This window comes from Anguilla anguilla, chromosome 9 (genome assembly GCF_013347855.1).
Source record: "Anguilla anguilla isolate fAngAng1 chromosome 9, fAngAng1.pri, whole genome shotgun sequence".
Lineage (NCBI taxonomy): Eukaryota > Metazoa > Chordata > Actinopteri > Anguilliformes > Anguillidae > Anguilla > Anguilla anguilla.
The window spans coordinates 27,309,629-27,448,553 of NC_049209.1; the positions used below are offsets into that span (position 1 = coordinate 27,309,629).

At 44.1% G+C, this 138,925-nt stretch overlaps 4 protein-coding genes across 7 annotated transcripts; 2 read left to right on the top strand and 2 right to left on the bottom strand.

Moving 5' to 3' along the window:
• The first annotated feature begins 780 nt into the window (after positions 1–780).
• On the top strand, positions 781–6,012 carry LOC118235405 (cardiotrophin-2-like). Its single transcript, XM_035432670.1, has 5 exons — positions 781–859; positions 3,049–3,235; positions 3,581–3,679; positions 4,721–4,882; positions 5,670–6,012. The coding sequence occupies exons 2-5, from the start codon at positions 3,077–3,079 to the stop codon at positions 5,850–5,852; spliced, it is 603 nt and encodes a 200-aa protein (XP_035288561.1). The 5' UTR covers positions 781–859; positions 3,049–3,076; the 3' UTR covers positions 5,853–6,012.
• A 5,419-nt stretch (positions 6,013–11,431) lies between these two features.
• Positions 11,432–27,685, top strand: LOC118235404. The gene is made up of 5 exons (XM_035432669.1): positions 11,432–11,437; positions 25,117–25,270; positions 25,538–25,639; positions 25,804–25,992; positions 26,513–27,685. The coding sequence occupies exons 2-5, from the start codon at positions 25,118–25,120 to the stop codon at positions 26,747–26,749; spliced, it is 681 nt and encodes a 226-aa protein (XP_035288560.1). The 5' UTR covers positions 11,432–11,437; position 25,117; the 3' UTR covers positions 26,750–27,685.
• Positions 27,686–36,720: 9,035 nt separating this feature from the next.
• Positions 36,721–104,985, bottom strand: LOC118235444 (unconventional myosin-Ic-like). Of its 4 annotated transcripts, none has more exons than XM_035432832.1 (33): positions 104,827–104,985; positions 104,443–104,613; positions 63,563–63,718; positions 63,008–63,123; positions 60,153–60,351; positions 58,940–59,020; positions 58,355–58,534; positions 57,428–57,526; positions 57,023–57,136; positions 56,467–56,538; positions 55,486–55,605; positions 54,537–54,619; positions 53,248–53,353; positions 52,093–52,173; positions 51,798–51,889; positions 50,555–50,649; positions 50,388–50,434; positions 50,163–50,243; positions 49,366–49,471; positions 48,557–48,674; positions 47,602–47,715; positions 46,895–46,971; positions 46,675–46,743; positions 46,396–46,480; positions 45,225–45,384; positions 44,695–44,778; positions 43,937–44,030; positions 43,035–43,090; positions 42,533–42,668; positions 41,074–41,144; positions 40,681–40,778; positions 40,314–40,413; positions 36,721–39,758 (listed from the first exon to the last, which is right to left on the bottom strand). In XM_035432832.1, the coding sequence occupies exons 2-33, from the start codon at positions 104,572–104,574 to the stop codon at positions 39,732–39,734; spliced, it is 3,249 nt and encodes a 1,082-aa protein (XP_035288723.1). In that variant the 5' UTR covers positions 104,575–104,613; positions 104,827–104,985; the 3' UTR covers positions 36,721–39,731. The 4 variants fall into 4 exon arrangements, with proteins under 4 accessions (XP_035288723.1, XP_035288724.1, XP_035288726.1 ...); XM_035432833.1 differs by having other exon boundaries at positions 104,443–104,591; positions 104,827–104,981; XM_035432835.1 differs by lacking the exons at positions 104,443–104,613; positions 104,827–104,985 and adding an exon at positions 100,010–101,015.
• Positions 104,986–109,921: 4,936 nt separating this feature from the next.
• Positions 109,922–130,804, bottom strand: ywhae1 (tyrosine 3-monooxygenase/tryptophan 5-monooxygenase activation protein, epsilon polypeptide 1). Its single transcript, XM_035433806.1, has 6 exons — positions 130,541–130,804; positions 118,776–118,975; positions 117,750–117,856; positions 117,101–117,307; positions 116,359–116,495; positions 109,922–111,161 (listed from the first exon to the last, which is right to left on the bottom strand). The coding sequence occupies exons 1-6, from the start codon at positions 130,602–130,604 to the stop codon at positions 111,109–111,111; spliced, it is 768 nt and encodes a 255-aa protein (XP_035289697.1). The 5' UTR covers positions 130,605–130,804; the 3' UTR covers positions 109,922–111,108.
• Positions 130,805–138,925: the final 8,121 nt, after the last annotated feature.

Below are 138,925 nucleotides of genomic sequence, written 5' to 3' on the forward strand. Positions count from 1 at the left end.
CTACCATACATGTACAATTATTAATGGCTTACTACCCCATATTTCAAATGTAATGTGTCAGTTGTTTCATATATGTAACAGATCCTTATATTTTAACTGTTTACTGAAAACACTGTAATATTTAAGAACGTGATGTTTTTGTTAATAGCATTATTTTTCATGGCGGCAGTGGTATAATTGTAGTAATTATATATAGTCTGTTCATTACAGCCCAAGCTGTTACACATTTGGAATGGATGGATGGATATAGTTTCAATTACCATGAACAATTTGTATATTTTTTATGAACCAAAATATGAACTTTCAGATTTTTTGTGGTCTAGGCTCCTTTACCCATTTTAAACATAATTCCAAGGTGCCTTACAAGAAATCCCCACCAAAACTCCCACCTCGGCCCCAGTCATTTCATTATCATTCAATACATTTTAAATATATCAATACAAAACTGTGCACATACATTCCCAGGAGCACAAAAAGACAAAAAATAAAAAAATGTGTGCCACCCCCCAAATCAAAACACAACAGTTTCAACAGTTATCTATCATTTTCACTTTGCTAATGTGTGTTTCAAAATCATTTTCTGCAGGGACAGATGGGTAATACTCCTGTTGAGGTAATGACGGTACCGTGTTTAATGTTGTTACTTCTTCTTTCAGTATATCGGAGGAAACTCACCTCGGCCCTGTCCACTGGTTTAAATAGAGGAGCACAGATGCTGGGGGGAGAGAGCAGTACACCAGTAAACACTGGACGGCTGAGACGGACTGAATCCTCGCTGAAGCACGACCAGAGACGCAGACCGGTTCAGAGACCCAGGGCCCTGAGAGGAAACTGGAAAGCACACTGAAGGAACAAACATGTGAGTACCATGTCAGCGATCTGCTATTATTCATTCGTTTAAATACAGATATAGCAGATAAGTTTATTAGAAATCGGGGGCCCCTTAATTGATGCTGTTTCCACAATGGAAGTTTTGGTTAATGAATATGACTCTTGTTAGAAGAAAAGACCATCTGTGGCGGACCAGGGTCTGTGCTCCTGGGCCGGTATGTCTGTCATGGCAGGATCCTAGCTTTAAGGCAATCAGTCCAGATCACCCCTTTACAGTGCTCAGAACAACCTATTATAATGACTCTAATACCGGCTACGTGGTACTCAACAGAGTCAGATAGCTGCCCGATCCTGGAGCAATATACCATTCCATATTCAAATTTATTTTTTCTCTTTCTCTCTCTCTCTCTGAGGTGGAGGGTGGCTGTGGGAAGAGGGCTCTCTGTATTTGTGTTGGTATACTTTCTTAAAACTGTATTCTGGGTTAGCTGATATTACTGTTTAATGAGGTAATGAGGTTTTTTGTTTGTTTGTGGAGATGCCGAGATGGTGTCTCAATTTGACAGGGAGGCACTGTCTCTCTGTCATGGTGTAAGGTGCGTAGCAGAAAATAGTGTGTCGGTTGAAGAGGTGCTGGTTGCAGTTGCAGAGCAGGTAGGGGGCGATCATATTGTTTCGTCATCACGAATGAATAAGGCCGTGGTTTTTTTTTGAAGAAAGTTAGTTTTGTTGCACAAGTAATTGCAAGCGGTTTATGGATTAAAGGGGTATTCGTACAGGTAAATCCACTTTCGGCTCCAGCTACGAGGGTAACAATTTCAAATGTCCCCCCATTTATTAAGAATTAAGCCATTGAAAAGGAGCTTTCTCGTTTTGGAAAGTTCGCTGGCCCAATGAAAATGATCTCGTTGGGATGTAAAACCGCTGAATTAAAACATGTTCTGTCTTTCCGAAGACAGGTTTTTATGTTTTTAAATTCATGTCATTTCGTTTAAAACACACTGAAAGTTCGTATGTGGCAGTGTTGGCCCTAGGATTTTGGTGGCCCTAAGAAAATCTATCCGAGTGGGGGGAGGGGGGGGGTCCCCTTGGTAAAATCCTTCTTACATTACATTGTTATGAAATGTTCTGTTGCCATTCCATGTAAAATTTATACCGCTACTTCTGCGATAGGAGATGAATAACATCATTACGAAGATAACATTATTTACTTTAGGGTTGTCACGATACTAGAATTTCTAACTTCGATATCAATACCCAGGAAAATGTCGATATTCAATACCATTTTCGATATCACGTGGGGAAAAATGACAACACATTAAGAGGCACAAAAAATTTTTGTAATAAACATGGAAACAATATTTTAAAGTTGTCTGAGTTTGTGCAAAATAAACCTTGCTGTAAAAGACAACAATATTTTTTAAATTGTCTTAAGTAGTGCAAAAAAAACAACAACCTTACTGGAACATCAATGACAACAATATTTTTAAGTTCGAAGGGAGCAAAGAAGGTGCCTCGGTGCAAAAAGTATAGAACTGGGCTTACTTCAATGTAGTTCCAAGCACTCTCGTTGGAGGAAGGAATGAGTTTTAAAAAGCCTTTATTAAACTGGCATGAGGAATTTTTGAAAAACCAGTCTAACGCCAATGCGTTTCGGCCACATCAGCCTTCATCAGGGCATGAATGACTGTCAACATGAGGTTATCTTTATAGGGAATTGATTATGCAAATGATCAATTTTCCAATAAACATGCACACGATGCCAGGAAAATTCCCACAAGGAAGTATGTAATGATGAGAAGAAATAACAAGAAAAAATAAATAAATAATATAATGATAAATAAAAATAACAATGACAAAAATATACAGACTATCCTGTGGAACACATACACAAGAATTGGTAGAAATGAAGTACAATATAAATATGAATCATAAGAACAAGCAATAAGGGTTGATTTAGTCCTGTTTCTGAGATAAAACGGTAGCTGATTGGGACTAGTAGTTGCCAGCAGCATAGCAGCAGCATGTGAGCTTTTCCTCTGTTTGCATGTCGGTTCTTTGAAAGGTTTCCTTGTTTGGGCCATTTCTTGTGTATTTTATGTCCTTGTTGTTTGAAGAGTGGTTCGCCGATATCTTTGCAGTTGTTTCATTGGTCAATTTTTTTTTAGCCAAGATAATATTCAACTCATTTCCTTTCTGTTTCTCCCTTCTTTTCAGATTGACCTCCTGCAACTTTCTTTTGACCATGCTGCGCACTTTGCTTCTCCTGTGTTTGTGCACTCTGGCCTCTGCGGTTCCCTGCATCAGACCAAACGAGCTCCACGGCCTTCACGAGACCTACTCCCGCAGCCTGATGCTGGCTCACGCAATACACCAGGATGTGCTAAACCTGCTGGCGCCATACGTGAGCCAGCACATATTCATGCTTTATTTAATTAAAACTGTGCATTATTTTATGTATGATTTTAAGTTTAATCAAAATATCAATGTCTTAAATACACTGTTATTCACCACATTTTTTAATTGTTCATTAGCCATACATCTTAATATTGTGGTTCAACGCACATTTAGTTTAATTGCAACAGAAAGTGACTGCACAGGCCCTTTATATGGTTAGTTCTGTGCCCATGCATTTACACTATTATACATGTTCTATGCTAAGACTGTGACATAGCACAGGTTAAGTGAAGGGCAGAAAATTAGAAAGGAAAATGAATGTCATGTAAAACATTGGAATTTTGTTGTATAGGAGGAGCAGCTTGGCATCAATGGTTCACAGGTGCCCAACCTATTCATGAGCGGTCTGCCGTCCTGTGCTGTCAACTACATTGACTGGCTTTCACTTGAGGTATCAGATAAGCCCTGGGCTGCGGGTCCTCTATTGTCCATGTGTGGCATCTTTACCACTGTCAGGCCCTCAGACTAATGTTTCATCCAAAAGACAGCGTCTCCCACAGCATGGCGTCCCCATCATTTGCGCTGGGGCATTGAGTGTTTGTTTTGGATAGAGGGAAGACCACCCCATGCTGGCTCAGAAACCTCACTTCTAGCTGCTACTTAGGCCCTGTTCAGACCTGTACTTTGTATCCAGATATATCCAAATTGTGTCTAGATTCAGTCGAGACAGATATCAGTTCACACCTGGCATCAGAATGCGTCTCCACATGCGTCTCGAGTGACCACTTGTGATCGGATCTCACATCCCCGCTCATTATGCAAATAAACACGTACATTTCCGTTTGTAAAGACCAAAATGTGTTGTTGTTTTTAACCGGCGGGAGGCAGCAATGCACAACCTGTGCCTAGTCTGCCGAAAATTTAAAGTTTGCAAAGACCTTCAAAAGCACTTTAATATGACGCCGTTGGCGTGCAAATGAGTACGTACTTCCGCTTACACAGAGGACGTCAGTTGACTAGGCGGTCCTTCAATGTGGGCCAGGACGTATTCGTGTACACACTGCTAAAAGAATATGGCCATATGCAACCCATACTACCTCCGAATGTGGTCTGAGTGATCGGATCTCAATGCGTCTTGGGTGCATTCACACCTGTAGTTAGAGCTGTCCACTTGTGATCGGATCACCCAAGACGCATTTTAATGCCAGGTCTGAACAGGGCCTTAGTTTCCCAGAAGTTCTGTGTCTCACCCATGTACTAACCAAGCCTAACTCTGCTTCCTGCTTACCTTCATATGTATGATGGGAACAGTGTGTGGATGCAATTCCGTGTGTGTGTGTGTGTGTGCGTGTACACATTTGCATGCAGGCATGCATGTGCATGTGTCTTTGTGTGGACACGTGTGTGAGAGAAGAAAGTCAGAGAACCGCAGGGAATTTTTACCCTCCCAGCAGCACTTTGCCTTCACCGTCTCCATCACCTCTGCCCACAGGATGCGGCTCGCCTGCAGCAGGACAGCGAGTACCTGCAGCTGTTCAACCGCCACATCGACGCCTGCTGTTCCTCGAAGCTCCAGCTGGGGGCAGAATACAGCCTGCCCCTGGAGCTGCTGCAGCTCAACATCCGCGACCTGCAGGTCCAGATCACCGAGCAGGTAAGACATGGCGCTCGGCTCAGTCACACACCGAGGACCTCGGGCCCATCTCACCCAGGTTAAAAACATGTCACTTGTTTCAGAGGAAGCTACTATGTCTTGTGCATTTGCCTTGCTGTGTCTTGGATGGTGAATTTAGAATAATGGTGTATACATCTGTGGAAATCATTGCAAGAAGTTCATGCTGGGCGGTTCTGTAGATATTCTCTTCTCCAGGGCCCGCCCTGTGGCATAAACACTCTATGCGGCTGTTTAGGGCCACAACCGCTGGGGGGGCCACACGATCCAATGTTAAGATAAATAACGTTATTTTCGTAATTACGTTATTCATCCCCTATCGCAGAACTAGCGGTATAAATTTTAAACGGAATGGCAACAGAACATTTCGTACCAATGTAATGTAATTTACCAAGCCCCCCCCTCCCCCACCTCGCTCGACAGAATCCAATCCAGTTGATTGGGCGCCTGCAGATGACTACTTATAGTAATCCACAATCAATAAAACCAATCCCGTATCACTACCACTGGGAAACATTTTATCTGGGTATGGAGTCATTCCAGTTGTTTTGTTGAAAAATATCAATGAATCTGACCCCCTCCACCCCTCAAAAAAGTAAAATACAACTTAGTATTTTTAATGGTCTCTCTCTCTCTCTCTCTCTCTCTACTAATAATAGTGAACATTCTATAAACAAAAAACAGAACAAGAATACTAATGTTCAATCAACACAAGCATTTAAAGAAAAAAAGAAAAAATAAATAAATAATCCCTCTCTCTCTCACACAGCTGAAGTTACTGCAGCAGCCAGCAGTCTATACGGCAGCCTCACCTCCGGCCCCCCTGTGCAACCGCGAGTCGCTGTGGGTCAGCCGAATGCAGGGCTACATTGTGCTGAGGGGCCTGGAGAAGTGCGTGCAGAAGGTGGTGCGGGACTACACCCGGCTGCGCAGCCAGCAGCAGCAGCAGTGAGCACGCAGACGGACGCTTGCCAACGCTCGCGTCCCAGCTTCCCTTCCTCCTTCCTCCATCTGCCTTGTGCAACTGCGTCCGCTCCTGCAGAGGAAAGAGCAGGAAGTGAGACGTCACAGCATGCAGTTAGTTAACCCAGGAGGGCAAAGAGTGCCTTTGTGTCGTGTCATGTGCGTGAGAGAGTGTGTGGTGTGATTAAAAACCAATTGTCCGTCTATGCAGCTATATTTATAAACTGAAAAATAATAGCTATTTATTTATTTAGTTAGTTATTTATCAGGGTGAATACTGTGTCTATATTTTTGTACCTGAAAACACATTCATATTCATTAAAAGACTTCATATTATTTTGGCTTGTATTGGTCCATGTCTTTTTAAAATATTTTTTTTTATCATGGGAAGTGTTTCTACAGTATAGTGACCTTTCCACTTCAGCTCTGTGGAGCCTGTTTCACAGAACATTATGCATAAGTACTTCCAACAAATGGTGAACAAAACAAAGTTTATACTCTGCAATAAACAGCACACCAGCTATTATTAGTACATTCACAGTCAAGAAAACAGTGTTTTTGAATGTCTTCACAAGCTCCTTCTGATTGCCTTTTTCTCAGCAAAGACAGGCATACATGTATTACATTACCACAGGGCCAACTGCATACCAAAAAGTGCTATTTAATACTAAAATACCAAAACATGGCTACTACTACATAAATAAAATCCACTAAATACACCAATGTAAGGTCACTGGATGTTCCCATATGGAAACATGATATATTGAACTACAGGGGAAATACGTGCATTCAATATCTGCACATATATATTTTAAATGTATTTACGACACATTTTCACATCATATATTTATATACATTTCAAATATACTGTGAAAATATATTTAAATACTCAAAATGGGCTTCTCTTCCATATTTTCTTTTACATATACTAACAAATATTTAAATATAATAATATACTAATATTTTGAAATGTGTACACAGAGAGTGTTAATAACTCATATTTAAATACATGTGGTTTAATAATGTATTTCATACATATATTATATATTATTTGCCCAAAAACAATATATTTAAAGAGATTTTGAATTTCCCACCATATACAGTATTTCAAATTTATTTATTTTCTGTATGGGTTTAGTTTGTACAATAAAGTGTGAATTCTGCAATGAAATCTTCTTCTTGAGCAGCCTTGATTGTAATCTTGGAAAAGTTTGCGCACTCCAAGTTTCATACAAATACAAACATGTGCAGCACAGCCATAATCCAATAAGGTATTAGATATTAGATAGGTATTAAGCGTAATATATTGTCTTTGTGTTGCAAAAGGGAATGTGCATTGTGGAAGGCTCTCCAATGACCCAGCTAAACAATGGCACATGCCCCAGCAGTCTAGTGCCCCCTCCAAATTAAAGGCAGCTTCATTACTGTTGTTTTCGTACATCAAAAGGTTTTAGAGAGGAATATTTAAATGCGCACCCAAACGCAGGAAAAAATAAAAAGATGGGCTGAGCAAAAGTAAGTTGACCTGAAAAATAATTTTCTGTGTAGGGCTATTGAAGATGGGTTCCTAATTTGTTGACTCCAATATCTCCTAAATTAAAGGACTTCTCTGGTGGGAAGTCCATCTCAATACAATTAGTAGCTGTTGATACTTTCACCACCCACTACAGGCTCCAATAGAGTAGCTGTTTTCCATGCTAGTATAGAAGTATAATACAGATCATCTTAAAGTATGTATGCATGTGATGCATTTAGTACATTAGTACATGATGTATTTGGTGTGATCCTATTATTCAATTTATTGTAATATATTCAATATATTTTCATATTGAATGGGGTATATATGGTGGTCTGTACCTCATTATGTATGTTTAACCAGAAGTTTGTTTTTGTAAAGCATAAAATCAAAAATATCTTTGAAATTACAAATATTTTTGGCGAGGACTCCTGGAACTTCTTGAGTAACCGCAGACCCCAATTTGAGAACCCCTTCTGCAGAGTGTCTCAATCCTATCCTTGGACAGGAGAATTCATTTTGGAGTCACTGTCAATACAAAACGTGGGACCAACCAGAAGAGAGTGTAAGTTTGGGCAAAATTATAAAAGAAAGTTTGGATGAATCAGTGCTCCTGAAGGAATGAAAAGAAAGAAAGTGAAACCTGTAGTTTAGTATGACTGACAAGTAGTAGTGATACAGAAAAGAGAGAGGGCCAAAGAGGAAAAGAGAAAGCGGTAACGATTTTACTGTAACAGCAAGAGAACGCCTTAAGAAGCATGTGACAAATAAAAAATGGGAAGTGCTTTTTTTTTTTTTTTTGAATGCGTGTTCTCATAGAATCCCCTGAAACAAACGCAGTGAAACAATACTGTACGTACCCCATTCCGCATTGCTCTCTGGTCGTGGCTTCTCTTTCGGGGAAGAGCTGAGACGTGCGGATTAGCCGCCCCCGCTACGAAGGTGTTTCCCAACCGGCCTGAGGTTTACAGGCAACTCCTTTACTCCTTGACATTCAGGGGGCCCCCAGCAAAGAAACATGGAAAAGGAAGAGAAACTGAATCAGGCTAGTGTACAGCTCAGGCCAACTCAAAGTAAAAATGCTACGCAGGGACAGAAAAAACTTTTCGCATCTATCGAATATGCCTCTGCAATGAATGGCTGCCATTTTGAATACCAGGATATGAAGCTTGTACAGTGCCTTGTGCGAAGTTAGAAGATAATTACAAATGCATTGTTCCAATAGTATGATAATGGTGATAATGATGATTATCATGAAGATGATAATGGGAATAATGATGATGATTAGGATAATGGTGATGAAGGTGGTGATAATGATGGAGGGGTGGAGGAGGACCAAAATGCTTTTAGGAGCACAAGAGGTCTGCGATTGCAACACACCTTCTTGCTGTGAGGTGACAGCACCGCTATCTGTCTCACTTATTACCAGAGCTTAGAATTTCTAATCCAAAGACCTAAATTGAGGCAACTTAAAAAGTGCATTTTAATTTAGCCACTTACAGCAGTTTGCAGTTGGATAAATCATACATTGGGATGGCAGGTATTGGGATGGCAGGTATGCCATCCCGCCAAGTTACGCCTTGGTGGGGCGGCATTCCCCATACCTATAGAGGAAACATTGGGTATAGCATTGCTTTGCAATACAGATTATTTAATTTTGGTGAGGCAAGATAGCCTATATTGTTTGTAGTACAGTAACTTGGTGTCATTTTTATATCAATACTTTTAATGGCAGGCATAGATTTTGCCAGTTTGAATGAATGAGTTATAGACAGTGTATGTCTTGTATGTGTGAGTAACTTGGCATTTTTGTACGTTGAAAACGTGTTTTTTATGAGATGTTTTACTTTCAGCGCGTTCTTTTTCAGTTATGTTTCTTTCTTTCAAGACGTTAAACTTTTGGCACTGATCCACCTCCATAGCACTCACAGAAACTTTACCTGTGCAGTTCCACAGCGTTTTTATTTAAAGAAAGCAGTGCATGTTAATTGATCTTTGTATTCCTTGTTTTTTTGTGTTTCAAGGAAAATAGAAATAGCCAATGTAACCATTAGAGTGCCTGACAAATTTTGAAAAAGCAGAAGGTTGAGTGCTTATTTTGCAAACATAGCTATATATAAAAGTAGAAAGTGAAAGTTTTTTTCTGATATGCATTTGTTTATCCGTCTTTTGTCATGTGTTTGTATGTATTCTTTTGTATGTAATCTGTTCAATGATTATTTGCCCAAAATAATATGAATAGTCAACCTACTCAGCACAATCAACTGTAGTACTTTAGAACTTTGACAAGCTGTGCTTCTTTTGTAGGCAGGGGGAGTGCTTGTCTTTGTCTGCTTATGCCCAGACACATGTATGTGGGTGTGTGTCGGTACATGTATGCATGGGGCACACATACATAGGCACCCCCCTTTCACCACTCTGTTCTCTCTCTCTCTCTCCTTTCCACCCCTCACCAATATATTTCTCAAATATAGAGGTTAGTTATAGTTTATGTGGGATAAGGCTGTTTAAGATGACCTTTTTTAAGTTTAATGACTCCTGATGGGCCTCAAAAGAGCTGTAATTTAAAGTGTGTGAATGTTCGCTAACACTTATGGTGTGGGAGTAATGGCCTTTTAAATATGACCCTTTGTTATAGCGCCACCATCTTGCCGACATATGTGATTTGTAGTGTCTGAGTAGTGGGGAGCCATAGGAACCCACCTACCAAATTTGGTTGGTCTAGGACTTCTGTTTGCTGAACCTCCGACACTTTTAGCGGAGAAAAATAAGAATAATAATCCTAACAAATACGATAGGGTTCCACCAGCTTCGCTGCTTGGACCCCAAATAATCCTAACAGATACAATAGGGTTCCACCAGCTTCACTGCTTGGACCCCTAATAATAATAATAATTAGTGGGCTTGCTTCCGGCAAGTCCAATCTTGCTATCTTGCATATTTTTTTATTTTATTATCTGCACTTTCTGCCCGATTTTTCAAGCTCTAACTAGTCCTACAGTTTTTGCACTACATTCAAACTGCTTACACCAAAATGACCAGCTAGTTCCAGACACTGTTGCTTGTATTCAGATTTTTGAAATAGGCTATTCAACTTTTTTGTGGTTACTCCACAGAGAATCACTTAGGGCGTTTATTCAAACGCTGTAGAAGGACGCATGCGCAGGTGGTCACTCACGGCACGAGATTTTAAGCACAGCTTTATCTCGTCACATTACTTTAGCTAACCGTAAAGCTGGCAGTATACTCGGTAAGAAGAACTTCTGGATTGAGAACCACCGGCGAAGATGTCCACGAACACTGTTGTCGGTATAGCCTACTCAGTGAGAACACCCCACACTGTTCCGCTGGGATGTGAATAATTACGAGGCAGCTATTAACTGGGGCTGGAATCTCGCCCAGACCTCCGTCTCGCGGCTACGCCGTGGATGTATAAAGGGAAGAATTACGCGAGATCACAAAACAAAAAGTTCAAAGTGTTTAAAATGCCTTTAGTTTTTATCTAGCTATGCAAAAGAAAAAAAAAGGCGAAGGAGATGGTAAGTTCGCGCTGTAAATCAGAGTAGGACTGAGAATGGAGAGCTTTGTCTGTAGGCTACATTCGGCAAATGCGGAGTTTAGACAAGGGGGTCCGCTTCTCTTATTTCCGAAAGTGTGCTATGCGTTTTGATGACTTGCTGAAATGAGTAGCACCGTTCATCAAACATGCGAAAACTCACAGAAAGCCCATCCAAACACAGAGGTCATGTGATAATATTAGTCCCGTGGGAATCGGCATCTCGGTGATTTGGGGTCGTATTTTACGGTTAAGTAGGCAGTATACTTCGTACGAAGTAGAACTTTTTGAGCAAAACGAAGCAATCAGAACAACGGACGAACAAAAAGACGCGGTGTTGTGTTTTCGTACGGTGCAGTGTGCGACGGCCACAATGGAGAACTTTTCGAAAAGTTCTTTCTTGTTCTCCGACCTCCCCCTCTCAGCTATTGGTCCAAATATCACATAGTTGGTTACGTCACGATTGAGAGTTCAGAGGGCTGAATTCACATGCTAATGTACGGTGAGTCAACGCCAATCTCTCTTCTGTGGAGATGGGAATTCTGTGAGCTCCCGCATGTTTGATGAATGGTGGTACTCGTTTCAGCAAGTCATCAAAACGCCTAGCACACATTCGGAAATAAGAGAAAGTGGACCCCTCGTCTAAACTCGCATTTGCCGAATGTACAGGCAAAACTCTCCATTCTCCGTCCTACTCTGATTTAGAGGGCGAACGTACCATCTTCTTCGCCTTTTTTCTTCGTTTGCATAGCTAGATAAACTACAGCCACTTTAAACTTTTTGTTTTGTGTTGTGATCTCGCGTAGCCCTTCTCTTTATACATCCACGGCGTAGCCGCGAGACTGAGGTCTGGTTGAGATTCCAGTTAATAGATGCCTCGTAATTATTCACGGTAACGTTGTTTGGGAGAATTAGAGCATGAGACGTGTTAACATGTCTCATGCTCTCACATCGTGAGCTAGTAATTCTCCCAAAATTCGCCAACGTTACCGTTTACCTAAACACATAATACACCTTGTAAAAACGATAGAAACACTTCAAAACACACCTCATTGGCTGCTAATACAGAAGGGAGGATGGTGTGGCTTGAAATCTTCGTGTTTGCTAAGACAACGAATGTGTATGTGATTTACTTGCCATTTTCATGTTGTAATATTTATGTGAAGCATTTCATATTTCATTCTTATATTTCACATTTCATGTATAGGCTAATGTTTAGGCCTACATGAAAGAGTCTATGGCGAATTTAATTTAAAGTCAAGAGTAATCTGTAAGAAATGACTAAGAATACAAAGTGCATTGCAAGATGTTTATTTTGTGTTTTATTTTCTTTAAGTTCTCACGGCATGGTGATTCTGGATGAATCCATGATTGGTGCAATCGGAATAAACTGCCAGTTGAATTAAAGAACCCCTGCTTGTGATTACTGGAGGGAGCTACATATACAGAACAATGAAACGCTTATTTGCAAGTGGATTTCCAATGACAACACGTTGAACATTATGATGTGCTTGCTGCCCCAGTCCATTTGACCCGTACTGCTGTCAGTTGTTGACATTCACTGATATTTACCTCTCGTACTTGCTGCCTGATTCTGTCGTATCTGAAAGTCATAAAGATTACATTAGGATGTGATTACTCGTGACTACCATAGAAGTTAAGAACATAATATAAACAAAAAAGCAATGCAGTACAGTAGCAAGCAACTCGTTGGTTAGCCAAGAGATATGTCGACAAAGCTGGTCACACTAATCCTCTAATGAGGTAATTTTTACCTTCATTTTTTAAAAACCATATTCATGTAACTACACTCACATACAATATATGTAATATATAGTATATTAATGCATATATTGTTTACTAATTACCATAAATCGCTGTTCTCTCTATTGCTGTTATCTTTCTTATTGAAAACGATTGCCCGCCACGATTTGTTTGGAACTATCTGAAGCCTACATGAAACACGTGACCGTCCAGCGTTTTGACCCTCTTTTGACGCGACTCTCTCTTTCTATGGCTCTGGGTAATACTAGTCCCGTGCGAATAGGCCTTTGCAAGTTTTATGTTGCAAACTGTTGTAATAATATAAAAAAAGAGAGTTACCAGATCCATAAAAATATTTGAATGGCTTCTATGGTGATACCAGCCCAATATCAGCTGGTATTAAGGCATCATTTTTCCCAAATACTAATTTAATCTTAAAGTTACAATCTCGAAGATTTCCGTTTCGTTCTCTTTGGCGGTACCAATGGCGAAAAGCAGTAATTGCAGGTGTGTTTTTGGACCTCACTTCCCAGAGATCCAACCGGGTCCAACCAGTGTCGCCTGTGTGACGTCAGTCAGTTGGCACCTGGGCCACGCGAACTATAACAGTTACTATTTACTGAATAAAAAATGGTTGTTATAAAAGTAACGTTGTTGTTGCGTGATATTTTTGAAACAACTGCCTTGCAAAATGTTACCCTTGGTGTTTCTGGTTTTGCTAGCTAAACTGTTCGAGGATAAAGCTGAGCTGGGTGTTAAATTAGCAATCAGAACAAGAAGAATAAAACAAAAACAAAGGAGATTATCAAAAAAAAGGGCATCCGGGCTGAAGGAACATATGAGGAAGCGTAATAAAATAAAAGAATACGGCAGTATACGTTACTGTTATTTAGTCTTCTCCGGCTTGACATCTTTACACAGAAATCAGACCCGGCTCTGCTCCACCTATACCTCGGCTTTATTCCGATCATTAAACTTGATGGCAATGTAAATAACAGTATCGTTAAGGCGAGTTCGGATCAATGATTCGCAACCAGACGAAACGGTTTTAGAATGTTGCAGAGAAAATTGCAGCGGTGTGAACTGGTTAGCTGCAGAGCGTCTTAAGCCGTTGCCCGGGGTCTCAAAAGACCCACCTTGTCAAATAGCTAAGTGCAGTTTTAGAACGTTTACAATCAGACGTCTTGGAATTTTGCAAGTTGCATCCAGTCTCTTTGCGAATCATTGATCTGAACTGACCTTTAGTTAGCTACATTGCAACGTTGCAACAAGGCAGCATTGCATTCGAGAGACGTTTTGCGAGGTCGGTACCAGTCGGTAGCATTAGCTAGCGTTTTTTCTAATTGTTAGCTGACATTAAATTGTGTTAATTACATTAGCTAGCTAGCTAACGCAACGTTACCTGATATGAGAGATGGATACTGTGCGCAACGTTGTATAAACTAATGTTGCCTTTCTTGACATGGTCCGGTAGCTAGCGTTAGCTGTGCAAATAGTTAGGCTACGTAATTTAGTAACGTTACATTGTCACCAAATGTAATACGAAATCTACATCAACAAATAATATGATTAATAATAATTATTGTAACGCCAGCAGGCACCAGAAAAAAACAGTACACCGCTCACACACAAGTGTGTTGAAGAGCGAGCCTGTTGCGTTAGCTTCGCCTACGCTCTCTGGCGGACCAACCACTGATGGGTGATGGAAAACGCGTCACTAACCATGCGCCGCTTGTGATTTTTTCCCGGAAATGTCACCACAGACACCCAGTTCTTTAATCATAAATTATATTAATAATATAAATTAATATAATAATAGGCTCAATCACCATTGTGTTACCCAATTCGGCGATAGATAGTGACTTAACAGACATTTATTTTAATGAAAATCTTCGAGATTATTACTTTAACAATAGTTTAAAAACTTGCAATCAAGGGGTGGCATAAGTCAACCTTACTCATGCAAGATAAGCACATTCCAGGCTATAGTTAAAAATAGGTACTGTAGCTTTTTACCATAATCTACACCATGTTTCACTCTTGTAAACAGGTCCACACTTGTGTCACGGCAATACCAGTTCAAAAGCTGTTCCCATCACACTCCCCTTAAATTAGGTCTGCTCACACTTTAAAGTCAATATAAGTTAACTGTTCACACTTCAAACCCCATTATGGCTACACCACCCATAATCACTAGTCCCACAACACTCTAAATTACACTTTCAGTTGAAACTTTCCCCCACCTAGCAAGTACTCCCTTACACAATTCATTAAAATATAGGCAAACACATATACATAAAACAAACACACATGCGTTAATGAAAAGTTTAAAAGGTCCGGACTTCCCTCATTCGGTGGCTGTCGAGACCCCCCCGTGTCGTTCCGCTGTCAGTCACATGTCTCTCCAGGCCCACCGGCGTCCCGGTGGTGCCGACTGGAAAAAATAGCGTCCGAGAAAAAGAATGCGCGTCCCACGCCGTCGGCGTCCCTCGCTGCCTCCGCTGCACTGCCGCTTCCCGACACTTAAATGAATCTGACCGGTGGGCTATATTTTAAATACACTCGCTTGGTTTCCAAAGTTCATGTAACCTGCAGGATTAATCGCTTCACTTGCGGTTATACCATTCGGAAACCAGTCTCGTTCACAAGCCCACCTCCTGTCTCTCTCCTCTCGGCACCTCTTCTTTGTCTCCCTTATAGAGACCAAAACCAGGTGCCGGCAATCAACTAATCAATCAGTCCAATGTCTCAACGCAGCGTAGTGAAGCAGATGTGCGTTCACTACAATACGAACCAGATCCAAGATGGTCCGCTGAAACTGCTGTTACAAAAAAGGGTCAGGGTTGTAATAAAACATTATAGTATGGTACACATAAAATATCCCATAATAGTAAAATACACGTAGCCTATAAAAATATAATCCTAATAAAACCAGCAAAATCTATAGACATTTCATATAAAATGAGAAGAATCAGTTGACAGTTTGAGATCGTATTTAGGCCTACGTGTAATTCGCGCAAACCGTTTGCTTAATACTCAGAACATTGAAGGCTCTGTGAGTTGCTGTTGACTTAAGGTGATGTCCAGGTCTAAAGGTGTGGCCATTGGTAACTACAGTGAAGCAGTACCCTGCTGAAAATGTCCAGGGGTGGGAGCTGAAGTGGTGTTGAGGGGGCAAAAATGATGGGTTTCATTTTTCATTGAGGTCTTACTGGTGTAGAAACAAAACAAATAGCCTAGTCAGAGTCGCAAAAAATGTGCATCTCCACTTTTGGTCATTTTCAAAGTTCAATCCCAGCTCTGTCTACTGTGACTCAACCAATGAATTGCTATTTTGGTATTTGGAGAAATAGACAGCAGCGTTAGCTGAGAATTTCATTACTTGGACACAAGAGTTGTTGTTCGCTGTTTTTTTTTTTTTCTCTCCAAAAAACGATGTCAGCTAGGTCTATCAGCAAACATATGGCTTAGTTATGCCCAGAAGTCCTCAATAATAATAGTATTCTCCAAGAAATTACGAGACATCGTTGACAACGTTTTCGTCAGGTTCAGCGTCTGAGTAGCCTACCACAGAGTGAATGCGTAAGTGAATGCGATGATGAGAAAACTTTCGGTTACTCTGACCTATAAAACACTATTCCAAAAGAAAAAATAGACATGTTATACATCGTTAGAAAGCTTATACTCTCACCTACTGAATCAATGAAGTGTCAATCAAGCCAGACTATACTAAAAAGGGCAACAACGCCGTAAACAACAGGTGTGATATTACGCAAATCTATTTTGCAAGGTACCCAGGCGTCACAAATGCACGTATATTTCACAAACAGATTGTCCAAGACAATATATGACCACTCAGACTCAAAAGGGACATCTGTACGCGTAAAACCAATGGCAATGTTGTATATTTATTCAATATTTATTTCCAGATATTGATTGTAGAATGACATGGTACCCATTCTTCTTAATGTAAAACTTGACTGCGCTCTTATTGTTACGTCACTTCTGGTTTTGGCGGGATTTTTTTGCAGATGCGGAAGTAAAATTCTCTCACAAAAACGAGTCCAGAAGTCACTGTAGTGTATATATAAGTATATATTTTTAATGAAAATCTAGTTCCTACATCATAAATGGGACGGAGTGTAGCACAGTGGGTAAGGAACTGGACTTGTAACCGAAAGGTCGCAGGTTCGATTCCCGGGTAGGACACTTCCGTTGTACCCTTGAGCAAGGTACTTAACCGAAATTCAGTATATATGCTTCAGTATATATCCAGCTGTATAAATGGATACAATGTAAAATGCTATGTAAAAGTTGTATAAATCGTTCTGGATAAGAGCGTCTGCTAAATGCCTGTAATGTAATGTAATTTCCTTTAGCCTACTTAACCAAATAATTAGTTGGCAGAAAGCATAATCAGCTTGCTATATTTGGTAGTCCAGTAGCCTATGCTAAAACAGTTCGAAACTTCGGCTACCAAGCCATTTGACTAGCCAGCTAACCCTAACCGGCAAATATTCAATTTTTCAAATTTGTCAGTCGTGTACATTCCTTAAATGTCTACCTGGGCCATGCTTCACGCATGTGACAAAGCTACTATAATCACGATTTTGGAATAAACACTGCAAAAATTTCAGTTTCACGAAGCGAATTAAGAGTCTTAAGGTTTAGTTGCTGGATAACATAAAACACACAATGAAATCACACACACAGAATTTAACGAAATTAACCATCTTTGTAAGATTGGCATTTAGAAAGGAACATGTTTTTAGCATTTAAGAGACCGACAAGAGCATTTAAGACAGTGGTTCTCAGAATCGGTCCTGGGGGCTCCTTGCGTATATTGGCTTTTCTCCATTGGTTTTGATGATCTACAAGAAAAAAAAATAGCGTGAGCTAACCACGGATAGCCTACCTAGCTCACTGGCAAGCTGATATGCTAGCTAAGCATATTCGTTTTGCTGAGAAACATAAATTGAAGATAACTGAACATAATTGTATTATTAATGTCATACATATAATGTGATTACATGACACAGTACAGTCACAGATGGAAATTAAACTCTGTAAAAATTTGATAATATATTTTAAAACATAACGCCAGACAGTCAGCTCGCTAAATGCCTGTAATGTAATGTAATTTCCTTTAGCCTACTTAACCAAATAATTAGTTGGCAGAAAGCATAATCAGCTTGCTATATTTGGTAGTCCAGTAGCCTATGCTAAAACAGTTCGAAACTTCGGCTACCAAGCCATTTGACTAGCCAGCTAACCCTAACCGGCAAATATTCAATTTTTCAAATTTGTCAGTCGTGTACATTCCTTAAATGTCTACCTGGGCCATGCTTCACGCATGTGACAAAGCTACTATAATCACGATTTTGGAATAAACACTGCAAAAATTTCAGTTTCACGAAGCGAATTAAGAGTCTTAAGGTTTAGTTGCTGGATAACATAAAACACACAATGAAATCACACACACAGAATTTAACGAAATTAACCATCTTTGTAAGATTGGCATTTAGAAAGGAACATGTTTTTAGCATTTAAGAGACCGACAAGAGCATTTAAGACAGTGGTTCTCAGAATCGGTCCTGGGGGCTCCTTGCGTATATTGGCTTTTCTCCATTGGTTTTGATGATCTACAAGAAAAAAAAATAGCGTGAGCTAACCACGGATAGCCTACCTAGCTCACTGGCAAGCTGATATGCTAGCTAAGCATATTCGTTTTGCTGAGAAACATAAATTGAAGATAACTGAACATAATTGTATTATTAATGTCATACATATAATGTGATTACATGACACAGTACAGTCACAGATGGAAATTAAACTCTGTAAAAATTTGATAATATATTTTAAAACATAACGCCAGACAGTCAGCTCGCCTCAAGTTCGTTCAGGTTGATTGGTTTTTCCCAGAGACTGTAAAAAAAAAAAAAAATGGCTATGGACTGGGTGGTTTGCCAATTATGATGACAACTTGTTATATGTTATGATTCCATGCAATTATGATTATGCATATGTAGTGTGTGTATCTCTGCTAGTTCGGCGGGGGTGATTTTGCCTTAATATGATTGGTAACCCATTGGTCTTTGGAGTCTTTGGGCGAGTGGGTGGCCCTGGTTGAAATCTCATCTCAGGCAGAACTAACTCGTTACATGTACATGTATTTAGCCGACTCAGACAGATACATGTGTAGATAGTGTAGCTAACCATGAGCATAATGGTTCTAAACGTTGCATTACATTACATTACAGGCATTTGGCAGATGATTTTATCCAGAGCGACGTACAACAAAGTGTATAACCAAAACCAGGAACAAGCATGTTGAAAACTCTAGAGGGAAGTACAGTTCCAATGCAGGGAACGACCGCATAGTTTAACTTGGACCCTGTAGGTTAATCTGATTAACACAACAAAAAACAGCAACAAAGCAGTCTATGCAAATAAAACAAGCAATAGTTATTGCACTAGTGCCTACTCAACTAAGTCAACTAAGATAAACAGCTTACCTAGCTACAACCCTAAGATTACATCGTAAAATTAGAGACTACATGGAGGTATGGAGGGATGGGGAGAGGTGTAGCCTGAAGAGGTGTCTTCAGTCGTCATTTGAAGGTGGTCAGGGTCTCAGCTGTTCTGACTTCCACGGGAAGGTCATTCCACCATCATGGAGCCAAGACAGACAGGAGACATGACTGGGAAGTTCAAGTGCGAAGAGGGGAGGGGCCAGGCGTCTTGAGGTAGCGGAACGGAGGGGTCTGGCTGGCATGTAGGGTTTGAAGATCTTGTGGAGGTATGCTGGGGCTGATCCCTTGACTGCCTGGTATGCTAGGACCAATGTTTTAAATTTGATGTGAGCCATAACGAGCAGCTAGTGGAGGGTAGTGAGCAGGGGGGTGACGTGGGAGTGTCTGGGAAGGTTGACGAGCTGCAGCATTCTGGATGAGTTGCAGGGGTCTGATGGCAGATGCCAGAACGCCAGCCAGAAGAGAGTGGCAGTAGTCCAGGTGGGACAGTACCATTGCTTGGATCAGCAGCTGGGTTGAATAGGTGGTGAGAAAGGGGCGAATTCTCCGGATGCTGTACAGGAAGAATCTGCACGCCCGGCTTACCACTGCGATGTTCTTGGAGAGAGACAGCCTGTTGTCCATCACCACTCTGAGATTCTTGGCACAGGGTGATGACGTCACTAAGGTGTCCCCTAGGGAAATGGAAAAATCAAGGAGGGGAGAGGTTAGAGCAGGAATGATCGGAGAGATAGGACTCAATCCAGTCAAGGGCTGTGTCGCAGATCCCTGTTGCTGCCAGGGAGGACAGGAGGATGGAGTGCTCCACAGTGTCGAAAGCAGCTGAGAGATCTATCAGAATCAGGACAGAGGAGAGGGAGGCTGCTCGTGCGGCATGAAGTGACTCACTGACAGCGAGGAGTGCAGTCTCTGTCTAGTGGCCAGGCCTGAAGCCGGACTGGTGGGGGTCGAGCAGGTTATTCTGAGAGAAGAAAGCAGAGAGTTGGTTAGATGCAGCTCGTTCAAGTGTTTTGGATAGAAAAGGAAGGAGAGATACCGGTCAGTAGTTCTGGATGACGGACGGGTCTAGTGTGGGGTTCTTCAGCAGCGAGGTGATGTGGGCCCTCTTGAAGGATGAGGGGAAACATCTGGAAGACAGGGAGGAGTTCACAAGGGAGGTGACAAATGGGAGGATATTTGGTGTGATTGCCTGGAGGAGAAATGAGGGGATAGGGTCGAGAGCACAGGTGGTAGGGCGGTGGGAGAGCAAGAGCTGGGAAACATCAAAATTTGGTGCGTTCATTATAAAATGCACAATTGTGATAAAAATTACTACTAATTAAATATTTAATTATACATATATACACACACATATATATACAGTTAAGTCCAAAATTATTCATCATACCCATACCAGATTTTGAGTTATAGTGAATTTTTATTTGACGAATAGTTTTCTTCTGGCTGGAAATGACATAGGAAGGTGACAAAAGATGGTAAGACGTTGCGTTAGAGATATTAATTGACAATATTACCTATTTTTATGTTTTTTTTTAACATTTTGACAAAACATTCCATGTCCAAAATTATTCATACCCTTTCTCAGTAATCAATGGCAAAGGATTTATTTGCCATCACAGCAGTCAAACGGTTCTTATAATTGCCAACAAGCTTTTTGTACGTCTCCACTGGGATTTTGGACCACTCCTCTTTTGCGAAGATCTCCAGGTCCTTGAGGTTGGAAGGCTTCCTTGCCATCACTCTGGTCTTTAGTTCCCTCTACAGATTCCCGATGGGATTCAGGTCTGAACTCTGGCTGGGTCACTCCAAAATGTTGATATTGTTTTCTGTTAACCATTTCTTGACCACTTTGGCTGTATGTTTCGGATCATTGTCTTGTTGGAAGGTCCAGTGCAGGGGTAACTTTTGACTTCCTTCCACGCCCTTTGAGATTTTTCACAGTGTGGAACTCCTTGTACTTTTTGATGATGCTTTGCCCTGTGGCCACTGGCACTTGAAAACATTCGGATATGGCTTTGTAGCCTTTCCCCTTCTTGTGAGCAGCCACAAGGTGCAACCGGAGGTCCTCACTAAGCTCTTTGGTTTTAGCCAAGACTTGCAATTGACTAGAAACTGACTAGACAACAACTGCATCAGCTGTTCTCAATTTATAGTTGATTAGAATGCTCTAGAACATGGTAGAAATGACCAAGACCATTTGGAATGGTATAGAACAGGGGTCCTCAATCTTATCCAGAAAGGGCCAGGGTGGGTGCAGGTTTTTGTTCCAACCAAGCAGCTACACAGCTGATCCTACTAATCAAGGCCCTTAGCAAAGACTATCGTGGTTGATTAGTAGAATCAGGTGTGTAACTGCTTAGTTGGAACGAAAGCCTGCACCCACACCGGCCCTTTCTGGGTAAGATTGAGGACCCCTGGTATAGAAGCTTGCATTTCCTCAAAAAATTTGTGACAATTTCAAGGGGTATGAATAATGGCATGGCATTTTTTGTAAAAATGTTAAAAAAAAACATAGAAATAGGTAACATTTTTCATTAATATCTCTAACACAATGTCTTACCGTCTTTTGTTACCTTATGTCATTTCCAGCCAGAAGAAACCTATTCATCAAATAACAATTCACTGTAACTCAAAATTTGGCATGGGTATGAATAATTTCTGTATATGTATATATACTTTACTGCTAAATAAATATTTAATAACTTTTGAAATATTTCCATTAAAACAAACTTCAATGATAAAACAGATACAGTATGTAGTTGAAAAACAAATATTTATCTTAAATCAGGGACTTTTAGATTAAATATTTAAGTTAAATCTACATATTAATTAAACACTTTGCCACATTTAGAAATTTGCTATGGGAATGTGAAAATGTTCCTTTTCAGACTCACAAACGGGACCCCATAGTGCAGTCAAACAATATAGCCACAATATACCAATGAATTTGGCAATGAAGGCTCCAAAAAGGAAGAGTGGCCATATATCTGCAACTATTTTCTCTTTTGGCATCAAAGCCAGTACACATGCATTCCATGAGGCTTGGGGGTTGGGGGGGTGGGGGGGTAGGCTAATGGTAATGGGCCCAAATTGGGCAACCAACAGAATTTGTAGCATGGAGGGACTGTATTGCTTGGCCCCTTCATCATCATTATTATTATTATTATTATTATTATTATTAGTATTATCCATCCATCCATCCATCCATTATCTATACCCACTTATTCTGGTCAGGGTCATGGGGGGTGCTGGAGCCTATCCCAGCACGCATTGGGCAAGAGGCAGGAATATACCCAGGACCGGTCACTAATGTATTGCAGGGCACATTATTATTATTGTTGTTGTTGTTGTTGTTATCTTGCATTCTGTACGCTTTATTGCTCGCTAACATGGCATACTCCAAAAGTAGGTTGGAGCCATGGCCAGGGCCACCCCTCCCCCCCTTGTGCCAAAGCAAAAGCTCCCAAAAGGTCCCCAAAACATATGTGGACCTGTGTATGAGAGAGATAAAAAGAAAGAGAGAAAAGAATGAGAAGTACTATGCAACATTGATCTCTGTAAACAGCAGAGAAGAGCTTCCGGAATTCAATGAAGTGCCAGTTCAGGTGGAAGCCACCAGAATTTCAGTAGAGCAGCATTAATGTGGATGACAGTTTTACAAAATAAAAAAACCTCAGCATAAATATAAGCTTTCTGTTCAGTACCCATCAGCATGTCATACTACTGAATACAGAGCCCAACAATTATGTATTAAACCAATCTCACTGTACGTAACTGCCTTTACATCATGCCAAAGAATGAGCAAAAAAAGAAAACATTACGTTGCACCATAATTCTTACAATAGATTGGCAAAACACTGAACTGAAACTATATCAGAACTATATTACAATTAATTTAACCATTTGATGATAAGAATAATGTTTTATATGTAAGATCATAACACATTCACATTTTATATTGTGTGTCACAGTCCTGTGCAATATAGAGAGCAACGGGTAATATGATTTTCTCAAAGACCACCTGATGTTTCTAAACAGAAGCTTCTGTCATAGATTTTTGACCCATCTAGTCATCCTACATTGACACTTTTGCTTCATTTTTTTTTCTTTGTCGCTGTTTCTGTGATGCAACCAAGAGTAGTGCGTCAGCCAGGGAATCCTAGGATGTGGTCTAGGTTTCTTCTGGTGAGTTCCCTGAGGTCAGGACTTCTAGAACTGGGGTGAGTGTAAGAGTACAGTGAGTCACTGCAGTTATTTTTATATAAGGAAGAACACAAGACCACAACACATCTTTTTTCAGTTTAAAAAAAAAATGTTCATGGCTTGCTCTTGGTGTTTTTAACTGCTGACAAAATTTTAAAAATAAAATTTATAAATCTAGTTAGCATCATAATCCTTTACAAGACTGTTATAACCACATACAGGTACCTCACTTTAATATTTATTTATTTGGGACAGCTTACAACACATAGTGCAAAAATCAGTGTTTTGATTTGTTTGTTAGTGTTTAATGGCCATCTGCTTCCCCTTGATGAACTGAAATAGGAAAGCAAACATAGAATACACAAGTTTCAGAAATTAGTTTCAAAATGTAACCAATAATTCTGGTATTTAAAGATTCACCCCAGTGAAAATTCAGTGTGTGTGTTTAAATGGACTGCATTTATATAGCGCTTTTATCCAAAGCGCTTTTACAATTGATGCCTCTCATTCGCCAGAGCAGTTAGGGGTTAGGTGTCTTGCTCAAGCAACCCTCCGACTGCCAGACAATCGGTCTTACCTCCGGAGCTATGTCGCCCCCTATGTCGCTGAACGTGGTATAGGTAGCATGAAACCCGAAAAGAAGAAATACAAATAGCTGTACACATTTTTTAAACATTTTGAAATTTTTCAGAACTTTTGTTGGTACAATTACTGAAATGTCTGAGGGCAGTTAAAATAAAAAATCAGATGAGATGATGGGAGAGTGCCCTGATTGGTGACAATTTTTCACCAAGTGATTTCGGCAATTCCCCTCAAGACAAGAAGTGCCTAAATTTACATACAAAGTATTTGCCCACAAAAAAAGCAGACCCAAGAAAAGTAAGCTACAACTCAAGTCAACACGTGCTTGCAACTGTAATGGGTAAAATAGGGGAACTTCCAGTGGTTGCCTCATGAGTTTTACTACAGACTGAATCTGGCTTGAAGAAAAAACTCCGAAACCACATAAAAATGAAACCGAAAAAAGAGAATATAGTTATGCTATATAGGATAAAGAAGCAACATGTTGTTTGCCATCAGTCCCAAGAGACAGAGATACAGGAGGAACACTGCTGTGAATCCACACAAAGGTATGCCAAGATTTTCTGTCTCTTCAGACAGTGCATGAAAGTACACTGGTAAACTCTTACAATTTACTTTAAAAATGTATGGTAGCTTAATGGTAGAATAAACATAATGATTAAAAACACAATACTAATAACAACAACAACAACAACAACAACAAGGAATTCTGCAGTTTAGAATAGTAAATTCTGTAATTACAGGCACTATGTACTGAAGTTTGTGTCAATGTCAATGTATCATAAAAAATGCAGAACAACTAGCACAGCATGTGTTTAAACCTTGCTTGTTGTCATTATCAATCTTCATGGTGTAAAAAAATCATGGCCAAAAAAAAAGTGTTTACCTCTTATTTGGTATGTAAATCAATGTCAAAGATGACTATGACATAGCTTGGAACAGTCTCAATTCTTCTAATTATTATCTACATTTTGTGCACTTATTTTTTATTTATCATTTTTATTTCTTAATTTTTTAAATGTATTTGACCCTCTTATGAGGCATGGTACTCCTCAAATAGGGACGTTAACACTGGCCTTGTCTATACACTCTCTAACAGGATGACTACTGGTTGGTCGGTGTTGTGTCTGCTGCTCCTACTGCCCCTATGCTGCCCTGCCTCGCCCCACCAAAGGGGGGTGCTAAATTTTTCACAGTCTCTGCGTCTCACCCAGAAGATTCGTGCCTGTGTCCAAGGCTTGCTGCCACAATATGTAAGGGTCCTCATCAGACACTGCAAAGACCATCATTAGCCAGCATAATTAGCCACTCATCCGTTCAGGCATTTATTCACACACAGGCAAACACACACACACACACACACACACACACACACGCATGCATATACATGCATTCGTACGTACACACACACACACACACACACACACACACACACATACACATCCCATGAGTGGACAAAAGTGGACTTAAAATGATCAAATTCTTAAAAACCTGAAATCCTTTGTGTACTTCTGTACCAGAAAGAACAGCAGTTTGGTGACCGGTTGTATGAGGATCATACAGTGCTGAAGATTCTGCCCTCCTCCTTAGACATGAAATACTCTCAGTGGATCAGCATGCAGGTAAGAACAGAAAGTCATCACCAAAGTAACTAATGCTACAAGTGTGTAGCGTATTTGTGTGTTGGAGTTAAGGTAGTGTATTAGGCTAAAAATCTATTAAAACAGGAAGCCTTACTATTCGCTAAAGTCATTGTTTGTGTGTGTGCATATATCGGTTTCTACAGGACTGGGAACGCCTGAGCACAGCACCTAAATACCTGCACACATTCTGGGTTCATCTTGAAATAAGGAGACAACAAATGAAAAAATTCTGGAAGAATCGCGCAGGAGAGAATAAGGCTAAACATCTAATTCAGGCTATGTCTAGAATTCAAGAACACCTCCAAGATCTTATTGGAAAAGTCACCTCACAGGTAACTATATACACCCTAAATTATACTGTGTTTAACTCATTACTAAAGCTCAAATCTGGCAACTATATGCTACTTGTTTTAAAAATAAATGGATTTATTTTACTTTGGGTTAAAACAGAGGGGTGTAGATCTAAGTAATTCATAATACCATTTTACTAGTGAAGGAAACATTTGAAATAGCTTCAGCTCAACTAAAAGCTGCGTATGGATCCTTTCTGACTGTAGATACCAAAGTGCTACTAACGAAATTTGATGAGATGTGCGTTACGCTAACTGCTTACTCTCTTTGTCTTACTGATCATATTCCATGCTCTTGAGGCATCTTGCCTTAGCTAGTTAAATTGTTCTTAAATTTCTTAGCATCTCCTTTTCTCAGCCTCACTGTTTCTACACATGCTACCATTTCCCCCCTCTTTAAATAGCTCTCATTTGTTTTGTAACAAACAGGTTAGTGTTTTAGCGTCAATCATTGTGGGTGAAATTTGGAACGGCAAATAAAATCTCCCTCTTGTCTTTGTAGCTGGGGAGCCTGAATGGTGCATCCTTCCCACAAGCATCTCCCAGCCCCACGCCCCAGGTACTGACCCCTCCTACCTACCTGCTTCGCACGCAGGACCTCTGGGTCAGCTGGAAGGGGGGTTACATCGTTTTGCGGGACCTGGAGCACTACCTGGGAAAGCTAGCTCGAGACTTCATCTTTCTGAAGGCCAAGCACAGGGGTAGCCCTGCTGGCCGAATACACAGCCATACCAAGTGAATACCTGGAGAAATAGTCAAAAACATGTTACACCTCAACAAAGAAACACCCACACAAATGCACACCTTGCATGCACCCACAAGCATGCGCTCACACACACGCGCATGAGCGTATGCACACAAACACACATGTACATCACACAGACAGATAAACCAGTGCTGCTTTTTCAATACTACTGACGTTTTGACATGTATATAATAACTTACCAGATAATGTAATAACATCATATTACCAGGTGATTATTACATTATTAGGTGGGTAACACATTTTTAGAGCAAGGAAATAACTTTCCAAATCCAGTCATTATTTATCCTTGTATTCATTATGAATTCACTTTAGGTGTCACGTGCACAAGCACACACACTTCTTCTTTCCACTTTTCTTTCCTTTGTAACGAAAGATTTTATAGTATTTGAGTATCTGAGATATATTCACAAAAATGATTGCAGTGTGTAAGTATCCAGTAGGAGTAAAAACACATACTTGTAAATGATCATTAAAATGTTCATGCCATGCTAACAGTCAAAGCTATACCTACGATAGCTTTATCCAGCATGGAGTGATTTACAACTTTCTGGAAAACTTCAGGCTACGTCACCACACACCTTCCATTTTTGGCATCTAATTAGAAACTTTCCAGAAGACACCTCATAAGAAAAGAAAAATAGCCCTAATGAGTTGGCTAAAAACATGTTCCTGTCTGGCGTTTTCAAAAAAAGAAAAACACTACAAACTGTTGAAGTTGAAGTGTCATAAAAATAATGGGTTTCTGTTGTTCATAATCTGTTGTTTCAAAGTCTTTCCTATTGTGAGATTTTCCTTCTTACATTCAAAATTCATGTACAGTAAGTTTGTGCCTAAGTTAAATATTGAGCAGTCAAACTCAAAATGTTTTGTTACTTTCTGTAAGGTACGATAATACTTTGAAATACTTAAAGGATGTTAATTTTATGGTTTGGGATACTGTTTTATTTATTTCCATACAAAGAAGTTTGTGTTTTTGAAGAGAATAAAATATAGATTTTTCACAATGAATAAATGGAACATTTTATGATTGTTCTCAGGTGAAACTTTTCACATTTCAACAGAACAGTATTCCTAAATGCTACACTGGGCTACACTTTTGGCTTAAATCTCTCAGATGACAAATAAGAATAGTTGAGAAGTAGATAGATTTTTTATTGTCTTAAGATAAACAGATATAACCCTCTTCGTGGGACTTTCTCTCTCTCTCTGTTTATTTATTGTCTTAATTGTCCCTATAAGACCAGTAGTATAAGACCAGTAGTGTCTTTAATTAGTCATGATACATTTTCTGTTAATTCTGTGATATGTGGGGCTACAATTTAAGGTTATTACTCAAAATATGTGGAAGATGTGCAAACACGTGTTGTCGACGAATCTGTATGAGTGAAGAGGTATTGTTCACATCTATATAGAGAGGCAGGGGTGCTTGTACGTGTGTATGTGGGTACCTGTAGGTTGGAGCATGTGGGAGAGCATGTACCTGGACCATTGTTTTGCACGCCAAGATAGAGTAGGTGTTTATAGCTCTAACAAAGCATGTTCCTAAAAGATAGATAAGGGGGAATATGTATGGGGTTGTGGTGTTTTGTGTGTATATGTGGGTGTCTTTTCGTGTGTGCTTAAGTTCTAAGGTGTTCCCTTATAAGTGTTAGGTGTTAAGTTCTCTTATTTTCAGCTGGTGTGATCTCTGCAGCTCTATCTCTAAAGCTATCACTCTTGACCCTGATATAAAATAGGGCTTATAAAAATCCCGTACAAACTCTTCCGATTACTTTCCAAGTTGCAACCTGGAATGTGAATGGATTACAGGAAGGCATAAAAAAACATAAAATCTTATATCATTTGGGGAAACTGTCCTCTGATATAATTTTTCTACAGGAACTCCACTTCAAAGAAGGGCAAATAGAATACCTTAAGTGGCAATGGGTGGGGGAGTCCTTTGAAGCGGCATTTACTTCTAGGAGTAGGGGTGTGGGAATATTCATTTACAAGAGGATACCATTTAAGTTGGTCTCCCAGCACACAGATATCTATGGTAGATTCCTAATAGTTAAATGTGAAATGTTTGGAGAACTCTACACCCTTATTAATGTCTACAAACCTCCCATCTCAGATATGTGTTCTTTAAGTAAAATTCAAACTGTGTTAGACAGTTCACCAACAGGAGTGATCATATTAGGGGGAGACCTGAACAACATATTTAGATCCTATGATAGCTCAACCAAAAACAGGAAAATTAATCCACCAAAAAAACTCTTGAAACTCCTTTCTGTTAACAAACTGCAGGATATATGGAGAACTTTACATCCTAATACAATATATTAAACATTTTTCATACCCTCAGAATAGTTATAGTCGAATAGATTACTTATTTATATCTAAGACAGGCCTGGGCAGGGTACTATCGAGTAAAAATGAATGACATTATAATATCGGATCATGCCATAGTTATGTCCCCGAAACAAAATACATTGTCTCATAGGATATAGAGAACGAATAGGAAATATTTAATGGATACTGAATTTTTGAAGCATATTAAAAGACATATTGATTCATTTATCCAAACAAATGTAGATGGGGGGACCCTCAAGACAGGTCAGAAATTGGTATAGTTTGGGATGCATTCAAGGCATGCATAAGAGAAATAATGTTAGGGTTTGCAGCAAAAAGGAAAGCAGGCCTGGATAATGAAATAAATAAATCGAGGGAACACATAAATATGTTAGAAAAAAAACATAAGATACAAGTCAATAGTAGAACGTTAACTGAATTACAGCAACTGAAATTAAAACTGGACAGCTTATTACTCAAGAAAGCTAATGACTTTAGACATAACTCAAACCTAACCTCATTATTCAAAAAGGTTATAAAGAGACAACCCGTATCTCTAAAAAATAAAACATTAGATTTAGTCTATAGAAATAATCAGATCATTAATGAAGAGTTTAAATTGTTTTATGAGAACCTATATACATCAGAAATAAAAGAAAATTACCCTCTTCCCTTTGTTAAATCACTTAAGTAATTTACCTGTACAGAAATTAAATCTGCTATTAACAATTTTCCTTTAAAAAAGCTCCAGGAATGGATGGCCTCCCAATAGAATTTTATTCAACATTTTGGTCAAGCATAAATTCTCTTTTTATAGAAGTCTTATAGAAGTAAATTCTGCCCAAAAAAATCACACGCTCCCACAAACAATGTACCTAGCAACAATCTCTGTAATACCAAAGTCAGGCAGAGATTATGATAGGCCTTCTGACTTCAGATCTATTAGTTTAATCAACTGTAAAAAAAATTATTACTAAAGTCATAAATAACAGACTAGCACAAATCTTACCAAATATTATCCATCACAATCAAACCGGATTTATACAAAACAGAGACTTAAAAACCAACACTAGAACATGTCTATCCTTAATACAGTATGCAAAGAAGTATAAGAAAGATATAACACTAATGCCGGTTGATGCAGAAAAAGCTTTTGTCCGACTTGAATGGTCTTGTCCGTATAAAGTGCTTGAGGTTCATGACTTTCCAGTGAAATTTGTTAATATGGTAAGAACAATTTACAAATCTCCAAAGGCACAAGTATATACAAATGGAATTCTTTCTGAACCCTTTCCTTTGAGTAGAGGCACAGCTCAGGGATGCCCCTTATCACCCTCCCTGTTTGCATTAGCAATCGAACCTTTGGCTCAAAAAATTAGACAGACAAAAAAAATAAGTGGCATTACAATTGGTAAGAAACAATACAAACTTAATTTATTCACTGATGATTTATTACTCTAAGTAATGTAAACACTTCCATTCCATATGTAATAGACATTATGACAAGCTTTTCGAAGCTATCAGGTTATAAAATGAACGAAGGAAAAACAGAATTAATCGTAATAGACAAAAGTATAAATCATTTGGAAAATCTAAAACAAAACAAAGCGCAAACAAGGAGTATTAAATACCTTGGTTGCTATATTAGTGCAGATAAGGTACAGCTGTATAAAGACAAATTTCTCCCATTAATTGAACACCTTAAGCAAGACATTGAAAGGTGGTCTGATTTGAAGATTAATTTAATAGGTAGAATAAACCTTTTCAAGATGATGTGGCTGCCAAAATTTCTATACATATTTCAGACTATTTCTATTACCCCACCAAAATATTTTTTTAAACAAGTGAACTCACTTCTTTCTTCATTTATATGGTCTAATAAAGCTCACAGATTAAGGAGAAAAGTATTGCATTATCCTCAAGAGGAGGGAGGCCTAAATCTCCCCAATTTGGAACTTTATCACAACGCTCAAATTATTTATATTGACCATATAATTAACAATACAAATGAGGAACCGTGGATAGATATTGAAAATCATCAGTTACAGCCTAATAGTTTACTTCTAGCTCTTTTTTCCTAGCAAAAAATTAAAACAGTACGTTTTGTAATTAATAGTACATTAAATGCTTGGAAAAAAAAGAAAAAAAAATACTAGATCAAGAAATACATATACCCAAACATATACAAATTTGGAATGACCCATCAATAGCTATTCAAAACGCCCAACTACACTGGGAGACGTGGATAAACTGTGGAATTCAGAAATGATCAGATATTATAAACCATTAGGCTACTCAGTACTTTCATTTCAGGAACTAAAGAATAAATATAAACTAAAAGACAATTTTTTAAGTATTTGCAATTGAAAAACTGGATAACAGAAAATTTGACCTCGGAAATAGAGTTTTAACTGAGATAGGGGAAATTCTAAATAAAAGGGATAAAAAGAGACAATTATTAGGTGCTGTATACAATATCCTTGCCAAAGCTGAGGGCAATGAAGAATGACTACAAAACACGTATAACAAATGGAATAAAGATCTTGTTATGGTACATGCAAAACAAAACTTGAAGGAATGTTTACAACTCACATATAAAATTACCACTAATGAAAATTTATGTCTAATTCAGTATAAATTAATGACAAGAATATACTATAGTAGAGACAGAATTCATAAGTTCGACACCAGCTCCTCTGATAGATGTTTAAAATGTGGCACTCATACATGCCTTTTGGTACTGTGAGAAAATTAGAAAGACTTGGGAGAACATTGAAAGACGGATTTCAGGAACTTGTAATTGTAAAATTGCGTTCTCACCAATGATCTGTCTCCTTAAAAATGTTTGGAAAATAAGATACCCAACTGGATGGCAAATTCTTTTTTCGTCATTAGTTTATAAGAAGCTAATATTGCAAAACTGGAAAAATAAAGAAGCACCTACACTTCAAAAATGGAAAACATTAATGAAATATTACTTGAGTATTGAAAGGACAATGTCAGAGGACAGTAACAAAGAGAAACAATTTCATAAGATATGGAGCTCAATTCATGAAGCTCTGTAGATTGAGTGGAGCTGCAAAATCACCCAGCATCCATACATTTTAAGGAACCCTGTGTTTCATCTTTAATTTGTTCTGTTTTGTCCATATGTCTGTGTGTGTGTGAGAGTGATAAGTGGTGGTGATAAGCACCATATGTTTGTGTGGGTGGGGATGCAATATTACTTGTGGTGACAACTGTATGTGACTGTAGGGTACTTGTGGATGAGCAACTCAAACAGGGTCAAATCATGTAACTTGATTTCTTCAAGAAATTATGATTATGTAACATGTTCAAATATTTTGTTTGTATTGTATTCAGACCCTTGCTCACTCAATAAAAAAATAATTAAAAACAAATAAAATAAATGCTACACTGGGATCTTTGTGTGTGTGTGTGTGTGTGTAAGTGTGAGTGTGTATGAGAGAGCGAGTGAAAGAATTACTCCCTAAACTCACAGAAAAAGTCCCAACCTCCCAAACCTACCTGAATCTCAAAAAAATCAAATTCTCCTGGGAGAGGAAAGGTGCTGCTAAAATTTGGCTGCACAATATGTTGCTACCTGCCACAGTCTAAGGGACAGTTGTGACATTCATAATGATGAATTGTCTTATTTTATTATCTTCATCCAATAATCATTAGTATATGTATTTGTATGTATTTGTTGTGTTTACTGTTTTATAATTCATGACATTGCACTATAGTTTATATGCATTGTGCTTTGTTTTATGAAGATTTGGCAACACATACTGTTTATAGTGAGCACCATAATTCATTGGACAGTGACACATTATTTGTTATTTTGGTTCTGTACTCTAGCACTTTGAGTTTGAAAAGATACAATGACAATGAGGTTGAAGTGCAGACTGTCAGCTTTAATTTGAGGGTAATTAATAGTACATTAAAGAGTTATGATATATACAGGATATCGCAAATTCAAATTCTAACTAGTTAGAATGCAAATTGTTGATATCAGAAATTGAATTGTAACTAGTTAAAATGAATATTATTGATATCAGAAATTAAATTTTAACTAGTTAAAATGCCAATTCTTGATATTGGAAATTCTATTTTAACTAGTCAGATTTAAAACGTTTTTCTCATTCATTTCAATGGGAGTTGGAATTTGACCTAGTTAAAATGCTAATTTCTGATATCAGAAAATCATTTACTGATATCAACAATATAATTTAATTAATTCCTCTCTCTCCTCTGGTCATGTTCCCTCTGTTTTTAAGACGGCTCGTGTTACCCCACTACTCAAAAAACCCACCTTAGACCCCTCCGATGTAGCAAATTATCGACCCGTATCCCTTCTACCCTTTCTGTCCAAAACCCTCGAACGAGCAGTTCTTAAACAATTAACCTCTTTTCTCCATCAGAACAACCTGCTAGACCCTCACCAGTCTGGCTTCCGATCTGGGCACTCAACAGAGACTGCACTCCTAGCTGTGACGGAGGCACTTGCCACTGCAAGAGCCTCACCCCTTTCCTCTGTCCTGATCCTTCTTGACCTGTCTGCAGCTTTTGACACGGTCAACCATAAAATACTCCTCTCCACCTTGGCTGGGATGGGAATTGCCGGGACTGCCCTGTGTTGGTTCGCTTCCTATCTTGCAGATAGGACCTACCAGGTCACCTGGAAGGGGTCTGCCTCTGCTTCCCATCCACTTGTTACGGGAGTGCCGCAGGGATCTGTACTGGGTCCTCTGCTGTTCTCCTTATACACCAGATCTCTTGGCTCAGTCATTAATTCACATGGTTTTTCCTATCATTGTTATGCAGATGACACACAACTCTTCTTTTCTTTCCCCCCCTCGGCCACACTGGTCAATGATAAGATCTCTTCCTGCCTGGCTGACATCTCCACCTGGATGGCCAGCCACCACCTGAAGCTCAACCTCAACAAAACTGAGCTGCTCTTCTTCCCGCACAAGACCTCCTTGCTTCGTGAACTCTCAATCACGGTTGATGGCACCACAGTGACTGCCTCTCACTCTGCCAAGAGCTTGGGGGTGGTCCTGGATGACCAACTGGACCTCAAGGAGCACATCAAGGCAACATCAAGGTCCTGCAGATTCCTCCTATACAACATCAGGAGGATTCGACCATACCTGACGACGCACTCCACCCAGCTGCTCGTCCAGGCTACGGTGACCTCTCGCCTTGATTACTGCAACTCTCTCCTTGCAAACCTGCCAGCTTGTGCCATACAGCCACTACAGATGATTCAGAATGCCGCTGCCCGGCTCATCTACAACCTCCCCAAATTCTCCCACGTCACTCCTCTGCTGCGATCACTTCACTGGCTACCGGTCGCTGCCAGGATCCGATTCAAAGCCCTGACCCTTGCCTACACTGCCGCCAACAGGACAGCCCCCATCTACTTGCAGGAAATGACTCAATTCTATGTGCCTGCTCGACCACTCCGCTCTGCAGCAGCAGGGCGTCTTGTAACCCCTCCCACCCGCCCAAAGGGATCACAGAGCTTCTCCACCCTAGCTCCCCAGTGGTGGAACGAACTCCCCGTCCCTCTCCGAACCTCCCCCTCACTATCCATCTTCCGCCGTGGCCTGAAGACTCATCTCTTCAGACTATACCTAGAATAACCACCACCATGCTGTGTGTATATATATATATATATATATATAAAAATAAAAAAATAAAAAATAAAAAAAACCCCTTTTCCTTGTCACTTGTTACATGTTGCCCCATCCCTGCACTTCTTGGTAAATTGTATTTGTCCTAATACTCTAGCTTAATCTTCTGCCTAGTTTGGCTTTGCAGATGTTAGACCAGGATAGTGTTCATTGTTCTCAGCTAGAAATAGCTGTACAAAATAAGTAATTGTACCTTACTGAACCCGTATTCAGCAGTTGTCTACGATCATGAAAATGCACTTCTTGTACGTCGCTTTGGATAAAAGCGTCTGCCAAATGAATGTAATGTAATGTAATGTAATGTAATTTCAACTAGTTAAAATACCCATTTCTGATATCATGAATTCAATTTTAACTAGTTAAAATACAATTCTTGATATCAAAAATGAAAGGTCCCATATGGGGCGACATAGCTCAGGAGGTAAGAGCGGTTGTCTGGCAGTCGGAGGGTTGCCGGTTCGATCCACCGCCCTGGGCGTGTCGAAGTGTCCCTGAGCAAGACACCTAACCCCTAACTGCTCTGGTGATTGAGAGGCATCAATTGTAAAGCGCTTTGGATAAAAGCGCTATATAAATGCAGTCCATTTACCATTTACCATTTACCATTGAAATGAATGGGGAAAATGCTTGAATTATAACTAGTTACAATTGAATTTCTGATATCAAGAATTTGCATTCTAACTAGTTAGAATTGTATTTGCGATATCCTCTAGAAATTAATTAAAGCTAAACCGGCTTGCCATAAAACGCGAACATGTTAAAGCTAAAGTGAGCTAAAGTAACGTTAGGCGACGAAGCTGTGCTTTACTCGCGTTTTGCCTACTTTAGTTAACCTAGTTAGTGCATATGGATGCTATCCTGCATGCATCAGTAGGAGCTAAGGACACACGGCTACAACCACCGATACAGATGTATGGACACACGGAAGACAACAAATAACGTTACATATGCCATAGCTAGCTACCTATGTAGTACGGAGGGCAAAATGGAGCTTTACAATGTCGCAGCAGTGTATGTGCGTGAGCTCGACAACACATTTTTCATAGAAAAGGTAGTTTGTAGCCTTTTTTGGTTCATTACTGTGGTGGTACAAGTGACAAGCAGTAAATGCTACTGTGCTGTTAGCCTTTATTGATCGTCGTACAAGGTTCATGTAAAGTAGCTAGCACAATCTGACAGCACTAACCCATAAAAATGTACTGCGCATGGTACTTGCTCAATCAAACAGTAAATGTGAAAACTTTTGTTTACAGTTTTCTGTCACACCCTCAATAAACGGCAAAACTCCCAGTAGAACATTGCATTAAATCTTTTAACGTTATCGATTCCGCTAGGCCACAGTGAGTGAAATTACACGATCTGGCCGTATAGTTTCTATGTACATTCCGTCAAAATGATTCAGCCTTGTTGTTTGCTACCTAAACTTCACAGCACAGTCATTGCCGTTATCATGCTTGCCACATGAAGTGTCTCTTTTCAAAACCCATTTCAACCATTCACAAAAGACCTGGGACTTTGAAGTCATAAGGTGGTATCAAGTCTCCAGTGAAAATATTGCCCTGGCTATATCAGTCAGAATTCAAGTTGCGGCCGTGGGTCTGGACGGTTTCGTGCTTGTTGATACGTTGGTCACAAACCAATGTTGACACAAACGGGTTGATTGCAAACCCATAAAGCCCAAAAAGTTATTGGAGGCAAAAATATTATGTGCAGGAAGAAATATGAAATTCCAAAAGCACCCATACGTATTTGGTTCGACCAAATTCGGGGCCTTGATCTACAACCTCCTACAGCGCACAACTTCAGATTTATAACTCCCTACAGTGTTATTGGCTGATTTCAATGGTGAAAACATTAATGACACAAGAAAACTCAAAGCTCATCATTCAGAATCATGACGATGAAGGCAAATTTCAAGTTTCACTTTTTATTTTGAAAATTACCATTTGTTTAAATCTTAGTGTGTTAATCTGATTATCTGATACAATAAAGTGTATACAATAACAACTGAACAGATACCAAGTGTTTTCATTATTAAAATCATTTAGCATACAATTTGGTACAATAAAGACTTCAAAGAAAACATTAAAATGAGCAGAGAAATTTGTTGCTGGTTGCTACATTTCATATACACTGTATGCATATATCCATACATGTAATCATATTTTGTTTATTTATGTATGTTTACTTTGTAGCCATCAGACTATCAAACCAGCTATTCCCAAAACAAGTGATATCAGCAAAGTATTAATTTTAGCAAACTATCAGATGGCACTGTGATATCCCTTTAACTAATAAAACTGCAAAAAAAAGGCATCGTCAACAAGATGTAGTTTTAGGAAGTAATCTGCATCACTTAGTAAAAAAATTTCATTTACATGTATTTTTATATCTTTATATCTAGGGGGGACAATATGCCTACTATAGCAACAGCACACACTTGGCATTTTCTGTTGGCTCCACTTTCATTATTTTCAAACCGTCTCCAATCAAATAAATGCAGAATACGAGTAAATATACTTAACAATAAATAATAGTAAAAGCGAATCAGCTTTGAGCTCTTGTAGTTTTTTTCTTACTTTTGGTAGTTATGCAGGATGCACTGCAAGACATATCCTGGCCATGCGTCACACTCTTCAATGGCTTTTTCTCTGAGGAACAGGTCATAGGTCATAGGGCAATGGTGGGACGGAAGGCTGCTGGACCAGGCCAAATGATGAAGAAATACGAGTAAAGTGCACTCCGCTTATGAGAACTGATGGCCAAACTAAGAATCAAAACTTGTGGGGAGAAATTAATAGAGGCCAAAGTAAAATGTCCTATGTTAAGAGTCAACTGCTTTTGAGAACCATGGTAAAAGAATTTGGTTTGTGATGAGCTGGGTGAGTTCAAACAGCTGAAGGACAGAGAAGGGAGGCGGGGCACTTTTATAAAGGCTGTTAGGGTGTAGACTGCCTTGCCTACATGCCCTCCCCTTGCCAAAAAAATAAAGGCGAAAAAAGGACAGTTAAAAAATTACACGAGGAGTAACAAAGAAAAACATTTTGGAGGAACCGAATGGGGAAAAGTCGATGTGCTGTTAAAATTGTAATAAAGCTGCGGTTTGCACGGTGATCACTGCACATCGCTGGAGAGGACACAAGACGACTGCGGCAGCTTCCACAGCGATCCTCTCCATCTTACACGCTCTACCGTCCCAGTGACCCTAGTCTACACGATACTCTTACCCCGCTGTCTTCCTGATAATCCAACAGACACTGAGAAAAGGTGCGCATAATGGCATAACTGTTCTTAAACCAAACCACTAAAAAACAAAAAACTACAGTACTAGAAATATAAAAAAAATACAATTAATTATAATCATTTTAATTGCAGGAAGAATTGTGGCTTTTGGAAGAAAAAGTGCAAATCGATTCTTTTTTTTTTTTTTTTTTGGTTATCTTACACGGATATTAGAAACATATCTGCATATATGCAGTCTGCGTCAATAGCGGGTTTCAGTGGCGGATTTTAGTCAGCGCATGTCTTTCCTGCTTTTCCGTTTCTAGGTTACGAAGCAGTGAAAAATTCCTTATAGGCAGAACGCGCACAATTAACATGCCTGAGAAATACGGTAACATTAAAATAATGTGGAAACAAAATGGCTGCTGCTCGCGCACCACAGTCATAGATGCAGATTCTTTAAAAGAGGGATGTGGCTGAAGCTTCAGGAATGGTTGTTTTGCGGTAGATCGGGTGCGGCCAACTTTGGTCCTGGAGAGCAGAGCAGTCTGCTGCTTCTGGTTCACACCTCATAACTATTTTCACTCGGAAACCAGGTGAGGTGAGTTGTTCACATGCTGTTGGTGTGTAATTGACAGCTTTAAGTGGTCAATTACGGGCAGAGAAGCAACGAAACTTGTCACGCTCTGCGGCTCTCCAGGGCTAGGGGACCCCATTTTAGATGGTGTTCAGTCCTCTGACTAGAAGACTAGAGCAGAGAGAGGTTGTCTGTGTGTTCCTCTGTGTGTGTGTGTGTGTGTGTGTGTGTGTGCGCGTGTGTATCTATGCCTGTGCCCGTATACACATTTCCAAGACACCTGAGAAAGAGATGAGACGAGTTGATTTCTCTGTCTTCCACAAAAACATATCTACTCACTGATAAGACAAATATGTCTCTATAGATATTAACAAAATCTAAATACAATAAACAAATGGAATCACTTTATCTAAGGCACATTATTTGAAAGGGGAAGGGCAATGCAAAATAAAAAAAGTCACAATCTCTCAACCAATTCGATTTGTCTCTAAACCTCTGCACGACAATGTAGACTTCAACTTGCAGCACAATAAAAATGAGAAATTTGCAATAGCATCATAAAAACATTGCTATGGTGTGTATATATGTATATGTGTGTGTGCATGTAAGGGGTGGGGGGGCGGTCATTAAAGCTTCACATTCTACAAAAATCCCCAGACTTGTGGCAGTTTTCTAGAACGTTCCAATTACCAGGAAAGGAAGTCACACTGCAGAGTAGATGACAGAGGACAACGGACTGGTGTAAAGAAAGCCATGGAATATAGCTGGCCATGAATTCAACTGGTCCATCTCCCATACCTCCATGTCCTATCAATGGTACACTATTGTCAAATGGACAGGCTTATATCAGTAGGTTCTGGACAAATGTGCCCGTTTGGTTTTTGTCTATGCATGTGTCTATTTGGTGAATATAAAGCGTGGAATTATAACAGCAGAATAATAATTGTATTATTAACATAAGCAAAAATATGACTTGTGCAGGCCTTTGGCATGACTAGAGCCGGGATGTGATTGGCTGAGGAGCTGCAAGAGTGAGGAGGATTGGGTGATCTGCTGTTATCGCTCCAGTGAGCGGGGAGGAACCATCTGTAGTTTGCAGGCCTGGATTGGTCGACCCACATCATCATCTAGAATTGAGTCGGGGAGCAGTCTGGGGAAAAGAGAGAGAAAAAACAAAGTTTATCATCCATTCTTTCTCCCATCAAACCCACTCTACCCCCTACTAACCCTCAGTCTGCCTCTAACCCCTCTCAGTATTTATACATCATTTCACCGGCCCTGAATGACAGAAATATCAACCAATGCCCTTCAGAACTAATAATCTCTCAAACGCCACTGTTTCTAAACATCAGATTCTCCATTTGACTTGGTCTCAGCCCTGGGAGGCTTCAAAGCACTCAGCCATCATGGCATCACGGAGATGAGGTGAGGGTGTGTGTGTGTCAACAAGAGTCTAATAAAAAAGGGTATGTGTGGACTATCAAGTCATTTACCAAGTCTAGAATGCACCTCTCAAAGTACGAAGCAGTGATTTGAACATCCTCAGGACCTCTGCACTCATTGAATGTAGCCACTGATGGCTCTAAATTCCCAGGACAGGAATGCTGAATACCACTGTCTCTACGAGCACCATTTCAACGGGGACTGATCTGGAGCTTGGAGCCCCTGTCCTGTGGCTCCGCCCTCTTTCTCCACCTTCACTCACCACTGACAGGTGTCCGTTCTTCGCCTTGGCAACCAGCAGCTCGGAGCCGGCTGTGAAGTCGATGATCCCTTCCTTCCCCTGGCCCACGGTGAACTTTATACTGCCAAGGGAGGGAGAGGGGAACGAAAGAGACGAAGAAAGGGAAAAGGCGGAGCAGGGAGGGATGGAGAGGAGGGGCGGAAGGAGAAACAGAGAGATGAAAGGGAAGGAGAGTGGAAGGAGGAGTAAAGACAGGCAGCATAGGGATGAAAAAGGAATGGAGGGATGGATTCAGTTTAAAAGCGAGATTGTCTCAGGTTGCTTTTCCATAAACACGATTAAGACGACTCTAAGCAACGCATCGGCACACTTCCTCCCCATCCCTTACCTCCCCTGGTTTATGTTGATATTGTTGATTTTCTCGGCACAGATTGCCAGTTTCGTCAGGGCCTCAATCAGGTGATCGCACTGCAGAACCACATCACCCTGGAAACCAGGGGTCAGAAGGCAAGAAGGAAACGTCACACAACTATTGTGAATTGTGATTACTAAGAATGTTCGAAAACATATTCATTTTTTCCTGTTTGCCACAAACATTCGATAATATCAGCCACGTCAATCTAAATTCAATCAATGGCAACGGCAAAAAAAAAATAGAATCTAGACATTTCTCAGCAGTATCACTAGGAAATCAGGTTGGTCACGAAAGTTCTCCTTGAACAACTATCATGGAGCGGTCATGGTGTCACCCTGGTAACCTTCCAAACAAGCCTGCCCCCACCTTCTGCTTGTTGTCCTCACAGGGCACGTGCAGGACGAAGAGCCCATCACTCAGGGAGCTAACAGAGATACCTGGAGAGAGACAGATGGATGGGGGGGTGGGGGGGGGGCAGAGACATGGTCTGATGAAATGGTAAATGCTTGTTTTTTTTGACAATACTATGTGAACCTGCAGTCCTGCCAATAAAGCATGCTGATTTTGAAATGGAGAGGAGAGAAGGAAAGAGTGAAAGTCAGGAGGGTGGGGAAGAAGATAGAGATAGGTATCACAGAGAGGGAAGGGGGAAAGAGGAAGGAAAGATGAGGGAAAGCAAAAAGAAACAGAGGGAAAGTGGGAAACATTTTCACTTAAATGTGGCCTTTAACAAAATGCAAAGTGTTTGTTTTAAAAGATATTTTTACTTTTACCGTTAACCCATGACAGGCACATTCAAAAGGAAAATAGAAACTATACAATTAATTAAAAACAACACTTTAACAAAAACATTAAAACAATTAAAACGAATACAAACTCAAACCTATCAGATAGAAATACAGTGAAAACAACTTCTTAAACCCATCATTGTCCAAGCTGCCAATTGCACTAACCACCAAATAATTTGAAGCCCATTTTAACTGTCCATCAGATTGGAACAAACATATTCTACCACATGGCTCTAAGAGACCATTCTCCTAAACACCAGCTCTGGATCCGTAACCAGCCCTGATCTGATTATCTTTCCATACCCCAGCAAAAACATTAAAGTCCACTTGTGCTTGTTCTCACAGTATGACCGGTACTCAGAACGAAAAGCCCCACGTCAAAAAGAACCTCGAGTTCCCAGACAGTTCTTCCCCCAATGAAATCAAAGGGCTCCAACACAGCGCAGAAACCGGGGGCGCAAAATCCTTGGCCCAACAGAAGAGGCAGCGAGAGAAAGGAAGAATGCGAGACATGAATTCTGAGTCGCTGTATTGCTGTATTTTTGGCAACATTTACAAATGTTATTTCATGCCAATAAAGCGTTTTTTGAATTTAAGTTTGAATTTGAGGGAAGGAGGAGGGAGCTAATCAGTGTAGCAAATGTGAGTCCTCACTGCGCTGTTGCACACCCCTCCCCCCGCCATCCCTCACCCCCTCACCCCCTCGCTGCCTCCCTCACCCCCTCCCTCCCCCCCAACCCCCTCCATCTCTCCCTCCCTTGCTCCCTTACCCCCTCCCTCCCTCGCCCCCTCACCCCCTCGCTGCCTCCCTCACCCCCTTCCTCCCCCCCCAACCCCCTCCATCTCTGCCTCCCTCGCTCCCTTACCCCCTTCCTCCCTCGCTCCCTCACCCCCTCCCTCCCCCCAACCCCCTCACCCCCTCCCTCCCCCCAACCCCCTCCATCTCTGCCTCCCTCGCTCCCTTACCCCCTTCCTCCCTCGCTCCCTCACCCCCAACCCCCTCCATCTCTCCCTCCCTCACTCCCGCCCTCCCTCACCTTTCAGAGCGGTGTATTCAATGCGTTGCTTCAGCTTGGCCTCCTCTACGATCACAGCGAAGTTGGCGGTTAGCAGGAGCTGCCGGGGACGCGCCTTGTAACCCTTCCTGTCATACTTGGTCACTGCAACACAATACTGGGGGGGGGGGGGGGGAGATGGGGCGGTCACACACATGCACGCACACACGCACACACACACACATTACATTGTTAATATATCTGTACAGGCACATTAATAGAGGAATGCACATTGTTCATCTGGCATGGATTTACATACGGCACAGTAGTGCCTAACACACAGAAATGCACTGTTAGAGTATAACCACGGTTACACATATATATACATACATATATATACATACATATATATATATATATATATACACATACATATATATATATATGTATGTATATATATATATATATATGTCACACATATGACCACACACGCACGCACGCACACACACGCACGCACACACACGTACAGAAATGAAGCGCTTACCTTCACCCTGTCATTGCCCAGAACCTGAAGCACCTTGGGGTTGATGTCTTCAGAGTCTGAACCCGGGGAAGGCATTGAGGGAGAGAAGAGGGGAGAGGAGAAAAGAGGGAAAACAGAAGAAAAGAGGGGAGAGGAGCAGATTAGAGGGTGAGTGGGAGGGGGGAAGGGAGAGGAAAGAAAAGAAAGGCATTGTGAAATAGGGGCAGAGATAGGTCAGCTCTATTAAACTGATTGCCCACACGTCCACATGTATGTGTCTGAGAGTGGGTATACAAATAAACATTTGCCTGTGTCCGAATATCTTATACTGTGTTGCAGTGTGTTTTGTGCATTAAAAATACGAACATGAATTCAACACAGAGAATGTTCACAGTGAACTGTGAGTTCCTTGTAAAAGTTCCTGCAGAAAAATTTCAAATGGAAGGGCCTATGCTGCTCGGCCTCGTATGAAGAGAGACCCAAAGACGAGAAGAGGGATTTTTGCTGTGGATTCCCCTTGGACTGTTTTTCTAAATATAAACTCTGCGCCCAACGTGGGGCTGTACGTATTCAATTCCAATCCTAATTGGGAATGCCCAATTGTCTGCAACCACAAACTGTGTTCCTGCACGAACCCCGCCGCCAATTTGGAAGACATTCACAGTTCTCCTCCGAAACACAGGCTGACAGAGTGGAGTTGGAGGAAGACCTTTCACATGCGGCTTTGAATGCGTCCTCCCAGCTGACTGAACCCTCCCTTATCCGGGCGAAGCGACCGCTAGCGGCGTGTCTCCCTGCGGAGCTACCGGCCACTGCTGGCACCGGCAGGGTCCGTTTTCCATCAGAGACGACGAGGCTCGTTCGTTTAAAGTCAGTGCGTCTCTGTGCGTGCGTGCGTGCGTGCGTGCGTGCGAAGGACTCACTCAGCCTGGTGTTCACAAAGAGCTTGGGAACGCTCTGAGGATAGTTATCCTTCTTATCCTTGAAGATCTCACTGGCGACCACCTTTTGTTCCATCTGGAGGAGCAGAAGGAAGGAGCGGGTGCACGTCAGAGAAAACAAAATCAAAACAGAAAAGGGGGGGAGGGGGATGAGGAGTGCAAACTCAAGGCAAAAGAAAGGAAGGAGTCTTGATTTATAAGAAACAGGGACTGGCGTGTTTGGTTAAGAAAAAGAGGAAATAACAAAAAACAAAAAAAAGACCGAAACATTCCACACATCCACACAGACACTGCCCCTCCCCTATCAGATGCGTTCACCGTACCAGCGGTATGATACCATATGATACCAGCAGGCCCAGACCAGCGGGCCCAGACCAGCAGAGCCAGACCAGCAGGCCCAGACCAGCAGGCCCAGACCAGCAGGCCCAGACCAGCAGGCCCAGACCAGCAGGCCCAGACCAGCAAAGCCAGACCAGCAGGCCCAGACCAGCAGACCCAGACCAGCAGAGCCAGACCAGCAGGCCCAGACCAGCAGAGCCAGACCAGCAGGCCCAGACCCAGACCAGCAGGCCCAGACCAGCAGGCCCAGACCCAGACCAGCAGACCCAGACCCAGACCAGCAGACCCAGACCCAGACCAGCAGGCCCAGACCAGCAGGCCCAGACCAGCAGGCCCAGACCAGCAGGCCCAGAGCAACCCCCCCTTCACCTGCCCCCCTGGCTTGCTCAGCATTCCAGTACCTGGCTCTTCCACTCTGGCTGGATCCTCTTGCAGTAGCTCCACACCATGTTCCTCATGCACAGACTGCGCAGGTGCTCCGATGCCTGTCAGCCAGAAAGGGAGGCGAAGCCAGTCAGGCCACACCCTCAGCGTTCAGGAGTTAGAGTCTGTTGTCTTCATTGGCATTTTGCAGTGTGAAAACTCCCCTTTTTAATGTGTAATGCGCATGTGGTTTCCAGTATACATTTCTAATAAATTGTCTATTTCAGCTTTTTTCTTTTTCTAATTTTCGTTATATCCTTTTTCCTAGAAACAGGTGTCCGAAATTAGCCTTACTCTGATGCTTGTTTTTAACTGAGTAACAACCAACAAATAGATACATTAATAAACAAAGCGTCAGGATTTTGGAGAACTTCCATAAAAGGTGTTTTTGATAAGTGCTTTTCAAATTCAATGTTTGCGGCGTGAGGAATGTGGGCGCGGTCTATTCAACCCGTCCTGCAGGCACGGGCGTGGCGGTGCCGTCGGAGACGGGTCCGGCGAGCCTTACCTCTGCCAGCGCCGGAGGGGGCGTGGGCCAGCTTTTGTCCAGCACGGATTTGGGGAGGTTCCTGCGCAGGTTCATGAGGAAGGAGTAGCGCACGTAGTCCAGAAAGTACTCGTTCTCCGGGCAGCGCGGCTCGTGGCGGTAGATGAAGCCTTTGATGAACCTGAAGAGACAGAGACCGGAGATGATCCTCCTTTCACTGGGTGACGAATGAGTGACTGAGTGAGTGGCCATGTGAATCAATGAGTGAGTGACAGGCTGAGTGAGTCAGTGAGTAACTGTGTGAGTGAATGAGTGAATGAGTGAGTGAGTGAGTGGCCATGTGAATCAATGAGTGAGTGACAGGCTGAGTGAGTCAGTGAGTAACTGTGTGAGTGAATGAGTGAGTGAGTGAGTGGCCATGTGAATCAATGAGTGAGTGACAGGCTGAGTGAGTCAGTGAGTAACTGTGTGAGTGAATGAGTGAATGAGTGAGTGAGTGAGTGAGTGGCCATGTGAATCAATGAGTGACTGACAGGCTGAGTGAGTCAGTGAGTAACTGTGTGAGTGAATGAGTGAATGAGTGAGTGAGTGGCCATGTGAATCAATGAGTGAGTGACAGGCTGAGTGAGTCAGTGAGTGGCCATGTGAATCAATGAGTGAGTGACAGGCTGAGTGAGTCAGTGAGTAACTGTGTGAGTGAATGAGTGAATGAGTGAGTGGCCATTTGAATCAATGAGTGAGTGACAGGCTGAGTGAGTCAGTGAGTGAATGAGTGATGGAGTGACAGTGAGTGTGAATGGGTGAGTGAAAGGATGTGAATGAGAGTGATGGAGTGAGTGAATGAGTTGGAGTGCAGTAAAGTGCTTGAACATTGACAGCTGACCCCTGTATGGGGGTCCTGTCTGCAAAAGTCATTTATCAGTGGTCAGTGACAAGTCAGCCACGTAGAGTTACTGTCCTTAACTGCTGAATGTATTTCAGGACTATTCCAGAATTAACAATAACCCAATACCTTACACAGACACAAGTAAAATACTTTCAGGTGCTTTTCCTCGGTGGTCCTAGTATATCCTTAGTCGCCCTAGCATTTAATCCACGGACTGAGCATTTCCGTAGTCCCCTGAGCATTTAATCCGCAGGCCAAGCGTTTCCTCTGTGACCCCAGCATCTCTGGCACGAGTGCCCGTCGTACCTGCGGATGGTGTTGGCCGCTTCTCTCCTTCGCTTTGCCCTCCTGCGTGCCAGCACACCCCTCCACCAGGACTGGATCAGGATGGCTGCGCGGGGGAAAAGACAGACAGACAGACAAACAAACGCAAGATCCGTCACTCAAACACGGCTGGGGAAAGCCTGGTCGTAACTGCAGGCCCGTCCTGCGGTGACGTCTCCTGACCGCGGCCTTCCCTCCCAGGACGACGCTGCGGAATAATCCCGGCCCGGAAGAAATGAAACAAAATGGCGGGAGCCTCACCGGCATGCCTCATGTTGCGGTACTTGGACCTCTGACTGTAGCCCCTCCAGGTCTTCTGCAGGGTGGTGGCTGCAAACACAGAGAGAGAGAGAGAGAGAGAGAGAGAGAGAGAGAGAGAGAGAGAGAGAGAGAGGAGAGGAGAGCGATCAGTGTCACCGCGTCTGAGGAGCGAGGAGAGCCCCGTCGCCAAAGCCGCCATTTTCCCTCTGTCGCCGCTCACCTATGGAGTGCTTCTGCGCCTCCAAGGCGTCCTCTGTGGCAAACAGAGTCTTGGGAAAACGGATGAATATTTTTGACCTGTGGAGACACGATGCAAAAGGATGTGTGAGATGATAAATCTTCTCATCAGAAACAACCCAAATGAATAGAAACAGGCAGGATTAGCCATCTGGAAGGGCATCAAAACTACGAGTACGCAACACAGATTCTGTTTTTTAAAACAAACACAGCCACAAACTCCAAATTTCTTCCTGTTGCTGTTGTTGCTATGTAATAAGTTACTGGACTTTGTGAGTGCTGACTATGACAGGATTAGCACTGCAAAACAAATCACTGTGGAAGCAAACTATGACAGCTCATCACAAAAAAATAAATCGCAGAACAAACAACTGTGCCAAAAAATAGGACAGCTCCAACTGATAAACTAACTTTAATTTTAGCAGCAACAAATGTAAGAATTAGGCATCAGAAAAAAAATAGGTGAAGCTTCAATTAACTACAAATCACTGTCCGATTAAAAAGGTTGTCCTCTTCACAAACATGATTGGTTGAAATCAGTGAGTTATTTTCACAAATGATAATTCATTTTTAGTGTCATGATACCTCAACCTATTACTACTACAACATATACTACTGCTAATAATAATAATAATAATAATAATGAGAAGTGTCAGGTTTGGGGCTTCCTCGTTTGTTCCCCTCCCTCACCTGCCCAGTTTGTACTCCTCTGGCTTGTACCCCAGGTGCTTGACCAGTGTGGACACGCCGTCGGCCAGCTTCCCCTGCCAGTTGGGCCAGGTCTCAGGGCAGAGGGGCTTGTACCTGCAGAGAGGAGGAACAGCACACAGGCCAACACAGCGACATCACTCAACGGGGTTTCCCACAGCCTACAGCAGGATTTCTTCAGCTAATTCTTCCGGAGGGGCCAGATTCTACATTAAAAACAGTGCACAACTGACTAGGTAGCATTTTCTGCATGCTACTGCATGCTACCTACTGAACATATGAACATGATCGCGTTGCAGTTGTGTGCAAAAGAAGCAAAGGCCTCGCCAATAATCCACAGCTGTTACTTATTGTTCTGTAATTGTTGGGAGCCATTTCAGGCACTGCTCAGGTGCAGACCTGAAGCAAGTTGTCCATTTATGAATGACATGAATATGTTTTTCATCTCAATAATCAAAGGGCCAAAAGTAGGTCCATGATAGACTGCATTTGGCCCTCAGCCCCCCAGCCCACTAGCCCCGCCCTACAGCATTTCAGTGCTACTGTACGGCCCACACCATTCATCTGACTCATACTGCTGCAGCTGGCTGCACACAGGCTCCGTGTTCCCATAGCGCCTGTGGCACCTACACCTCACACATCACAGAAATACATACTTTCAGGACCACAGAGTATCAAGCTAAATGAGCACACATAATTATGAATTTGAAAAATAATGAATCATTAAATATACATTACAAAACACATACATAAATACATTCAAATCATTTCAAAAAGAGTCAATCTAAACAAAATACTTACGTTAGACAACAGGCATATTATCATTATTGCTGCTATCATTATTATTATTATTACACAACATTAGACAAAAAGGAACTGCCTGTAGAATAACAGTGCCCAGTCACGCGCACACGCGGCTTGCCCGGCAGGAGCTCACCTCTGCAGGAAAGCCTCGTAGCGCCTCCTGTAGGCGAAACCCGCCCGCCTGACGCGCAGGTTCTCCATCAGGCCCAGGTACTTCACCTGGTGGCGGATCAGCACCTCGTCAAAACGGCCTGCGGAAAGGAAGCAGGTCAGCGGGGCACGGGCGCGGTCAGTCGAGCGGCCGTGCGCCAGCAATCGTTACCGTGACGCAGATAACGCGGAGACACGTCAACGGAACGCAAAGCCCGCCCCAGACCGCCATCATTTAGCATGGCTTCCACCCCCAGTATGGAAAGACTGCAACAAAACAAATTCTCCTAATTACAGAAAAATTCCTATATTGCTGCTAATGATCACCCCAAACAAAGAAGTACGCCGTCACTAAGGACAAACAAAAAGTGATGAGGGGGAAAAAAAACAACAGAACAGAACATGGAGACACCAGGCAATGGCACAAACGCCACACTCAGAAAACACAAAGACAGAGAGGAATGAAGACTGAGAGAGAAAGAGGGAGGGAGAGACAGAGAGATGTGTGTTGCTAGTTATACGGTGTATAGTGTAGTGAGTGAGAGAGTGTTTCTACATTGGAAATATTTACAGATGTTCTTCTGGCCAAAAACCCATTTGACCTTTGAATTTGAAAAATGGAGAGAGAAAGGAAGAAAGAGAGAGAAAGAGAGGGAATGAGAGAGAAAAAGAAGCAGACCAAAGACAACATGCGCATACACACACACAGACACACACACACACACATATACACACACACACACACACACACACATACACACACACACACACGCGAAATTGGGCGCTCGTTACCCGACTGTTTGGCATCGTTGGGCTTAATGCAGCGGATGTACGATGGCTCCTTAGACATCAGGATTTCCATCAGCTTGGCCAGGCTGGTCTTGAACTGAGTGGCTGTCTGCACAGCGAGGAAGAGAGAGAGAGAGATCCACCAGCGTGAACGCACAAAGGCACTGGAACGGCAGGAACAGATATGACACTGTGCGTATGGGCCAGGGAGCGACGGCGTCGGTGGGGAGAGCCCAAATAACAAAACCAGGCTAAGCGACAACAAATAGGGCGCTGTGCCACCCACTCCTGACCAATGCGCTTCGGGCTCGGTGGGTGGAGGGGGGGGGGCGGAGTTTTCCCGTGATCCCAGAGGTCAAAGGTCAGAGCATTCCTGTCCGTGTGGGCACTGGACTGCGAACCCAGCGCTCCTCTGTGAGCGCGTAATTCTCCATGGAGATAAGCGGGCGACGTGAAAGCGGATTAACGGGGACAGGGCTTCACGCTTTCCGCAGCGCCACGCTCGCGCTGGGCATGGGCACGGGCGTGATTTGTGCTGGCGTGTCTTTGAGAGCGTGTAAGCGCGTGCGTTTATGGATCTATACGCTTCTATGGATCTGTGTGTGAATGAGAGAGAAAGATTATGTAAGTCTGACTTGGAGAGAGAGAGAGTGTGTGTGTGTGTGTGTGCGTGTGTATGTGCACGTGTGTGTGTGTGTGTGTATGCGCACGTGTGTGTGTGTGCATGTGCGCGCGTGTGTGTGTGTGTGTGTGTGTGTGTGCCTATGTGTGTGTGTGTGTGTGCGCGTGTCCGTTCTCACCGTCTCTGGGCGTTTCTTGTCTGTCAGCTCTTCTCTCTCGAAGCACTGGGTCAGGATCTTGTTTTCTGACTGACACACGACCTGCTCGGAGAAAGGCAGGGTCACACGACCAAAACACCGACTGCAGCGCACCAACTGTTCCAGAGCCGCCACGCGAGTGCCCAGGAGTCTTCTTCCTCCCCGCTAACCTTTCACGGCCTCCCCTCCCGTCCCCGAGCTCCCTACCTCCTTCAGGTTCCGGAAGAGAAGGTCATTGTTCTTGTCCAGAAATCCTGAGAGAGAGAAAACAAGCCAAGTGAGAAAGGAAGGCCGGCGGGCTGAGGTTACGTCCGTTCGTCCGCCGCGCCTGGCTGTTAGCTTAGCTTAGCGGCCGCCCGCGGGGTCCTCCTCACCGTTGACGTTGTAGTTGACCTCTCCCGCGTAGTGCAGCAGCCGGAACTCCTCCCTTCCCAGCACCTTACGGGTCTTCCCGTCTGCCAGCTTGTGACTGACGGACGGACAGACAGACAGACCGTGATTTTTCGAAGCCACACACTACACCATCGCTTCCTGTACTTTCTGAGCCACGATACACGAGGCCCAAACGCATTTCCTGTAACACCTCTTAAGAAGGCTGGCCTGGCATACAAATATGGATTTCATTTTGTTTTTAATCATGCAAAAACATCTGTGTGTACTATAACTGAAAAGTATATTGTCTATAGTAATTTATTATTCTGTTTCATCTGATGACCCATAGTTTGGGAACTAGTGGGTTACACAGCACAATAAATAAGATAATAAAATGAACAATATAATGATGCATAAAGATGAGAACAAGCTATTCAGCCCATCAAGGCTCACCATCTACCCACAGACTAGAGAGTATCCAGCACTGTATCAAGCTAGAACTGCTGTCAAACGGTTTCATGCATTGACCTTTTTTCTGTGCTTAAACTACTTCATGATGTGTTGAATTTAGCCTCACCTAATTTCCACCCGTGATGCACGCGGGCAGTATGTTACGGTGTACACTGGGAATATCTAGAGCGGCGGTATTAAGCTGATACCGGCTAATTATTTTTCACTACCGTCATACTGTCCTGTTCCAATCTGTAGAGGATATTAGACTAAATGCGGCCAATTCACGTGCTTGCCACAGCCAGCGTTTACATCAGCTGTGCGCGTGTGTCACATGACAGACAGAAGCAGAAGAAGCAAGGAGGCGAGGAACCAAAAGCAGCGGCCTAGCATCTTTGTGATCGCACGGCTTTGCTCCGCCTTCCTTAGACAGCCTCTCTTCCCACAGCACAGGCAGAAAGCAGCGCGGGCGCGTTGGCGACTTCAAACCCCGCTCAGACCCAGCAGAAGCAAAACAAACTATTTAGGTACGTTTGTGACAGTCTGACCACATTTCGACCTTTTGTCCCATCTCCCACATTTACATAAAACACACTTTTTTGTTTGGTAAGCTTCCATACCACTTTCGCTCATTTGCACAGGGCCACTGGGGCCCTATCTTGTCATGACACAGGGAACATCTAGAGTTCAACGGGCTACAGGCCGTCTGAATGCAGCAGCACTGCGAGAGTGAACCCTCTTTCCAAATGAGGGTCGCCATGACAACACGCTCTGCATTTTGCTGGGGCTACTCACGTGACAAAATGGGCGTGGCCCCCAACTGTGTCCTCCAGCTTCTCCAGAAAGGTGAGGTCACTGGCATCCCCTGGTCTGAGGCACTCCTCGTCCTGAGAGAGAGAGAGTGAGATGGGAGGACAGAGAGAGAGAGAGAGATTTGGTGGACAAACGGATGGAAGAGGAGTAAAGAAAATGAGTCATAATAATTCATAATAATAATAAAAATAAGAATATGCAGAAGACCCTAATTCACAGAGACAGCCACACACAGCCACACACACAGACACACACAAACACACACAGGCAAACCCACCAGAATAGAGATGATTCCTTTGAACTTCTCCTCCACCAGGTCACAGATGACCTTGTTGTTGAAGTACTGCACCGGCTCCCACTGACACAGGAAAACGGGACATTGTTGGGACTCTCTCAAGAGCGCAGTGATAAATATTTACTGTTATGGTCCGAAAAACATCTCCAGAATTCCGGCCATGCTACCGGCTCGGCGTGCATATTCCCAAGCCCACTCGGGTCCCGCGCTCACAAACAAACGATTCTTCTCCCGTCCCGTCCATCCGCGACGCGGAGCGGACGACGCAGTCGCAACGTTATCAAAGCGCTGATTCACAAGGCCGCTCGCACCGTATTATAATGCGTTCTTTGCCCTGTGAGGAGCTGATTATGACCTCACCCACTGCTGTCCCCGCCCCCTCCCTGCACGCCACCACTGTGTTAAATGAGCACTTTCATCGGCAAAGAAAAACAGCTGCAGACGCGTGCGGACGCCCTTCCCTCCTCCTCCTCCTCCCCCACCCCCCCCCCCCCACCGCGATGCCCTCTGTCTCGTACTCCCCCCCCCCCCACCGCGATGCCCTCTGACTCGTACTCCCCCCGCCCCCCCCCCCGCCCTGCCCCCCTGCTCACCGTGATGCCCTCTGACTCGTACTCCCCCCGCCCCCCCCCCGCCCTGCCCCCCCGCTCACCGTGATGCCCTCCGACTCGTACTCGCCCCCGCCCCCCCCGCTCACCGTGATGCCCTCCGACTCGTACTCCCCCCGCCCCCCCCCCCGCCCTGCCCCCCTGCTCACCGTGATGCCCTCCGACTCGTACTCGCCCCCGCCCCCCCGCCCTGCCCCCCTGCTCACCGTGATGCCCTCCGACTCGTACTCCCCCCGCCCCCCCCCCGCCCTGCCCCCCTGCTCACCGTGATGCCCTCCGACTCGTACTCGCCCCCGCCCCCCCGCTCACCGTGATGCCCTCCGACTCGTACTCGCCCCCGCCCCCCCGCTCACCGTGATGCCCTCCGACTCGTACTCGCCCCCGCCCCCCCGCTCACCGTGATGCCCTCCGACTCGTACTCGCCCCCGCCCCCCCGCTCACCGTGATGCCCTCCGACTCGTACTCGCCCCCGCCCCCCCGCTCACCGTGATGCCCTCCGACTCGTACTCGCCCCCGCCCCCCCGCTCACCGTGATGCCCTCCGACTCGTACTCCTCCTGCTCAGACTTCAGCGTCAGCTCGATAAACAGCTGCTGCAGTTTCTCGTTGCAGTAATTGATGCAGAACTGCTCAAAACTGAGAGGTGGAGAGAGAGGGGTGGGGGAACAATGGTTAAGGAACAGGGATTAGTGACTCGTGGGCTCCAGGTCCGATTCTCGGGGTGGTCACGCGCACCTGTACCCCTGAGCGAAGGTACTTAACCTGAACTGCTGCAGTGAATCTCCAGCAGCGTAAATTGATTGTTCGCTACGCGATATGAGCTGTGCTAGCTGCTCTGGATAAGAGCATCTGCTAAATGCCTAAATGTGAACGTAAATACAAACCGAGAGATGCACATAGAAGAGAAAAAAACATTAAGCACAGCAATACCAATCTAAGAAATGAACAGCGTTAGTAAAAACAAATAATTAATACAAAAACGCCAAGTCAACAAAGAGAGACAGGCAGACAGACAGGCGCATTCTGCCAAACGTCAAACTGAAAAACTGTCCCAAAATCAGGGCAATCTCTTTCTCCGACTTGGCAACCAGTGCAACCAGGTGTAACCAGGGAGAGCATTATTGTGTGCATTGCACCAGTGATTCTCAGCCCTGGTACTGGAGTACCCCCTGTGAATGGTGGTCGTTATTCAGAGCTTAACTGGAATTCCTGAAGCATAAAAAGCGGTTAATTGTTTAAAATTAGAGTCATATTTTGAGTATTTCTATGAGTAATAACACATTGGGCCAGTTTTGCAGACACAGATTAAGCTTAGTCCTGGACTAAATTGAGTTTTGTAAAGAGAATCTCCATTCAATCTGAATTATGTCAGAAACACATAGTCAAGTCACTGTGAATCTTCCATATTAATTTAAGGGCTTTAAATCACTCATGAGAATTCTCAGACAAATAATGCTTTTGTTTTCAGTGACGTGTGGGAAATGATTCCTTTTGGAAGAGGCTACATTTGGACCTACAGTGGAAATCAGTGAAGTACTAAATGTTGAGTACAACCACCTGGTTATTGAAACTCTCAACCATTTATGGAAAATGAATGAGTTCAAGGACAAAGGAAAAGGTAATAAGTTGAACCAATGCTGTGGTAAAGTCTATTTAAATGCTAGTTATACCGTAGAACATATGTTTTCAATAACTTTAAAGAATCATGGGATGAAAAATGAAAATTAGCCTGCACAGGGGTATTCTAGGACCAGTGTTGAGAATTACTGTCTGTACTGTACATGACAGATGGACGACCTCAAAACCATAGATATCCTACCTGTTGTGCTGGAAGACCTCAAAACCATAGATATCCAGGAGGCCGATGACTGTAGCGCTCTTATCGGTGTGGTTCACTTCGTCCTGAGAAAAAATAAATCATGCACAATAAAACACCCAATACAATATGGTCATACACAAAAAGGACATGTGAATGGATTTACACACATCTTCCAAAAAAAGACAAAAAAAACAATATACTACAAGTGTACTAGGCCACATCAACAGGCACAGAACAGTAATAAAATTCTAAATATGTTGCAGTTTCATTTTCAGTCCACAAGGGGGAGATCGTGGATATTAATCAGAACCACTTCCAGACGAACAGTGAAAAAAATATCAGTTGAAGGCCACATATCATTCTGCATTAAAGCAATCTTCATTTCTGTGCCTGGGATTTCAGTCCTCTGGGTGTTCACCTGAATGAAGGTTTCTGACAAATAATTTTAAAGATACCACTGATTTGACTGAGAAAAAAACCCACAACCTTTTCCCTCAATCTGGTATGACAGGAAGAAGATTCCAGACTCCAATCTGCAGTTCATTACAGAACCACAGCACAGATATTATTCCAGACAAATCAGATGGTAGAATACATGTTCTCAACAATGGAAGCTCTTATGTATTGATGCTGAAGCACTGATTTGATGAATCGCCTGAATGTTCGTTAAGCGCAACAAAAATAACAATCACATTCAGAAAGCACCGGAAACGACCGCTGCTAACCAGAATGACCTGAGGTTAAGAACAAGGGAGGACAGAAGGAGCATAGGAGTTGAGCATCTTGATAGCCAGAAATACAATCTCTGCAGTTTGTATTTAGTGGTCCGCACACACCGGAGTTGTATAATATCCACAGTACTGACGGGAACAGTGTCTGTGACAGCTGCCATAGGAGATCTGATTTGACAGCAGAGCTGGCACTGGTCAGCTCAGCTGCAGTAACCCACCTTGAAGGCCAGAGAGTGGTTAATTTTGTTGACCAGCCAGGAGAAGGTGCGGCCGTACACGGCCTTGGACAGGGCGTCGCGAGCGGAGGCCGCCTGTTCCAGGTTCAGTGGGCTCATGAGCTGGAACACACACGCGCAACCAGCACAGACACTTCAGACTGACTCCAGATCAGCACATCGGCGTCCACCACGAAGAGGGGTGCATTTTATGCAAACCCTCATTATAAAAACAATGCATCCACATGCACTGCATTTCAGTACGTGCATGTTTTTAATTCTCCTTCTGGAAATGGAATGTACTGCAATCGTATTATCTGTGGCCTTTCTTGAACATATAATAAACCTTAAAAATCTATATATTTCAGCCCATTATATATGACCTCCTCTATAGTGCCCTGGTAAGAGATTTACACCACACCTTTCGCATGAGCCATGGGCGATGACATTACATTCATAATCTGTGCCTTTAAGAGACTGAAGTAGAGATAATGCTAATCTAGTGCTAGGGGATTAAGATCAATAAAGCAGTTTCTAATGAGCCTCTCATGCATAAGTCCCACCAGCATAAATGTAACTACACTGATAATATAGCCAGGACACAGGGGAACCCCTACTCATTGCAACAAGTTTGGTGGGATCTTTAATGGCCACAGTGATCAGGACCTCAGTTTAATGGCTGCTTATCCTCATCATACCTCCCACCAGCCATGGAACAATAAGTAATGCATGTGCATATTTTAACAAGTCATCTACTCTAAATGCATCCGAGATAAGCTTTAATATTTGTGCATTTAAAATAGTACATGGAGGCCATTAGCAAAAGGAATCCGGGCTCTGGAAGGAGGATGATGGATGCTGATGTAGGGAATCTTCACCTGCTTACTGTGGGTGTGATACTGCACACAGCTCACTCAGTGTTTGTCTTATGACATACAGTAGGTGATTAAGTGCAGCAGGAGGCGGGGGAGGGGTCAGGCCTACCTCCTCACCCTTGGCGATGATCTTCTTGTGTGTGAGGGCCTCCTTAAGTGCGGCCCCCTCCACCCCGACCAACTGAAAACCAAAAGCAATCGACTCAGTCACGCCGAGACTGGGAATGGGCGAATCGGCAGTACGCTTACAGGAAGGCCGTAGTGAGCACACTGGCTGGCCCCGCCCTATGTGTTGACAAAGTTTGTGTGTGCGTGTGTGTGTGTGTGGGTGGGAGTGTGTGTGTGTGTGTGTGTGTGTGTGTGTGAGAGTGTGAGTGTGTGTGTGTGTGTGTGTGTGTGTGTGTGTGAGAGAGTGTGAGTGTGAGTGTGTACATGGTGTATGAGTTGGTTTGTGTACAGGATTTGCGGGTGGAGTTACATGTACTGGCCATCTGCAAATGTGTATCTAGAGTGTGTGCTGAGATGCGCTAACACTGACAGGGTGTGTCGCTGAGGCGTGTGTACAGGGTGTCGCTGAGGTGTGTGTACAGGGTGCTTGTGTTTACAGAGCATTTGAGTGGCGATCCCGTGCGAACAGGAAGCTCCGGAAGGTAGAGGCGTCTCACCTTGGCCAGGTATTTAACCTGCGTCTCCGTGGTGATGCAGGCGTTCCCGCTCTCTTCTGCTCCATACTGAATGTTGCCCAGGTGAAGGACACTGGCAATGATATTCAACAGCTCCTGTGGGCAGAGAGAGAGAGAGAGAGAGGGAGAGTGAGAGAGAAAGAAAATAACAGCATGCGTGTGAGCAGGTTTAACCACACCACCAGCGGGTGGATTTTGTTTTGTTATGCGAGTCCATGTCATTTACACAGCAAAGCTCTACAGGACCTGACTTGGAGCTAACTGTTTAATAAAGTGCAGCAGCACTAATGCTTCTCTGTCCTCTGCAGGGACATGGCAGTTGGGTGTTATCTGGAGCGGCTGCAGTGTGGGGAAGAGGGTGTTTTCCGCTGTGCGCCAGTTCCCCACCTCCACCTCGTCCTCGGTGAAGCCAATGACCGTCAGGGCTTTCCGCACCGCCTTCCAGTCACTGCGGTCGTTGATGGAGCTCACTTTGGGGCAGTTCCCCTGGGAGGCAAAGCAGAAACATCACTGGCCTCATGCGCAGCGGGTTTGTGCAATAGCACCTTGCGCACGCACACACACAAATCCTCAGAGAAATGCACACACATACACACAAACAGACACACACGCACACGCGCGCGCACACACACGCGCGCGCGCACACACACACACACACACACACTAAAGGCCTAAGGATTGCGGTCTGTAAAAGATCTATTAGAGAGGGCCCTGAAGCACTGTATACTGGTAATAACACTTACACGTTCATATTTTTATGTTCGTGCATGTGCGTGTCTGCACAAGTGAGTATGTGTATAATGTGCATCTGTGTAAATATGTGCACACACGTGTGCGCTTGCGAACACGCTGCATGGGCAGGGAGAGAGCTCTCCAAGCCACACAGCACGCGCGCGAGCGGTTCTCAGTGAAGGCAGAGAGCTGGGGAGGCTGAGACACGGGCTCCAGCTCCACCCCGGCGCTGCAGCGCAGACCGACTGCAGACATTTAACGAGCTCTTTCTCCAGAGGAGGCCCCAGCACGCACGCTGACTTCAGAGAATTAATGAAGGAAGTGGCAGGCAGGAGGCGCGGGGAGGAGGCGCGGGGAGGGCCGGCTGCCCTAATAATGTCTCAGGGACGGGGGGGGGGGGGGCGGCGCACACAGAGGAGGGGAGGAAGAGACACAGAGAAGGAAATAGATAGAGACTGGCCCTGAGTCATGGGGGCTTGGTCCAGAGGGAGGTGGGAGTGTTCCTGAGAGAGGGGGCGTGGCCACAGGACGTTAGGCTCACAGCCCTGCTCTGTGGGGGCCGGTGCGGGGTCTGGGGCCTACCTTCACCAGGTACTGGTACTGCTGGGCATTCCTCTCCAGGCCCAGCCTCCTCAGCAGGTCCTCCTCCCCGCCCTCGATCAGCTGGTAGAAGATGTGGAAGTTCCTCTCGCCGTGGCTCTGGTGCACCACACGAGACTTCTCCAGCAGGTAGTTCAGAATGTGGCCTCCAACCGGGGCTCCCTGCAGGGGGGGGGGCATGGGGAGAGGGAGAGGGGGAGGGGGCATGGGGAGAGGGGGAGGAAGAAAGGAAAGAAAGAGCAAGAAAAGTGCCATGTTTACAGTTATCAGATCATATTAGCCAGAATGGCTTAGACAGATTACATTTTTTACAAACAATGTTTTACGGAAGCTATAAATAAGAATAAAAATTATGAGTAGTAGATCCTTTTTTTTGGGGGGGGGGGGGGTGTTATAGATCACCCAACATGTACAAACAGATGTTAAATAATATTAAGGAATGCAGTCGCTATTGCAGTGCTACCAGTCTGCATAATGACAAAGAACTGCAGTACTGTGGCCAAAGCTGGATCTTACACTGATGAGCATGGGGTGAGCAGAATTACATTAAAGAGAAAGACCATTTACCTTGAAGTCAAACTGAATGTCCATATATTTGCCAAATCGGCTGGAGTTGTCATTGCGCAAAGTTTTAGCGTTACCAAAAGCCTGGAGATTTAAAATTAGAGAGAGGGAGGGAGGGAGGGGGAGCGGCAGAGAGAGAGAGAGAATTACATTACAGTACATTTATTCAGCAGACACTCCTACCCACATGCGCACCGACACACACACACTCACACACTCACACACGCACACACGCTCACACGCTCACGCACACACTGACACAGTCACACAGGCTCACATACACAGACCTACACTTAGCCTATGGGGCCAGGAGGCGTCAGCAGTATTGCATATACAACTTAATAACGTTCATAAGCTTTTATTGGCCTTATTTCCTTCAGAAAGGTATCATAAAAACATCTGGGGAGAAAAACAAAACAAAACAGAACTCGCAGAGCGCTGAACGTTTAAAAAAAAAAAAAACAAAAAAAAAAAAAAAAGAACTAAAGAAAAAATCCCCAGCTGTTCAGACAGAACTCTGCCACTTGGTAATTGTGTGTTTGGCAGATGCTTAATCCAGAAGGACCTGCAGATCTATAATGAGAGGCTGTGAGAAGCACATTTCACAGACAAACAGGAGCAACAGGAGAACGCGCGGTACGCCAGAGGTTAGGGGTTAAATTGAATGGGCGCTCAAACAGAGGCCACAGCTTCACACGCCACGCACTTAAAGAGGAACCCCAGCTCAAAACCACCGCGTCATGCCATCTACCTTAGTTCTAACGTGTGGCACGTGGTAATTCAACCCACAACAGCACGGAAACCCCACCGCAATGATGTCCCCACCAGCCCCCTCCCCCATCGTAGGGAACGGGCTGAGGAGATTCAGCGGGGGCTGTAGTTCAGACGAGCGCGAAGCACCAATAAGACCCCGCGGCCTCGTCTCAGACACCGCGCTTCCATCGCAGGAAATGAAGAGAACGAGAGATCAGTCACAGTTACGCACAGCAATTTCACAGAATCAAAGGACGCCTCCCTTCACTTCAGTGATAAGGATGAGCAGGAGGTCGTCTTGCATTCGAATGATGTCATCAATCCGAGCGCCCTTCCCATGAACGCAGACAGAAAGGGTTTTTTTGACAGACGTATCGCAGGTCGGACAGGTCACCGAGGCTGAGAGACAGAGCACAGGGAATGTTTTTTGTTTTAAGCACCCCGGGCGGGGCGCGGGCCGTACCTCCAGGACGGGGTTGGACTGCAGCAGCCGATCCTTGACGGTCTGCACGTGCTCGCTGGCAGGACAGGTGAAGGCGTAGTACTGCAGGATCTTTTTGGAGGCTTCGGTCTTCCCCGCCCCGCTCTCCCCGGAGATGAGGATGCACTGGTCCTTCCTCTCCGTCCTCATGGAGCGGTACGAGTTGTCCGATACTGCGTATCTGTGCGGGCGGGGGGGGGGGGGGGGAGATGGGGGCGTAAAATGAATGTAAAGTGCTGCTTCATTGAACAGTAGCTGGGTTTACATGGAGCCTAATATTCCGATTAAAATCGGTTTAAAAGCACAAGCAGAATGAAAATGCTCCATATAAACACCTCAATCAGAATAAACAGGCCCAAACCGATTGAAATTTCAATCGGTTGCAGAGGGGTAGTTTAAACCTTTTCATAAACCGATCGAAAGAAAAATGTCCCATGCAAACGATGAAACTGATTATTTTCTGGCTGCGCATGCCCACCGTCTTGACGTAAATGCGTGGTGACCTTTCTCTCCACTGATCAAACACGTGATGTAGGGGTGGGCGATATGACGATATTAGATTGTGAACGATTAAAATGTCTCCACGATCTGCCTTTCCAGAGAGATCGGGAGTATCGGGCTACAGTGAAACTGCACATTCTATCAGTTGCACTGACAACGCTCATACAAGGCATCCAACATTGTTTTCTCAGCCAAACCTAAAATCTATTTTTTCAGTACTTTCGCGATTTTTTTCTGTGAAAGAAAGAAAAAAATTCAAAAATTCTTTTTTTTTTTTCAAAGAAGTCCGAGGTGGTCCAGCGAGCTCTTTTGGTTGCTAAGGGGGCGTGTATCGACCACCCCATATAAATGAATGGAACTTGACATAAATTTGCTAGCATACTGTATAAGTGTCCTATCTTCCGTATTTGAGATTAATATGAGAAAGGGTGGTCGCTATCAGTACAGTAGGAATCCGTACATATTCACAGTTGTAAGCGAAGTCGCAGGACGCAAAATAGCCGTTAGGAAAGCAGTTTGAAATGATTAAGCAACGTCTGCGCCATTGCTTTTAATGGGTCGTGATGAGAAAATTCTGAGCGTGTTGCTTGTCTTAAAGTTGATACTGTAAATAAGACTGTAGACTGTATTAATATAACTACATGTATGAAGTTGGTTTTACACATTTAGAAAGTTTATTATGTGTATTTTTTTACAGGACTTACATTTTAATAGGTAACGATGTCCAGTTATCTGTAATAAATATGAAGTAAATACACTACCAGTGAAGGTGGTCGATACACGTGAAGGACCAAAGAGCTTTTTAAACTTAACCCCGATACCCCAGAAGGAAAAACTCAAAGCTCAGATGTTCTGGGTAGAGCAGAAGATCTTAGATAGGTAGCAGAGGTGTATGCGAGTGAGACAGGGCTTTTTTTGGGGGGGGGGGGGGGGGGGGTTTGTTTGTAATGACAAGCAGTCCCATGGAACGGCTGGCAGACAGAGAATTGGGGGGGGTAATGAGATAATGATGGTTTCATCACCTTCGGCATTCTCCAGCAATACGGCTGCAAAACAACCCCCGCTGCCGCGCACGCCCCAAGTGAGTGGGAGGGGCTTCCTCTTTCTGAGAGGAAAGTCCCCCCCCGCCCACCGCATGAGCTTGCCTCCTTCCTCCCCAGTGCAGCAAAAACACCTCTGCTCCCTCTAACGGCGCAAAACCTTAGCGTCGCCAGCTAAAGTACGGACATGCGGGTTGGCAACATTTGGCTCGCTGACAGAAGTTACCGCGAGGAAGTCGTATCGTTCAAAGTTCAGAGGAACCAGCCCCCCAAACCCATGTCTCCTGGCAACTGAGAAAACAAACAAGCACACGAGCGCATGCGCGAGTACAGCCCAGATGAGAGCATGTCGACATCCGGGAGGCTGCAGGAGTGATGCGACGGGACCGAGACTGCGCATTGCGCAAGCATCAGCGTACTGCGCTGATGACCATGCTCTGCATGCTGCTCAGGCTTCCGGACAGGGCCGGCCTCCCGCCCAGTGAACACAGTGAGTCACCGCGTGTCACAGCACTGTCTGCAGCCCACTGAGACAATCTCACTGGATGTTGGGTGGGTCGAACGTCTTACATACGCTATATGACCAAAAGCATCTGGACACCAGGTCTGGGGCTGTTTCTCATGGTTTGGGCTAGACCAGTGTTTCTCAACCCTGGTCCTGGGGACCCACTGCCCTGCATGTTTTAGACGTCTCCCTGCTACAACACACCTGATTCAAATGAATGGGTCGTTATCAGGCTTCTGCAGAGCTTGATGACAGGGCAGGGCAATGTTGGATGTCTGGTGTCCACATACTTCTGTCCATGTAGTGTATATGTAACACCGGTCTTACAGCTGGTTGGGAATGAACTGTATGCTTTCAGCATTTCATTAACCATGGGTCACTGGAAGGGGTGGAACGCTTACGGAAATGCTATGCATTGCAAAATATAGTAAATATACAGAAAATATAACAATACGCATATTTCACTGCAATTCATTTTCACTAAATGCCTGGCTGAAAGAGACAATAATTACTATATTTGCCCAAATATTGTGAAGTGTTGCCATAACGTTTACAATAACAATATTTCATTTGAATATATTGCAGTATATTCAGTGACAGTAAGGCAAGCAGATTGAGTGCTAAGATGAGGCAAATCTCAAGTAAAACCTGATGGTCACGTATTATAGCTGTTCCCCAGTCCTCCCATCATGTCCTGTACTGTCCCATCATCCCCTGCAGTGGAGATGTGGGTAAGACTAGGTACTCAGACGATGGCTTGCGTGCGTGAGGATGGGGTGCGGGCGACTCACATGTGGGGAGAAACCTCGTAGAAGTTGACGCCCCTGTATCGTTCCATGTGCTGCTTACTGTAGATCTCCAGCTCCTTGTACGGGTTCACTGACACCAGAACCGACCCGATATAGGTCTGAAACAGCACAAACGGAAGACAGTGCTCAGGGGACAGTGAGGGTGCACGCATGAATACACACAAACACACATAATGCATGCACAACACGCGCACACACAATACACACACACACATAACATGAACACACAAAATGCACATGCGCACACAAACACACACACATACGCAAATAATGCGCACACTCACACTCAACTTTCACAAATCAGCCTCTATCTTAGGTTGCGTAATCACACTCCCATAAGAGCAGCTAAGTGTCTCAGGTAGCACAGTCTCATACACACTCTGATACAGAAACACAGAAGCAATTAGCGTCTCAGTTAGCATAGCATCAAACACACCCCCATACAGAAACGTAACTGCAGTTAGTGTCTGAGGCAGGATAATCTCACACACAGTATCACAGGAGCTGGTGCTTTGCAGAAGCAGCAGGGGGCCTTACGTAGATGAGGTTCTCCTTGAACCTCTTGCGTAGGTTCTCGATGAAGGCCGCCTCGCTAGTGTAGTTCTCCAGGAGGACGAAGTCCTGCACCCCCACCCGGTCCCTGGCTGTCAGCGCACTCTCCATCATCGCGCGCACCCCCTCCGTGCTCACCGCCTGCAACCAGAGATCACAGGTCAAAGGTTAAAGGTCCGGAGACCCACGGTTAAACTGCCCCACACTACTTCTCCCAGTGAGCTGCAAACCAGAGGAGAACGCCCTGGAATTGAACAAAAGCACATCCCATCATACACATCCTAAAATGTTTAACATGTACCATTACATTAGTATGCACCAAAAATATGAATCCACAAGCACCCCGCACCCCACCCCCCCCAACCATATCCCCGCCAGGTGAAATTTGAAATAAACAGGATGTGGTTTAAAACAAAGAATACCTAGAAGCAAAAATAGTAATGCTCGAGAACCTCACGGCCAGCTGCCTCGACATCACCCACCCAGCTATCACCTCATACTCCATTTCCATCTCCCTCCATTTCACACCTCCTCTAGTAGAGCTCTTCCTGAGCCTAGAACACAGCTGTACACACAACACTCAAGGCTAACGTTCTTTCCAGTTCAGTACCAGTGTGTACACAAACTGGGCGATGGCACTCAGCGCAACACGACGCTAGCACAAAAAGCGCATCCGAGAACTCAGGGCTGGTGCTCAATTCCTTTTCAGTTCCGCCAAATCATGAAACCAACTGAAAATTAAATTCATTGACCAAAAATATAAGCAGGGATCATCACAGGAATTTTTCAATTCATGAATTTAACTCCAAATTATTCCCTTAATTGGCGGACGTGAAATGGAACTGACCCCCAAAATAACAATCAAAATACTATAAAAAGTCGTCGTCAGTGGTCGAGACGAAGAATATGCAAGTTTTAGAAAGTCTTATGGAACTTTACTTTCATACTGTCAGGACAATATTCCTGGACGAAGGCAATTAAAGAAAAGGAGAAACTACCACCGCCGTAGCACTGAAAGCCCCACCCATCCCGCAAATTAAAAAGAAATACAGCAGAGCATGCAGTATTCTAAAGATACAGCTCAGACCGTCACCTGCTCCAGGTGCTTTCCCAGAAAGCCGTTCTCCACAATGGACGAATGGGTTTTGTGCAAAAGATTACGAAGGTTGTTTAAATCCATGGCTCCGGGCTGATCTGATCTTTCTCCGCACTAACTAGTGAAGCCCGAAACTGTGGTCCGAACAGTTATGTGGATGAATGTGTGTGCGAGCAATCACATGTACACACGCGCACAAACACACACACACACAATAATATGAACGCTGTGTTCTGTGTCGGTCTGTGTGTGCGTGAGAGGAGGCGGGTGTAGATGAGCGTGCGCTAGGTTACCGGTTTTTACATGGACAGACACACACACACACAGCTGCTACCTGCACTGTTGTTGTGTTATTGATGCGGTACTGAGCACTCCAGGGAAAGGATGAGTGCTTTAGACAGTGTTTTAATTAATGCCACCTGCACAGGTGAAATGAACATGCCTGCAAGCGCACACAGCGGATGTGCCTGCGTGCACAAGTTTGTGTGTGTGTGTGTGCGCACGTGTGTGTGTGTGGAATGTACACGTGTATGTGTGTGAAGGGTGTGTGTGCATATGTGTGTGTGGGGTGTGTGCGTGTATGTGTGAGAGTGTGTGCGTGTAGGTTTGGCATGTGTGCTTTTGTGCATACGTGTGTTTGTGTGTGCGGCATGTATGCGAGTGAGTGTGAAGGGTCTGTGTGCATATGTGTGTGAGTGTGTGTGTGTAGGTTTGGCATGTAGTGTGTGCTTTTGTGCATACGTGCGTTTGTGTGTGCGGGTAGGCATGTTTGTGGGTGTGTTCCCATAAATAATGATGGACGATAATAATGATGATCAGAGGAAGACAGAATGTCATGGAAAAGGAGCCGAGAAGGCCAATGTGAGAGTATCAGGGCCTAAAGTTGGTCCATATAAGAAGGAAGGAGAGAGTAAGACTGAGTAACCTGGGCCAAAGATTGCTGTTTTTAAAGAAAGGAGAGAGTAAGACTAACATGGGCCAATAATAGTAGTTTTCAAAGAAAAGAGAGAGTAAAACTGAGTAACATGGGCCAAAGATGGTTGTTTTTAAAGAAAGAAGAGTTGCAGTAAAGAATGGCTCAATAATGTTGGCCCCACTGCACTCAAGTCTTTCCAAAAACAACCGCTGCACCCCCCTCTCCCTTACTTGTGCATGAATGTGTGCGTATATTTGTATCTGAGCTCTACTGCGTCTGTGAATACCTGTGCAAATGATTGTGTTTGACCAGCATAAACATACACGCATGAGCGTGATTAACTCAGTCAATATGCATGTAGTCAAGAGAGAGAACTTTTTTCGTTTTTTTTTTTAACAGAAAGGTTTCACTACCAAACTATATCCGCCGACCGCAGAGCCTGTTTCTAGCGTCTCAGCCGCTCAGCCGAGGTTACCCTGACATTTCCTCTCGCTGTGTGCATGTGTGCGATCCCAGCACACGCATACTTGTGGTATGCATTCCTCACGCTAGTTATTACTACTGAGTCCTTTAACAGATGCTTCTACCCACGCAGTAGGTGAGATACAGCTTGTACTTATACCAGGCTTTTCCTCAGGGTTTAAAATAGGCCTTGGGGGCAAGGAGTTCCTGCCGGTGTCTGATTCCTACACAGCACAAAGTGTTAAATCATCTCTGGTTGAGTAATTTTTACTCTGATGTGTTATCCCATTTGGACTCATATAAAGTCACATTTTGATTTAAATTAATGTGCATTTTACTTTGCAGCAATTCCAGAGCACAGCAACGTAATCATCGTTTACTTTACAAATGTTATCAAAGCTGGTTTCACACTAACGGTCCTGAAAAGCATAAACATCGGTAAAACGTGTTTCAGATTTGGATTATGCAAGATCGTTTTTCTCTCACTCCACGCTGATGCGTCTGCAGAACCGCAGGCATGGCCAGGCGTCCAGTATCATCAGCTAACGGTGGAATATTAGCAATGACCTTTTCATGCATCCCTTTACTTACATGTAAACAGGCAATAGGGGCACGTCAGTCTGCGCCAGTTTACAGACAATTCCAAGCCTGTGCACTATAACGTGTTGCTAATCAACACCTGTGCGACTGTCTGTCGGGTTCAGTGTTGGAGCAAACTAAGACTGGAGTCTGTTTGTCTCAGATGTGAAACTGCAGCGAGGCCCACAGGACATGCAGAAAAGGTTTTAAAAACTCCACTAATTTAGCCAAACAGACCACATCGAATCAATGTTTTCATTACAAGTCAACCAAAATAGAGAAAAAGGCTAATGATGTTCACAGACAACTGAATGATTTACAGTGATGTACATACTGCAATTCACTGTAAGAGAACTGTGGATGCACTTAACATGCAAACGGCCTGCACAGAACACAGCTGACCGGGACATCGACCACCTGTGAGAAGAGGCCATCCTTGTATATGACGGATTACCAACTCTGTGTGTGTGTGTGTGTGTCTGTGTGTGTGTGTGTGTGTGTGAGATTCACACACCCAGACAAGACATTTTGAAGGATGGGGAATTACATTTTATGAGTTGGACTAACTGATAACCAGACCACTCGCATTCTTTCACACGACAGTCTGCCAGCCAGCACACAATGAGACTGGGAAACGGACTTGCAGGCGCTCGATCAACCAGAGCAGTCGCTACAGCGCACTGAGGCGGGGGACTGCCCACCCACGGAAACCTCCCCCCTTCCCTTCCAAAGTGAAGCTTCAGCCAATCACGTGCCACGCTGTGTGGGGCGTGTAATAATCAGCACAAGACAGTCAGGATTATGTCTGCACCATCACTTCCCTTACACAAAGTGCTTCAGCTGGATCCACCAATCATGAGGCCCAGGGTAGGACTCAGGAGGAGTTCTGACTGGGTGAGGTAAGTCAGTGACTGACAGTGCTCAGCAAATAAAGAAACAGAGAGACTGCGGCCAGTAGCTCCTCTGGGTGACATACAGGGTCCGGGAGGCTTCACTTGATCATGGGGTCTGTGTTTCATTGCTCTGCAGCGACCCCTGCTGGTCGATCGGGGTGCCCGTGGACTGCACGCCAAAGCCACATATGAAAGGTCTTCATCTGGGCTCGGGCTCTGCGTGAGCTTGGCTTCGTGCTGCACTGTGAAAAGAGCCAGGCTGGCGAGACCGTGTGTTTGGGAGGAGAACAGATGTCTTCACTCTCCTGAACTGGCGGCGGGGATCACGCACGAACGTGGCTGCAGTTACGAAGGGCTAATTGGACATTCCAAATCAGGGTGGGAACCGGACATACTCAGCCCCACGTTGGGCGCAAAAAAAAAAGTGGTTTGCTGTGCTCGTCACTAGGCGGGGCCCACAAAGAGGTTCTACTCAGGACATCAACTCAAAACACCTAAATTAGCATCGCTCCTGGAGCGCCAGCAAGGACTCTTTTTTTCCCCTCGGTGTGTCCCTAAGTGACTCTGTTTCCAGTGTCCACTCTCGACGTCCTGAGCTGTCACTCCAATCAGTGTCCCTCCCAGGCTCTCTGAGAAACAATGGAGCTGGCGTTCCTGCCGGGGTTTTGGGCCTCTGAGAAACACGGCGTTCTCTCAGGGCTCGTTAAGGCCCCGTTAAGCTCGTTAAGTGTGTGTGTGTGGGGGGGGGGGGGGGGGGTCCTTATCTCGCCATCTCTTTACAGTGCTCAATGGAACAAAACAACAAAAAAAAGAAACAACCTTTAAAAAAACAGCAAAACAACAGTGGAGCGGAGCCCAGGCTAGAGGCCGGAGGCAGACCTTTGGCCAGAGAGGAACCTCTTCTCCCACCGCTTCCCTCCCCAATCGCCATGCCCGCCCTCTCCATTACTTCATTGTTCCCCCATAGGGGCTTCCTGACCCCACCTCCTGTAAAGGATCTCCTCGACAGCGCGATGCCGTCAGGTTTTCCGAGAGCCCCGGCTCATAACAAAATGTTTTTTGGGGGGGGGGGGGGGGGGCGTGGGTCAGCCTTGGGACGGGCTCCCCACCCGCACATTCCTTTTCTGCCAACACCTCCCGCTACATCTAACTCCCCCTCTCTGCTTCCATACCCAGGTTTAACCACACAATCCACACAAAAACGCAGCGTATGCTAGCTTCCCATGGATCAATGTGGAAGGTTCTCTCGGCTATTCTTACTCTGTTGCCCTGAAATCCCTCTTTCAGACAAACACAGCCTCTGCCGGCAAACAGTCGAGGGGGGGGGGGGGGGGGGGGGGGATTCAGCGTATCGTAATAAAAACATCCGTGAGCCCCCCCTCAGGCTAGGGTTTGGAATGTAACCTGGGAAAGCTGGGAAGAAGCAGGCAGGCTTGTTCACAGGTGTGACTTTTGCAAGTGAAATGATCCAGGAGGGACACTCTCCAATGCCAAGACAAGCAGGCAACACAGGTAAACGGCCTCTCAGCTAAAAGCTAAGGTTAAAATACCCCCTTCTGCCCTGTGATAGATTGGTGGCCTGTCCAGGGTTTATTCCCGCCTCTTGCCCAATGCATGCTGGGATAGGCTCCAGCACACCCCCACGACCCTGCCCAGGATAAGTAGGTATAGATAATGGCTGGATGAATAGATGCCCTCCTTTCACAAACAGTTTTTTGTTGATGTTCGAAGTGTTCGAAGAATAATTAAACAGAAACGTGACTAGGTGTAAACAGCCTGACAGTAAGTAGCCCGGATCAGCTGACAGAATCCATTTTGTGTAATAATTATTTATAGCAATGGGTATTTTTGACATAATTCTAATTAATGAAATTAACGTGGGTCAACTTAGTACGCTTTGTCAAACTTTCACAGTATTCTGTGCAACCTGCTAAGCGATCAATACAGCTCCCAGGAGTCTATGCCAGCTGCAGTCCTTATGGACGTCTAAGGGGGGAAGGCATCCTCATGCGAGCAGCCTGACTTTAACTTTCTGTTATAAAAATAGAAGTAGCAGGACATCAGCATTTGTCCTCTTACGTAAACTCGCTCTTTAAGCATTTATCTTCTCAATAAACAAAATGAAAACATTAAGTTGTTTACGCAGAGAAAAGCGCCACTATCTTAAATTTGTTACGGAAAGTTCTGGCATGACCATTTTGGACAGAGACAACAGCTCTTTTAAACACGACGGCAAGAGGACGTGACCTCGCCCACGCTTTTTCCAGAGGACAGCCGTGTAGTTTTCATAATGTTTCAGTATAATACTGCATGAAGCTCACAATTCACTCAGACTTAAGGACACAGGAAGAATATGTTCAGAACTCAACCAAAGGGCATTTGTGAAACAAAAAAGCAAACCCTACTTAATGTTAATATGTCCGGGAATATTAAGGACAAATTCAGATGAAATCCAGGGCACTTTTATCCATCCTACTGTTGAGCCTGGGCTAGCGAGAGCCATGGCGTACACATCGGGAGCAGACCTCCGATAAGCCGCTGCACTAAAGCAACGTAGGCCCTGCACTAATGCAACGTAGGCCCTGTACTAAAGCAACGTAGGCCCTGTACTAAAGCAACGTAGGCCCTGTACTAAAGCAACGTAGGCCCTGTACTAAAGCAACGTAGGCCCTGTACTAAAGCAACGTAGGCCCTGCACTAAAGCAACGTAGGCCCTGTACTAAAGCAACGTAGGCCCTGTACTAAAGCAACGTAGGCCCTGCACTAAAGCAACGTAGGCCCTGTACTAAAGCAACGTAGGCCCTGCACTAAAGCAACACAGGCCCTGTACTAAAGCAACGTAGGCCCTGTACTAAAGCAACGTAGGCCCTGTACTAAAGCAACGTAGGCCCTGTACTAAAGCAACACAGGCCCTGTACTAAAGCAACGTAGGCCCTGTACTAAAGCAACGTAGGCCCTGCACTAAAGCAACGTAGGCCCTGTACTAAAGCAACGTAGGCCCTGTACTAAAGCAACGTAGGCCCTGTACTAAAGCAACGTAGGCCCTGTACTAAAGCAACGTAGGCCCTGTACTAAAGCAACACAGGCCCTGTACTAAAGCAACACAGGCCCTGTACTAAAGCAACACAGGCCCTGTACTAAAGCAACGTAGGCCCTGTACTAAAGCAACACAGGCCCTGTACTAAAGCAACGTAGGCCCTGTACTAAAGCAACGTAGGCCCTGCACTAAAGCAACGTAGGCCCTGTACTAAAGCAACGTAGGCCCTGTACTAAAGCAACGTAGGCCCTGCACTAAAGCAACGTAGGCCCTGTACTAAAGCAACGTAGGCCCTGTACTAAAGCAACGTAGGCCCTGTACTAAAGCAACGTAGGCCCTGTACTAAAGCAACGTAGGCCCTGTACTAAAGCAACACAGGCCCGACGGGAATGCCAAACAGAATGTCGCCGCGCAGAACAGCACAAGCCCAGCCGCACTCTGCCCTGCCCATTGTCCACAGATAGCGACAGTAGCTGCGTTAGCCGTCAACATTAACGCGCGTAACCACCGCAGGCACATTCCTCGTTCCCGAGGAGCGCCGCGGAGGGCCGCTGGTGTGGGGCTTGGCACGGGCCGCTCGCTCCAGGCTCATCCGCGTCTTCCTTATAAGGCGTCCCTCAGCGCGCGGCCCTGCGGCGCTCTCTCACCGCCGCGCAGCGAGCGATCGCCGCAGCGTCGCGCTGGCGAGGGCGGATTACATCACCGGGCCCATTGCCGTTCCAGTTCAGACCAATTAAGCGCAATTTCGGTTCGCTTGTCAAAACAATCCTCACTGAACAGTACGGGCATTTCCTTTGTTCAAGTCCCAGAAAAAATGTAAGTGTTGACTCAACAATGTCAGAATCCACACCGGTTAAACTGTGCTCTGTCAGTGTCAAATATACTCTTGTCAGGGTTGATTTTTGCACTATAATTATGAGATTATAATTATCATTTTAGCTTATTTCACTATAATTATGAGAAGTTCACTTCCTTTCCTGGATTGACTGAATAGAAATGGAATTTCCCTGGTGTTTGGCTCAGTAAATTCTAAACACTATTCAGACTACTCAGAAGAGCAGTGTTAATGTTAACTATTTAACCAGGGTATTGCCCTTTATCGGAGAAAGAACTGGAGATGAATGCACAACATAAATCTGTTGGAGGAAATTTGTGGCTGCCAATATGATCGAAAAGGGCTTGAAACGAAGCTAAAGTTCAGTGCATAAGAAAATCCACATGGCAGATATGTACAGAAATACAGAAATATCAGGATACAATCCAAGTTATAAATTATTTTATAGGCACACACAAACCACCTACAGTAGTTAACTGTCAAATAATAAACCTTCACACTGAACAGAAGAATTAGCCACATAAATTGCCTTCAATTAACACAAATAAGTTAATACGAAACTATTTCCTGGTCGAATTTCCAATAAAAACAGAAGAAGGTAAAATTTGAACTTCAGACAGGACGAAGCTTCCTGTTGCAAAATCTTTAAAACACAGGGAAATGGGATCTCCTATTGCATTTGCATACATGGAAATAACACGCAGCAAAATATTTTACTCGTAGTGACGGCGAAGAGAATTCCACCAAAACAATCTACGGTTATCTCAGGCCTAATGAGGCTCCTCAGAGCAAAACAACGGCGTGAGGAGCGGTTGGGCTGGCGTCGCGCTGAGCTCTGCGCCGTGTGACAAGAAGTTCTGGCTGTCGAGCAGCACCCGGCGCAGTGCGATCCCGTCCCCAGAACACCCTGGGTTTACCTCAGGTGACTGCGCCGCCGGCGGCAGCGCGGAGCGGCGGGGGCTCATAAAGCGCACGGTGCGAAGGCCACGCTCGCTGAGTGCGCTACACGGGGTGGCCGCAGAAAGGAATTCACCGTTAAAACAGACGGGTCTCTCAGTCCCACTGCTGCTTCCTGCGATGCGACCTACCCCCGCGGTCCAGATTAGGCAACGCAGATTTTCCATATCCTCAGTAACTCTGCGGGCCACATGCACTTGGTTTTATTGCTCACATATTCTCTGGCTACCACCTGTGGAACAGCGCGACAGCGCTTTACGTGTGTGTGCTTATGGCGTACCCAAGACCTCAGCCTCTGGCCGAGACATTTAGCTTCTGAGAAATCATTTCCTTATAAATCTGGAAAAGTCCCTCGCCTGTCCCATCCAGTCAGGGACATCGGGAGCAGTGGAAGCCAAGATCACAATGAATGTCACCTGACAGGAGTGACACACACTTACAACAAATGCCCGACATTACATCTGTGGTTATGTTTTGAGCTTTGTGGTTTCAGGCCCAGGAATTGTAAACTTTCTTTTTTTTTTTTTTTGGCTCTGCTCCCTTGTCATTTCAAATGCGAGATGGAACGCAATCTTCAGCGACAGATAGGCAGAGTAAACAGCCGTCAGTCACTGTTAAGGCACAGCATTGACTAACACTGCACAAGCAGAGCTCATGAATACAAACTAATGACAGATGGACACTGCTGTCCCGCAAACAGAAGAACACAGGAACAGGCACATATCAGGCGCCTGACAGCAAGCTAACACGCACGCACGCACGCACGCACACACACTACACAAGACTGCACATACTGGCACTTTCAGACCATAAACACCCCTCGCAGTTTGCTCACCCTGACTCTTGCACTCTCACATTCCAAGAACATTAAAACTCTCTCCCTCCACATTTCTCCAATTTACCAGCCCAAAGAAGCTTGTGTCCAAACTCCTACTGCTTCCAGACACAGTAATATACACACACACACACACAAACACACACACACACACACACACACACACACACACACAAACAAACACACACACACACACACACGCACACGCACAGCTCCAACACAAACAGAAAGAAAACGGCCCCATTGTGCAGAGTGAAGGTCTTACCGTGGCTCGGTACTTCATGATTCGGTCTGTTTTTTTCCCCCTTTTTTCGTGCGCCTGATTTATGGCAATCTCTCCTTGAAAAAATCCACGTCAGGGAGATCACGCAGAGCCCATATTTATAACTCGGGTCTGTCCATGTGTGGGACAGACCCAGCTGCCCTAATCCGTCCCGTTTCTCCCAGTCCCTCCGCACGGAGGAAGCAGCGACTCTGAAGGGCGATACCCTCACACACGCACGCGCGCGCGCACACTCACGCACGCACACACACTCCCCCTCCCAGCTACGCTAGGAGCAGCAGGATGAGTGACTCGCTCCTGCCCCACCCCCGATGTTCACGTTTTTGCCGTGACAGGTAAAAGAACAGCGGATTCGGACACCTCTCCCGCAACGCCCCGCCCCGTCTTTCATCCCCTCCTAAATCAGGCGGCGGCGGACAGGAAGCCGCCGCCGCGCCTGAGCGCCCCACATCTGGCCCAGAACACCGCTCGCACGGCAAAACAGAAAAGCGGGGAAGAAGTAAGACATGTGCCGTCTGCCCACGCAGAGTGTGAGAAGAAGGGCTGATGAAAGAGAGAGAGAGAAGGGGAAAGGAGGAATATGAAAGGCCTGGAAAAATCCACTAATAACCCATGACCATTAATATCTCCCGCAAAAAATGAAAACAAATGTCACAGGACTGAGGCCAAGTGCATTCCTTCTCTTCCTTCTGTGCCGTCTCTCTCCCTCGCTCTCTCTTGCACTCTCTCTCTTGCTCTCTCTCTCTCATACTCTGTCTCTCTACAAGTTTTCCAAGTTTTATAAGCTGCAGCAGATAAATAGCACTCGTGCTGACATCATACATTTTCTCCTGCTTTCTCACTGTCAGCTGGAACATTGCACACGTTTGCGTGCATCTGTGTGCACATACGAGAACAAGCATGCATGTGCAGGTCTGTGTTTCTGTGCATGTGAGAGAGCATGTATGTGTATGAAAGTGCATGTGTGTGTGTCAGTTGGTCTGTGTGCATGTATGTGCGTGTGTGTGTGTGTGAGAGAGAGAGAAAAGCGAGGGACAGAACTGCATTTTGTGAATTATGTCATTTCCCTCTAAAAGGTGCCAGTATGTTTGTTACTGGGGCAACAGTGTTGTTTGTGCTGTTTGTGGTCAGAGAGCAGGAAGACAGGAAGAACAGTACTGAAGCTGTTCTGAGGTGCTGTGGACCAGCAGGGCACTGGCACAGGCTAACGCCCCACACACAGACACACGCACGCACACACACAGACACATAGACACAGACACAGACACGCCTCCCTGGAACCACACCAGCTGTCCTCCGCAGGTAAAGTCTGGGCCAAGGTCACCTGCTGCTGTCTCTGAGGGAGGAAGAACGCCCTCTGTTGGACCAACTATGCCAGCATCTCACTTAATAAATGAATTCTCATGCTTTACTGATGTTTCATTGATTCTGACTGTGATTACATAATAAGGAACACAATTTCATTATTAATATTAACATTATTATTATTGTTTTGAGTTGGTACTTTTTCTCCAGTAATACAAATCTGACCGGCTTTCATTTCTCCCCACAACTCTTTCCCTCCCTTGATCTCCATCTCTAACTATCTCTCCCTGCCCATCTCTCTTCCTCTTTTTCTCTCACCCTCCATCTCGCTCACCTGCTTTCTCAGTGTCAACCTCCGGACCTCTCACTGACTATTCAAATCCTCCCCCTTTGCAAACTAACAACCCACAAATAATGCTGTGAAACATATTTAACGTCACATAAAAGGAAAAGTCCAAACTTGTACTGCTACACTCATAGCACAGTTCAGTGTTTAAGGGCACAAGGTTCATAAAGAGCAGGACATCCCGTTCGGCCTATTCTAGCTCACCATTAAGCTACAGTAGAGAGACTCCCACACAGCCCCCAGCCTGCACCTGGGCAGCCTGACTGGCTGCACCGCACGGCCTGGTGAGCTGAGTTTTCTGGGCCCGGAGCAGGACAGGGGCGTGGGCAGCGGCGTGGGCAGCGGCGTGCGGCCGGGGGGGGGGGCTCCTGACGAGGCTGACGGACAGCAGGCCGCCGGTGGAGCATCAGTCCACGCACGCCGCCGCCGCGACTGCCCACGGCAGAGACGCGCTCGATGAAACGAGAGGCGTTCAGCGACAGTCCCAGCAGAACGAACCCCCCCCCCCCCCCTCCCCTCCACTCTGAGGAGCCGCGACGCTTCTGGAAACTTCCTACCGCGTACGAGACTGTTCAGGGAAAAACAGCGTCTGACTCCCTGCCGAGGCCGCGGGGCCTAAGGTCCGTGGGAAAGAAGAGATGGAATCCCTCGCTCCTTTCTATTTATTTTTTTATTCCACCCCCCCCCCCCCACCCCTCAACATTCTGCGTCTCTCTCTCTCTCGCTTCATTTTAGCTCTTTGTCTCGTTTTCTTTCTTTTTTTCCCTTCCTCCCATTTCCTGTCCCGCCTCTCTTCTCTAGGCCTTCTTCTGGTCTCGCTCTTCAGTTTCTGTCCTGCTACACAAGCCCCTCTCCCTCACACTGCACAAGCCCCACTCCCTCACACTGCACGAGCCCCACTCCCTCACACTGCACAAGCCCCACTCCCTCACACTGCACAAGCCCCACTCCCTCACACTGCACAAGCCCCACTCCCTCACACTGCACAAGCCCCACTCCCTCACACTGCACAAGCCCCACTCCCTCACACTGCACAAGCCCCACACTGCACAAGCCCCACTCCCTCACACTGCACAAGCCCCACTCCCTCACACTGCACGAGCCCCACTCCCTCACACTGCACAAGCCCCACTCCCTCACACTGCACAAGCCCCACTCCCTCACACTGCACAAGCCCCACTCCCTCACACTGCACAAGCCCCACTCCCTCACACTGCACAAGCCCCACTCCCTCACACTGCACAAGCCCCTCTCCCTCACACTGCACAAGCCCCACTCCCTCACACTGCACAAGCCCCACTCCCTCACACTGCACAAGCCCCACTCCCTCACATTGCACAAGCCCCACGCCCTCACACTGCACAAGCCCCACTCCCTCACACTGCACAAGCCCCACTCCCTCACACTGCACAAGCCCCTCTCTCTAACACTGCACAAGCCCCACTCCCTCACATTGCACAAGCTCCACTCCCTCACACTGCACAAGCCCCTCTCCCTCACATTGCACAAACCCCTCTCCCTCACACTGCACAAGCCCCACTCCCTCACACTGCACAAGCCCCACTCCCTCACACTGCACAAACCCCTCTCCCTCACACTGCACAAGCCCCACTCCCTCACACTGCACAAGCCCCACTCCCTCACACTGCACAAGCCCCTCTCCCTCACACTGCACAAACCCCTCTCCCTCACACTGCACAAGCCCCACTCCCTCACACTGCACAAGCCCCACTCCCTCACACTGCACAAGCCCCTCTCCCTCACACTGCACAAGCCCCACTCCCTCACACTGCACAAGCCCCTCTCCCTCACACTGCACAAACCCCACTCCCTCACACTGCACAAGCCCCACTCCCTCACACTGCACAAGCCCCACTCCCTCACACTGCACAAGCCCCACTCCCTCACACTGCACAAGCCCCTCTCCCTCACACTGCACAAGCCCCTCTCCCTCACACTGCACAAGCCCCTCTCCCTCACACTGCACAAGCCCCACTCCCTCACACTGCACAAGCCCCACTCCCTCACACTGCACAAGCCCCTCTCCCTCACACTGCACAAGCCCCACTCCCTCACACTGCACAAGCCCCACTCCCTCACACTGCACAAGCCCCACTCCCTCACACTGCACAAGCCCCACTCCCTCACACTACACAAGCCCCACTCCCTCACACTGCACAAGCCCCACTCCCTCACACTGCACAAGCCCCTCTCCCTCACACTGCACAAGCCCCACTCCCTCACACTGCACAAGCCCCACTCCCTCACACTGCACAAGCCCCACTCCCTCACACTGCACAAGCCCCACTCCCTCACACTGCACAAACCCCACTCCCTCACACTGGGAGGGAGTTACAGTAATCCAGAGAGGGAGGCGGATAAAGAGAAAGATGCCAATCGCGACAGAGAGATTCATTTTATTTATTTAACCTTTATTCTAATTGAGATCAAAATTGCTTTGGCAAGAGAGACTTGGCAAGATGAGCAGCAGAACAATTTCACAGAATATGAAATAAGCTTACCCCACACAGGGAACATACAATTTTTACATCACAAAGGAGCAAGAGAAAGAAGCCAAGGCAGAGAGAAGCAGAGAGAGAGAGGGACAGAGACAGAGAGAAACAAAGAGAAATAGGGACAGAGAGACAGAGACAGAGAGAAGCAGAGAGGAAGAGGTACAAAGAGGGAGAGGGACAGACAGAGACAGAGAGAAGCAGAGAGGGAGAGGGACAGACAAAGACAGAGACAGAGAGAAGCAAAGAGAAATAGGGACAGAGTATATTTTATCTTTTATACATTGCCATGTATCTACCAAGCTTTAGCAATACAAATGTACAAATTTGTCATGCCAATAAAGCTAATTGAATTGAAAATTGAATTGAATTGAATTGACAGAGAGGGAAAGGGACAGACAGAGATAGAGTGAAAGAGAGGGAGAGGCACAGAGAGAGAGAAGCAGAGAGGGAGAGGGACAGAGAGAGACAGGGTGAAACAGAGAGGGAGAGGGACAGAGAGAGAGAGAAGCAGAGAGGGAGAGGTACAGAGAGTGAGAGAAGCAGAGAGGGAGAGGTACAGAGAGTGAGAGGGACAGACAGAGACAGAGTGAAACAGAGAGGGAGAGGGACAGAGAGAGACAGAGTGAAACAGAGAGGGAGAGGGACAGAGAGAGAGCATTAAAACAAAGAGGCTCACTTGAAGCACGCTGATCCAAACTCAACTATCCAAGCAGCCCAGAAACAGACCCGACTGCAGGAGAGTCCACTGGGCCAGCCGGCCGCGGTGTACCCTGAGCTGCAGCACCTTCGCTAGTCCGCCTTACGGCAGGGCTGCAACAGCACATTACAATGAGTCAGCCAAAATTATAGATTATAACATCTATCTATCTCCATCTATCTATTACAACACACAAACTTCACACTGAAGTTCCACCTCATACTTTTTCTAAAGGAGCTGGTTATATTATAACGATAAACTACAGTATTCCCACATCTTAGAGCAAAAAATAACTCGTAACCTCTGTTGTTTATTTCATACAGCCTCATCTTTATCAAGGGGGTAATTTCCTTAATATTTAAAAATACTGATTACATATTAAAGAGCACATTTTTCCCCCACATGGGATGTCATTGCAAAGGCGCTTCAGTGCTGTGCTCCACAGTCACAACTCTCTTATCAGTTGAGCTATTTGCCCTGTTCAGAGTTTGAGAGAGACTTTTATGGCTGTTACTATGCCATTTGCGTCATAAAAGCCTCCCAATCAGTCACGCCTTCAGAGAATCGGACCATTTGTCTTTCCTTTCTTTCAATCTGCCTTTTAATCCCTCCTTCCGCCTATTTCTGTCCCTCCCTCCCTCCGCCCTCTCTCGCCAGCTCGGCTATTTATACACTCTCTGCCTGGCAGAGCTATTTCTGGAGACTGCTGAGCCTCTCACAGTAACATGGTCAGACGGCACCACAGACAGAATGGGAGAAAATGAGAGAGGGAATGAGGAGGAGAGAAAGAAAAGATATGTAAGAGACAAATAAATAGAAAGAGAAAGCAAAGAGGAAAAACAATAATATAACAAAAGGTAGAGAAAAAGGGAAAGAAACGCAGAGGAAAAAAGGAAGAAACTAAGAAAGAAGGAAAGAGGAACAAAGAACAATAAAAAAAGAAAGAAAGAGAGAGAAAAAAACATCTGTTCCAAACTAAGCAGTTTTATGACAGCCTACTTCCTGGTGCCACCCCATTGGCTGACGCAGTGCCACTTCTGACCTGCAGGGGGGTTAAAAGGCTTGGGCTGCCTGTGCCATCGGCAAGGCACCAGAGTTTTCTCAATGGGAGATGAGCCATGATAAATCGCTTGTGTGTCCATACGCTGCTCTCTCGACACCCAGCACAAACGCACGCGCAGCCGGGAGAACGCCAGCTCGGCTCTCCGGGGCCATTGTCCGTGCCGGGAAAATCTGCCGGCCGCTGCAGTAAATGAACCTCACCAGATTCGAGCCCTCTGCTTCGCCCCAAACAAACCTCCTCTTTCTTTCCCCCGCAGACGCCGAACAAGGATGGCCCTGTCAGCGCCTTTGGGCAGGGAAAAAAAAACATAAACGATCGCTTGTATGTGATTCTTTCTCCCAAGAGCAGAAAATATCCGGTCTATGGGAGCTTGGAGATTACAGAAGCGGGGTAGCAGTTAAGGGAGAAGCGCGAACGGGAGTATAAGGTGAGCAGCAGTGAGGAGAGAGGAGAGGGCGCTTCGCTTGCAGATGTAACAGAAGACAATGTAAAGACAATGAGAAGCACTGGAGGGGGCTAGGGAGATGGATGCAAAGACAGAGAAAGACAGAGGGCTGAAAGTAGGGGGCGCTCTGGAGAGGAGAGGAGAGGAAGAGAGACCAGACGGGGAAGGAGGGTCTGAAAACAGCAGGAGACTCAAAGAGGGAAAATGCAAGGCTCCAGTGATGTCAGAGCAAAGAAATGTAAGCGCTGTGGGCGGGATTTGGCAATCTGACAGAGCAAGAGAAGGAGAGGAAGGGAGGGAGAGAGAGAGAGCAAGACAGAGAGAGACAGCAAGAGAGAGAAAGGGACAGAGAAGGGAAGGGAGAGAGCTAGAGATAGAGGGGAAGAGAGGAAGAGAGTGAGAGAGGAGGAGAGGGAGGAGAGACACAGAGGAAGGGAGGTAGTGAGAGAAAGCCACAGCGCCAGCAAAGTCAAGCCCCACACCTTGCCCCCCCCACCCCTCCCTCCCCGCCAGCCTCGGGTTTTGTGAGTCACTGCAGGCCTGTCCCAGAGGCGAATGTGACTGTACAAGGGGAACCAGTCAGCTTTTCCATACAGAGTGCGCAGAACACCGCCAGGCTAGTGAGCCGCTGCTGGGTTCAGAAAGCTCTTTAACGCCGGCCCGTGACAGAACAGCCCATCTCTCACCAGACCTGGAAGAGCTTTCCAGAACAGAGTCCTCTCCCTGCGCGAGCGCGTGCACACCCCTCCTGTCTGCGTGTGCGTGTGCGTGTCTGTCAGTGCGTTCACATGCACAGCTGAAATCGATCTATATTAGTAGCTTGATTTGGCCAAAGATGAGATTTAATTGGACTACTGTCGTTGTCCCAATATACACGACTCGGAAAGAATCGATTTATTGACCGAGGTGTGTCTGACGAAGGCTTCTTACAAATCCTGCTTCCTCCAATTTTTGTCGACTTTGTACGACTGAAATCGTACAACAATGTTTACATGATTTTTAAAAGTCCAGTTTTAGCCAGACTAAAACAATAAATCAACTTTTGCAAACATCATGTAAACCCACTGAGCGTGTGCATGAGTGTGTGTGTCTGTGTGTGCATGTGCGTGTCTGTGTGTGTGTCTGTGTGTGCATGTGCGTGTCTGTGTGTGTGTCTGTGTGTGCGTGTGCCTGTCTGTGTGTGTGTGTGTGTGTGCGTGTGCGTGTCTGTGTGTGTGTGTGCGTGTGCGTGTCTGTGTGTGTGTGTGTGCGTGTCTGTGTGTGTGTGTGTGCGTGCGTGTGTGTGTGTGTGCGTGCTGGCCTGCAGGCGTTTCCTCATTGTTCCATATGGTGATCGACTCACAGAGCTGTTCTGCTACCACTAGCAGCCCCACAAATGTGCAGATCACATAATGAGGATGTAAAATGCAAGCAATTCTCAAACCTGGTAAACTGGTAAATTTCTTTTTTGGGGGAAAGCTCATAATTCAAATTTTTACAAATTTTACATAAAGCATATACATTACATGGCCAAAAGTATGTGCTTATTCCAAAACCATGGGCATTAGTATGGAGCTGGTCCCCCTTTGCTGCTGTATCAGCCTCCATTCCTCTGGGAAGGCTTTCCACCAGATTTTGAAACATGGCTGCAGGGATTCACTTCCATTCAGCCACAAGAGCATTAGTGAGGTCGGGCACTGATGTTGAGTATAAGGCCGGGCACTGATGTTGAGTGTAAGGCCTGGCACTGATGTTGAGTGTAAGGCCTGGCACTGATGTTGAGTGTAAGGCCTGGCTCGCAGTCAGCATTCCAATTCATCCCAAAAGTGTTTGATGAGGTTGAGGTCAGGGCCTCTGTGCAGGCCAGTCAAGTTCTTCTCAGCAAACCCTTTCTTTATGGACCTTGCTTTGTGCACAGGGCCATTGTCATGCTGAAACAGGAAAGGGCATTCCCCAAACTGTTGCCACAAATTTGGAAGCACGCAATTCTCTAAAATGTCACTGTATGCTGTAGCATTAAGATTACCCTTCGCTGGAACTAAGGGTCTAGCCCAAACCATGAAAAACAGCCCCAGACCATTATTCCTCCACCACCAAACTTTACAGTTGGCGCTATGCATTCGGGCAGGCAGGGTTCTCCTGGCATTTGCCAAACCCAGATTCGTTCATCAGACTGCCAGATAGTGAAGCGTGATTCACCACTCCAGAGAATGCATTTCGCCTGCTCCAGAGTCCAATGGCGGTGTGTTTTACACAAATTCAGCCGACACTTGGCATTGCTCATAATGACCTTAGGCTTGCGTGCGGCTGCTCGGTCATGGAAACCGATTTCATGGGATATGTGTATTTACATATCTAGCTACCAATCTATCTATTTACCTACCTATTTAACTACTGTGACAAAGCATTTGTATTTATTATGTAGTATGACACACACAATGCATTAGAAAATTTAAAAATAAATCCTTTTAACTTTTAGCTCCCTGGTGAACTATTTGGAAATGAATCCCCTAACCAGTTTTACAAACCAACCGAATCACAAACATGATCGACGCACAAAGCTGAACAAAGGAACATAGTAAGCAGTAGAACAGTACTTATAAGTGACTTAAGATAAACTCACTAGTCTGACTGACTGACTCAGCTGGGCAGTGACAGCTGACCGGAGTGAGGCGGCTTCGAGCCTTCCCACATTTACCCTCAGCATTCCAGCGGCCCTCGCCGCGCTCAGAATGCCCACGCTGAGGCTAATGCTTAACCCCAGGCAATGCGTGGCATTCGGCCGCTAGCCGTTCACCCGCAGAAATGTGCTTTCTATAGCCGGCGCTCCTCCTAGCAGATGGGTGTATTAACGGACCGCATTCCAGAAAGACCCGCCCGGAACGTTTTTTTAGATAAGACCAAAAGATTCCAACTTCCTGGCATGCTGCCTTCATCGGTGAACTGATGATTCGTGCTGATGGCGGTCTAACAAACCCAGCTCGAAAGTATCACCACAGTACAAGCTAATTAGAGGAACTGCTAATCCAACCTCTATATTAGAGAAGGCCACTCATACAAAGAAAATCTGAAAAGTAACATAAACGTGAAAAAGAAACTGACCATGCTTTTATTTCAGGCCTCCGGGTTAAAACAGAGTTACGTAAATCAAAGGAATTCAGAGGTGGGTACTGTACACATGGAATTCTGCAATGAATCCATCAGAAAAGAAGACATAGTTGCTTGAAGGAGCGCATGCTCTCCAAATTTTCCACAAATGCAGATGCTCAGCAGTTTAAAATGTTCCGAGTTCAAAAAAATGAATAAATAACTGACAGGATTTGCTCATACGCTGTATTTCAGTCAAGACATTCAACTGTTCATTCAGAGTTGGGGTTGTTGAGAGGCGCACCTAGCTAAGGGATCATCTATGATCTAAGCACATAGATGAGCCTACTGTATAACTGTCAGCAGCATTGGCAAGCTTTTAGGAGGCTTCAGTTGGCATTAATCCACACCTCACCACACTCCAGCCACCCCTGCTGTTTGATCCTGCGCCTACAAGTCTGCCTGTTTAGCTCGCCAATACAAGAAAATAAAATACAATGAGTAAATATATATGTATTTTTAATTGTAACGGCAGACTCTTAACAAGCTTTTAGCTCACAACGTTTAACATTGGCTCTGTGGGAGGGGTCATGTGATTCACTAGAGCTGAACTGGGCCAGACACGAGGACCAGAGCAAGCACAAAGCATGACTGTGGCTGTGAGCCCAAGGATGTGTGTGTGCGTGTGTTAGTGTGTTTGCGCGTGTGTGTGTGTATGTGAATGTGTGTGTGTGTGTGTGTGTGTGCGTGCGTGCCCGTGGGTTGGCAGTTTCACTTTAAACAGAATAATCAATTGGCCCTTTTGTGAGCTGTGTGCTCATTGGAATTACAGTACATAATTATGAGTAGAGGGGGCGACATAGCTCAGGAGGTAAGAGCGTTTGTCTGGCAGTCGGAGGGTTGCCGGTTCGATCCCCCGCCCTGGGCGTGTCGAAGTGTCCCTGAGCAAGACACCTAACCCCTAACTGCTCCCAACGAGCTGACTGGTACCTTGGATGGCAGCCTTTCACCGATGGTGTGCGAGTGTGTGTGTGAATGGGTGAATGAGAGGCATCAATTGTAAAGCGCTTTGGATTAAAGCGCTATATAAAATGCCGTCCATTTAGTAGTGTGTTGCATACTACACTTCAAGACAAAATATGTTATCCATCCACAGGGCAACAAACGGACAATGTGAACCCAAGTCATACAATATACTCCTCAAATTCAAAGGTCCTGAGAAAAGGATTCACTTTACATGAACATAGACCACAAAAATCTAAGAGCGCTCACCCATTTTTAGATTTTTTTAATACACTACTTTAAAAAAACTTTCTAAAAAATATTTTTGAAACAAAACCTGAACACTGGGTTGTATTTAGCCCAGGTATGGCATGTGGTCACATGCTCATTCACACACAAACAATGAAGAACGGGATATTTCTGGCGAACCCGACAAGATGGGGCTTGCTTGCAGAGGAACTGAAAACATTTTATGCTTCCTGCTCTCCCACTCCGTTACCATTCTTCCATCCAGCCGCTCCGGACTGAGTCAGAACACATTAAGTAATAGAATGTCTTTGTTAGCCCCTCCTACCTCTGCTTTGCCACACCCCCCCTCAGGCCTAGCAGTACCCACAAGCCCATATAAGGTGAGGTCAGGCCACTGTGGAAAGGACAGCTCTGCTCAGACCGCAGGATTTCCCCTTAGAGACATAGCAAAGAGTGCTGCCCCACCCCGGGCCTCGCCGCCCCACCGCCCCCCCCCCCACCCCACCCCCCTGGGCCCCACCCCCCCCGGGCCTCGCCCCCCCCCCCCCCCCCCCCCCCACCCCCCTGGGCCTCGCCCCCCCAGGCCTCGCCCCCAGAATCGACCATAAAGGGATACTTGGATGCCTTTCTCTTTTCCCTAGAGTGGAAAATGTGGTACTTTCCCCCAAATATGCAACTTCTTCCCCTGTAATCCACTTCAGAATCTTAATTTTTTTTAAACTTCTTGCATCTACCGGGAGACATTTTCTAAGACATTTACATTTGTTTTGCCCTTTCTTTGTTTGCTCTAATTAACAGACACAAAATTAAACTGCACAAATCATGCAGGAAATCATTTCTGCAACATCTGATTCCCTCAACATTCGCACCCCAGCATCCCAGTTCCCCTTGCAGCGTTCAGAACAAGAGACAGCTGCTATAAGACACATAGACCAACACACACACACACACACAAACAGGCACGCACACACACACAAACACACACACAGATAAACAGGCTTCTAAGGAGCGTGCTAAATTGGTGAATTGGAGAGAGCGTGTAGGCAGAGTGGACTTTAACAGGGTGTAATTAAGAACAAAGCGCTCGCAGACAGAACTGGCCTCATTAAATATTGAGGAGGGACTTGGTGGAGAAAGGCATTCGAGTGCAACAGGTGCGAGAGACTCTGGCACTGCCACGCACAGCACTACCCAGAGCGCACCTGGGTGCAGCGAGCTCTCTGTGCCTAACGCACACCTACACACACTCATACAGGTGCACACATTCACATGCAGACACACATTCACACACACATTCACACGCAGACACACATTCACGCACAGACACACATTCACACGCAGACACACATTCACACGCAGACACACATTCACGCGCAGACACACATTCACGCACAGACATTCACGTACAGACACACATTCACGTACAGACACACATTCACACGCAGACACACATTCACGCAGAGACACACATTCACTCACACACACATTCACACGCAGACACACATTCACGCACAGACACACATTCACGCACAGACACACATTCACTCACACACACATTCACACACAGACACACATTCACTCACACACACATTCACGCGCAGACACACATTCACGCACAGACACACATTCACTCACACGCAGACACACATTCACGCACAGACACACATTCACGCACAGACACACATTCACTCACACACACATTCACACGCAGACACACATTCACGCACAGACACACATTCACACACACACACATTCACACACAGACACACGTTCACATACGCACAGACTCGGCAGCATACACACATACTAAACACAAACACAAAATGTTCTGACATACGTCTTGTGTTAAAAGTGTGTTAGAGCATTTTAATATATGAACTTTTTTGTCCATGTTGACAGAGTCCTAAAAAAAAGGAGGTCCAATAACCTTGACCAAAACTTGACTGGTCTTTCCAGACTGAATTCCCAGACTCAGGAATTGGAGCAAGAGTGAGCTCTTTCCAAACCGCCCAAGCGACTGTCTAAAGGCTAAAAGCTAAAAGCTAAAGACAGACCCCTTGAGATTATTACATTTTTAGACTGGCACCGCGCAACACTGTTACCCCTTCGCTCTCCACATCGACCAACATAAACCAACACAAAACTGAGTCACGGGGCGTTTAAAAGTACACAGCTGCCAGAGACAGATGAGCAAACACACAAACACAGACACACACACACAGACACACACACAGCTACTGTAAAACAGAGAGAACGGGGTGTCTCTGTGAAACAGGTCCCTCTGTGCCGAGTCATGAGGCGGCGTTAGCGCTGATGGCGGACGGGGCAGTGGCCGTAACGGCAGCGTGCGGGCCGGCTCATCCAGGCCGCACGCCCTCCCATTCCTCACATTGCACTCATAGCACTCACATACCCAGAGTTCACTGGAATGTGCACAGCGAGGACAATCTTTCCCCAGAGGGAGAGAAATATGGACGGATCGGGGCGGCCGCTACGGGGAGAGGAATGAACTGAGGAGATACGGAGGAAGCCCGTGAGGGCGGGGCCTCGATGAGCAGAGCGAGCCGCGCAGAGCTCCGCCTCGCAGGTCTGAGGAACCGTCAAACAATTACGCGCCGACAGCCTGCTCCAGCGGCGGTCGGGTGGCGCGCCCTGTGAAAGCGCTGGGCATGCCGGCGGGGGCGTAGCAAGCTGCGGCATCGCCAAGGGGACGGGAGACTCAAGCCCAAGGGCGGCGTCCGTTTCAGGGCATCATCGCACGCGCATCAAAGTCAGACAAAGACTCTGCACTCAGAGTTGGCGTCAGTCAGGCAAATGTGGTATAGATCAGGGATGTCTGATCATGCCCAGAAAGGGCCGGTGTGGGTGCAGGTTTTTGGTTTTCATGAGCATTCTGCCGTTCCTGTGATGAAACACAATGGGCGTTCCACACTGGGAGAGAAGCGCCACAGAGGATTAGAAAATAACCTGTTCTGCAATGACCTGGACCACAGGCTCTATTAGGCCATGGAGCTGGGTAAGAGGACCTGAAGACTAAAGACTGTGTGTGTGTGTGTGCGTGTGTGTGTGTGTGGCACCATAAGGATGCAGTTGGTGTGTACCAAAATGCCGAGTTGTGTGTGTGTGTGCGCTCAGTAACATAAGGAGGCATATGCAGCGTGTATCAGGTGAGCTCATTGGCACAGGTCTGCCTCCCCACCTTTGTCCCGACATGCCAGGTCTGTCTCGCTTCCGTACGGCCTCCCCTTATCTCCCTGCTGGCACCGGCCCGTGCGTCTGAGCGCCTCGCCACCATGGCGGGCGCTAGCGTTCCGCATCGGGGGCGGGGCTCCGGAGCACACCGCGCCTCCACGCCAAGGACGCCGGTGCAGCCACGGCCCAGCCGGCAAACACACACGCTCATTCTGAGCCACGGAGAGCCTTCCCCAGGCCGGGGTGAACAGAACGGCCCGGCCACCTACCAGCATGGCTGCCCCATTCTTTTTCTAAATTCTACATTTGGGCTGAACAGCTTCCATGCACTAAGCAACAAAAAACAAAACAAAAAAAAAAAAAAAAAAAAAAAAAAAAACAGGACTAATTTTGATGAAATGAAAGCCTTTTTTCACGTAGCGTCCACGCACTGTTTATGAATGTGTGATTAAGACGCATTGCGCATGTGTGCAGGGCTCGTAATCATTATTCTGAAACTAGCAGGAGGAACGCGGTCACTGTGCAGATGTGGGTCTGGACATAGTTCACCATTTTTTCATCCGCCTGAATAATACAGTTTTTTATTCTTCTCGGGGATCAAAGGTCCAGGATTATTTTTTTATTGAGGGCCGCATTTGTCCCTCAGGCAGTTGAATAGCCCTACCTTAACATGCTACCCAGATGCACACAATGTGCAAACACGCGCGTGGCACAGTCTTCGTTTTTCTACTGAGGTGCAAGGAAAAGAGTTCATTTCTTTTCAAATAAAAATGCAATGGCCATACCACACTGTAACAGAAGGTTATTTAAAAAATCAACTCTAGCCACTGCGATTGTTCTGGCACTTTAGAAAGTAACAGAAATGACTGCACAGGGTATAGCCAGATTTAAAACTGTGCTTTCTGTGTCAGTTTGACTGGCAGAAGCAGGATTTGTACCAACTGAGCGGACTATTTTCAGGGCGCAAAATTCCACGTCAAAATTTGGAGCAATTTGTCCTCATTCCTTCAACTCACAAATCTGACCAATGATTAATGAGCTATGGTTACTCTTTAACTTTCAGCTGGCCTTGAAAAGGCACAGTCCAAAGGGGCAAACTTTCCAATCAAAGACGTATTATTAAATTCCCCATTAGTAACGTAAAGCTGGGTCATCTCTGATGTCAGCTGACCCAAAATCCTCTGGGGAGATGGGGGAGATACAGAAGCTCAGAGAGAGGAGCATTTGGCATGGAATGCCCGCATGATGTCCACGGGTTCCTCACTGCCAGTGTCCTGCATTGTTAGCGCGCAGTTTGCTGCTTATGGAAAGCAGACTGAAAAGCCAGATGTTACTGTGTAAACATAACTGCCCTGGCCTGTTCCTAAGTACGTGTGTGTGTGTGTGTGTGTGCGCGCGCATGTGTATGTGTGTGTGTGTGTGTGTGTGTGTGTGCGCGCATGTGAGTGTTTGTGTCTGTTATTATATATGCATGTGTGTCTGCGTGTGTTTGCATTTGTTTTATGTGTGTGTGTGTGCGCGTGTGTAGACTATACTCCATACGAGGATGCACAGCTCCGTGGCAGGACTCAAATCAATAGTTTGCAGGAAAGGCAAACTGAAGAGCACTGCATCAGAATTCCAAACTCAGGCTTTCGGAGAGCCCTGTGGGATTCCGCCCTTCCGTGTTTCAGTCCAGCCACACAAAGCTTACTGTATTTTTCCACTCATTTAAGAACACTCCTCCCAGTAGACCTATCATCTATTTGTCTATGGCCACCACAGACTGCTGATCTAATCTAACCTCTTCCTCCCATCACTGTCCTGGCCATATCTCAACTGCATCCATTATGAGCCAACAGACTAAACCAAAGAAGGCTAAAGGATAAACTATGAGCTAAAGGTAAAAAAAGGCTAAACTGACCCCAGATCAGGGTCCATATTCATACAGTACCTCAGAACAGGAGTGCTGACTCCTCTGTCCAATAAACCTATAATGGATAAGATCATCAGAAAGCTGATACTGGATCACTGCTCCGACTCGGAGATGCTTTTTAGGCACTGACCTTGGGTCAGTTTGCCTTTTTAGCTCATAATGGATAAGGTTAGGATATGCCCTGGATAGTGATGGTAGAATGAGAACTTCATGAACTCTACAATGGGTGGAGCTCAAATGTGCTGTTAATCACTGAATTGCATAAACCACTAAAAATATTGCGCTCTCAACAGCAAAGCACAATGATTGGTTGAAATCAGTGTGCAACTGATAGCTTGGGGTAGCTTCAAATATGTGTGGGTTTCCTGACACCTTATTCGCCCATCAATAGACCAGGGGAAACATGACCCTACATTAGCACTCAAACTCTGAGATGCCTCTATGAACACAGGCTCTGATCTAGGATCAGTTACACTCAGCTGATAAGGCAGCACATGACCGGTGGAAACCTGATTCTAGATCAGCACTCCAAGGCGCTTCATGAAGATGGGCCAGGGGCCTAGAGGCAGCCGCAGCCCACGCAGTTAAAGCCCCTCACCCGCTCCCTCTATCACTGCGAAGGACACCTTTGTTCCGGCTTCCGTAATCAGCCCATATAAGAGCCGTCCAGGGGGGCGGGTTAACCGTTAACACGTATTTCACGGCCCTGCCTGTCCGTCAGGGAGTGGTGAGCATGCTCCTTACCATCTGAGCAACAACCACAACCACACGCACGCACGCACGCACGCAGGCAAACGCACACACACAAGCAAGCACATGCCAAATACAGATCCACAACCCAAGTGTAGGAAACCTACTTACTATCTCACAAGACGTGCCACACTGGGGGAATTCCTTGGTACAGCTCAATACAAACAGAGCTATGACTACACAGCTAAGGCTGAGTTAGCCTCAGCACTGCTCAATCACAGCACCACACTCACACAGGCAGGAATATAGAGCAGTGCCACTATCTACCCAAAACATACACAACCTATTAATGGAGAGGAAATCAGCAATTACAGAAAGATGTAAGACTCTTACATTTCCTTAATAATCAGGCACACTCCAAGGCTCACTCTGAATGAACTCAGCCTAAAGAAATGAGGTCCAAGGGCAACTTCAGCCATTTTGGATCAGAAAAGGTCACTAGTGACCCAGAAGCATTTAAAGTTGTTGCGCTACATTACAGAAACAGCCAGGTTTGGTTTTTAATGACATTTTATCAATTTATTACTACTTATTTTAAAACTTCAATGACTGTCATCATAGAACATCTCATTTTGAACCGTTTACTTAAAAACACATTTCCGCTTTTGATATTATAAGAATGATCCAATTTTGCGAGGCAACTGTCAGAAAATGAATGGAAGGCAGTCACCCGAAATGGCTACAGTGTCCGTTGACCCTTGACCTCAGTTTGACTGACAGGCACTGAGCAGCGCAGGCACTGGTCTGCTGACGTGATGCCCGTCTGTCTGTCCGCCCACTGCACACAGACGCACATGCTCTGCACACAGCACGACACGACTACAGGCTCTAGAGGTCACCTAGAGGTCGCTTCAGACACCTACCTTCATCTTGGCCTGGCAGGAGGGCTGGAACGTAACAGAACACAGGTCAGTACGCACACCTGCATGCCCGCTTTCCTTTCACATCCCACAACAGGGCCCTGTGACATCAGCACTTCCATTTACAGTTAGCAGTCTCAGGTAGTCTTACACAGCTTACACGTTTCACAACCGACCCATTTATACAGCGGGAGATTTTAATGAAGGTTAGTCACTATTGTATTGGTTTCCGTGCCAAACAAGAGCAATTGCCCTACAGTGAGAGGTTCTCACACCACAAGTTCCACCATGCTGAAGGAAATCTAGGAATCCAGGAAATGACAGTAAACTTAATTTTCCTTTTCTTCACAAACAAAACTTTGATCAGATTTAATAGATACCATGATCCACAATGACAGTGCCACCACTTAGGAATCGAACTGACAACCGCTGAGCTACAAGCCCAGTTCCAACGCCATTATGTTACACGAGCGGTTTTCAAAGGTGGTAATTATGGCAGGAACAAAGCCAGTATGCACACAGTGGGTCCCCAGGATCGAGTATGAAAACCCCTGTGTGACACTGCCACTCAAAGTCACCTGAGTTTTTAAAGACACGCCCATCAGACACCAGGCAAAGCACCGCATTTTGCTCGCAATGTCACAATGTCACCTTGACGACCTTGATCATCTGAGATCCACTAAAAATGCTTCATTGCCACAGTTTAAAATAAATCTGAGACCTTTTCCCAATAACAATCAGTGCAAAGTGTAGAGGAGCCAAACACAATGTTTAACCTACATTTCAAAAACCGAGTCAGTATGTGCACGAACGGTTAGAAAGCAAGTGGTATTCCTGCACCAGACCAAGACATTCGCCTTTTTTAGAAAGCTGTATACACTAACGAGCATTGATGGAGAAAGGGCTGCAAGGAACAAGAGAAAAGTGAGGGAGGGAGGGAAGGCGAGAGACACAGAACGATAAAGGGGCGGGAGGAAGGAAGTGAAGCTAAAAAAAACGTTTTTTTTTTTTTTTAAATCATGAGCTTCCCAGTAAGTTCACTCCCCCGTACGGACCGTGAGAACCGAAGCACAGACTCAGCCCAGGGCAGGAGAACACACAGAGGGGGCATTCCCCCTCAGCCCTGGTCCTCACCGCCTGCCCCCGCCAGAGCGGAGGGCGAGATTACACAGGATAATCACACAGTCGCCTCATATCAGGTAAAGGTGGGGGGATGGGGTCGAGGAGAGGGATCTTTAAAGTGGCCAGTCAGCACGGAAGCCCTGTAATCTCCAGTGTGGTGTGTAAACAGGTAGACTGGCACGACTCGGGGTGCGCAAAGACACCTGCGGCTTCCCAGAGGAGAGCGGATTTGCATTACAGGAAGCACCACTGCGCGGTGGATTTCAATGAAAGCACATTTAACAGAGCTATAGTGTGTGCATTGTGGCACACAAAAAATATCACAGTGCAGGAAATTCATTTCAATAGCGGAGGAAGAATTCCTTAACAGAGGCAACGTCGGCTGGCTTTAATCGAGCTGAAACACACAACTTTCCTTCAGCCACGTTTGCAGTGTTCTCCGACTCCCATGTGTCTGAACATAGGGACTGAGTCAGTTTTTAGATACCTGTTGTGGGTGGGAGTTCATGTATTATGACTTCTAACGTGGCAGAGATATTTTCAGTTAAGCTCAGAGAGGTAGAAGAGAAGCAGGGGAAGGTCTCAGCCTGGGCTGGATGAGGAGGTTGAAGTGAATGCTGAATGCTGCCGATAGGAGACTCCAGGGCGTGGCTCCTCCTCAGCCACAAAAAAGCCACAGCTAAAATGAGACAGGCTCCACACTGCCATAGTGAACACAGGCTCCACACTGCCATAGTGAACACAGGCTCCACACTGCCATAGTGAACACAGGCTCCACACTGCCATAGTGGACACAGGCTCCACACTGCCATAGTGGACACAGGCTCCACACTGCCATAGTGAACACAGGCTCCACACTGCCATAGTGAACACAGGCTCCACACTGCCATAGTGAACACATGACAGACACTGCAATGCACTTATACGGCACAGACCTTCAGACACATGTACACACACACACATTTAAAAAACAGACACAAACACACACACACACACACGCACGCATGCGCAAGCACACACACACACGCACACATATAAAAAGACACATACACACACACACACGCACACACATATACATGCAAGCACACACACACACACAGAATAATGCTCTGTGCTGCGATAAAGTTCTGGCATTATAAAAAATGAGTAAGCATGCTTTTAAAACAGCACATGTTTAGTGCTGCTAAACAATAAAACACATTGTCAGTTGGCTAAGTAGTCATTCTAACTGTTAGAGTCCATTAATTAAATATAGCCAGAAGTAGATAGCCAACTGTTTTAAATTGGAAGGTATACACAGGTTAGAAATTAGCACACCTAGTTTGCACACTAATGTATGTAGGTTAGCTAAATTGATAATACATTAGTATCACCATAACAATCATTAGCTAATGAGCTAGCTTGTTCAGCAGAATACATCACTATGTAGTTAACATTAGCTACAATGCTACATTGTATGAAACACTTATTCCCTTTAAACTGGCTCATAATAATGACAAGGGGGAACTTATTTTAGAAAGAAACCTTTTTTTCCACGATAATGTATGTGAAATCTTCCAGGTCTACTGCGGTCAATGGGCAATGAACAGCTATGACCAGCCCATTACATTTACATTGCAGGCACTTAGCAGACGCTCTGCATCCATTTATACAGGTACAAAGGTAGTTATGAACCTATGACCAATGATCTTTAGGTTACCAGCCCAGTTCCTTACCCATTATACTACACTGCCACCCCATTCACATGGCTCACACAACCTGGGATCAGCCGCCAGTCTCAGCTGAGTCACTCCGGGGATTTCCCTGCTCTCCACATACTCATCCAGACAGGCCTTAAGAGGACACACATTGAAACACATTTCACAATGAGCAATGTGGGAACCTCGGCTGAATTCGACATTTAGAGGACATGAGAGTAAATGACCTCAGCTGTGTCCTTGTTCCAATCGCGTGGTATCAAACAAGGCACTTCCACAGAATCTCTCAACGCGTCGCACCTCTTCCCCTTCTCTCTCATCGCCCAGATGCCGCAGCACCGGAGGCTGGTGCCCCGTGGGCACCGTAGCGGGGAAGGGACGGTGTCGCTCGGTGAGGAAGAGACACCCATCGGAGCTGCAGCCAACCCTGACCGTTTCCTGCACCTGCGACGCCCAGAGGCGGGGGTGGCAGGTGCATCCTCTCTCTCAAACCCCCAGGGGGAGCGAATACTCGTAAAAATGGAAAACAACGAGAGCTGGATGCCTGAAAGGGCCCATCGCCAGTCACACACTGTGCAGCATGAGGTCAACCAACTGTACATAGGTGAAAACAATGACAAAAAACGACCTAACTTAACAGATTGGGATGGCAGGTATGCCATCCCGCCAAGTTACGCCTTGGCGGGGGCATGCCCCATACCTATACAGCACCGAGAGTTTGGCACTTTTCAGGGTTCCCCACAGAAATAACCACAACAGCCACAGACACTCAGCCCTTAAAAACATTAAATTCTGTACATTCTGACCCCATTTCAACAGACAGATTTCAGAAACAACTTCACATGTCCACACAATAAAGCCCCAAACTAAGGGGATTTTGCGTTTTCTCCTTCTTCTCATTCTTGTTTTTCCTGCCGCCTATCCCACTAACAACACGTCTCCTCATTGGACATTTTACCGACACCAGCCAAATCTTCACCTACACGACCCAATCAAAAACTTGCATACACACGCAAAATACCCATACCTTTTTACTCTGAAACATTTCCAGTTTAAACAGCTAGTCTGCCTGTGGACTAGTGGGCAAGGTTACAGTCTTGGGAACACGGGGTCCTAGGTTCAAGCCCAGCTAGGAACACGTTTCTTTAACCTGCATTATGACGTACCGTCTGCACGTTCAGTTATTAACCGGCTACAATATTGCAAAGCCATATGGATTCAACGGGAGCTCTTCTGTGCTTACTGGCCTGTGTTCTTTAAAACCACGGACAGGTTTGCTAATGATATTTCACGCATTGCATAGCTATGTCATGGTGCTGCACTAACAAAGTCACCGACTGGTAAACCTCCGGTTGAAGGATTGAATCCCGCCTCGCCCTCAGCCAGATAATTTCCTCTTTTACACTAACGTTTTCTTACGCTTATATTTGCTTTACCAAAACTCACTCACGGCCACCCATATGCATTTCATGATGGCAAATGTATTCCTTAAAAAGTTACACCAGTTCACCACTGTGCCATTTCTACTAACTATATTTCTTCACTTGGCTACCGTACAAAACCTTCTTATCAGCAAACGCCACGTTTCTACATTCATGTTACCTCGCCCTGTTCTCTATCTAGCCACATACAAGCAATTACTACGTATGTACGTTCTGCAACTCCCCATTAAAACACTACATTTCAAATCATGACTCATTCATAATTATAACTACTACTACTGAACATGAGAAAAGCACATCAGTGCAACAGACTCCACACATTAGCTACTTAATCCTCCACTTCAACAACTAATGCTTTATACAGACTGTTATATATACGGTTCGATAAGGAAACTAAGCTCGCTCATGGTCACTTCATTTACTTCGCACCATAGGCTGTGATCATGTCAACCTTCACCTACATGCCCATTCTGCTAAAAACATATTGTTTCAACTACGCAATTTCATCATTTCTCCTAATTTATCTCACACTGTTCTTATTTTCTCATATGCAAAGCCTGCTGGGACATATGCATCTGCTCCTATTCTCCACTAGCAAGTTTTCCGGTTCTAGCTTAGCAAAACAGCGAAGAGGATTCCTACCTGCAGATAAGCCTATCAAAATGCCTTATAAACCTTACAGACACTAAAAGTGCATCTCCACGAAATAACAGACAACGCAGCAGGACAGAAGGGTACACAAGTTGCGACCTAGGGAGCTCTAATTCTACGGGCTTGCTGATTCTTTTGTCAATCAAGGTTCGTTGGATGGCCGTCAAATCCGTGAGTACATACACTGGCCATATTTCACCTGCGTTTCTGATGCGTTTACACTTACGCCACCGCACCCTTTGTCACAGCCACTGTTTTACAAATATAGCAAACCGAAACAGCTAAACAGTACACGCTCATCAGACTGTACAAATTCACACAAGGATAGCCATAATCCACAACCGTTTCTTACAGGGTCACTTCACATTTCTCACTCTCATAATAAAACGCTTTGCAAAAAGAAATGATATCTCATAAAAAACACGTTTTCAACGTACAAAAATGCCAAGTTACTCACACATACAAGACATACACCGTCTATAACTCATTCATTCAGACGGCCAAAATCCAGGCCTGCCATTAAAAGTATTGATATTAAAATGACGCCAAGTTACGGTACTACAAACAATTGAGGAAATATTGGGTAGCATTGCTTTGGAATACATCTTATTTAATTTCGGTGAGGCAAGATAGTTCAACAGATCTGGTCAGCTAACAGGCTAAGTGAAAAAATAGACGGGCTCGCGAGGCTAGCTGACCAGTAACGTTAGGTGTCAGCTGAAAGCATCACGGAGGTTATTGGCAAGGAAAACCAGACGATCCACTTGCTCTGGATCCAGGGCAGAACGTTTTTTGTTGACAGAGAAAGTAACGTTAGCACAGGAAATGAACTTTGTGTGCATGAACATGATTCGCCGCATGAAATTAAGCCTGTATATTCATGTTAATTACAAAACGTGGGATCAAAAACGAATATTCGAATGCTCAAATTTAGATTCGAACTTTAAAAAAAAAAGATTTTCGAATAGTTTTCGAAATTCGAATATTTTTTGACAGCCCTAACAGCCGGCAATCGTTTCGTCCACGGACAGGGACAGTCTCTCTAGTGACCCCTGCTGATCAATCGAACATGAATGGGCATTCCGAAATAGTCCAAAAAAAAAAAAAAATTGCGAAAGAAGTTGATTCCTAAATTCATTATCCATTTTCACAAAATATACAATCGGCAATGGAGACAATGAAAATGTGAACAGTAAAACGAATGGTGATAATATAAATAAAATCGGTAATTCATGACAGTTTTTACAGCTTCAATCATGAATGTAACACTTAATTAGCTCTCATCTCAGTCTCTCAGTTACAATCTGAGGGAACCAGGAGAAATCCTAAATTACAACCTTGCGCGTCATCCACAAAGCCCGTTCAACTGTGCCTCATGGAAAAACATGTGGATTAAGGCATATGCCAATCACAATGCCACCTCTGGCAGCCCAAAAAATCAGCCCTCCACACAAACACCACGTGAGCCTCAGGTCTGGTTTCTACTGTAACCTCACACACACAAAAAATCAGTGAGATATAGGCTATCAATCTTCAAGGACTGACATAGCAATTTGACTGCATTATGGCATTAGAGCAGTTGGAAAAGATGCAAACAGAAGAGCTTTTCGAATTGGATGCCGCTGGCTGGATTCATTCTCTTTTTCCTGGGCTCTAAAAGGGTGTGGCTGGAGAGGGGCGTTATTATCGCTATGTGAGAATTCCTGACAACATATGAAGCATATCCTATTCCCTCCCACACCGGAGACCACGAAAATATACAGGGAATCAGAGGCTGTGGTCTTTTCCCCAGTTTCATTTTGTTTGATAGCCATCTATAAAACCTACAACTGCCATAACAGCCTTTCTTTACGTGTTCATGAACAGGCCTACAGGACACGGACGGACATGCAACACCCATTCAATGTCACTGGAAGTGAAAGTGAAGGCAAGAGATTGTCCAGGAGGACAAGACCTTCAAACGACCTTGCAATGTCATGAGAGCCATGCAATATATGAAACCGAATGCATATGCTGTTCCACCAATACACTGTGAACAAAATCTAGCGCAAAGCTGCTTCTGTACATGATCGCTGCATAACTATATTCGCCATGTCAAATACAGATCTACTAGATAACGAAGCTATTATGTAAGCTAGTTGTCAGTGGATTCATAAATCTTGCATCCAGATGCAGGAAGAGCACTCAAAAAATGTATGGCTTGAAGTACAGAAAAACTCAATTCATGCTTTCAATGAGGTGCTCCGTCAAACAAACTTAACAAAAGCCTTAACCAGACCACGCCTTAAAGACGCTTTCTCTGACTAGCACACACTGCATCAGTCACTGAGGCGAGGGAAAGCACAAGACCAAACAGAGGAATGCAAGACTGATAAAGACCACCATCGACCCAAGCCATTGCCCCCCGTCTCCAAAGCAAACAAACAAAAAAACTACAATTCAGAACAGAAAAGCCTGGCTGGAAATCTGTGCCTTAATTAGGCAAAAAATAGTATTGGCGCTCAAGAAGCATCTAGAAGGGACTACCAATATTACCTGCACTTACAGTAATTTAAAAAAAGGCTAATATAGAAAAACAATATTTTCATCTTGGTAGCCCGAAGAGCTGGTAAAGTGCACAAATGAATGAACAAAAGGTGTAAAACTCTTCAAAGTATGCCACTCCTATCTACTCCATTCAAATTAATAAGGCTTGGATCATTCTGTCATTAATTCTGCTAGATTTTTGCACATGTCAAGTACAGCACAGTAGTCTCCCTACTTATTTGACCCCAGCTCAAGTACATTTAGCTTCCAAACTTCATTTCTTGCCCCCTGTCAGCCAAAGGAATTTGGCCTTCTGTCAGGTAGGCTGTTTACATCACCTTGATCAGCCCTGTCCTATAGTGACAAGCAGCCCAGTAATACCGCTCATCCTGGGAGTATTACTAAGACTTAATCCGTAGCCATGAGAAGCAAACTGCAGGCCTTCATCTTACATTCAGTGCATGCAGTAAGCAGTCTGGGATAATGTGTTACAGTGAACATAAGAAAGCCATCTTTACATAAGACAGAGTTAAAAATATATTGACCACAAACAAAATTTCAAAACTTAGCATGTAAAAATATACACTGCACATACTGAACAGATAGAGCATACATAGTAGACAAAAAAATAACAATGTGTTTCTGCCGGTAAGGTTTTTTATCATTCTTCACAGGCTAAATGAATGATTGTTTTGCCTGTATCATGTTTAGCTATCCTGTCCATTTTTTAAAGTGTTGCATGCTAACCTACTGGACTATTGCCTCCAAGACTAGCTGGCTACAGCAGGGTTGCAGCTATGAATTCTTAGGCCCAGGACAAAATATATGGGGAGCCCCCCGTCCCAATATATTTCGTAACAAATTAAAAATAGCTACACCCCACATCCTGGGCCCCCCTCCAGCCCAGGCCAGGACAAAGTGTCCCGGTTGGTCCGAACCCACTCCCTATGTGCGTCCTTGGGGTAAACTGCCTTAACTATGTTTAACATGCCGAAACGATGGGTTGTGAATGACAGTATTTTCAGGTGGGCCACACTGGTATGTTGTGTTTCAAGCAGAAAAATCCCAGCCCTGTGCTGCAAGCGAATAGGGGACATTGATGTCGCACAGTGCCGAACTTAAATTTGGTCTACTCCAACATACACGTGTCAAGGCTCTCATGGTTACACTGTAAGCCGCGGTAACTATAGTAAGTGGAGTATTACCACAATAAGATCGAAATGATTTACATCCATCTTCTTACACGTAGTGAAGACGCACAGTAACTTGCCTCATACACTATGTACAGTGGGTTTTAGCTGCGTCGAGGTCAAAATCAAGTCAGTGTGTTCCATTCGATTCACGCTGCTTTTTTTATATATATAATTAATGCCAGACGGACAAATTCGAAAATATCGACAGATAGGGGGCCACAAATAAGTGCAACACATCCACAGAGCAATAGCTGCCCTTCGTGTGTTTTAACCGGCACTCCTGTGTCCATAGAATGAGATCAATGGAAGAACCATACTCTCCTGGTACGTTGTAGCCTATACTGGATAATTTGTTGCTCAACAGAATTCCACCCTTTGATTACTTACCTTGTAGAGACACGTTTCGACTTTTAAAAATTGAAACCCAGCTAGATTAGTTGCTCAAACAGACTAGGATAAGAACAGGAAAACAGGATACAGAGGCATTCTAAACATTTCCTACCTGTATGTTATCACTTTATGCCGACGTACAATACTTTGTCCAAAAGGTCCGTAGGTCTGTAGGACACTACAGTGCAGTCATTCGGAAGTCAAGTCGTTATAGAATGCCGGAGATCCAGATTTAATCCCCGGTGTCTATCCACTTCAGTGTCTCTCCTTGGTCGCCGCTGGATATTTCTCGGTTTTGTAACTAACCTTCTAAATCTAGAGAACTGTACCGTTTGCGTCGATTTAAGCGTCTAGTTAGTGCTAGTCAAGCCCACATCACACTCGTTCTTTTATGGTAATCTAATTGGCCACCGCTCTTTATCAGAAAATACATCCAACTGCCAGCAGTTTTTAGTTTCTATTTGAGTCGGGTACGGAGAATTGGCTGTGTAAAAAATAATTCCTTAGACTCCCAATTGCCAGACGGTGTATATTGCCAATGAGAAGTCATACAGCTCCACGTTGAGTCATGGAACAAATGTTTGCAAGACTTTCTCCCTTCTCTCCACCTTCAAACACAACGACTTCACTACCAGGAAGTTCTGTAACCAATCCCAAAGTCGCACGAATGTGATATCACCGATGTTACATACATTACTCTTACGCCTTTATAAAGAGTTTTCTAAAATGTAGTCAATAGTTCATGTACGTATTTCATGAGTGATAGGCTAGGCTACATTACAACAGACATTAAACGCGTGGTTTGAGTGAACAAAATATGCCCGTAAGCACATATGGCTTTCTCCAGGCGATCGCTTGAACGTGCAGTCTACTGCGGAGTGCGAGGCAGCCGTTTTTTTGACAGATTGTAATGTAAAAATACGACCAGTCTTTTCATAGGCTTTACGTAGGCTAGTCTATACGTTGATTCTTTTCAAAATGTAGTCCCTACCATGTCTGCTTCTTTTATTGATGCACCTGGTCTGGCTGGCTACGCCCTCCTATTCTCAGACACTGATAGAGTGACTGGAAACAAGGGCTGTCTGCACGAACAAGTTAACGGTTATGCGAGACAATTTAATTGAAACTAGAATGGCGGGGGAAAATTCTTAACCTTGTGATAACTTTACTTCTGCACTACCAAACTGCGCCTCGGGATATAACCATGCCGCACGATCTCGAACGCAAGTTATATCGCCATCTGCTGGTCTAAATCCACGTTACACATTTGTTGGGTTTGAAACCAAGGTCTGTAAGTCTATTAAGGGTGTGGCTTCACCGCCGACTTAAAACAATTCTTTAAGGCAAAGAAAGTTTGGCACAGCAAATTTAAAAACGTAGCATTAAAAAAAAAGATGTACAACAGTAACACCTCTCAAAACTGTTAACTACCACACGCGTCGACGTTTTCACGTTAGATTCCATTTAAGTCTATTCAGGAGGAGTTGATCGATCTTTTTAACAAGCTGTTAATTTTTCTTAATTAGGTGCTTGTCATGTTTAGACGGATTATGTGGGCCTACCCTCTTGAGACACATTATGTCAGAAACTGTTATGCATGCCAGAGGAATACAATTCCCGTTGCGCTACATTGCAAACTATTACATAAAAAGAGGTAACAATTTTTAACTGACCAAATTAGAAACTGAGGTGAATTAATATGCTCCCAATTAGATTGCTGAACACACACACACACATACATACATATATATATATATATATATATATATATATATATATATTGCTGAACTTTTCTGTCTCTGAATTCTTCATTATCTACCAGATCTTTAGTTTTAGTGGCCAGGTGTCCACACTTCCACCAATTAGGAGCCTGTTGGTTCACCTCAGTCTTTAATTTGATTAGTTGAAAAGTTTTTTAACCTCTTAATGTCAGTTTTTGCAGCATAGCACAACATGGATATAGAAATTTTATTCTCCATCGCATGCATATATATTTCTGACATAACGTGGCTTAAGAGGGTAAATAATCCCTCAAGAAAAATGAACAGCTTGTTAAAATTCTGGTATTGCTACTGTGGTTGGACCAAAAACCAGCATACACAGTGGGCCGCCAGGACTGAGGTTCAGAACCACTGTTATTGGCTATCAAATGAAGAGGTTCATCAATACACTCTAGTTAAATGGACTAATGGTAAATAGACTGCATTTATATAGCGCTTTTATCCAAAGCGCTTTACAATTGATGCCTCTCATTCGCCAGAGCAGTCAGGGGTTAGGTGTCTTGCTCAAGGACACTTCGACACGCCCAGAGCAGGGTTTGAACCGGCAACCCTCCAACTGCCAGACAACCGGTCTTACCTACGTCGCCCACGTCGCTCCTGAGCTAGGTTGCCTAACACATGTCTGTGCTGAAAAATCCAGCTGGGAATTTAAATAGTTAAAGCTGGGTTTTTTGACACTTCTAGCTGGTCGTAGCAGGTCTGTGGCTGGTTAGACTGGTGGCATAATGCACTAGCTGACAATATAGGATACTCAGCTGGCCAACTAGTTAAAGCAAGTTAGAAGTGTCAAAAACACATCTTAAACCAGTTTGAACATTTTAGACCGGTTAAAGCTGGAATTTGCAGCAGGAGTGTTTTGTTCTTTCATAATTTTGTCCTTAAAAGTAACACAATGCAGGTTGGCTTTGTCTCTGAATTCATAATTTTCCATATTGTTAGTTTTCGTAGCCAGGTGCCCACATTTTCCCCAATTAGGAGCCTATTGATTCACCCCGGTCTTTAATTTGACCCGTTAAAAATAATTTATCTCTTTTTATGGATTTGTTTGCAATATAGCACTATTTGCCTATGACTGGTGTTAGAATTTTATCTAAGAAAATTACATTTTAGAGAAACCCCTGAACTTCGGTGTTACATGAAAAAAAAAAACAATGGCGCAGTAGACACATTTCTATCAAGTCACAGCGCCGTTATATGAGCAACGAAACACCCACGTAACCCTGCTGTCACTCCCACCGAGTAAACCCATAGGCCTACTGACCGCACCCCTCTGTCTACTCTTCACTCCCTTTCTCCACCTCTCCCTCGTTTCGCAAATGCATACACTATTTGCGTGACTCAAACTGGACGGAATGTTGGAAAAAAAGCATGTTCGTTCCGGAATTCCCGTGCTGTTTCCTCAACGCCCGGTGACATTCCATTCCTGAACCTTCACCGCTGTGTTTATAGTTGTACATTTAACAGACTCGCATAATTCTGCACCTCTAAAGACATTAAAAGAGCGTTGAAAAAAGTCGGACCTCGCGGGCCCTCTTCATTCGATTTTAATTTATAATTATGATCAGAGAATTATCGCACTTTTAGAAGTTGGTCAGTCTCATTACCTTTAGGCTATCACAGTCGTTAGCTAATCAGGGAACATTTGGCATTAAAAAGCAACATTGTTCTCGGGGGCACAGTTTAGGGTGAGTTTAACCGAGAAAAAGATAAATGAACCAGCCATCCTATACATTTATCCAAAAAAGCCGCCTAATCTAATCATTCAGCTGCAAGCTGTTTTTTGCCCAATTTTTCGGGGCTACACAGGAAAATAACCACGCCTCACTTCTGATTGTCTTAAAACAGTTCATTGGTCAACCGCCCCACACCCAAAAGGGTCTCACAAACACTATTGAGGTGATGGGTTTTGAAAGCACACAGTCACTTCCAGTGAAATGTATTTGTGGCACTTGCTGTAAGTGGATACATTGTTCTTTTTACTATGTGAAGATGTGAACGTCTCATAACAGAATCTATACACATATCACATGTAAGCATTTTGGTTTAATATAAGCAATATATACATTTAGCATATGACATGATATAATACTTGACAAATACTCAAGCAAACATAATGAATAATTTTAGCTCTTTGCTCTCTTTCTCTCTCTCCCCCCTCTCTCTCTGTTTACAAGATCTTCTGTAACAGCCAATGCCAGTCAAAAGGGGGCTTTGTGCTCTGTGATTTCTGCCATGACCACACACTTGAGAATCATTTCCCTACTCTCCACAGTGCTCCCTGACCCTCATCACAGCTGTGTCTTCATCAATTTGTCTGTCTTTCAACAGAGAACACACTGTCTTTCTGCCTGCTTGCCTGCTTTCCTGAGGGAACAATGGATTCACCAGAGCACCAGTCACAAAATACAGCAACATACTCATGTGACTTCACAACAGCAGGATTTGAGACTTTCCCCCCCAGTTGTTCCACTGACACCAGCAGGCATGGAAGTATCTAACATCAATCACAGTAGCCTAAAATCTACAAACTCCCCCCCCCCCCCCATTTCTAGTATCAACTGCAATAATACAACAATAACATGGCAATGATCTACAAACATACCACAAGGCACACAATCCAAATGAAAGGTATTATTGGTCATATTACATCAGTCCATGCGTGTCTCATAAATGCATGTTTCCCAAATGTACTGTGGCACAGTGTGGAATGTCCCTGGCTCCCCTTGGAAAAGAGCTGAAATAAACGGGACCCCAGAGCGCTCACCTGGCCGAAGCTGTGGCCATTTCGCCCGGGAGACAGGATGATCTCCCCCGTAGGGATCAGCTGGACTTTCAGCTCCATCATGATCGCCGTCCGTCTGCGTGTGCCTGGCAGTCTCGGCGTAGCTTCCCGCATGGGTGCCAATGGTCCTTCTGTGTGGGGGAGAGCTGGGCACTGTCAGCGAGAGCAAGAGAGAGAGAGAGAGAGAGACAGCAAGAGAGAGAGGAGCAGATAGAGACAGAGATAGAGTACCAAAGGGTTTGAAAATATCAGAATTTCAGTCCCCAGGATAGTCATTTTTGTTTATTTTGCTTAGCTTCTCCCTGTATATAAGGAGAGGTAAATTCTGAAGACTGGTGCAAAGAGAGAGATACTGTAGGTCATTACCTGGTACTGAAAGAAGCTTGAGCTTAAATGTGAACCCCACGGCAGATGGTGATATGTGTTAACCACGGAGAATGAAAAAGACAGTCTTCCCACAGCCAGCCAAGCACTGTACTCTATGTTCCCTGTCTCTGGGTTTCCCTTCCAGCTCCCGGACTACTGTGAGTTTCCTCCAGGACCCTGCATCCTGCCTCAAGCTCTTATGTCGTAAACATTGGAGGAACCCGCTCCACTTCCCTTGGATATGCAACGGGAAGCACAGGCACTCGCCAGTCACTGGTATTCTATTTCTTTTGTATTTTATTATTATTTTTTTACATTTAAATAGTTTTTCTCTGTTTTCCTGTTTAGAAATACAGGGATGGGGAAGATAGATAGATAAACATGCTGATTGCAAACAGGAGAGAAGGGAAACCTGCCCCCCCCCCACCCCACCCCACCCCACCACAAAAACAAATGCATGCCCAATCTGAAACCAATGGCCTTCTGACCTCTCCTGTTTGTGCTTCAGTTCATCTGGAAATAGAGGCTCTGCCCTACTGATAATTATTCCATCGCTCTTTCAGAGTAACCTCCTCTATCACACAAACCCGGCAGCCCTCTTATAGTAGAAAACCTTTCAATGAATTACATCTGAGGTGTAATCAGTTATTTAATTTGTGGTTAAATCATTTGTTTGAAGAGCAAAAGGTGAAACACTGCCTGCTTATTGTAAGCAGGTTGGTTTATGTGTGGTTGAATTGTGGCTGTATGGTGCATGTGTGTGTGTGAAAGTTGGCTGGTGTGCAAGACGGGGAGAGAGCAAAAGAGGAAGAAATGTATACTTACTGTGGTTGTCTGTATAAAATAGCAAAATGACTGACAAAAATTACACCCCCAAAAAGTAAAAGAAGAGATGTTTATAAAAATATACACATTTGTATTTGGACGGTGACACAAGTTTTGTTGTTTTGGTTCTGCACTGCAGCACATTGAATTTGAAGTCAAACAATAGATATGAGGTTAAAGTGCAGACTGTCAGCTTTAACTGGCAGGTATTTACATCCACATTGAGTGTACTACGTAGGAATGGCTGGCCTTTTTATGCCATAAGCCCCCTATTTTTTAGGGGGTAGTGTTATGGCTTGGGCATGTTTGGCTGCCACTGGAACAGACTCTTTTGTCTTTATTGATGATGTGACTGCTGACAGCAGCAGCACGATGAAATCTGAAGTGTACAGAATGATGCAAAACGCAGTTTTACAGAATGGCACTGTTTCACTTTGCAGCAGGGAATTTACTATAAACAAAACTGGGGAAATAACCAAGGAGTTTTTCAGGGCCAAAACGTGGAATGTTCTTGACTGGTAAATTCACTCACCTGACCTAAACCCAGTTGAAGAAGTGTTTCAGTTGCTGAAGACAAGTCTCAGGGCAAAAATCCCCTAACCAAACAGGAACCGAAGATGGTTGCAGTACAGGCCTGGCACAGCATCGCCAGGGAACACACTCAGTGTCTGGTGATATCTATGGGTCACGGACTTCAGGCAGTCATTGAATACAAAGGATTTGCAATAAAGTAATACATATGATGACTGTATTTAATATTATGTTTAGTTGTCCAATTATTTTTGTCCCCTAAAATTGCATTAAAAGGGCACTGATTCCTACAGGTATCCCTGGATATGGATGAAAATACCCTTAAAGCCAACCATCTGCACTTTAACCTCATATCCATTGTTTCATTTTAAATGCAGTATTCTGGAGCACAGAGCTAAAACAACAAATATTGTGTCTCTATCCAAATACTTACAGACTGTGTTGTATTTATTGCTCAGACATGTTGCTAAAGTGTAGCAGTCCAATGCAATAAATAAAAGTAACCACATTTCAGCATTGTGGTTGAATGATAAACATGTGAATGGTGGCTGGCGTGTGTGAGAGAGAGAGAGCTACTGTTTGAACAGTAAAAAACGTGAATTGCGGCTGGTGTGTGCGGGTTGAACCTGCAGAAGTGGTCTGGGCGGTGTGTGACAAAGGAATTCACTTCCTAATTCACACATTTCTGTTCCGTCAGCTGGTTTCCAAAGGCCCAAATATCTCCCTTTATTCTTTTCAATGCTAGAGTTTGTGAGGGGATCAGAAGGCCTGATGTTGTATTCAGTTTGCCTAACAGTGCTTCCACATGACTGCTATTTCACAGTATCTTGTTTGTTTAAGTGTTTGTTACTTAAAGTACTCCAGCTATGTGTGCTGCAAATATGTGTAGCGTCAGTGTCTGTAAGCAAGCAGGCAATGCATGCATGCAAGCATGTGTTTGGCTGTTTGCACGGCAAGGATCTGGGAAGATGTAAGCGTTCACAAGATGGATGTGTTGTTATGCAGCTGAAATGATGTGCAGGGAGGTGGAGGGAAGGGATGGGATATCGGCACATATCCTTTGACCTCTTGACCTTTGAGAAATTTCTTGTCAACAGGAAACAGTGCCTTTCCAGCCTCAGAGCACCAGTGGGCCGAAATGAATATCACTGTAAATGCACTTTGGTAAGTTGCTTTAGCTGAACGCATCTACCAAAAGACTCAATTGTGAATTGCAATTACGTTTTTTTAAAAATTGGGGCAATAACTAAGACAAGAACCGTACTTGCAAAAGTCAGAGAGCTTGCCACGTATACTGTTAATACTCTCCATTTTAAAGATTCCCACAATAATGTACAATGAAAATAAAAGTGTACAATTCGTTATTTTTTAAAGAAAAATTACATTATGTCTTAATGCGTTAAGCGGAATGCAAATAAGTTAAGAAACCACTCTGGTTCATAAATAGAAAGAGCAAATTTAGCAACACGGCAGATTTACCAGGAGGGCGGGTCCCATGCGACAGACAGCTGCCTCGCTTCCTCCTGCGAGTCGCCCTCTGCTCTTGGCCCTGCCCGTGAACATCCTGCAGCTCCGCTACATGCTCCTGCCCTGCGTCTCTCACATCCGTTTCCCACAAATGCCCCCCCCCCCCCCTTGGTAAAGGCTTTGTGAACCATTATCTACCCTCGTTTGATTATTTCTTGTCAGCTTCCCTCAAATTCACTCACGCTTTCTCACCTCTGCTTTAACAGGAGCCGTCTATTGTACTTCCCACTAATGCATTCTTAGTGAAGACAACGTCACTGAAAATCATTGTAGCTGACCTGTCTGGAGTTTTCAGTTTGTCTACAGGGCTGCCAGGTGAAATTACCAGGCACGGGGAAAATTATACCATTATATTATTCCCGGGCACTGGACAGTATTAACCACATTGCCCCCACGGCAATGTAACTGCTTGTCCCCTCCTACGGCGGCCCCGATTGCCTACTTAATATGGTAATTAATGGCATAAACATATTTTGTCCTCCTTCTACAAGACGTATTTTTGGAAGTACTCCAGGTTAACGTGACTTTTTCCCCCATAACATCAACTGTGTGGGGTTCCGCCTTTAACAGATTATATCTTTCGTTCATTCGGAGAAAAATTACTAGAATTACTAAAGCTTATCATCCTGTTTACCAGCACGAGCACGCAGCGTTACATTTTGTCCTCACACTTTCCCCGTCAAAGTGCTCCTTCCTCAAACGTGGCTAAACTGAAACCACCCTGTGGTAAATTCTACCTCTAAGGTGATAGGAAACCTGATAACTTGGGGTCCAACTGGGCTGCACTGCATTCCTAACCGCTTACGCAGTGTGACCCAAAGCTATTCTGACCTCAGATTGGCTCTCGCTAAGCAGCAGAGCAGTTTCCTCTTTTACCTTGCAGAGATCTGATCACAGATCACCACTGCCTGGGGTGAGCAGGGAGTATCTAGGGTTGCCACCTTAGTTTTGAACTGAATGAAAGAACAAGAAATGCAGCATTCAATGGTCGGTCGTGCTGACAATTTATGGAGTGTGTTGCCCCCTTATGGTAGTAAAAGGCATCTAAACAAGCACAGCTTAAAAGGATGGTTCACTTTCTAGGTTTTTCCCCCCCCTAGTTTCAGTGTCTGTTTAGGTGCAATGAAGAACATTTCTGAAATTCACAGGAATTTTTCATGACCAGCCAGCTTTACAATGGCTGGTATAGGGGGAATTTGGGGGGCCGTGAAAGCAAGAAAATACACTTTGAATAACTCCAATGCCACGCGTGTTGCTAACAGGAAAACGAATGCATCAGAACATGGAGGAAATCATTTGGAATATGAACAAATGGAGCCAGGATCCAGTTTTACAGTGGGGAAGGGATAAAATACAATTCGCATGAAATTATCTTCTGCATGTATGACAATAAGGTTGGGTTCAGGGATAACTAATGAAACCTTAAATGTGATTGTAAAACCCCACTCTTATATTTCTTGGTGTCAAACTCCATACAGGGTGGTTACAATGACCTGTTAATCGCTGACTTGTTTGAACCAATCAAGAGTTTACGTTTTGTTTTTGTTTACTATGCTCATCTGAAATCAGTGAGTCGCTGATACGCCTGTGTAGCCCAGCCCATTTTTGGCTAAAGAGCCAGAAATGACAGAACCAGAAAAGACAGACTGCCACTCCCTCAGTGAAGATCGTCCGGTACATTAGCAATTCATTTGTACATCCCTTCGATTTGCCTTGGTTTTCATGATGGAAGTTACCATGACATTCTCTAAATATTTTGAAAAGGGAGTGATGAGCCCAAGAAAGATCTAGGACTCTCTAAATATACTCCATTTCACACCTTGTGGTCACATTTCTCATTTCATTTTCCTCATCATTGACACTTGGATGCCAAGCCGATGACCATGTAGCTTAAAAGGCTAGCCAAGTGAAATCTGACGGGTGATTGTGGTTAAATATTGTGAATTTAGAATAGGGTGTCATCTAGCCACATCAAATGAATCTGTAGTTTTTACCTTTTTGCAGTGCTTGGGGGCTGCTGGGGGGGAGGGGGGCATGCCCAACTCCTCTATTTTCTTTTATTTACTATTGCAGCTGCACAAACTAAAATGGATATTAAAGTTTTACTGTTGATGTTCTACAAGGGTTCTTCTTACATTTTTAATTCTGTTAATTTTTTTCCCCCATTTTAAATATCCTAGAAATGGGGTTGGATTAAAACAAGGTACAACAGTTTTTAATTCAGGTTGTTTTTATTTTAAGTTTAATGTTAATTCCATGCTGTGTTTCAGTAAGAATACAGATTGTTTATCTGTGGCTCCAGTCAGATATCCAGTAGTACAAATTAGCTTCAAGTTACATATACTGAATGAAAAAACAGAGGAAAGAATGAGACAGAAAAGAGAGAAGAGAAAGAGGGGTAGAGAAAGAAAAAATAACGTATACTTATGTTTTAACAGATGCAGGTTTCAAATTGACTCGATCATTTAATTTTTTTTCCTAAATGTTGATACAAACCTGCTTTTTTCTGAGTATGGGGAACAAAGCAACAAGGCTCCTTCACGTGTCTTTTTTTTTTGTTTTGCTTTTTTTTCCGTTAAAACTGCTACCAGCCATTTCCTGAAATCAGCAAGAGTGTGCGCAATACAGTATTTCAGCACAATGTACAGTCCAAATCACTACAGGACATAACCACTAAAACTGTAAAAGTTTTTAGGCATTTTTGCTCCACTTGGATATTCAGAATTCTGCCAACTTCCTCTGAAACTGTAACAGAAAGAAACAATGAAAGAAAGGGCACTTTGTTCCTTTGTCTTAAAACACGAATGCCCTTTGTAAAAATTTAATTCTCTAATTTTCAACCGATGTTTGCACTAACACAGAAATATTACAGTTCCCACATCTAATTATAGCAGATGTTTCGGTAATAAAAATTAATTTCTGTAATTACATGAACAATACTCAAAATACATCCAGCAAACTGATAAAATGCTGTGGAAAAAAGCAAATAAAGAAAGAACTGAAAACAAAGGGATCCGAGTCTATTAATTACCAAGACAGCCTGTACCGGGGGGGGGGGGGGGGGGGGGGTTGGGAGAGGGGGGGCGGGGGAATCTAGGGACTCTCTAAGCTTTGCCTTTCCAATACCTGTTATTTAAGTTTTTAGTTTTCATGAATCTGAATGAAATGGGGTAATAAAAAAAGAAAAAACAAAAAACAAAAACAAAAACAAAAAAAAACAAAAACAAAAAAAAAAAACCAACCCCTAGGAGGCCAGATGGGGCATAGAGCTAATGAGGAGAGCCTGGGTAAAAGCCGGGGTGGGGAGGCTCTCTCTGTGACACGGGGGCAGGGGGCACGAAGGCGGGACTAGGAAGGGGGAGGAGTCTGGGTTTGGGGTCTCGTATTGGCCATGAAGTCTCACTGGTTTTCATCCTCTGCATCTTGCAGCGCTTCTTTATTCTGTTCTTCACCTGAGGAGAGGGGAATAAAAGGAGTAAGTCACCATCTGTGCGCACCGAAACGCTGCCCGTGATTCTGCTACGAACGTGTGTCCTAACGCCCTCCATAGGGTCCCCTTGCCTTTTTAGCGACCATGTTCTGCAGCCTGTGATTCCACTGCAATGTGCTGCATACAGCAGTATTTGTTGGGACACTTTACAAGCTAAGCAACTGCAAATAATGAGCATAAATTTTTTTTATTCAAGACACTACAGTAACAAATTTGGAATTACCAACTGAACAAATAGGGCCAAAACTCCGACCACGGAAGACCAACATCTACAAATGTTTTCTTAAATGAGTGCATTTAAGAAAATCCACCTGATGTCATGCAATAAATCCACAACAGAGTTTTAATGCTTCCCCCCTCATCCCAATTTGGGATTCCCAATTGTGTGTGCGCACTCACTGCTGAAAGCCCAGGAGAGTGCAGACCAGTGCGTGCTCTCCTCTGAAGCACACTCATCGCACCGCAAGACAGGCTCACACAGACCGAGTCAGAGAAAGACACTTCATGTGCAGTTTAACAGGCAGACTTGCAGGCGAACCATCCACCAGCAGGGGTCGCTAGTGAGGAGCGACGGATCCCAGCAGATTGAATCCTCTCCAGCCATTGGCTATGTTACCGCCAAGTACGTGCCATGCACTACAACAGTGCCTTAACCGGATGGGCCACCCACCCTCCTCAAAGACTACTTAAAGTTTAATAGCCTAATAAAACTATATTTCTAAAATGGCAGAAGATTCAGTAGAAATTATTTCATGAACAATTTAATAGAATCAAAAACAGAACTTGATTTCCTTCATATGTATTACTGAAAAGGTGTTAACTTCCAATAAAATTGTCATTTTATAGCTGATCATAGATACCTATTGAGATTCACAGAGACAGAGATTCCAGTAGACGGCTGGTCATTTTGTGTCACGGTACATTTTGGGTTTTCCATTACTGAAAAGTCAAAGAATAAAAATGGCCATTTTATCAAACATTTTGCTGTGGGTAAAGCCCAGTAACGTCTTATTGCCACATGACGGCAAACGCTGTTGAGTAAAATAGATAAGAGTGCTTCGCTAGCCTTAAGCAACCTTGAACTGACGCGGGAGGGGAAATAACTGGTAGGCGGCAGCAGCCTGACGGATGACTCAGACACTGCGCCGAGGTGGCGTAACGCCCGTCTGACGGCTGGCATCGGCAAGCTGGCGCAGGGGGACTCAATTACACAGCTGAGAAAGACGGGGAGTGGCGGGGGGGGGGGCCAGGTGGGCAGGAGGAAGGGGTGTGCTGCTCTGTGACGGTCGCCATGATCCCTGTGAGGAAGGAAAGCGGCCGTGCGGAGGCTTTAATGCACGGTGTTTTTTTGTTTTTTTTTTGCACGCATTCACACAGAACGCTACTCGGCCACTTCTGGCCCAAGCAGAAGACACTGCCGGTGTACGAGTGGCTTGGGCCAAACCGTACTGGCTAAATCTACCACCATTTTTAACCCAACCTCCACCTCCCCCTTCCATACATATGCCTCAACAAAGCCCTTTCCCGAAAAACTCCTGTACTCTTCTTTAAAGGAGGGGGGTTCCTGTTCAGATGAATGCGCCCTGGCAACAGTGGAATCGTAAAAACAGCCATGCAGAAGAGGCACTACAAAAATGCAGTTAGTTCTACACAACCGTGAACCGGGCCAATTAACCAGGGTTTGGGCCGGTTCCGTTTCAGAAAAACGGACTGAAATTCTGCTTAAATCAATTCTTCCCAAAGTAAACTCAGTAAAGTCAGGGCGATCCGCTGAGACGGCGATGTTCTCTTCTCTGGTTAAGGGGCCTGAACAGAAGCGTTAACCCCTCTCATAAGACCCCTCTGATGCGCCGCAGCCCCGGACGCCACGCTCCCAAACGCACTTAGAAATACACACCGCCTTTCTGGGCGCGTGCCAAACAGTCACATTCTTCCTGTGTGTAGCTTTCACTTAAACCTGGGCGTGAATCTTAAGCTTTATGTTTGACACTGTATCCTGAAGGCATAAATGTTCAGGAATTTCCCTTTCAATCCACGCATATTGGTATTAGTGTGACAGTAGCACAAGTCTGGAATGTACCATTTCAATCTCATCTCCTTATCAAGAAAGCTGCAGTCTCCAGGCAGTCTAGTAGGCTGCTACCATCTACTGGTAAAAAAGAATAACTTCTTCATTTTTTTAGTAAACAATATTTGATACATTGGATGCAGCATTTCTACAGCAGTTCCATAAGATTACCAGTTAAAATTTGGAACATTTCAGCTCAGTTTACGCTACACAAAAATGAGTCTAAATTGCTTACTGTGGTAAGGGTATGAAAAAATAAATAAAATTCAAAAAATCTAAAATAAAATAATTTGACAAGAGTGATATATTTTCAGCAAAACAAATTTCAAAAGCAGCCACTATACCAACCATCCATAGCTGTACTTGACACTGAAACCCCCACAGCAATCTAGCCCTGGGATTCATGTCAGTGTTTGTTTGGAGAGAGCAAAAATGAGCAAGATTCGAGATTTGTCCAGCAGAAGGAAAAAGAACACACCAATAGGCTTAAGGCAGCAAACTGTACACCCAAAATGGCGGATTACGCTGTGAAAATGGAGGTCCGGTTTCTCCACGTCTGCACACGGAGGGCTGGGAAAGCAGGGCCCTTACGGGGCAAATAGGCGTGGTCTGCACGGACAGAACGTGCTGCTGTTGAGCTGCGTACAGCAGCAGTCAGACAGATGGTGCTAAGCCAACAGGAACCTGCAGAGATCCCTCCCACTGACATACGCGCACTGAACACATCCGTTTCAAACAACGGTTATCAAATGACTTCTTATCACTGACATGCAAGTCCAGTGTGCTGTCAAATCCCGACTAAAATGGCAACCCAGAAACAGCAGAGAGATGGTTCCGGAACTCAAAGGTGATGCAGAAACAGCTCTGGCCTGAGGCACAATGACAGAAGAAGGTGAATTGACTACACTGACAAATTACTGCAGTTCGCATTGAATTTCACCCCTTTCTGTTGCGATTTCTGATCATTTCAACAGTGCCCAGGCTCAAGTTTAATACCAAGCGCATGGGTGATGTCACTGACCTGACCTGGCAAGTCAAGTGATCAGATAAGTCTATTGATCAGAGTTTCCGGTCTCTTGATTTTATTATTATTATTTTTTTTAGCAAGAGCATCTCTCATCTGGAACGACCCTAAATGGACGGGCTTTGGGAGTTCTGAGATCAGGGAGCTGTGATGCAGCGGTCTGGCTGGGCCTCGGGGCAGCCCACCGTAAGTTAGGGTACAGAAGGACCACTGCGCTTGTTTCAACCCAAACCTTCAATTCACTCTTAACATCATTCTAAATTTAGATCCATAGATTCAGTTCATATAAACTTTCAAATTGAAATCCACTGACAGAAACAGTCAAAACTATTAAACGGTACACATGCTGTTAGAAGCCCGTTTTATTTAGCAAGCAGTGTAGTGAAAGCAGAGAGCCCAGGCAGACACCAGCGCTAATCACCATGCCTGGTTAAGCTGGAGCTCTGTAGAGGTGCACCTCGTCCGCACATTTAAATAAGGGGGGGGGAGCATTTCACACCGCAGGGTCCTTCACCGGCGTGTAGGGCCGGCCGGACCGACGCCGCGACGGACGGGCGCGGAACGAAAGCGGCGGGCGGGCGTGGCGGCCGGCCGGTCGGTCGGCCCTACGGAACAGGCAGGCGATGCAGAGGCCAGTTAGTGGAGAAAGCCACAGGTAACACTGAAGCCGGGAAGAGTGACTTACAACGTACAGTTTTGTTTTTTGGGGTTTTTACAGGGAATGACGTTTTTCCTTAGGAATCTACGCAGAGGGAATGAAGGGATAAATAGGGAGAAAAAATGAGTTACATTAGAGTAGGAAAGAGATCTGTAAGACATGCACTAGGGTAGGAGAGGTGGAAAAGGGGGAGGGGGGAGAGAGGGAGCTGCAGCTGCTGGCATTAACTGAGGGCTGCTGTAAAGCGAGAAGCAGGAAACTGGGAAAGAAAGACAAAGAGAAAAGAGGGGGGAGGGGCTTCTATCCCATTAGCCACACCTCTCCCCCAAAACCTGCTGCTTTTTTTCTCAAGGGAGAATCCCTACCATGAGCTGGCAGATGTGACATCAAGTTCCCTAGCAACAGCACACTTGAAACAAACCCAAATAGATGAAACGGATGTCCCCTTATTTACAAACCTTTGATATATTTGTTACATGTTATTTTTTCATAATGAGCATGCGTGTACAGTGGCAAATGGTAGTATATTTACACTAAATTTCATGCTTATGCACCCTCATAAAACAATAGATTTGGAACCATTTCAGAACATTTAAAATCAAATTTTCACCTCAGAATTCTCTAAAATACCTACCATATGAATGTTCACTGTGCACACTAAATACACCTGATAACGAGGCCTTTGCATTCACAGCAATCATGTCAAAAGTAAAAGGTTATTCAAGCATTTTGGCACACAGCAGTTCCATCCCTAGAGGATGAAAGGGAGGCGCCATCTTGGCTCATTTGTTTCCACGGAAGCCGTTCAGTCTGTTAGGATAGCGATGAAAGCACTTTACTAGAGTACTGGCTCTGCAGGATCCAGGCACTGCCACCTGCCCCCACCATTACACTGCAGTCCCATTTACTGATTAACTGCAAGATTATAATGCAATTCCAAAAAAGCCCAACCAGGGACCTGAACAAGGCAATTTCACTGTCTCCATTACCCTCCTATTAAACACAATGTCATAGCTACGCCCGAGCAGCCGAAACAGAGGAAAAGCAGTAAAGCAGTTTGGCAAAACTAGCAATAAACTTTAGACACTACACTATTGTCGTATTCACATCAAGGTGAATGCAACTTTGCCAGATTCTTCAGACACTGATTTTCATACCGTAGCTACATGCCTCTGGGGTCACTAGCATGGGGCTTTATTTTTTATCATCATCTATTGCCATCAGCTGGCCGCACGCTGCGGAAGTCAGTGTTTCCTGATTGAGCTGGCGGAGCCGAATACAAGCTCATCCCTCAATCACAGCATGGTATCTCTGTGGAATTGGGAACGGGGGGGGGGGGGGGGGGGGGGTTTACTGCCGGCTCTGTGATGCACTTTTCACAGGGTTTGCGGAAGCGCTCTGGTTCTTACCATCTCCCTGCATGTCTGAAGTCCATAGTGTCAGGTTGTCACGTAACAACTGCATGATGAGCGTAGAGTCCTTGTAGCTTTCTTCACTCAACGTGTCCAGCTCTGCAATGGCATCGTCGAATGCTGCCTTTGCCAACCTGCAGCAAACGGGGACAGAGGGAAACCGCTTGTAGCTCTGGAAAAACTTTTAAACGTATGCCTCTGAAGATGGCGCCAGTTACGGTAAAGCTAGTGATAAACAACGGACATTAATGGATTTTCAGAAATTGCTATTATCTCCCTTCATGAGCTGCATCACAGACTAAATCTGAAAGGTGAAACACAGACTTCACAAAGCACGAGAAAGAATTACAGAATCTACAGGGAACAAAGTATTAAAGGACGTTTTCTGCACCGAGTAGGTCACGTGAAAAACTAAATTGAGGACAAACCCCCTCAAAAACATTTGCAATCAATCAAATACTTTTTGCACAATACAATTTTTGTGTGGTCTCATCTCCAAAACAGGCCATCTTGATCTGAAATGTTCTTAAAGCGTTGCTTTCCTCCATTTAGTTTTTCAAAAATACAGATATTGAAAAACCAGGTTCAGAAACTGAAAATAGGGCTAAAGAAATATCAACCAACTTCACAAAGCCTAAGAGGGTGAAAAATAACTGAAAAGCCAAAACGAAGGCCAAAATCAGAAACTCCAAAGCAGACGGGCTCTGAAGAGGAGAGAGAGGACGGACGGGGGTCTTACCTGCACGCACGGTCAGGGGAATTGAGGATTTCATAATAAAATACGGAGAAGTTCAGTGCAAGACCTAAGCGGATGGGATGTGTGGGTGGGAGTTCTATCATGGCGATGTCGCTGGCAGCTTTGTAAGCTACCAAGCTGTTCTCTGCCGCCTCCTTCCTGTCGTTCCCTGTGGCGAACTCTGCCAGATACCTGTGATAATCACCTTTCCTGGGGAGACAATGACAGGAAAGGCTGAGGCTCAACTCCCTCTGCAAGGCCTCTTAATGTTAAAAACAAAAAAAAAACCCCATGCAAGTTAGTACATCGAGTGTGACCTCGTCTTCCAAACTAAAGCTGGGAGCCATCATGCTGAACGTGTGATGTCATTCTCTGGGCTCCAAAAAAAAAAACCTGTTGCACAAATAATCCCCCCCCCCCCAGTCTACTGATACTACATACTAAACATTGCTTTTACACAAGAACACCAGGCCACAAATTTTATTAAATGCACTGAAATTGGTTACAGTTTAAGTAAATACTCCAAAACACATGTACATACAAAAAGTAAACGTATACAAATAAATATATAACGTTGTTGCATGCCGCAACAAACATATACATCAAGGAAGAGGATTCCTAGACGAGGTACAGAAAGGGTTTTCAGACGTACATTTTGTAGTAGAAAACCTTGGATTCTCCCGAGTTTGCAGATGGAATGAGATGCTTTTCCAGTACATCCAGAATGTCGTTACAGATTGATTTCAGTTCAGTCTCAACCTACAGGGAAAAGGTTAAGGTTAATACATGGACCACCACGGCAATTATAAATCCTACTTCTAAAACATAATTTAAAAAGTTAAGAAATGCATTTGAAAAATGAAATAAAAAGCCCAATTCCTTACCCCAACACCCAACCCATGATTAGCAGGACATCAAGCAAGCACACATTGTAACGGCTCCCAAAAAACAAAGAAAAACAACGAAAACCCCAGTCGACGTTCTAGCTGGTTAATGTGCCGTCGGTGCAGGGTGCATTGCCCAGGGTGCACTGTGTAGGGTGCAGGGCACAGGGTGCAGTGTGCAGGGTGCTGTGTGTAGGATACAGAGCGCAGGGTGCATGGTGCTGTGTGCAGGGTACAGAGCGCAGGGTGCAGAGCGCAGGGTATACAGAGTGCAGGGCGCCATGCAGCCAGGCTGTGGTGGGGTACATTTTTAGCCTGGCATGCAGCCTAAGCCCACCCGTTTGTGCAAGCCAGACATGGAGAGGGGGCGGTGGGGAATCACTGGTGAGGCGGGCGCGGGTGCAGCCAAATGCGTAGCGCTAGCTTGGCACCGCCATCGCTACGCCAGCGGATAAGCTGCACAGTACGACGTCATAATAAATGATGGTATGCACCACACTGTATCATTTTTCTTTCGTCCACCGCACAAGTGACACTCGCTGCCAAATGCGAACCCCAAACGTTTTGCTTTTTTCTTTTGAGCTACCCTAACTTTTTTGTGCAACGTTCCGTTCGTCACACGGGAACAAAGAGACAGCACAAGGCACGCTGTCGGAGGCTAGTAAATGAAAAAGCAAAAGCAGAGAAAAAAAAAGTGAAATGCGCTCTTTCAGACTTTAAAATGGGCTTTTTCGGAAGCCCCCCCCCCCGACAGGACACCCCGCAAGCCCCTGTGTGTCGCGCTGCTGGCTCACCGTTTGCCTGTATTCCCGGATCATTCTGAGTTTGTCCTCTCCGCCCTTGTTCTCCTCCTTCTGTTCAATACTGCTGATTATCCTCCAGGACGCTCTCCTGGCGCCGATCACGTTCTTGTACGCCACGGATAGCAGGTTTCTCTCCTCCACTGTGAGCTCCACATCCATGCCGGCTACATTCTTCATGGACTCCACCATTTCTGCAGGAAGGGAGGGGGGGGGGACAAGTGAGAACCCACTCATGCTTTGCCAAATGATCCTGCTAGGTACCCCCACCCCTCCCCTCCCCCCAGCCTAAGGCTAGTGCCAGTTGGGATCACATTGTGACTCACTACGTAAAGGAGAAAATGCAGCCATTAGGGTGGCTGTAAGCTCGACTCATTCGCAGCGTCTCCCCTCATCTGGTGGAACCACGCAGAGCTGAAGGCATCAAATAAACATCTAGCCTCATTACTATACTAACATTATATCCAAAAAGGCAATGGGATCGAAATGAACTTTATTGACCCTGACAGAAGTAACAGACACAATGGCCAGAGCAAGTATTCTAACACTTCCACTTGACTGTGTGCCAACATTAGTGCTGGATCCGAGTGACGAGAAAAGAAAAGGCACCAAGAAGCAGAACGTAAGCCTATTACTGCTGTATTGTTATCACCTGTACACCAATTGTGTATAAGGGCACCATTAAGTATGTTCATGAAGCAAAGGAAAATTACCCAGGACACCCAAATACTCAAGTGAAACACAAAGATGAACTATTTTCAGAATGTGAATACCAGTGTTTAAGAAGCAGCGCTAATTTTGGATCAAGGCATCAGCTACACTGGAAATGTTTGTACCAACCACATGTACCGTACTAAAAACTGCCAAAAGCAACTAGGCAGATGAAGTGCTTAAAACTGGCCAATACATCACACATTGCATCTCTGCTGCATCAATATGCAAGGCTTAGCAGGGAACAATTTTTCCCTTGTGTGGGACCATTTCTATTGCCAACACAACAAAATATCTTCAAATCAAGCAGTTATTTAAAGATGTATCAGATTTGTATTTATTCCTCAGCCAGGAAGTCCCACAGAGCACGGCACATCTTTACAAGGGGACCTGGCAAAGACACCGTAACAACCACCACATGACAAGAGAACCAGTTCTACTCCCAGTTCACTAACATCTCCTCCAACTGATCAGAACCCATGATGCAAGGCCTAGGAGCAGCTCACGCACGAAACGCCCGCATTTTACACCGAATGTGAGCATTCTGCAACAAGCCCGACAAAAGGGCGCCACCTAGCTCTTTCAAACATTCCACAGACACCCAACTGGTAATTGCCATTCCCGAGTGATCGACAGGTTGAATCCAGCTTTGTGTGTAAACGTTTTTGTGGATCTGGCTCCCTGCCGGGACAAAGTCATTGTGAGGACCTCAGACGAGTGTGTGTCAAGCAGCTGCACCTTCAGGGCGGTTTTTTACAGACCTTAAGAGGACCCGTATAATCCGCCCACCTCCACAGCTGCCGGGCCGAGGCAGGGCTGTCATAAGCTCCGTACTCATTCAGAGGGCCCAGCTTATGGGAAATACGCGCCACACCTCTAGGAAGTGTGCTGATCCCGCACGGATCACACCTCTAGGAAGTGGGCTGATCCCGCACGGATCGCCCCAGCGTCCGCTGACCACTCCGGCAACTGTCCCCGCTTCCACAGACGGCCTCCCGCGTCCACTGCCCGCCCGGCACACAGCACGCCACAGAATCTCCCTGGAGACGAGTGGAAGGCCAATCGCAGTGATCGCCTTAACAAACCATTTGAAAAGCGAGCAGCCTGACTCAGATTCACCCCTCCCCACCTTTAACTCCAGCACAGAGCCTCAGGGCTTAGGAGCTCAAATGCTTTAAATGCCTGCACTTAAATCCAGAATTTCTCTTTATTTAAAACTGCGCTCACATTTTCAATGAGCAGAGGTCCTGGATTTCCTCCTCCTCTTGTAATACTAACAAGACACACAGACAACAGAAAGTATTTGTCCCAAACCGAAATCTGAACCGATATAGGCCGAATTGTTCCTCCCACTATTAAAAATCATTTATTCCAACTTAGTGATTCATCAAGTTCGCTCTGTGCATCACAAATTATACCAGTGACTCAGCAAATGCAGCCAACGCTGGATCTTTTTAAAACTTTGATTCTTCATTTATTTAACATTTTCATCGGTGCGTAAAAAACATGGACCAGGTTTAATGTAACAGAATAAACTACAGAGATCAGCCCTGGGAAGGGAAGGGGTGAAAAAAAGGCAGTTGGGCTCGGAGGATTCCGATGATGTCATGCCTAACCTTGTGGAACTTTGGCCTTTACCTCCCAGCTAGCTGCCCAATAACTCAGGGGAACCTCAGGGGAAGACAGGGGCATTCCTGGATACTTCCAAGCTGTTCCCAACAGTGATTCCACATACTCAGCGGCCTGATATTAAACCGTGTCAATCTGAGCACGGGCATTTACAATGCTGATAAACTAAAGAGGACAGCAGACTCTGGCGTCAGTGAAACCAGTCAGGCTATTCCTGTTAGCCCAAAGAAACAGGACCTTCAATGTAGTGTCGCCATACCCAAAATTCCATTAAGTAAAACTGCAGTCCCCCCCTCAAGAGCCAAATGCAAATGCTAGCTTTTCACATTTAAAGCACGTCAAAGGGGGTGGGGTGACCGTGAATAACGTGAGGTCGTTAGAACGACATGCCAAAGTCAGGCAGCTCAAACGAAAGGAACTGGTCGCACATGGGCTCTTGTGTATGCTGTAAGTTAAGAAGCTATAGTATATACCTAATCAAATGTCACCATCCGGGAAGGCAGAAATGTAAAAACTCAACAGGGGCCAATCACATGCATGTACCGCAAAACACTAAAGCTATGCAGCAGGTACTACCATTAGCGCACATAAACCAAAAAAAAAGGAAAAATTATTCAGGTCTTTGAACAAATCCTTCATGAATTACTTTTTTAAATCTTCATCAACCATAAAGCGACATTATGCCTCATGTTGTACAGAATCAATAGACTTTATCAAACCACTCCCTTAAACTGATAAGGCAGTTGGCAATTTGTCATTATTAACCATGTATTACAGTGCATGCTGAACACAGGGGTGGGTGATAAGACCTGTATCCTCACTGGAACAATATCAGCCATAATACTTTTCCTGCAAAACTTCTCGCAAAAGCCATTACAGGTATGACTGATAACCAGCTAACAAGCTGACCAGTGTTGCTGGCCTTGAAAAGCCTCGATTAGCAAAAATATTTCAACCAATGGTGACAGACTTAAAATAGAACTGTGGTAGAACTGCACAGTATTAATCTCCCCCTGTCACTAAATTAACCATTTGTGTGCCTTATTGAAAAATTTCATGGTAACCAGAGCTTGGAATCCATGAATTATATGCATTGCATTGCATGCATTCATATAATATGAATAAAAAGGATAAATGAATGAATATTAGTATGCATATATTATCGCCGCTGAAATCACAGGCCCCAGCATTTATTGTTTAAGAACTACAGTAATGTTATTAAATTTAAAGCTTATCAGAATTTTAAACATCACTTTGCCAAAACTTTGTTTTTGAATCATGTTACTTAATCCTGTGATATTTATGGCATTCTAAAAACAGTAATATGATTCTTGGGCCATATTGCTCACCTTGTAATGAATATCAGTATCAGTGCTAAATTCAGAGACCCGTTATAAAAAAACCAATCAGGAACCTGTGTCTCCTTTGCCCTTTCGACATGAAAATCCAGCGGGACCTGAAAAGCCAGAGGGAACAATGTGTGCTTTAACTACCCAACTCTATACACGATTACTAGTTCCCTAAGGCACCAAACTATCTTCACAGGTTCAAATGACTAGAGTTAGACCCAATCCAAATATGAATGGCATGGCTCACTTTACCCCTACCAGCTCAAAGTAAAGAACCACACCCGATTCGCAGGACGGCCTGGCCCGGGCAGCCTGCGGGGAATCCGCACGGACACCATCTGCGCTCTACCGGATCGTTCTTTCTGACTCAGCAGGTTTTAAAACGGACCTAAAGGTCGTCATCCAGAACGGCACAACTTAGTTTTTAGTAAAAGTGGACTGCGCCAAGCGTCCCTTCTCCCAAAACGCTCTACACACAGCCGACTTTGCTAACTGCTACAGGCCACGGCTACAGGGAGAGGAGGAGCCAGAGCCCGAGGGGACCGAAAGGGGGAGGCCCCAAATAAACTTCTCAGGAACGAGAGCAGAATACTAAAACTCCTGGGATGGGGTGGGTTATGTAATAAAGCCCTACATTGTAAAACTAAGAGACATGGAAGAACGGGGAGGAGGAGAGAGACATACTACCAGACAAGCCCATGGTGACTGACAAAAAAACCAAGAACTACAGAGGCAAAGTAGACGCCGTGAGCACAGCTCGGCCATTGAAAAAGGCTGACATCAGCAAACATGGCTTCCCAAGGAAGAAAGGTTGTGCAAGTACTACCATCTCAACAAAGCTGATACAGAGATGCATTTCATTACAAACGAGTAAAATGCATTGCAAGAGTTCCTCAATACATAAACTCCCCATGTATTGGAGGAGGAGGAATGCCGTGCACTGGCGGCACAATAACATAGGTGCCTGCCTGCCACCGTCGCGGGGACAGTGAGTGACGTGGATCTTTAAATGTACAAACCCAACCCCATTTACTTTAATGTGCATTATATGATCATATTTATCATTATTATCTGCATGATTATCATCACCGTTGATTTTTACTACTTTATTTTCCATTATCCTTTCTAAGTTTTCATGTGTGGTTACTGTTCATTCATTTCTAGTCTCAGGTGTTACATATATGGTCAGTGTTTGATGCATGTCCTTGTTTTCTTTATTCCTGTATGTTTCGGCAATACAAATGCAGTGTTGTCATGCCAATAAAGCAATCTGGACTGAATGGAGATATATCAATTTTATCTGAGTCACAATTTGAAAAACCTTGTTTCAGATTTACAAACACATGAAGAATTAGACTTTGACACAGTGATTCTTAGATGCAGCAGAACAGCCAAAGGCCTGAATAAATCCACATTTGTTGTTAACCTTATTATTTTTAACTTAAGTACACAAGCATTAGACCTTCTTCGCAAACTCAGTGAGGTCGCTGAAGGCTGCAAACCTAATAATTTTTTTTATAATTGCTAGACTTTAAAAGTTAAGGACTAAAGGCGATCGTGTCTGAGCCTGTCAACCTACAACAAAAACCCACGTTTACCCAATGCCAGACATGCAAGCTGTACAGAGTAAAAGAAATGGCAACCCAAAATCCACAAAACAGGACTGACCCAGCAAACTACTTAAAAACAATGCACCAAAGGTTCAGACATTTTGAATAAATAAAAAAAATCATTTCCATAAGGCGGATATTTAATTATTCTAACACACACTTCCAGGCAGGAAAAGTAATATCTACGAGCTGCCAATTAAAGAGGGATTTATAGCAAAATGAATATTTATGAGAAAAAGAAAACCGTGGGTGTTGCGCTCTATTTCTCAACAGGCATCCAAATATGATCCCAGTAACCAATTGGAGCGCTCGTGGTCAGGTTTTGGAACAATCCGCTTAATGGAGAACATTATTCCGTTTCATCTCCCTAAGAGATGAGCTTTGTGACTCAACCATTTTTGGTCATTAGTTTGCAAGTTTGCAACTCTATGCCAGTACTAATGAAAACATCAAGGCAAAAACCACACCACTAATGTAAATCACAATGTGCTTAACCTCATAGCAGCTCCACAAAAGACAAGCCAGCATTTCACACACAGCAAAGCAAAGTCATGCATTTGACAGTGTAGAGAGACAGGAAGAACAGGGGAGAGCGAGGGAGAGATGTGCGATAAAGGTTGCGCGGTCGGACTCGAACCGCCGACGTCGCGGCTCGCAATGAGCATGCGGACAGTGCTCCACAGGCCACGCCACGAACACACGCTTTTATTCACACATCATATTTTGATACATTATCAATAAGATAAGGACAGCACTCACATTGTGAATTTAATATTTTTGTATGAGCATTTTTGATGCACTGACATTTAAATGCACTTTTACTCCAAATCTTTCAGCCAACTACTGTAACGGCAGAAGTGGTACACTGCCAGGTGAGAGTGGAATCTCATTACTGGTGTCTAAGTGAAGGCATTTACCACAGAGGAGGAACACTGTCAGCTACATAGAGACAGGCCAAATTAGCGGCTCCTTCTCACTGGCTGAATAAAAGGAAGGAAGCTTACTGTTGTTGTGGTTTGTCATCAAATCTACGGGATGATGTGCTCATCAGAACTGGTGAAAAGCAAGCCGTATGCATTCTACTACTATGGCACTATGCAGATTGCACCATTTTTGTCCTACTGAAAGCAAACCTCCATGACTCCCCCACCCAAAAATTCCAATGGTTTCATTGCGTTGAGTAATTGGGGGCTTCTGTTTGTTTAGCAGCAAACTCTAAAGCCATAAATGAATCCCAGCGCATGCGGTTGGACGACTGATCTCCCGTCCTGTCCGTTGTCCCTTCTGCATTCCTCTGCCTGAATACAGTCTAAAACCATCCAAGGGGACCGTAATCAAGGACTAGTCTCTTCATTTCATATAGTCATACTTTGCTGGGGGGTCCAGGAAAGTATGACAAGCATAGGTCACTGATTATATCATATGCTTAATCTAAGGAAACTCTTTATTTGGTATAAGGTGTTGCTCCCACTCACCACACCCACGGTTTTGTCTCACGATTCCATGTGCTATAAAAAAGGAGCATATGTTTTTACACTGGCTCAATTCGGATGCTGTACTGTCTGGCCAACATGTATTCCAGTAATAAATTTTAAAAAATTTAACTTGCAAAAAAAAACAACAACAATCAAAGGAGGGCAGACTGTCCACTCTTTTATACAAAAAATAAAATACATTTTTAAACCAGTTCACCACTGAAGCAGGGCAGACAAATAGAATAGTTAGCTCTCTCAATAGCCTGGAGCAAGAAGTGAAACAAAGCACCACGCTTTAATTATAGAACATTACTACAGCATTTGCAAGAGTCCTGTTTTTTTCGACCCAATGCAACCATTTTAAGCTTTTCTCTCCCCTCAAAATCAACCACGGTACATAAAAACTACTCAAATACTGAATTGCTTCTGGTGTCATTGATTCATTTGTACACACGTTTGCATTTCACCATAAGGGAAATTGGTGCATTTTATACAATATCACTGAATTATCTTGACTTCTTGTTTAGGTAACGTTCTGGAACACATTTAACTAAAACGGCTAACGACTTAAAATCGGATGCAACATATCAACACAATCAATGCCAAGCTGCTGATCCATTGAAAGTCCCCCCCGCCCCCTCCCATGTGCCCTACCCTGCATGATCTTCAAAAAATAAAATAAAAGCTCTATACTTCAGCCATTTTATGGGGCAAGCTTCCAGACCTGCTGAGTGGCAGGGGGAAACGTGAAAGCAAATCCAGATCAAAGAGTGAATTTGAATTTGGCGTAATGAATTACTGAGCCCAATGGCAGAACGATTCACACACCTTAAACACAATGCATCACAAGTCAGAGAATCCCACTGGAGAAATGAAGAGCAGACTAGCCACGGGCTGCGGTGGACAATTCCCCACAGCCTCTGGACACAATGGCTCTAATCTGCAAACACATTCTTAGAGTTGTGAAACTGGTTTACACGAGAGGGGCAAACAGACAGCACCTTCAACTGCGGGGCAAGTGTATTACATTTAAAAACAGAAAATTATTCTATACTTTATAAGAAATACTGTACAAGAAATAAAACTATCCAAGCTCTCAGGTGCTTTTAAGCTTTTTTAAAAAAAATTTATTATCAAAAATTCAGTTCTTTGGAGACGGACTCTGCCTTAGACTGACATGTTAATGGTAGTTGCCTCGGGGAGACTGCCATGACGACATGGAATTCTTTAAAGATTCTCAGGCCACCAGCACTGCATCCAGCAGAGACGAAGAGTGGGGTGTGCAGCTGCACACAAACGGGGAAAAAAATGACGGCGAGGAAGGTGAAAAGCCTTCGGATGACAGCAAAACTGTAGATGTAACACACACACACACTTAAGCCAATCAAGTTTTTATCTGCACCATGGATACAAGTTTAATTATAAAGAAGGCATTATGCAAGTACCACACATGCATACCCCCCGGTGACACCAGCTACGCACATCCATCAGTTGGGGAAAGCTTCAATTGAGGCTGAAAATGTTAGTCTCCCTACATTTGCAAGCACTTCTCATTACAGCAAAGACCTGATCCGGTCTGCCCATCACACTAAATAGACAAAGTAGGCCAGAGCAAAAAATCACATTACAATAGTTAAGATCTATCCCCAATGAACAGCCATCCTATTATAGAAACCCACTTGTGAATGGAGACTCCTCCTCTAATTGCATTCAAACATTACAGTGACAAATCATGTCAAACTCTCAGTCTCTGCCTCACATGAAAGCTAACCAAGCAGCAATTGCATGATTATCACATGACCTTGACAGATTTTTTGGCAAGTTTCTAGTTCTTGAGGCAGCCAATGCACCATAAAAATTATTTACTAGAACAAAAGTGATTGCGGTGAATAAAATTGTTTGAGCACATTGATTCAAAAATGCTATAAGATTATGAATATTTTCAACTCATTTGGACATATGCAACTGAACTGACACAAAGCTGCTTTAGAGCTTATGTTTAAACTTATCCTACACAAAACGGCATCTTAAATTTGTCTAGCTTCTGCTCCGCAAAGCCTGAAAATACACTCTAATGACTGCAGAGCAAAAAGACTTGGATCTACCTTGCTGTACCTGTCTAAGTGGAAATTAGCAAAAACTACGCTGCTTCCCATCACTAAACTATTCGATGAAAGGCATTGCTTTATCAAGTCAAAAAATGTTTTATTGTAGTCTGGGTTAGTCACTCACAGAAAAGTCAGGAAGGCTACTGGGTTATATAGGTCTGTAGACACAGTAAAAGGTTGTGACTTGATTACTAAAGACTAATTCAATAAAGCCACTGCAAATGGCCACCAATATCAATTCTAAACACATTAGGCTACATGCAGCAATAATATGCAAACCTAAGAGGCAGGTTTTCATACCAACTAAGGCAAGGTTGAAAGATCTGACAAGTGCATTATACATAATACATAAGTTGTCAGTTATTTCTATTCAGTTTTGGAACAATTTAGCTTGTATGCTCAACGGCTGAAAGAAGGAAGTAAACGTATTTCTGCTGACTACTTCGTGCAAGCAACCATGGATTAAAATTTATTGTTATAGCTCCGTATAATTTAAGATGTCATTTGGCTTGACGAGAGTAACAACTAGTATAAAACACATCTGACAACAGGAGCGACGGCCTGAGAATCCTTTTTAGCAAAACAATTTTAGACCTAACATGCACTAATAATATTAACGCTTCCACAGCAGCATAATATTTTTCCAATAAACCAAGCCAATACGCAAAGATACTGATGCCTTGTCTAAATATTAAAGACGCGGAAAATTGTGTAAATGATTTAAAACCTACAGATCATGAAGGTTGCAGACGTTTCCCCACCTCGTGTGGGTGTTTTATGAATGAACTCTGCAGGCCGGACAAAAACAGGGAGGGGCCTCTTCAATCTCTTCACTTAACACGAATCTTAACGCATTACTAACAGGTCATAACTGAAACGTCACGTTTCCATGCATCTAGTATGCACTGGAAGACACCTGATTAACCATTTACACTGCACTGAGCCAAATCCACATGAATCTGCTAGTTAACGAGCATGCCAGTGCTAGCTAGATAGCTTCACCACCGCCATTTTGGCATCAATTCTAAACCCCTTGTCAACATGGACAGCAAATTAAGCTTACGGTCCAACAAGACAATCAAAACATACATCCTCATAATAAAAATCTACCACGCAATCAAAGCTACCAGGTTAGCAAATTGCACATCCTTCCCGATTGTCATTCACAATTGCACTTGACTAACACTAGCGTGCTAATTTTGATAGCATGCATGTCGCACAACCTCTTGCTTGCTACCACACCCACATTCTACAGCGCAAAAAATTTGCCCAGAGTAAGCACGCTTCACACAAATAGCCGATAAATATAAATATACAGGCACTTGAACAAATTATATTTGCGTAGTTGGCAATAGCGAAGGTTGGAAACTAATAAATTTGCCATCTCTCCTTCTAAGCTATATTGACGAGCTAAGTATCAGTTTCACTGCCATAACTAAACGAAGCGCTAGTCTGGCAATAAAAACTGAACTCAATTGCTATTAGTAGCTAGCTTGCAGGTAGATGTGACTAGCGGTGGCTTTTTTGTAACAGACGTATACCCAAAATTAGCAGCAATGTGTACTTGTCAGCAGTGTCAAGACTGCGCGCGTGCCTGCTATGACATTTAGCTAGCTAGCTAACGTTAGCCAGCCGCATGCGGACCGGTTAACTAAAAAGCTAGCTACATCAGCTGAATGGTCGTATCGCTCATAGCTAGCAGCCTTGAAGCATAGCCAGCTAACTAGCCAGGTAACCAAGCTGTGTATTAAGCAATTTAACATATTATGCGTGTTTATAAAAACACATTTTTTTTGAAAACACGTGCAGCAAAACCTGTCACTCAAAATGGAAGAAAAAATAAATCAGAGGTTCCATTAAGCAAATACTAGACGGCTAGCAAGCACCCATTTCATCGCCGTCGCCATATTGAACTCTCCCACACACCCGTCAGTGACACACTAGCTGGTCAGCCACGCTTTAGAACCCATTCCAAACCAGAGCAAAACGTAACCAACTAAGTATTAAAACGTAAAATATATAAAAGCAAATATACTGATATCCTTATTTATACACGACACATGAAGTAAGAGCCAGACCTGTTACGTAAAATATTAATTACATGTCGCTATAAAAAAGCGACATGTTAGCTGGTTGGCTAACGTTAATTCATTTAGCTAGCTAATTACTAAATTAGTGTTAGCTCAAAATACTAGCGAGCTAGTTATCTTGCCAGCCCACCAACTGTTGTTTCTATTAACATTACTGAATATGCGTCGTAATACGCAGCGATGTTTTCGTTCAAATAATGTGTCTGATAGTCTACCATACTGGACTATATGAATTTGCTGCAAATTCACTAGGTACGCTATTCCAGTTGATGAAATAAAACGACACTCGACTTCATCCCCATTTCGGGCTTACGAGTTATCTAGTTAACAAACGGTTAACCAGTTGGCCAGCTAACGAAAATTAATGTTCACCCATTGTTACATTGCTAGCTAGCCGCCATTTTACAAGTCCCTTGGCTAATTGCATGTTATTCCCGTTACAAAACCGACCACATGCACGATCGCAACGTATAACGCATGAATTAACTGTGTGTGCGGCCTGTGGCAATGGTCGATCATTTTTACAGTGACACAACTAGCAAGCAATGTTAGCTTCTTTCCATATCATATAGTATCCTTTCTCTGCCCTCCTGAAACTCTCATTGCCCGCCATTTTGTCTCTTCCACGATCCCTCACAAAGCGTATCCATCTTCAAACCACCTCTCCCTCTCTTCCAAGCCCCCCGCTAGAGGGAGGGTGAGGGGACACGGAATGAGCGAATGTGTGAGAGAAATCTAGTCGGCAACCTCCACAATTCTCTCAAAGCAACACTATTTTCACTCTTACCGTCATATCTCTCAGCCTGCTCGGCAAGTTTGGCCTGATATACTAAGATTTCTCGATCTGCCATGGTGTTCGGTGCCTGGACTGGCGTTTTTTCCGGGCGGAGGAACAGAGGCTCGACGTTAGGTGCGTCTGTCTCAGTCGGCGATTCCTAGCGGAGCAACAGTGGCTCAGCGTCCCGACTCTACCGGTAGCACTGGACTAAAAATGGCGACGGAACTCCATCCGGGAAACTAACCCAGTCCTCGCCACACACCACCCTCTCTCCCCTTCTTCTTCACACACATATTAGATCTCCACCCCTCCCTATCTTGCGCCAATTCGCCACTATAGCAACCACTCCATGGAAACGTTAGGAACGTGGAGAACCTAATGACATCGGTTATTTTTAACCTACAAAGTAGGTAGTTAATGAAACGATTTTTAAAAATATCAATCGCTTATTTGCAAAGGAAGAAAACATTAATTCGGATGTGAAAGAGCTATATATACACACGAGATAGGTGGTTAGCTTGCTACTTGCACGTCAACACTTAGAAATGGGATAATAGACGAGTGAATTAGGTTATGGAAACGCTACAATACCAAATCGATGCTGATAATTGATAAAACATTTTTATAACAGGTTTAAACTGGATTTTCTTCCGTTCTTTCTGTCTTATTGTTGGCTTGCTGACCCCAATAAGCACTCCACAAGACCATAAAACTCGCTAAGCGTAGTCTCGTAAAAATAATATAAAAATGTATCTCTTAACAAAATAGAGGTTTACAGTTTTGTTATGTACACAATCAGTTCATTTTATTTAACAAAAATGTATAATGTCATCAACATTCAAGTAAAGTAGCGTTTAACACTGCAACCAGTTTCACAATGAAAGGCCTTTTGAACCTCTTTCACGGTTGCAAACGGCATTTCTCCGCACTCCATGTTGAATAAGTTGGTATCGTGAGTGCTGTTAATTGTAACTATTTAATCAGATGTTTAAACTACGAACCAGATCACAGCCTATATTGAAAGTAGAAATTTGTACGTCCGTTCTTGGTACTTGGACAGGGCATTTCCCATAGAAAAAAGTGTTGCTGTGTTTGGCCATTTAAGAGGAAACTAGTACAGTGGCAGGTAGAACCCAGAGACTGTAGAACCATGCCATAGGTATAGGGGACAGCGTCTTTCAGATGAGATATGAACCAAGATACTGTGGTCATAATAAAAGATCCAATGACGCTTAACCGTAAACGGGTGTGGGGGCAAAATTCCAAGCCTGTCTCTCACAGTCTGATTATAATCATCCCCGATTAAATTGGTTAAATATTAGTTCTCCCTGTCATCTGATATGTGGTTCATAATTTGCCACAACCTCACAATGAGTGCTTTTTCATATTTTGCTTGTAAACATAAGGTTCATATGGCGCTTACAGGGCTTTTATATTTTCCTTTCTTAAAGGTATTTCAGGCTACCCAAGTTGATCATGGATATTCGGTAATTGCATACCCTGTGTCATAATTTGCTTGCTAAAATTATGAAAATATTCCCCCAGGCCATAAAATAAAAATAAAACAAATTAAAAAAGAACACACACTTGCTAATTGCTGTATACCTTTGGATACATTCTAATGGTTATATTCAGTGTGAAGTTTTTTTTTTTTGAAGTTTCCTGCAGCCTCAAATCACCCTAACAGTGGTCATCATTGCGCACACTTCCAATTTTGTAATTCGTTATAATAATCCAATTATAGATCATCATGTGGCACTGAAATATTGAATTATTAAATAAATAAATGAATACATAAATAAATAAATAAATAAATAAATAAATAAATAAATAATATAGTAGTACATCAAAATCCAGAGGAAAGTTTCAGTGAATTTAATCAGGTGACCTCCATCTGTATATGTTGAGTGAGTCTGGTAATTTCAGTTTGCTCTCCTTTCATCAAGGGTACAACACAGTGACCCATTTAGTAGCCCAGTTTTTTGTGTGATGTATCTGCAGGAAAGAAAAAAGAAAAAGGTGAACAAAGGAGCAGGATCAGGTAAGGGGGGGGGGGGGGGGGGGGGGGTGGTCATGTTCAGAGCAGCTTAGTTCCCATAGCAGAACCATGGCAACCATCCAATACACAGACCCCCATAGCATCCATAAACATCCCTCCTCACCCCTCCCCTAAAACTCCCCCAAAATAAAATATCAATCTACAAGTCTTTCAAATGTAGTTAAAGCAGAGGCAAAAGTGATCATTTAGTTTATGATTTATTTAAATTTTTTGAAGATAAATCCAGTTTTTAATTTTAATTTAAGGTCAATCATGTTGACAGGATTGCAAGTTGTAGACACAAAAGCAATGTAACCCTGAGCAGTCAAAAACATACATTTGTATGTGCTTATCACTATATTTACTGAAAAAACTGAACTAAAAAAGCAAAACAGAGACTTTCTGGTTGTCCATAATATAAATGTTTTTTCGTTGATTTCCAACACCTGTAATTCAAGACAGATAAAATTTTTCTGAAATTCCAGCATGATCCAGCATTTTTTTCCCCTACACTTTTCTCATCAATTTGATTGACTAGCAGTGCTACTTAAAAGAACAGTGAAATGATGGAACATGGCCGTAAATAAATATTATGTAAGTTTTAAAATAGAATTTGAGGCATTATTACTTCACCATATTACTACACCCATATTTCCTTGGATGCATATAGTAATACTGCACATATTTGTGCGTGTCTGTGTAAATATATACAGTGAGTGCCATAACAATGGGCCTCATTCACAAAACATGTACAAGATCAGATTTGATTGTAAACTGTGTATAAGAACATTTCAAGATCATTTCGGCGTTCATCATTTTTTCTTATCTGTATTTGTTCATGGCTGTTTCCTTATGCAAATCACATGAACAGGATTGCGCATTAAATTTACAAACAGCCAGCATTCATCGTCTCATACACCTGGGATACAGTGGGCTCCAGAATTGTTGGCACCCTTAATAAAAATGAAGAAGAAAGGCTGCATATAATAAATGACACAGATAATAATCTATATGTTATGTTCAAACATATGGGAAAACTATATACTTTTATTTCAATACATTTACTCTCATGCTTCAATGTTTTTTTATTAAGTAATCTAATTTTTTCTGAAAACCATAGGTTCCATAATTATTGGCACCCCTAACAATTATTGTAAGTAAAATCAAACAAAATGAAATTGGCAATACAATTTAATTTAGTTCATCTCAGTCTAAAGGAACTATATTGTGTCATTCCATCACTTCCAGTTTCACTAGAGAATAAAAATTTAGGTAACAAGCATACAAAATCCCATTGTCATCCATCAGCATGGGAAAAGCAAAATAACATTTTTTAGTATTTACTATTATTTTTTAGTCTAGCAATTTTTAGCATTTTTTGTGCATATATATCAAGGGTGCCAATAATTCTGGAGCCCACTGTATGCACAAAAACAAAGGTTTGCATGTGTCATGATTGTCATATTGTTTTTTCGTAAAGGAACATTTTTAAGAACAGAAGTAAAAATAATTTATGAAAAGTTTTGTGAATGGGGCCCAGTGTCTCCATAACAGTGTCTCCATTGGGACAAAGATATTTTTTCTGGATTTGGCTCAGTACTTCACAATTTTAGATTTGTAATCAAACAATTCCCATGTGAATAAAGTGGCAGCTTTTATTTTTATATTTATACACTTTGGTTTCATCATGTAGACATTACAGCACCTTTTATACATAGCCCCCAATTTCAGGGCACCATAATGTTTGGGACACACTAATGCTATGTCATGAAAGTAGTCATGTTTAGTGCTTTGTCACATATCCTTTGCATGCAATGACTTCCTGAAGTCTGTGACCCACAGACATCACCAGGTGCTGAGTATCTTCTGTGGTAATGTCTGCCAGGCCTATGCTGCAGCCATTTTCAGCTCCTGCTTGTTTTGGGGGCTTGTTGCCTGAACATTTTTCCTCAGCATATGAAATGCATATTCAATTGGATTCAGATTGACTGAATGACTTGGCCAGTCAAGAATCAAGAATTTCCCGTTTTTGCTTTGAAAAACTCCTTTGTTGCTTTGGCAGTATGTTTAGGATCATTGTCTTGCTGTCGAAGAAAGCGCTATCCAAAGAGTTTGGATGCATTTGCTTGAACTTGAGTAGATAAGATGCTTCTGTATAGTTCAGAATTTATTCTGCTGCTGTTGTCAGTAGTTACATCAGCAATGAAGACTAGTGAGTCAGTACCTGTTGCAGCCATACATGCCAAAACCATAACACCACCACTACCATGTTTTACAAATGAGGGAGGGTACTTTGGATCTTGGGCAGTTCCTTTCGGCCTCCACACTTTGCTCTTCCCATCATTCTGATACAAGTGAATCTTGGACTCATCTGTTCACAAGACCTTTTCAAGAACTGTACAGGCTCTTTTATGTACTTTCTAGCAAACAATAATCTGGCCGTCTTATTTTTCTGGCTAACTAGTGGTTTGTGTCTTGCAGTTTAGCCTCTGTAGTTCTGTTCATGATGTGTTCTGCGGACTGCTGTCACTGGCACATCCATGCCTGCCTCTCAAAGAGTGTTTCTGATCTGTCAGACAGGTGTTTGGGGAGTTTTTCTTGATTAAAGAATTCTTTTTATGTCTTTGTCCCGAACACACAGATGCCAATGTGAAACTATAGCGTAAACTGGTAAATAATATGATATCTGCAGTCATGATGTCACAATAAATGAAACTGAAAACAGCCAGGGCAGTTCCTCACTACCCTCCTTTTGCAAGACCAAAATCGTATATTCAGGCAAGGAGTCTCCAGGGTCTGTGTGTTCCTGCCCACCAAACTGCAGCACAGACAACTAGGCTTTGCCTATACTCCCAGCTACTGTACATTAAGGCGATGCTTCGAGAAAGACTGAGTCAGAGCCAACCAAAGCATATATGCCTCAGTGGTCTGGCGCGGATGTCCAGCTTAGGTTTACATTGTGCCTTTGTGTACAGAGACGTCCAGAAAGAAATGGTCTAACTGTTAACTATGGGACTGGGGCATTCAGTCAGAGCTCAGCATTGCATTCAATCATAGCTCAGTCAGCATGAAGGCAGAGGGAGGGCGTTTCAAAGACGCAAGGCCATCAGAATTATGATTAAACTTTATTTAACCACGCTATTATTAAAATCTCTTTTCCAAGTGAGACCAGGCCAAGAAGGGCAGCAGTACAGTTTCAGATACAACAATAAAACTAAAGACATTGAAGTCATGTACCGCCCCTAACCCACCCTCCCCCCTTTAAAACCTTACCATGCACAAAATAACTCCCTCACTTTTAGGCACAGCAAGGCAGATCAACTACACACGGCCAGCATCCATCACACTTTCATAGCAAAGAACAGTGTGTGCGCGGCAAGTCAGCAGCCCAATTCGCCAAAAACGCTTCCTCTTAAAGAGCATCTCTGAGATACTCCCGGGCAGCATGCTTCCTGTCCTGACCACGACCGCATGCGCTCGCCGAGCTGCGTGAAGCACTTCCTGCCAAGGGGATAATGATTTCCCAGAGAGAAGTAAAAGCTCTCCTAACGTCGATGCCAAGCTGACTGCAGTCACTTTTAGCAGCAAATGGAGGAAGAATCAGATATCGGGCTTGCCCATTAAAAAGTGCATCCTTTTGGCATTTCACTTTCTTCGATTTGAATATTGGTTGTTAAATTAACGTGAATCATAATTTCTGCTTTTTTTTTTTTCCTAAAAAGAAATATCAGCATTTGCACCAGAATTATTGGTTGCATTTTAATGCTTCTCAGATCATAAAAGGGTTTTCTCTTCTGAAGCATTTAATAGGGTAAAGGTCTTAATACTTTAAGTGCTATCAATGTAGATTATCCATCTATAGGATAAATGTAAGCCTTTTTGTGGAACATTCAACTCAACAGTGATGGAAGAGTGAGGTTTCATGAACACCATAATCGGTGCTGTTTCAATGAGCTGTCAATCAGAACTTTCTGAACAAATCAAAAGTCTTGGTTTTCCATAGAATACAACAATACGCAACGATTGGTTCAAACTAGTGTGTCAAATGATAAGCATGCAGATGCCCTGCCTATTTACGTCAGGAAATCTCACTGTGCTCCTCGCTACCAAATAGAATGTGGAACCAACAAAAGTAGAGATCATTTGAATAAGAGGGATTAATCTTACATCTGAAAGAGGCTTTTTTTTTTTTTTTTTTTTTCACAGCATCCATATCACGGCATTGGAAATTTGAACATAACCAAATAACTACCTGCATTCCAATAAAAATAAGAAATAGAGGCCAGGGGAAAAAAAGATTTGTTTATCTGCAATCAGGCTTTTATTTTTCTAAGTATATTATAAACACATTACATGCTACAGAAAATAAAAGGTAAAATTTCAATTGTCTTGAAAGAATATAGTGTTATAGTACAATGGCACATCTCGATATCAGTTTAATCACAATATCTTTTTGCACCCCACCCCTTCCCCCCCACCCCCCTCAAAAAAGAAATAAAATGATGCTTACAAATTACCAAGGGTATTTGGTATTACAAAAATAATATACTTTAATAATATTTAGGCATCAATGACAAGAAGAGAAAAAAAATTTAACCATGGATTACAGAGCAATAAACATGCCGGGAAACAGACTGGATGAAATCGAGGAGGAACTGGAATCAAAATGTTGGGGCTGGGGTGGGTGGGTTCTGGATTTTGGCCAACTTTGGCCTCTTACACATTTCATTTGATTAGCAGTATAACTCTGAATGTGTGTAGCGCTTCAAATAAGAACAGCTGGTGTATTACCTACGACACACCAGCATCTAATCTGCAATGTAGCACTTCTAACTGTAGACCCAGTGTGCAAGATTCCGTTCAGCACTGAATGGGCCACACCACCTGTACACACCAATATTTATACTACACAACGTAGGCAATCTGGGATGCGGTTCAATAAAAGTTCCATGCTGGACTTAACCGGAAGTGAATACATGGGGCCACTATGCTAACCGCTACCAAACTCCATCTCAGTTTAGCAACCATTTCCTTATGTACTGCCTGGAGGGGTGTCTATCAGCATGGCAAACTATAGCAGGCACACACCAACTCTCCTTTACATCATTTACTTTTGACCACAGCAGTCACTGGAAGTTGAAGCGTCAAGGAATATATATATTCATTAGAATAATTAAAAATTAATGAGACTGTATAACAACTCATATTGTTGTTCAAGTGCAAAGTCAAATGAAATGTGTCACTTCTATGAAAACCAAAATAGCAAGTGGAGGCCCAGAGAGAGGCATTTCTCCATTGCCGTGGCAAAAATCCAGTGGCTTTGTTGCGCCGTCATGAAACGCAACATGGTGGTAGCGCCCAAGCACGATATACGCCGAAAACTCAAACAGGACGTGCAGCAGCAACATTTTAAAACAACCTAATAAAAGTGTCAATGCAAAAAGAGGGTTGCAGTCTCTAAAGATGTGACAGGAGATGTTCTTTGATCTTTCTTTTTTTTTTTTGCCAGTAAAGATTTGACCATGACCCATTCCAAGCTTACAAAGCACTAGTGGATACAGGGGCAGAAATCAGAGGAAACCTCAGAACCAAGTCATTGTAACCAATGATGAAACGATTGAATCACCATTTAAGCACATGATTGTGTAAGACTGCATTATTCAGGGAAATGTACATCAATTTGCATAATTCAAGATTTCATATTTTTTTTTAAACAACAAAAAAAAAGAACCATTTGAAACACTCAGAAGAGACCACTGTTACTCAATCGTCTATCCCATGGGTAATTGGCTGGATCACAAAGACAAAGAAAATGGAAGGTCAAAAAAGGTTGATGTGCAATAAGCAATTAGACCACTGATTTTTAACCACATCGTGTCTACAAAGAGATTCTATTGGACCAAGGTACTGCTCTGTTCTCAGGTCTAATCATACTGAGCCCCTTAAGGTGGCAAAATGTTATGTTTTTTTTTCCTTTCCTAATTAACACAGGACACCACATACACAACACAACAAGCAATATTACAACATGATTAGAAATGATGATCAAGTTCTACATCTAAACTCAGTGTGGGACTACACGCACGGTGTATGCAGGTTTGTGCACAGGAGACGTGTTTCTCATACCAGCTGAATGGTTCTGTCCAGCTCCTCTGGGCAAATGATTTAACGCCCCCCACACCCACCAAGAAAAATGGGGAAAAAATTCAAATGAAAATCCAGCCACGGAAATGGTTGATACCAACATCTTCATACTGCAGCCAATGATTAGTCTCAGTCAGTGTTGACTCATTTACAAATGTATTTACAGAGCGTTATAAAATTCAGTTTGAGAAGGGAGGAGGATTGTTGGGCAA

What these genes read in the sequence shown, in the direction of transcription:
- LOC118235404 (XM_035432669.1), top strand. Translation starts at nt 25,118, where the DNA reads ATGACTACTGGTTGGTCGGTGTTGTGTCTGCTGCTCCTACTGCCCCTA. An exon ending in AAGGCTTGCTGCCACAATAT is followed by an intron (nt 25,271 to 25,537) that starts GTAAGGGTCCTC and finishes CTTCTGTACCAG; the next exon opens with AAAGAACAGCAGTTTGGTGA. An exon ending in TTGGAAAAGTCACCTCACAG is followed by an intron (nt 25,993 to 26,512) that starts GTAACTATATAC and finishes TTGTCTTTGTAG; the next exon opens with CTGGGGAGCCTGAATGGTGC.
- LOC118235405 (XM_035432670.1), top strand. Translation starts at nt 3,077, where the DNA reads ATGCTGCGCACTTTGCTTCTCCTGTGTTTGTGCACTCTGGCCTCTGCG. An exon ending in TTGACTGGCTTTCACTTGAG is followed by an intron (nt 3,680 to 4,720) that starts GTATCAGATAAG and finishes CTCTGCCCACAG; the next exon opens with GATGCGGCTCGCCTGCAGCA. An exon ending in AGGTCCAGATCACCGAGCAG is followed by an intron (nt 4,883 to 5,669) that starts GTAAGACATGGC and finishes TCTCTCACACAG; the next exon opens with CTGAAGTTACTGCAGCAGCC.
- LOC118235444 (XM_035432832.1), bottom strand. Translation starts at nt 104,574, where the DNA reads ATGCGGGAAGCTACGCCGAGACTGCCAGGCACACGCAGACGGACGGCG. An exon ending in TACGAGGTTTCTCCCCACAT is followed by an intron (nt 60,352 to 63,007) that starts GTGAGTCGCCCG and finishes CCGCCCGCACAG; the next exon opens with ATACGCAGTATCGGACAACT. An exon ending in GAGGAGTACAAACTGGGCAG is followed by an intron (nt 46,972 to 47,601) that starts GTGAGGGAGGGG and finishes GTGTCTCCACAG; the next exon opens with GTCAAAAATATTCATCCGTT.
- ywhae1 (XM_035433806.1), bottom strand. Translation starts at nt 130,604, where the DNA reads ATGGCAGATCGAGAAATCTTAGTATATCAGGCCAAACTTGCCGAGCAG. An exon ending in GCAGGCTGAGAGATATGACG is followed by an intron (nt 118,976 to 130,540) that starts GTAAGAGTGAAA and finishes CCCTTCCTGCAG; the next exon opens with AAATGGTGGAGTCCATGAAG. An exon ending in TCCCCTGACCGTGCGTGCAG is followed by an intron (nt 116,496 to 117,100) that starts GTAAGACCCCCG and finishes CGTTTGCTGCAG; the next exon opens with GTTGGCAAAGGCAGCATTCG.